The 119,332-nt window shown below is 42.1% G+C and overlaps 7 protein-coding genes and 1 long non-coding RNA gene across 14 annotated transcripts; 6 read left to right on the forward strand and 2 right to left on the reverse strand.

The window, feature by feature from the left end:
- Window positions 1–27,800: 27,800 nt before the first annotated feature.
- prph2lb (peripherin 2-like b) lies at window positions 27,801–30,310 on the forward strand. The gene is given in 5 exon segments (XM_077016098.1): window positions 27,801–28,000; window positions 28,002–28,305; window positions 29,450–29,692; window positions 30,055–30,177; window positions 30,179–30,310. Coding segments are annotated over 5 exon segments (1,002 nt in total).
- A 6,148-nt stretch (window positions 30,311–36,458) lies between these two features.
- On the forward strand, window positions 36,459–40,032 carry serpina10a (serpin peptidase inhibitor, clade A (alpha-1 antiproteinase, antitrypsin), member 10a). The gene is made up of 5 exons (XM_077017607.1): window positions 36,459–36,608; window positions 37,647–38,222; window positions 38,364–38,637; window positions 38,838–38,985; window positions 39,210–40,032. The coding sequence occupies exons 2-5, from the start codon at window positions 37,658–37,660 to the stop codon at window positions 39,396–39,398; spliced, it is 1,176 nt and encodes a 391-aa protein (XP_076873722.1). The 5' UTR covers window positions 36,459–36,608; window positions 37,647–37,657; the 3' UTR covers window positions 39,399–40,032.
- On the reverse strand, window positions 39,786–64,146 carry ppp4r4 (protein phosphatase 4, regulatory subunit 4). Its single transcript, XM_077017606.1, has 25 exons — window positions 63,034–64,146; window positions 61,771–61,844; window positions 58,327–58,429; window positions 58,049–58,196; window positions 57,689–57,762; window positions 57,455–57,561; window positions 56,722–56,829; window positions 55,702–55,823; window positions 54,887–55,009; window positions 50,012–50,175; window positions 48,204–48,323; window positions 47,806–47,883; window positions 46,059–46,142; window positions 45,646–45,828; window positions 45,421–45,526; window positions 43,087–43,234; window positions 42,829–42,973; window positions 42,711–42,749; window positions 42,533–42,604; window positions 42,058–42,121; window positions 41,790–41,870; window positions 41,601–41,691; window positions 41,079–41,140; window positions 40,704–40,863; window positions 39,786–40,394 (listed from the first exon to the last, which is right to left on the reverse strand). The coding sequence occupies exons 1-25, from the start codon at window positions 63,136–63,138 to the stop codon at window positions 40,349–40,351; spliced, it is 2,607 nt and encodes an 868-aa protein (XP_076873721.1). The 5' UTR covers window positions 63,139–64,146; the 3' UTR covers window positions 39,786–40,348.
- Window positions 64,147–64,962: 816 nt separating this feature from the next.
- Window positions 64,963–69,503, forward strand: LOC143523252 (uncharacterized). Its single transcript, XR_013133256.1, has 4 exons — window positions 64,963–65,070; window positions 66,722–66,848; window positions 67,595–67,888; window positions 68,854–69,503. It is a non-coding gene; the product is annotated as an uncharacterized LOC143523252 (long non-coding RNA).
- A 3,814-nt stretch (window positions 69,504–73,317) lies between these two features.
- Window positions 73,318–81,016, forward strand: LOC143523253 (ankyrin repeat and SOCS box protein 2-like). 3 transcript variants are annotated; one of them, XM_077017608.1, is made up of 9 exons: window positions 73,318–74,422; window positions 74,969–75,227; window positions 77,348–77,571; window positions 78,065–78,220; window positions 78,316–78,561; window positions 78,677–78,848; window positions 79,199–79,766; window positions 79,876–80,029; window positions 80,140–81,016. In XM_077017608.1, the coding sequence occupies exons 2-9, from the start codon at window positions 75,028–75,030 to the stop codon at window positions 80,280–80,282; spliced, it is 1,863 nt and encodes a 620-aa protein (XP_076873723.1). In that variant the 5' UTR covers window positions 73,318–74,422; window positions 74,969–75,027; the 3' UTR covers window positions 80,283–81,016. The 3 variants fall into 3 exon arrangements, with proteins under 3 accessions (XP_076873723.1, XP_076873724.1, XP_076873725.1); XM_077017609.1 differs by having other exon boundaries at window positions 77,381–77,571; XM_077017610.1 differs by having other exon boundaries at window positions 77,390–77,571.
- Window positions 81,017–82,311: 1,295 nt separating this feature from the next.
- Window positions 82,312–88,223, forward strand: asb2a.2 (ankyrin repeat and SOCS box containing 2a, tandem duplicate 2). The gene is made up of 10 exons (XM_077017616.1): window positions 82,312–82,459; window positions 83,938–84,237; window positions 84,373–84,495; window positions 84,681–84,850; window positions 84,937–85,092; window positions 85,203–85,448; window positions 85,573–85,744; window positions 85,856–86,426; window positions 86,518–86,671; window positions 86,758–88,223. The coding sequence occupies exons 2-10, from the start codon at window positions 83,945–83,947 to the stop codon at window positions 86,910–86,912; spliced, it is 2,040 nt and encodes a 679-aa protein (XP_076873731.1). The 5' UTR covers window positions 82,312–82,459; window positions 83,938–83,944; the 3' UTR covers window positions 86,913–88,223.
- Window positions 88,224–89,423: 1,200 nt separating this feature from the next.
- LOC143523254 (ankyrin repeat and SOCS box protein 2-like) lies at window positions 89,424–97,267 on the forward strand. 5 transcript variants are annotated; one of them, XM_077017613.1, is made up of 11 exons: window positions 89,424–89,683; window positions 90,449–90,763; window positions 91,927–92,046; window positions 92,393–92,562; window positions 92,644–92,799; window positions 92,894–93,139; window positions 93,267–93,438; window positions 94,132–94,182; window positions 94,667–95,237; window positions 95,342–95,495; window positions 95,820–97,267. In XM_077017613.1, exons 2-11 carry the CDS (start codon window positions 90,477–90,479, stop codon window positions 95,987–95,989), a joined length of 2,097 nt encoding a protein of 698 aa, XP_076873728.1. In that variant the 5' UTR covers window positions 89,424–89,683; window positions 90,449–90,476; the 3' UTR covers window positions 95,990–97,267. The 5 variants fall into 5 exon arrangements, with proteins under 5 accessions (XP_076873728.1, XP_076873727.1, XP_076873726.1 ...); XM_077017612.1 differs by having other exon boundaries at window positions 89,427–89,683; window positions 90,394–90,772; XM_077017611.1 differs by having other exon boundaries at window positions 89,427–89,683; window positions 90,449–90,772.
- Window positions 97,268–99,238: 1,971 nt separating this feature from the next.
- Window positions 99,239–102,137, reverse strand: LOC143522501 (uncharacterized). Its single transcript, XM_077016220.1, has 3 exons — window positions 101,859–102,137; window positions 100,299–100,445; window positions 99,239–100,044 (listed from the first exon to the last, which is right to left on the reverse strand). Exons 1-3 carry the CDS (start codon window positions 102,060–102,062, stop codon window positions 99,442–99,444), a joined length of 954 nt encoding a protein of 317 aa, XP_076872335.1. The 5' UTR covers window positions 102,063–102,137; the 3' UTR covers window positions 99,239–99,441.
- Window positions 102,138–119,332: the final 17,195 nt, after the last annotated feature.

Raw genomic sequence — 119,332 nt, forward strand, 5'->3', positions numbered from 1 at the left:
ACCTTAGTGATGTTCAAGGAACTCAGAGATCATAGGCTATTTATAGACACTCCTTTCTGTCTTTCTTTCTTTCTTTCTTTCTTTCTCATTTAAGAAATCTCATTTAATCTCATGGTCGGCTTGATCTTTGACACCCACAGGAAATGTAATCAACAAAACAACATCTACCGGTATAATGATGTGACAAATGTCCTTCCTCAACATTAAATAAATGCAGATATTACTTTAAATACTAACCTAGATTGATTATTTGTGTGTGTCAGATATCCAGAAGACCACATATCATGCGTATCAATTCTGTTATAAATTGTAGGGAAAAATCTGTCAACTGAGGAAAAAAATTCTACTTTGTGACAGACTATCTAGGGGCCCAGAGGCAATCATTATAATACATTGTTATTTTGTGATTTGTAACATACCCGTTGTCCCATGGAGGAAATCAAAGGCCTGCCTGGAATTCTAAAGACCATGTCCCAGGAGACCTCCTCAGCTGGCCTCAGCCTTTGTAATCTCACCGAGGACAGCTGCTCATTAATGAGGGGATGAGGATAACCCTATAAGTATCCACTTCACACTGGGCCATGATGCTCAACCAACCACATGTAGAAATATATTTAAGTCCACACAAAGCTGTATTTTTTCCTAGGATTACTTATTATTTGGATTTGAAGAAAGAGAATGAGGCTTACATCCAGTGCTTGTGGAGATCATAGTGATATTCCATTAATGGAAGATAGTGAACCACTAGACATTTGACTGGCAGGTACAAATTAGGAAAAAATTGCCGCAATAATATGCGCCATCATGCATGTCAGCGTGCCAGAACGCTTTGCTGGGCTTTCATTTTCCTTCAAACCTTTGATTTATCATCCAAACTCTGAGGGTAATGGTTAGTCTGTTCCTTGTAAAAATACATTGATATTCTCCCAGCTTGCCCGTAAAGATCAAAGTTTTCCTGTGGCTTCAGCAGACACATTTTGGATTAATATATACATATTTTAACACATTAATTAATAAATTTTAACAAATGACTTTACAATTAATTTAGAAACGACATTCAAGGTTCTGAATAAAAAGTGAAATGGGGGTGGGGGGGGGGGGTTGCTTCTTTTTTAATTATTATTAGAATGTATGATAAAACACTAGTGCTCATCCTTTCTAAGTGTTCACTGCCATTAGAACATTACATTACTCCCGTTAGATTTACAGTAAACACAACTTGTCCTTACGGGGACATAAAATGACTAACAATCTCATTTCTCTTGATTTTTTAAAGCGTTCATTTGTTGAATAAAGGCTTGTACATTTTGATGAACAGACGCTAAACCTTTGGTAACACTTCAACATTATAACGTTTGCAAGCTAACTAAGTAGAATTATTTAGCTGAATACTGTAATTCTAGCTTTTAGCTATCTTAGATAATGTTTTGTTAGCTTATGCTAGTATTTTGGTTAGCGTCACCAGATGTCCTCTTTTACCCGGACATGTCCTCTTTTTAAGACTACTTAGCTTGCATGTTCTCTTTGTAGGAACACAATGTAAAGTATGCATCTGATTGTTTCTAGAACAGTCTGTTAGGCCTCTAGCCATTTAGCCAAACTGCCAAGTCTAGTAAGAACACAAGTCAACTAGAAACATCTATATGTCAGAGCTTCAGGAGAAGCAGCATTCAGAAATACTTGTGTTATTTGATACTAAACACAAAAATGTATATGCTGTTATTTGTTTAAGGCAAGTGATGGATGATTATAGAGAACTAGAACTAATACATAGAGAATAATTCATGAGTGATATAATACAGTAGTGACAGAAATGTTTTTTATTATATTTTTACATTAAAAATACATAGTAATACACAGTAAAAGAACAGTTAAGGAATAAAAATAATTTTATTTCTGTAATTTTTCTTAAGCCACATATGAATTCTAAAAATCTATCTAGGTTTTGAAGTGTGTTATACAGAAAATTTATGACATTTCTGAAGGACATCTCATAGTCAAACCCTCCATCAGGGAACACTTTTGACACAGTTTGAACCCTAGTGAAAACAGTGGTGGGAAAGGTTACTGCTTATATAAATTACAAATCAAAAGAAGGCAGAAAAGAGTCGTGATATAAATACAAGTAGAAGTCTTCATATCTGGAACTGAGCTTCAAATTTAACACATACCAGAAACAGAGAATACAGATTTATAAACTATCCCACAGTTCAATGTCTTTCTTATTGTTTCCAGAAGCAGGGTGGTCAGCACTGAAACCTACATTCAATTAAACTTAAAGAAGAAAAAAGTAGTTTCAAAGCTTTTAGGCCAGTTTATTTGTTGCTTTAACTATAAGGTATGCACAATCCAAAGCGTTACTTGGGTTACTAATAATATTAAACCACAGGATCTTATACAGAAAAACATTAAGATCATACAAACTAATAATCTAAGTAAAGGCCCATGTTACAATCCAATTCTTCGAGTCCCCCAAAGCTCCGTAATTCGTGCAGTGACATCAGTTATCAGTAGACCCATCCATGGAATAGTTGAAATTTTCCACAATCTGACCAAGTGGTCCTAAACATTTCACAATTTTGGTAAAGAACTGTTGAACTGTTTAGAACCACTTGACCAAAGAGGGAGCCGCGAGTGTGAGCAGTATGGTTTACCGAGCTTTGATCGTGGTCCATCACAGGGTCTTCAGACTTCATCACAGGGTCTTCAGACTTCATCACAGGGTCTTGAGCCTTCATCACAGGGTCTTCAGTCTTCATCACAGGGTCTTCAGACTTCATCACAGGGTCTTCAATCTTCTCATTCGGTGGGAAAAAAGGCGACACGTCTGAGTGGCAGACGAACTTCTTTGTTTTGAAGACTTGTCACAAAATCCCAACTGAACTGCTCTTGTCTGTATGTGGTTTATATACTGTACTGACAGGTGATGAGTGCGTGTGCTGTTTGGTATGATAACAGGTTCTGCCAGTCAGAGAAGTTCTTCTGCTGCGTGTTCTCCATTCCTACTGGACCGGTATTGTAGCAATGAAAGAATGTGTGTTAGATGTGTCCCATTCAAATAGCAAACTTTGTGTTCTATACGATTAAACATTTCTGGAAATGGCTGACATGTCCTTTCTAATGTTTTGAGTTCAAAATGAGGCGATTTCAACACTGTTCATATTGTAAGCCAAATATTTCGCATATCTGCATACATGCACACACACAGGCACACACACTGACATACACGCGTACATGCATGTGCGCACATACACAAATGCACACACACACAGAGACACACACAAGCTGAGAAGATCTAGGATGTATAGTTTATTTACACAGTAGTTTTTTTTGTATACATCAAGAGTAATGTAAATGTAAAAATGTTTGATCTACCCAAGTGCATGTATTAAGAAACATATCCATGTCCATCCTGTTATCTCTGTGTTTCTTTTGTCCAGTTCCAACTATGCTTACTCTGAAGATACATTTATAGAAGGTATGTATGGAATTCCTGCAGTTAAGATGCAATCCCTTAGCATGCGACATCTGTGCTGATCTAATCTGATGCACAGGCTAAACCTGATTTTTTTTTTATCATAAGGGGTACTTGTCTAACTTCTTTCATTCCAGGCCTCCGATAAGATTAATTTATGATGCAAGGGGGAAAAAAGAAAGAAAAGAAAGACAGATAGAAATAAAATAAGAAAATAAGTTGTTGTAATATAAGATGTATAAAGTTCTATGGTGGTGTTCTGATGTAACTGAAAGCAAGAGTATAACAGGACAGTAATGTTGAGTATAACAGGACAGTAATGTTGAGTATAACAGGACAGTAATGTTGAGGTTTACTGAGGTTTACACACACATTCCACGAACACAAACCAGAGGTGATAAGCTACAAGAACAATTACAATTTGAGAAACATGGCAAGGTAAACCACAATCAGACTGATACAGGGAGGACTTGGCAAATGGCTGAATCAAACCAGAGAGTGTATACAGGAGTGCTAATGAGTTCTAATGAATGGTAATGACTCCCTGGTTGAGGAAGAGGTATGAATGATCATGTAGACAGAGCCATGGCAGGAGTGATAGATGAACTCCTAGGGTGGAAAAGATTGTATATGTTCAGCTAAATCAATATAAAAAAAAATATGACTTTGTGACTATTTGTGAAATTACTTACATTTCATGGTTATTCTTACCTTATATTTATCGCTAAAATAATATTTTAAAGTGTTTGATTGGTTTTTAGCTGTTTTAAAAATGAAAGCCACCCCACAATGACCTAAATATTGAAGTATATTTACTTTCTGACTGTTTAAACAATTTTACGATTGTGCTTCAGGAGCTATAATGTCTACAACTACGTCTAACATTACCAGGGAACCTCAACTTTCAGAAACTTTTACACTTTCTCTGGGCAATGTATCTTCATTTAAAATAAAATTTATTCCAAAATGTCTTCAATTTCTTGAGAGTTAACAATTTGCGTCTTTGAAAGTGTTTATATGAGTAAAGTTGTGTGAGAGTTAAATATGAACATTAAAATGAACTAGAAGTAGATTTCATTCACTTCAAAATGTGATTTCATTCATTCAAATATAACTTCATTAGGAGGTTCTGTCAATTTACCACTGTTGCACTTTAGGAATAACATTATTTTGTAGATAAGTAAGTAGTACTCAGATGATTCAGTTTGGGATGTACCTCAGATTACTGTATGTGCAGGGCAGTATGTGCGATTAAAAAACCTTTGCAGTTTAGGTTCACGTGTCATTAAATGAGCAAATGTGTCTAAACCTGCTCATGCTGTTAAGCCAGATGCTTTAGCACCAACCCACTCTCAGCAGATCACGACTCTGGCATGGAGGACATTAAAAAAAGGCATTTTCAGTGAACTTAGCATTCACCCACGATGTTACCCGCCACTCCCTTCCTCTGTATTACTGGACTTTCAAAGGACAATGGAGCTTTCAGCAGTAGTTCTACATCGTCCCTGCATCCAGCCCTCGTGCTGTCGTCTCGGGACCTCCCGGCTGACCCAGGCTGCTGGGCTGGTTCAGCCGCCTTGAGGGCTGTCCGGCCTGCCCAGCCTGTGGAGTCACTGTAACACTGTAACACACACATGTTTTACACTGATTCCTCACACCTCTACTATTCCATTCATGCATACACACACAGAGAACTATGAATTAAGCAGGAAGAAGCCTTTCCTCATTTTAAAACACACACCTTCACATTACTGACAGCAGGGCAGTTTAAATACTTTAATGCAGTAATGCGCTTGCTTATGTGTTAACGTGTCAACACCTTATGTTGTTATTCCAGTGACTGATGAAGAACTGAACCTACAAACAGGCACGACAACATTACAATGATATCACTTCACATGCACTTTCTGCTAATCTGGGTTTCAAAGTGTCTGCCCTGAAACTAGCACAACTGGAGGTTCAATGGAAACCTTTCAATGGAGACCTTTTTTCCAAAGGCCTAGTATGAAATATATGAGCTTACAATATATCTTATATTCAAGGAACACCTGCATAAGTGATGCAATAACATGTTTATGGTAATGTTTTTGAATTTGGGCTAAGAGGTGTTTCTGAAGATGGTGATAGTCTGGTTAGTTTAGTCTTTTGGCCTCAGCTATAGTACTTTCATGGTGTAGTGTTTAAGGGAAACGATCAGGAATGTAATGTGAAACTAAATCAGATTTCCCTGCCCCTTTTGATCTCAATTTAAAGAAAGAAAATGATTATTAGGTTGGAAGGAAGGGTGGGACTAAATGATGAGACTGTATATATGATCAGCTAAATAACTTTCACAAGAAACTATTCTTCTTTTGTTACTTTGTGAAATGATAAACCTGCCATGCATTTCATATTCATTCTACACATTTAACACTGATGAATATCAGAAAAAAACACTTATCAACAATCAAAAAGTTAAAACAATAAGTAAAGAACATTTAAGGAAATTATCTATGAGTCATGTTATCTATCTATCAGTCATTTTAGCGCTACAGCTTGAGGATAAAAAAAGAAGGCAGGACCTTTGTGCATGCCAGCATCTCAGTAATGCAGTCCAGATTTAGCAAGGACTCTGAACAATCCTTGAGTTTATTCTTCCATTTCCCCAATTGAGCATTGTCTATCTTTACATGAACAATGTAATGGCCCAGAAAGATTTATATTATTTATAATATTATTTCATCCATAAACAATTAGTGCTGCTCACAGAACACCAACCCTCATCACCTAATCCTTCTCTGGCAGTATCTAACACACTGTCATGGGCATACAGAGGAAGCAGAAACAATATGCTAAACCTATTATCCACTGTAGCACATTTCACATGTAACTGAAAATCTTCTGCTAAAGTAATCAGATGGGTGTTCTTGCTCGTTTTGCTAATAAATGCTATTAGCATTTCCAGGAATTAGGCCAATCACACATCTTTAACACAAGGGCTCGATGTAGCCGCATATATCCCATTATCTACTGGTCCTTAAATATTTTCATCATGACAAATAACTGAAACATGCATGTGCAGTATGTTTGTGTGTAATTATCAGGATTTATATATTCCTATAGTGTATCTGGGCAGGCATGTATGGCGGCCTTGTGATGAACTGCCTGCCTGCTGCATTAATCATATAATTGTGGACTAACTAGATCCATTTGAATTAAACAGGGCCATATGGTCAAGTTTAGTTCCATGTTATGTGCTTCCTCTACACATCATCCTTGATGATGTCTGTGATGACGCCCGGCCCAAACAGGTTCCAGTCTCACAGAGGGAAATAGTTTGCTTCAAAGAAATGGTTGAATTATTTGTGCTTCATAAAGAACAGCCAAACATGTTCATGGCAATGCTTCCGAGGTGTTTGCCGAGCTGTTAATGGGACAAACCCGATTTATTAGGGTTAGAAGCATGCGTGATTAGAGGGCTGCCGCTATTGTTGATTTCACATAAACAGTCATATATTAATGATCAATTATTTCTCTAACATTGCATGTTTTAGTTGTTTCTTTGTGTTTTTTGTAACCTGGTATTTTCTTTATGCTTCTCTTGTCATGTTTGCTCATGTTTAAGAGAACTAAAAAAAAAAAGCAAAGTGACTGTATCTGTTTTGGATGTACTTCTAGAAATACTCCAAAACATTTGAGCTGACAACTGATAAACAACAGAGAAAGAAAAATCTGCTCTGACTACCTTGTTAGCCACTGTTAGCGTTGGACAAAAAGCGTAAGATGTATTTTGGTGGAAGGACCTGTTTGTGAGTATATTTTCTGAGAAAACACATACAGTATTGTTGGACTGTTTAACAGCTGAAGACACATTACATGAAGGGAAAACACTCGTAATAAGCTCCCAGAGATTCTGCAGGTCTACTGAGATTCTCTGTTCTAGGTCTCCTGCATCATTGAGAAACATCTTAAGTTGTGTTTGTGCATGTGTCCAATAGGCATTTCATGTCTTGAGTGAGTTTGGTGATGTTTTTGTTTTGTATGATAGAATTAAAAAGGGAATAGTACTTCAAATAGACATTTAAACATTTTTACACATGGCAATACTGTAGGCCTACTGCACACATTTAAAAAGAAGGTTTCTGTTCATCAGGAATTTTTTATGCAATTCAAAGTAATCCAGCTAATTGGTGCCTTCTGATGGTGGTGGTAAACCTTGACAAGTGAAACATTTTCAGGAGCAGAGTTCACAGGCCTATAGATCACTAACTTTATTCAAGTGTATCCGGTTTGGGTGGATCAACAATTGATGACTGATAAATTCTACGTAGTCTAGTTTAAAATGAAGAGATGGTAGTCGATGGCTGTATTGGTATTTATATGAGGATGGCAGTGTAATATATATTTCTCTCCCTACATGGATAAACATGCAAAAAATATCCATAATTATGGTAACACAATTCACGACATACTATAAACGGTCCTTCGTTAATACTGATTATAAAACTAATCACCGATAAACATGTACAATGAATTAGTACAAAATAATAATATATTACACTGAATTTAAAGATGTTTAATGACTTTAGATCATTTTGAAGTGTTATATTAAAGACTCTCTAACTTTAGACAACCCGGTACTCCATCCCGTGACACACACGCGCACGCACGCACGCACGTACGCACTCACGCACCAATCACTTAATTACTAACCCTCACAATGAACAATTAACAATAAACCACTATTTTGCCTCTATTTGAGTTCCTATGAACACCCAGTGCTTCAAATTCTGCTTTGTACTGCCAGCGGTGCGTCTACCCGCCGCGGCGCGTCTTTGCGCGTTTATGGAGACAGTCGCTCCATTCCTGCGCTCTTTACCCGCAGACTCGCCCACTATCGCGGGGAGGAGGATGTTTAGATTATAGAACATTACAACACAATAGTCCGACACGTCTGGTAGTCAAACAGGGTACAGTTTGTTCAATTATACAGTATCTGTTACAAAAACATTCATGTTAGCTATGATATGATCAGTAGGGCTCAAACACAATACTGTATTTTAATGTGTATCGTCTTTATATGAGAAATACACAAATAACTTGAGAACATAAAATAAAAAGTTAATTATTTCCAAAGAAATAATCAGTGTATATGATAGAACAAACATCGAGTTGGTTTTTATTTGTCACCCTTTTATGAACTGTCAGATCAAAATATTTTATGTAATGTATTAAGGACTTTAATAATAGGTGTAGTCATTGTCATCTGAAAGCCTGACTGGCGCTGATTATAAATGGGGCCCCTCTTCACACATGTTCTTACATTTCAATGTTGGTATTGTTTACAGTAAAATAATAATTACCAAAACTATAATGAGCACATTATTGTCAGTTGAGTTCAGAGCCGGAGTGGCTAATCGGGAGATTCGGGAGGATTCCCGATGGGCCGGCTCATGTCAGTCTCTAGTTTGGGCCGATTGGGAGGGGAAAATAATTTTGGGCCGGATTTGGGCATGAAACTCCCGGGCTGAAAAAGTGTCCCACTCCGGCCCTGGTTGAGTTACACAGTCTCAAAAAGTTAAAACATTCCAGCTATTTATTGAATACTGGGTGAAACCAAAAGGGACACGTTATTGTTGACCAATTATTTCACCTGCATTCAGGTGTGAGGTTAAAGTGAGGTTAAATTGATGGTATTTGGCTCATATTTTGTTTTAAAATGGTTTTAAAGTAAAGTTCCCTGTGTACCACAAGATGGCGCTAGAGACCAGTAACGTGAAGTGCGCTAACGCTGTAGCGAGAAATGTAGATCACTTCATTATATTTTTATTGTTGTAGTTTATTGGGCAAAAACAAAAACAATTAGCGATGGTAGTAATACAGTAAGGTATTCGTTAATTTTACCAGGGCTATTCAATTACACTCACAGAGAAAAGGAATCCCAAACTATAACATATTGTATAATCCTATTTAATTTATATGGCCAAGAGCAACGGAGTAGGCTACTGTAAAAACAAAGCGTGTGAATGAATATTACAAAAAAAGATTTTATCTTAGTCATGGAAATTAAATTTACAGGATATTAGATCTCTATGAGTAGGTTTGAATGCCTCTGGTTAAAAACATTTAGTTGAATCAAAACATTGTTTAGCACATTAAGATTCAACAAATTATTATAATCTTTTATTATATATAAGGGAGCACTGCTGTTATTCCCCTGTGATTCCCCACACAGCAAATTGACTTAAGAGCTGCCGAGACCTTCATCTGTCACCAACATCAGTAATCACATTCACCACTAACAGAGACTGAAGTACAGTTAAAAACAACTTCAGAATTCAGTCATTAACAGACGTATTGACAGATGAATACCACGACCCACCAGAAGAGGGCGGAGATGAGTATGGCATTCGAAGCATTTCTATCCCAAATGTACTATAAGATGCAGTGTTGATGAAAGCTTGTGGCCAAATGCCAAAGGCAGGAATATGTCAGTGTGTGCTCAACAACCATAAGTGTGTGTATGTTTTAGACCACAATAATTTATTTGTGTGGTGTAGGGCCTCCTTTGCTGCCAATACAGCATTAATTCATCTTGGGAATGACATACACAAGTCCTGCACAGTGGTCAGAGGGATTTTAAGCCATTCTTCCTGCAGGGTCACTACGTGATGCTGGTGGAGGAAACCGTTTCCTGACTCGCTCTTCCAAAACACCCCAAAGTGGCTCAATAATGTTTAGATCTGGTGACTGTGCAGGTCATGGGAGATGTTCAACTTCACTTTCATGTTCATCAAACCAATCTTTCACCAGTCTTGCTGTGTGTATTGGTGCACTGTCATCCTCATACACGGCACCGCCTTCAGGATACAATGTTTGAACCATTTGCACATGGTCCTCCAGAATGGTTCGGTAGTCCTTGGCAGTGACACACCCATCTAGCACAAGTATTGGGCCAATGGAATGTCATGATATGGCAGCCCAAACCATCACTGATCCACCCACATGATTCACTCTGGGGAACAGTCTGGCTGGTGCTTCTTTGGGGCTTCTCCACACCGTAACTCTCCCAGATGTGGGGATAACAGTAAAGGTGGACTCATCAGAGAACAATACATGTTTCACATTAGCCACAGCCCAAGATTTGCACTCCTTGCACCATTGAAAATGATGTTTGGTAGTATGAGTGACGAAATGTTTGGCTACAGCAGCCCGGCCGTGTATATTGACCCCGTGGAGCTCCCGATGGACAGTATGTCACCCATAATGTTGTGTGCATGGCAATATTTTGAGCTGTGCTCTTACCCTGCTAATTGAACCTTCACACTCTACTCTTACTGGTGCAATGTGCAATTAATGAAGCTTGGCCACCAGGCTGGTCCAATTTAGCCATGAAACTTCCCACACTAAGATGGCAGTTTCATGTATATATATTCACCAGCCACTTTTAGGTACACCTTGCTAGTACTGGGTTGGTTCCACTGCATCCCAAAGGTGTTCTATTGGATTGAGATCTGGTGATTGTGGAAGCCATTCGAGTACAGTGAACTCATTGTCGTGTTCAAGAAACCAGTCTGAGATGATTCACGCTTTATGACATGGCGCGCTATCCTGCTGGAAGTAGCCATCAAATGATGGGAACACTGTGGTCATAAAGGGATGGACATGGTCAGCAACAATACTCAAGTAGGCTGTGGCATTGACACGATATCCCCCACACCATTGCACCACCACCACCAGCCTGAACCATTGATGCAAGGCAGGATGGATCCATCCTTTCAAATTCTGACCCTGCCATCTGAATGTCGCAGCAGAAATCAAGACTCATCAGACCAGGCAACATTTTCCCAATTTTCTATTGTCCAATTTTGGTGAGCCTGTGTGAATTCTAGACTCAGTTTCTTGTTCTTACCTGACAGGAGTGTCACCCGGTGTGGTCTTCTGCTGCTGTAGCCCATCCACCTCAAGGTTCAACGTGATGTGTGTTCAGAGATGCTCTTCTGCATGTCTCGGTTGTAACGACTGGATATTTAAGTTACTGTTGCTGTTCTATCAGCTCAAACCAGTCTGGTCATTCTTCTCTGACCTCTGGCATCAACAAGGCATTTGCACCCACACAGAACTGCCACTCACTGGATATTTTCTCTTTTTCAGACATTTCTCTGTAAACCCTAGAGATGGTTGTTCGTGAAAATCCCAGTAGATCAGTAGTTTCTGAAATAGACAAGCCCGTCTGGCACCAACAACCATGCCACATTCAAAGTAATTTAAATCACCTTTCTTCCCCATTCTGATGCTTGGTTTGAACTGCAGCAGATTGGCCATGTCTGCAGACCTAAAAGCATTGAGTTGTGATTGGCTGATTCGTCATTTGCGTTAATTAATAGTTGGACAGGTGTATCTAATAAAGTGGCCTGTGAGTTTGTAGGTACATTTTATAGTTGCAGTAAGGGTTTTGTTATTATGAATAACTGTTATAATAAACTGTTTTGAATAAATTCCAGAATTTTTTATTCATTTAACATGTTCTATAATACAATTAATACAATTAATACTATAAATACGTTGCATTATGTTTTTAAATGATATGTTCAATCTATGTACATATTATAAAAGAAACCAAAATGGAAAACAGCAAATCATGTTTTGAAACACTGGTGTTAATGCTTTTCCTGGTAGTTTTTCTAGTGTTTTCCTGGTAGTTTTTCTAGTGTTTTCCTGGTAGTTTTGTCAGTCAGTTTATTATGGAAGCTATGGTGCTTTTGGTGGGATGCGACATTTGTTACGTTATATGTTGCTTTATTGCAGCATTTATTCTGTTCTGTTCTAGTGAACCAAATCAGTTGTGAGAATTATGAATTATTATGAATTGTTTTTGGTCCTTCAGTGCACAAGTGAACTTCCATATTGAACAATGCATGTGACCAACTGTGGAAACAAACAAAATAACAACAAAACACTGATGTTGGTATTTTTCCTTTGTTTGTTTCTGTTTATTTTGTATTTTGAATTACCACTTGATTGCCAATTATAACCATATCCTATATAAATATATATATCTCATCCTCCTCTGGCCATTTCTAAGACAGTATCATGGACCTAAGGAGGAACCGTAATCTTACAGTAGTCAGATGAGTATTTTTTGTTTATTTTACAAACAGTTCTAGTAATCCAAATTGTTATACAAGCATAACGCAAATGTCCAGTGTATATTTTTCATGAAATATCAATACAAAATGAAATATCATTCTCATGAAAGTTTTTATATGTATATTTAGATGTACTAAAATTAATTGAACAGGGAAAATTTTTTCCAGAGAGAATACAGCACAAAACTAATTAGCTTAAAGTTTAGATTCACATTTTCTCAATGTGACCTGAAAGAACTATGTGGTTCTACGTAGTTTTGAGTAAATACAATAGGGCTCTGACATGGATGTGATTTGACACATCTTAGGGAGTTTTTCGTCGCCACTGTCGCCTTTGGCTTGCTCGTTAGGGATCTGGACCCATACGATTGTAAAGCTGCTTTGTGAAAAAATGTGTTGAAAAAAGTGCTATATAAATTAATTTGACTTTGACTTTGACACAGTTGACTGCCAAAGGTGATATGAAAGTAGATCTATCTTGGGTATAATGAGGTATTCTACTTTTATTGCCAATTTGACTTTGTAAGGCAATTGGTAGATTACCCTAGTTAACAAGTGTTGCTATGTTCTGGGAAAACACTGACCTAATGAGCTCCCAGAGATCCTGCAGCTACTGTGATACTCTACTGTGATACTGTGACACTCTACTGTGATACTCTACTGTGATACTCTACTGTGATACTCCTACTTCAAATGAGGAATGTTTTGAGGACTGTTCATGTATGTGTCCTCTATGTATGTCCATGTCCTTCGTCCCTCTGTTCTGATCACATTCCCTCATTTTACTGTCAGCTGACCACATGTCTCCATCCTGGAAGACATGCCATTGTTTTTATTGTAGATACAGGTAAGGTTGGCCATCGAGTCAATATCTCCATCAGTTATTGCTTACAGCTAGATGTCAAAAGGTGGGGATGATGGTAATGTTGCTTCTAGATCTGTGCCCATACCCACTCTTTTTGATAATCAGATCAAGTGGTTGAGGTGCAGGTATCCCTGACAGGAGCTTGTGTTGACCAGCTGATTGGTTCATTTGTTGTGTGGGCCGGCCAAACTGCTGGTTCCTTTAGCGGCACGGATCATGTCAGGCCGTGTCATGTTTGTGATCCACTGTAGGACACATGCTGGTTGTAGCACACATGTATTGCCAATTGGTTTCTTGTTCTGGGAGTTCGCAATTCTCCATTTCCAGATCTCCAAACTGCCGATCATTGTCAGGTGTTGATTGATTCACCCATGTGCTCTTTCGCTGACATAAGATGGAGGAAATGGCTCCCAGTTATGTTAAAGGGTCTGAGCAGAGTGCACAAGTTGTGTCTTGAATTTATACCAGATGGTTGCCAGCTCATATTGGATTTCCTTTCAACAGCCAGGGGCTGCGTTCAGCCTCAGAAAGGAAATCCTGGGTTTAAAGAAGAGTGAGGTAACGTTGTCTAGAGGTAATTAACTAGAGGCAGAGCGGAGGCAGAGAGTCGGGGCTCCATGGCAGTGTTGAACCGCCTCTCAGCAGCAACAGCAAAGGAAAAGAAACCAGCTGGTGCTTCTGCATGGACTGTAGGGGGTGTAGTGCTGTCACAAATCCCAACGCACATGAATCGCCAATGCCTTGTATCAGCCTGCTGGCGATTCTGTTCACTAGGTATGCAGCATGGATATTGCCATGTTGCACTCTCTGCAGATTCTAAACAGAAGATGGTATATTCATACCATGCACAAAAATGTGGTGATTCATGGTGATGCCCTTTGGGCTTTGTAACATACTGGACGTTCACGCACTCGGTGGTGTGAGTACTCACTGGTGTCCCCGAGGACCAGTGGATTGTTTACCTGAATGATGAACTGGTTCCTGTGCCCAGCTTCAACAATGTGCTCACCTGCCTGGAGCAGGTGTATCAGGCCATCAAATCAACAAACCTGCATTCAAAGAAACACCACCTCCATCAGGAGCTCATGGGCTTTATCTATCACAAGAACAGATCTCGGCTGGACTTAGAAATAAAAAAAATAAATGCAACTTCACCTCTGTGTCTGAAGCTGTCTTGTAATCCAGTTTACATTCACCCAAGCAATTAATCATAAACACTTATACATTATTTGTGTGTGAGAAATGTTCTATCCTCATTGTGGTTTCTGTTGCTAAATGTGACATTGAAATATATATGTATAAGACAAATATAATTAGGTAGGTAGATACTTTATTGATCCCGAAGCAAATTTAGCACCCTTCCAATTTGGGAAAGGTGTTATATATGAATTAATTCTCAACACACACACACACACACACACACAATTTTAAATGCACCCCCAGCGAACGGTTTTATTTCAGAACTTTAGTTCCTCACTCTACAAGGTCTCTACATATGTGAGAATGTCTTCAGGACTGATCCAGCATCATAGGTGCTGCTTCTGCTGCTAAACACCAAGAGAGTGCAAAGCTGTAATCAAAATATAGGATAGCTGTTTCAAAGAAGCTATTTCTAAATTAGTCAATATTTATTTATTAGAGCATAATGTGTTATTTCATTGGTTTGGTACCCAGTTTTTTACATGAAAAAATAATAAAATCTTAGTGATGTATCTGGTTGCCATAATCTTCATAATAATATTTTATCTTTCACTTAACCTTTTCATACCGTCTTTGTGCCAGAATTTAAACCACTGAATCTTTTCTTTTCCAGGAATACTTTTAAAACTCAATAAGTGGGTTAATAATGCTAACTTGTGTATAGGATGCACTGAATTAAACTATCACAAGCAACAATTTTTTTTATCTTCTCAGCGTTCTTCACAAGCTATCCTGCTCTTCTGAACATAAAGGTGACAGTTTACATGGCAGCTCAGTGGAAACTAAATGAGTGGAAAAAATTACTGCAGATGTTTCCAAATATGTATATTGCATATTGCATGATACAAATACATTCACAACATGATCAAGCTACGTTGACCTAGTATTGTATGCATAAACCCTCATTACAATGACAAAAATACATTTGAGAATGTAATGATTTATTTTACTATAGTCAGTGGGAAGTTCTTATATACAGTAAATCAATTTGTGATGTCAGACACTGGTGTTGGATAAAAACACCAACCCAAAGATGTTCAGTGGAGTTGAGGTCAGGGTGCTGTGCAGGTCTCTGTGTAGGTCTCTCTCTCTGTGTAGGTCTCTCCCTCTGTGCTGGTCTCTCCCTCTGTGCAGGTCTCTTCCTCTGTGCAGGTCTCTCCCTCTATCCAGGTCTCTTCCTCTGTGTAGGTCTCTCCCTCTGTGCAGGTCTCTCCCTCTGTGCAGGTCTCTTCCTCTGTGTAGGTCTTTCCCTCTGTGCAGGTCTCTTCCTCTGTGCTGGTCTCTCCCTCTGTGCCGGTCTCTTCCTCTGTGCCGGTCTCTCCCTCTGTGCAGGTCTCTTCCTCTGTGTAGGTCTCTCCCTCTGTGCAGGTCTCTTCCACTGTGCAGGTCTTTTCCTCCACAGTAAAAATGTCAAATCATGCCTATGCTGACATATATTTGTGCATGCTAGTGCAGGATAGGGACTCTCCAAACTGCCACAAAGCTGGAAACATATAATTGTCTAAATTGTCCTTGTATCCTATTGTATTAACATCACTCTCCACAATAAGAGTCCTAGCCCATGCCATGGAAAACAGCCCCGAGCCATTATTCATCCTCCGCCAGTCTCTACTGCAGCTACTATATTGAAGTAGACAGCATTCTCCTGGCATTGAGCAAACACAGATTCATCTACAAAACTCCTAGCGAAGCAAGATCTATTTCTAATTCATCAGAGTCCATAGCTGTGATAGACAACTTCAGCTGGTTCTTGGCATGGCCCGTAGTGACCTCAACCTTGTGTGTGGCAACTTGGCCGTGGAACCCGTTCCATGAATCCCATGACTCATGACACTTCCAGAGGATGTTTGGACGACTACAGTGGATGATGTATCAGGGTGGAGGCCTGCTGCTTTCTACTCTTAGATGCATCTGTTTTACAATGATGCCACTAACAATTGACATGGGAAAATCTAATCTAGCCAGGCAGAAATGTCACGTGTGGCAAATGTAGCGTCCTGTGAAAGCATCGCATTCAAAATGTCCTAGAACTTCAGTACCACTCATCCTACTGGTGATGCAGGCTTATAGAGACGACATGTCTAAACTATACATTATACCGGATTTCACATTTACATTTATAATAATTTCCTTTAACAGTAATAAGATGGACTTTCTTGTTTGTTTTTGCTAAAAAATGCTGTTAGCATTTCTAATAAACTGGCCAGTAGCCTAATACTACCTTCACACAAGTGCTTAATGCAGCTGCATATTGCTTATTATCTCTGAAGTATCAAAACATTCTCTTCAAAGAAAATGATTATATATGTATATTAGATGTGCTCAATACCCAGAGGTGCACTTGGGGAGACTCAACCGTTCGTAAATATGTTTTCAGGTAGTTGACAGCACAAAACTTTAGACTCTAAAGTTTTGTGCTGTCAACTACCTGAAAACATAACTCTAAAGTTTAGAGCATCACAAACTGCCCAGTGTGACCTGAAAGGACTATGTGACAACTCTATGTAGTTTAGAGAGAGTTCAGCAGGACTCTGACACTGATTCGATTTGAAATGGTCTGGCTGCCGTGGGGAAATGCTATGAAAGTGGCACTACCTTGGGTGTAATTAGTTATCCTAATTTTCGTCCCCTTTTGCCCTTGTGTATTCCAGGAAATCTCAGCTTGTCATAGTTTAACAGCTGTAGACCCATTAAGTGAGAGGAAAATACTCATGTAATGAGGTCCCAAAGACTCTGCAGGCCTACTGAGATTCCCTACTCTGGGACTTCAACAGCAAATGAGAAAATTATTGAGATGTGTTTATGGATATTCTATAAGGACACACATGCCCTTGTGAGGGGGAGTGGATTGTTATGTTGGCCAGTACTCCAAATATTTCATGAACTTGAAGAGAAGATTAAAGACATTGTTCTACATATTGTACTGCAAAGTTTTCATGTACCCATATAAAGAAAATGTATTGTTTATTTAAGCATTTATTTCCCCATTCTTCAGTTTGGTGGCAGTCAAGGTGGCAAGGAATATTTGAAAACAAATATGCAAGTGAATGTTTTAATCTTCAGTGACAACCACATTGCATAAACTCTAAATGCTATCACTATCTATGTAAAAATTCATCACATTGCATGAACTCTAAATGCTATCACTATCTATGTAAAAATTCTACATACTTCCTTCCATCTAATATCTATCAATTCAGTGCCAGCACAACAGTAGAACTGTCAAGTAAAAAATTCCAAATCCCATCTTCAGTAAAAATGATGTTTTATTGCTGATTAGACAAGGAACACGTGAAGGGAATAACACACACAGACAGACGAATAGTCACACAAAAACCTAGAGGGAGCAGTCAGAAGCAGGCAATGGTTGGATCATTTATATTTAAAGGAGTTGAAATAACATAATGTTTTGTAAAACAGTCAGTCAGTCAGTGTCCAATCTTCCTCTTTCCTCTTACTGGTATCTCTTGTGCCGGCTGTATCGTGTGTCTCACTAGTCGAAAACCCGTGTCACATCCCGAGACTACAGATAGTTCTCTCACGTGTTCCGTGTTGTGAAGACCCTTGGATTGTTGTAACTGTACCCAATGTTCTCATTGCTTGTTTTTTAATTGTCTTTTGTCTCATCCTACTGGGTTTGGTTCTGTGGAACAAAGAAAACCACAATTAAAGAGAGATTTAATGAAACACCTGAAAGACGAAGGCATTACAGAGGATAGGGATGCATCTTTAATTAACTAATACCTAGGTTAGGTGAGGCAAGTTTATCACCACCCTAACGTCACCCAGGCACTAGGTCATCTGTTTCTAATAATGTAGGATAGGCTACACAAAATATATAGGTAACAATTATACATTTTCCAAAAGCAGATTATTTATAAATAAAGAAGAACCTGCTTATCTGGATATATTTGACAAGGACTTTGTTGCATTAATTTAGTCAAAATATTTCGCGAGCCAATATACCCAGCAACTTCATAGTATCATTTCTACTGTTACTATACACACTCTCTAATGATATTGGGAGATGACATGAGTATATTGGGACATGAATATCATAATTTCATAAGTGAATGTCAAGGTGAGTCGTGGTGAAAGAACACTAGGGTTAGTCAGAGGTGAAACTGCACAAGGGATAGTGAATGATCATTCTCTGATAATCATAATATTCATAATCTCTCATAATTAATCATAATCTCTCATAATATTACTGTATGTTTGTCAACAAGTCTCTGTAATGCAATGATTCATTACTGTACCGGTGGGGGGGGGGGGGGGGAGGGTGGTGCACATCTCTGTTGTTTCAGGCATTATTCCCGTCCCCTGTGATCCCTGTGTCTGTGTCAACATCAGACTCCTCAGTGGACCTTGAATTCCTGCCTGGTAAACACATTTGTCCCGCGACGCCCCGGTGCTCCGTGGACTCCTGTCCGGACGCGCTCTACAATAAAAGAGAGTTCGGACCTGTTCAGACCTGTTTGGACCAGTTCAGACCTGTTCAGACCTGTTCGGACCTGCTCGGAAGGCCTCGCCTCGCTTTACTCGTGTGCTCCACCGATTGATTCGACTTTGTTTTTGTGTTCTTTGTACTACGATTCTGGGTTGCCCTTTATGTACCATTACTACTGTATATATTTGAGCAGTTATTTGTAGATTTACAGAGTGTACCGGGGTGGGGTGACTGCCTCAAGTCTGTCTGGTGTACCATTACTGTTCCCATCACATATTTCACTTTTACAACACATTTCCATCAGTTTTTTATTAGCTTCTGCAACGTTTGTGGGTCGTTTCTCGCACATTATTATATTCCATCCTGCAGTTACACTACACATGATTATTTCACCACACTGCTGTCACTGGGTCAACATAGACTGGGTCATCATAAAGTCTGGGATGAAAAGTAAAGGATTAAAAAAGGTTGTTTCCATCAGTCCAGTATGAGTGGGGCTCTCCGTGAAGAGAACACAAGCTTCAGTGGAATTCCTCTTGCAGTCGACTTCACGCATCCTGAAGACTATTTCATCTTCATGTACCACATCATCTTCGCCACGTGTGCTTTTCCTCTAGCTGGATCTACAACCATAGGCATTTTAAAAACCAGATCCCTCCGAAACCAGAACAGATTCGTGTTCATGATCAACACAGGCATCAGCGACACACTAACGGGCGTCTCCGTTTATTATATGTGTCTTTTTGATGTCCAAGAAGGCTTCCCATCCAGAAACGGAACATACTTCATAGTAACGTCTTTGCTTGGTGTGAACTTGTTAACATTTATGTTTGCTCAGTTTGATCGGTATCTTGCAGTATGTCACCCCTTCTTTTATAACCGTTTCATTTCTAGACCAGTTGTAATTGCAGTCTGCGTGTATTCTTGGTTACATGTTTACATACAAATACTTGCAGTAAATTTAGTCTCATTTGCTGTGTCTGTTAAATTATACGCCTTCTCCATAGCCTGTTTTCAAATCATAATCGTGACAAAAATTGTCATGACCATAAAATTATATCTAGTTGCTCGAAATCAACTAGCACGAGACCCACCAAGCCAAGAGAGTGAAAATAAGAAAGAGTCCTTACGGATAATCATTTTTGTAGTTATAATATTCTTAATTCTTTGGAGTCCTGCGTTTGTCAACATTGTTATAAAGCAGGTGAGCAGGTATGGCATTTACTTTAGGAACGAGGCCACAAACCTCTTTGCATCAATGGCGCGTTTTAACGCGATCAGCACACCTGCGCTTTACCTCTGGGCCAGTCCGACGTTACGACAGGCGGTTCTGCAGGTCGGGTGGCACAAGTTATGCATCAAATAACTAGATACAACTTAAAATCAAATTGTAGATCTTGAACATAATTCTGAGTTGCAAATGTGATTGTATGGGTTTACCCCTCACCCCTCTCTCTGCTGTGCACAAGAGGTCGCGAGGTAATGCAGTCGGAGGGTAATACTTTTATTGTGCCTCTTTTAAAATCATGAATATATTAATACACAAATATATAAATTATTTTTGAAGCAATGTATTTACAATTGTCTTGTTAGCCATTAGCCATATGCTCCTAAAATTGTAATGTGAGGTGGTTTTGTTTGTGTACTTTAAAATAAATACATAATTCAAGTTTTATGGTAGATTTAAGAAAAATGTTTTTTGTTCATGAAGTGTGTAAAATATAAAATAGCTTTTTAAAACAATATTTTTCTTAAAGAAAAATTATTCTGAAGGAAAGGCTTCTGATATCAGGGTATCAGTTGACTTTGTGGATTTCAGTAGCTACTGAACTAGTTTGCAATGTTCAGTATCGTTTCAGAATACCCCTGTTTAATCACTGAATTGTTATATGAAAGGACACATACATGCATTAATTGTAAATGAGAAACAAATACAGTCTTCAGACATGTTCATAAATCAATATAACAGTAGTTTCACAAGGTTCTGAAGGTCTGAAGGTTTTAGGTCAGTTGAGTCATTCAGTATTAGATGAAGCATAAAAGAACACACTGTGTCAAAGGCCCGTGCTGTTGAATTGTCAGAGAAAATGTCAAAAAGCATTTTGTTGAAATGCCATCAGTTGCCTTAATACTGTTTCATAAAGTTAAAGGCCAGTCAGTATTATGAGCAGTTTTTAATATTGCCTTTTGCGCAAATGGATTGAACAACATTTTCTGTGTGCCACATGGTGGGGTTAGAGACCAAGAACAGTGAAATACAAACAAAGCTACATGTGCTGAGAAGCGTACAACACTATCAACTTAGACCCCTTCATCAGCTTACAGTGTGCCAGTTGCCATTCAACCAGACACCTGGAGAAATTGATAGAAAGATTTCACTTGTTAAAATCTATATCAACAAGCAAAATCTATGCTACACATCACACAGAACACGAAACCTTATCACCTGACCTTCTCTGGCCTTTTCTATAGACCGAGCCATGGACATAAGGATTAAACCAAGTCAATATGTTAAACTGATTATCCACTGTTAATAAATTAAACTGTTAATCAGTTCAGCTTTTATCTGAGAATCTTTTAGTACAGTAATCAGATGAATATTCTTGCTCATTTTGTTAATAATTTTCATTAATATTTCTAGAAAACAGGCCAGTCACACAAGTGAATTATGTAGCTGCATATTTCTCTATGTCTATGAAGTATCTAAAAGGACTGCAGTGAGCACAGAATATACGGAAGTGTATATGTGTGTACATGTTTTCGGAGATAATATTGCACACACCTAATTGGCTTAAAGGTTAGAGAACATCTATTTTCTCAGTATGACTACTCTCTGTAGGTTTCAGTGGGTGCAATGGGGGTCTGACACTGATTTGATTTGAAACAGTTTGACTGCCAAAGGAACATGACAGAAAAGCAGGTCACCCTTGGGTGTAATTAGATATCATTATTATGTTGTTTTTTTAAACAAATTCTAAAGGTAATTTTTAGATTGTTCTAAATAATAATGAGGGGGGGAAAGTGGTCTAATGAGCTCCCAAAGTTGCTCCGTCATACTGTGGTTCTCTGCTCTGGGACTTGTAAATCAAATGAGAACATTGGTGAGGTTTGTTTGTGTCCTCTAGACAAGGACAGTCTGTGCAATAGGTAAAAGCTGCCTAGGGCCTCCAGCCAGTTAGGGGTTCCATTAGCCAATGGACAACACCTCCCAAACCTCCTTGCATCATCTCCAACCCCACAGCATCCATTCAGGTGCATGAAGCATCACTTCAGTTTGTGGCAGCCTTAATAATAAGGACAATGCTGTTCATAAAGGCATTAGAGCAAGGCTGGGAAAGGCCCCAGGGTACAAAGATTACAGCCTAAAAACACAGATGCTTCTGAAGAACAGCAATGTAAAATTTGGCCTACTGTGTGGTGCAGAGTGTTGGCGTGTGAGGAGACTTGATGTCTTTCACAACAGATGCAACAGATGCATCAAGATCTTTTGGCCCACTAAAATATCCAACCAACAACTATACACGACAACTGGCAGTCAAAACATCACCAAGAACATTACAGTAAGATGCTTAAGATGGCTTGGACACATGTTAAGATGGCTTGGGCACATGTTAAGATGGCTTGGGCACATATTAAGATGGTTAGGACACATGTTAAGATGGCTTGGACACATGTTAAGATGGCTTGGACACATGTTAAGATGATTTGGACAAATGTTAAGATGGCTTGGACACATGTTAAGATGGTTTGGACACATGTTAAGATGGCTTGGACACATGTTAGGATGATTTGGACACATGTTAAGATGGCTTGGACACATGTTAAGATGGTTTGGACACATGTTAAGATGGCTTGGACACATGTTAGGATGATTTGGACACATGTTAAGATGGCTTGGACACATGTTAAGATGGTTTGGACACATGTTAAGATGGAATAAAACTGCATTCCAGGAGTTGCCTTAATTTGCACAACACCTGGAAAAAGAAAACCTGGCCTATTGACCTAGTCACCTGGCGTAGAAGTGTGGTACAGGAGCTGCAAAAGATGAAAAGATGAAGCACAACATGTTACCAAACACCGTATGTGATGGGGAGACTGAAACCTCATGTCTCACAGGGGGCCAAGAGACGAGTAGTACATTCATGGCCTAAAGGTTTGAGAATTGAGAATTTTTAGAACCTTTTGTTAGACAATTTTAAGCATTCCATATACTTTTTAAATTGATAAATACATCCAGTTTAAACAAAGACTTCATATTTACACCCTTCTTCTTTAAGATTTCTGCAATTAATCTCCGCATGCTTCTGGGCAAAATCTTGGGTGATGGCAATCCATTCTTGTCTAATCAGTGCTTGGAGTTGAGTTTCTGGGATTTTGTTTGTCCACCCTCCTTTTAAGGACTGATCACAGGTTTAATGGAATTGAGATCTGGGGAGTTTCCTGGCCATGGACCCAAACTTTCAAGGTTATCTTCACCGAGCCACTTTGTTATCACCATCATGCTCCATCATGGTGAAAGAACCATTGCTCTTGGATCATTGGGAGAAGTTGCTATTAGAGGATGTTTTGATACCATTACTTATTCTTGGTAGTGTTCTTATGCAAAATTGTGAGCGAACCTACTACCCAGGATGAAATCAGAACTGTTAATAAAAAAATATACTTATGGAATCACGTTTTATGTGTTTCAGAACGTGTGTGACCTTCCTCAGTGTAGCATCAAATTGCTTCATTTCCATGGGGTGACACTCCGCAAAAAGTGGAGTAGTGATCTGATAAATCCTCACCCCTGCCATACATTGTGTTTTGACCATAATTCTCTATCCAGTTCTTAATCTCCTTTCTCTGAAACAGGTTTTGACTCATGATGCCTGTGTCTGGTGGTGTGGTCAGGTACCCGTGGAGCTCAACTAGCATGCAGACCACTTTGATGGTTTTGAATGGTCTGAGATGTGGTGAAAGCATGTCCACGTCTGTGCCTTTCTCTCACTCTTCCAGTCTCACCTGCAACCTGCTGATGACCTTTTGTTACTCTCTAAGCTCAGTGGCCACTTCCATCTGAAAACATCCCGCTTGAAGCCTCACAATGGTGAGGTACTCTTGATCAGTTGATAGGTGTGGTCTTGGTCTCATGATGTCAACATGTGAACAGCATGATGAGGATGACTGTTTAAATACCAATTCTAATTAAATCAGGACATTTATTGGTTGATTCATGGTATAATACCGCGTGCGTTTGCATATTACCGGTAAAAGGCAAACCCCTGTTGTGAACTTTGCCATTAAGCTCCTTAATTTGTTATTTATTTTAGTTTCCTTATTATAACTTAAATTAATTTGGTCTTTATGTTTAGAGGTAAGTGTGTAGCTGTATGGAAAATAAATGATTGTGAATGGAATCGGTCAGTGATGCTTCTACAAGCCACAGCACACATTTTTCAATTGCGATTTGAACAACAAAGCAAACTGTCACGTTACAACCCCTGACCCCTCCCCACAGTCATATGTGATGTAGTCTGCATCTGTTTACGTCCATATATGTATTTGCTTTGGATGTGGTTCAATGTCCATGCGTTCATCCATCTCACTTGTAGCTTGACTCGTCAACACTGTGTTGCACCTGGTTCTTGTTTGTTTGAAGGTATTTAATGTGTGTCAGTGTTGTGTTTGTCACTCATCTTTGTCTCACTCCATATACATTGTATGTTATGTGTTTGCTAAGCACAAGTGCGCGGTCTATGTTAAGTAGCCTAAATAAAGTGCTATTTAAATTATCTCTGGTTTTGGCATCATGCCTACTGCTCACATCACACAAACAACTTTGAACAACACTGCTAAATGCTGCCTCTTGAGGAAGATGACGACTTCTCCTCAGAGAAGGAATTGCTGAATGATCCTCTGTAAGCAGTTACTACTTTGTGGCACAGAGAGAGATGGTCAGAAAAGGGCCATCACCTGAGCAACTGTGACTGCTTCTGTCCACACATTCAGGAGGCTGATGTAAGAAATTTGGAAATAATTGGAGTGCAACACCAGTCTATTCACCTTACCCCATGGTTGACCTCCAAACTCACCATGCGACCAGGAATGGTCCTTGTGGGAACCTCACGTTCTGCTAAAAGGAGGGAATATGGGCACTTACTGCAGCCATTAGGGTCTGGGTGTATGAATTTACATTTAGGGCATTTAGCAGACGCTCTTATCCAGAGCGACTTACCAAGTGCTTTGCATCTGTTTACGGAATACATCCTAGATAGTAGCATAGGTCACAATTCAAGATACCCTTCAGCCAGACTACTAGTAAACTACAGGAACCAATGCTATTCAGGGCTGGACTGGTAATCTGGCGTACCAGGCAAAGTCGCTAAGTTGGCAACACTGCTCAACACTGAACGTAGCGGGAGTTACAGAGGACCACACAGAGAAAGGGTGGGGCCGCTTTCGTCCTATATCCTGATTGGTTCAGTCCACTGTCTATATTGAAGATGGGCCAATGGGCCGCCCCCTCTAAATTGTGGGCCGGTCTCTTAGAAAAAAAGGGAGGAAAAATCTGCCCCTGAGGACTGTCGGCCCACCGGGCAAATGCCCGGTACGCCAGATTACCAGTCCAGCCCTGCCCCTCCACTAAACTTTACACTTGGAGACAACGGAGTCAGACACATACCGTCCTCCTGGCAACCTTTAACCTTCCGCTGACCCCACTCAGACCCCACTCATCCTACCACCTCATGGACAATTTCTGTCATTCCCAATCATTTACATTTTGTTTACATACCTCTGACAGTTGACTGTGGAATAAATAGTAGCAGGGAAATTTCACAACACAGGTGTCCTATCGCAATGACACGCTCAAATTCACAGAGCTCCTGTAAGCGACCCATTGTTTCACAAATGTTTGTAGAAGCAATCTGCATGCCTACGTGATTTGGTTTAATACACCTGTGGCCATGGTAGTGATTGGTACACCTGAATCCAATGATTTGGATGAGAAAATACTTTTGGCAATAAAGCTGTGATAGTAAACAAAATAATCTCAGATAACAGACTAAATGCACTCTGTTTAACAGAGACATGGGCTAGAGTAAACGAATATGTAAGTTTTAATGAAGCAGCTCCTCCTGGATACAGTTATGTTCATCAGCCCCGTATCACAGGGCGTGGAGGTGGAGTAGTCACAATATATAACACAGATATAAGTTTTACTGTAAAACCTATATAATGGAATTATATTAATTATATAATATGTGGAATAATCTTCCTGCCTTTATTCGGGACTCAGACACAGTCTCAATGTTTAAAACTCAACTAAAGACTTATCTGTTTAGTTTGGCCTTTGAATAATTTGAATAATTTGTTACATATTTACCACGTCATATATCTTTCTTCTCCGAGGTTCACCTGGGGAGTAACACTGCAGTCGGAGCCTACAATACCAGTAGCCTATCATCACTCAGACACGGAATGAAAACCTGGCGTTCATCACAAGACATTTACATTGACAATATCAACACCCAGAACTTTCATTCTAGTTACATTATACTTAGCCTGATTGTGTGATTTGTGACTTGTGTATTCATCTGTATAATTTGTTTTTGTTTAATTTGTGTGTTAACGGGCCGCCCAATGGAGGATGGGTGCCCTTTTGAGTCTTGGTCCTCCCAAGGTTTCTTCCTATTCCCCACCATCTAGGGAGTTTTTCCTCGCCACTGTCGCCTTTGGCTTGCTCATTAGGGATTTGGACCCATAGTATTGTTAACCTTGTAAATCCTGTAAAGCGCTTTGTGACAACATGTGTTGTGAAAAGCGCTATACAAATATATTTGATTTGATTTAGTGTACATGCTGTGTTGAAAAGTCTAAGGACAATCCTGAAAACTTTCCAGTTACCCAATTATGGCAGTTTATTACATAAAGACCTGATAAAAATAGTTCCAAGGCACTAAACCATTCTTCCATTGTTCTCTGTCCTACGGAGCTTATTTCCAGTCTGGCACATGTAAGCCTCCTAATCAGAGTGCTCAGGAGCATCTGATCATTACAATCTGGTGCGTTAGCTTAGGTTTGGGGGGGGGGTGATAAGGTGGAGGAAGATCGTCTGAGTGCTAAGGCAGAGGGAGGGCTGGATCCTCGTTCTGCTCTGGGACTGGTCTGTTTGGACTGGAAGTGTTTCACTTAATCCTGAGGATGAGGGGGATTATCCTGGGCATCAAAACGAGTCACTTCTCCTCATTACTCCCTTCTCCCTCCTCAAATTTCACCCATTGTTAAACAGGGTGTGAGCAGGTACAGTCAAATATATGGGCAGTGTGAGTTTTGAGGTTTAGGTAAGGGGCAGATCGTGGCATATTGTTTCATCTAGGTTCTCATATTTGATTTTTTGATAAAACATTTTTTAGTATGTTAATTTAGACTTGCAATTTCCAGTAGTTCCCTTCCAAACATAGTACATAATATTTTAACTTTGTGAATAAACAGAAACTAAAATTAATATGCATGAATAAAGACATGAATTCTGTATATTGTTCATTTGTACTTGTTTAAATATGTATTACAAAGATTTAATTATGACATCCTTTTCCTTTGCAGTAATGCAGATTTAGCAATGGTAATCGTAATTTATTTTATTATGATTGAAGATGGAGTAAATAACAACCAGTTATATTAGTACAAAACATCAAAATGGCCATCTTAAAAGTGACATTCACTAAGACCAAGCGTAATGTCCTTGCCCGAGCTCTGTGGGCGCTGAATTGGGTTTCTGTGATCACGGGCCTCACCCTCTTCGGCCTGGGCCTGTTTTTGAAAGTGGAGATCCACCAGAGGCGCGAGCTCATGATCAATGAGATCATCGTGCTGCCCAATGTGCTGATGGGTGTGGGCCTGCAGCATCAATGTCCTGGGCGGAACGATCTGCTACGACCGCGCGGACTCGGCTAAGTTCCTGCTCATGCTGCCCTACATCATGTCCATGTTTGTCTTCACCTTCTGCATCCTGGTTGGGGCTGTGATATGCCACGCGATGCGCAGTGATCTGGAAGAGTCCCTGCTCTTGGGACTGCGGGACACCATGCGGTACTACGAAGACACAGTTCCAGTGTTGTGGCAATGCGTCAGAGACTGGTTCCACATCCAGTGGATTAGTCACCACTACTTGGACATGTCCAGCGGTTAGGTTGTGGATTTAGTAGACATGAGTCCCATATTCATCAGAACTCAGAGACTACTGAATCATCGTCAGTTAAAACTCCACTGTCGTTCTTTCAGGTACTGAAAGCCCACAGTGCAATATTAAGTTAGTCTATCCATCTTCTCAAGTTTTGAATTATGTTTGTAGCTTTTTCTGAACAGATTTCTACATTTGATTTAATTTGTAGAGCTGTAGTTGGTTCTCATGGACCACAGTCCAGCTAATGAAGCTGCTTCATATCTGCTTTACAGCTGAATAATCTCCTGGAGATCTAACTAAAGCCATGACAAGGCAGCAGAGCATCAGTGGTAGAGCTGAACTGTCAGAGCGGGAGATGTAGGAGACGGAATCTCCCGCGGAGGTTTTAGGATGGTGGACCCAAGCGCCTCGTCCGTGCACTGAACGATACGTACACACGCGAGGGAACAAAGTGCCAACGTGTTTTCAGTGAAAACAAAGGATGCCAGGGGAAGTAGCTGGCTGGCTGGCAAACACCGTGAGGAACAAAAAACCCTTCCCAAAAACCAAAACCAAACAGACAGGAAGAATAACAACGGGAGGAAAACTTGAGAGAGGCCAGGGAGCGGCGCAGGAAGTAAGTACTCGAATGGACAGAGAAACAAACAAAACAACTGAAACGAGCAAGAGGCAGGGTGGCGAGACACCGAGCAAAGACAATAGAGAGATGGCTTGAGGTTGACAACATGAAGCAGACAACTCAGCGGTGAGGCACTGCGTCTGTCATCCTTATAAAGAAAGGATGGTAGGTGCATGCCATCACCGCTGATTAGCCTGTGGTCTGACTCGCGGGCTCCTCCTGGTGGCGACAGGTGGAGCCGCCCTGGGGCCAGCCCTGACATAAACTTTAACCTCTTGGGAGTGTTGAGTGTGTTGGAATCAGGTACTCCCCCTCCTCCCGAGTCCTGGAAGGCCAGAGTTCAGCACAATTTGAGCAGATTTCTCTGTACAAGCATATCTGATTCAGCTGATAAATTATCTTCCACATTTGTGTATTACAACAGGCAGACCAGTCTGTTACAGACTGTGGAACTAGACGTGATTTACTCCATACTTCTGTAGATATATCTGACAGTCTCAGCAGATGATCTGTCTTTCTCCTATACTCCTCCCTGACAATCAGCTGCGAAGCAAAGTGAAGGGGAAGTCCCTTACAGGTGCTGTGCCCGTCAGCGGTTATAAAGTCAACTCTCCGAAACCCTCTATCCAACACCAAATCACCAACAACTCCACTCACTATAACTACAACTAAAAGACCCAAGAGCCGAACCTGGACCAGAAGGGATGCCAGCAAGCTCTGCTACAGTACTACAGCCAAATAATGCAGTCAGTAGGTCTCATTGAGCTCATCATCTGGCTCTTTGAGGTACACAACTTACCAGTTATTCATAGTTCATTGAACCTTTAGACGACAAAACATTTATTATTCATCCTTTAAACACCTCTATAAGACACAGACGACATTTAGGAACATATAGTAATATATAAAAATGCTTGCTTTCTACACTAGATATAGTTTTCATGTCTCAGCACGTAGTCTAAAAACATACTTGGTGAAATAAAATTTTGTGTTTCTGGATGTGATTTCTTTTTTTGTACTCTGGAATGGGATAGGCCAAAACATTAGTCTCTTCCCTGTGTCCTGTCTGTGTCCTATCTTGTCTTTTTTCTCCTTCCTTACACTTCAATCCTCTCTCTCTTCTACTCTGTACTGCACTTCACCTGCAGCTCTCTGTGCTAACGGGCATGCGCTACCTGCAGACCTCCATGGAAAACATGTTGAGGTTAGGAGATCCTGAGTCTGAGTCTGACGGGTGGCTCTTGGAGAACAGCATCGCTGAAACAGCCAATCCATAACTTCAACATCATCAAAAATCTGGGCAAATGCTACCAGCTGGACACCAACCCCAATACTGACGTGCCTTCCACCAGCCAGCAAGCACAAGAGCACCTGCAGACTAGCGCAGCCTCTGTGAGCAGCTAGTTGTGAAGAGAAGGGAACCCAAACCTTTGGGAAATATCAACCCATGCCATTAAGCAGAGGCTTTAGCAATTCTGTGCAGTGCAGGCTGAATCTTATGATGTTTCACTATTACTGCGCATGAAGACAAAGTCTAATGTGCTGTATGAGATCATGTGAACCTGATGTTCTTTCAGCAACAGACATTATCTCAATTTTGAGTTACCGAGTGCCATACAGAAGTACTTGCAAGTTCTCCAGACAAGCCATGAAAACTATCTCTGAAAGGATTCAAATGTATTCAACACACATTTGTGCAACAGTTGCCTTTTTTGTCACACCATACCAGATGTGATTGTATTACTCTAGTGGTGAAAAGTAAATGCATGTGCTTTGTAATGATATTTAGACAAAGCCGACAGTATGATACATAGTTCAAATTCATTGGTTATGACATCTGCTGGTGAAAGTGCCCATCACTTCAGTTTTGGGGGCAATGTTCTCATTCATGATGGTATCTAAAATATCACTTTTCCCCAATGACCACGTCACTGTCAAAAAAGGATTTCTAATGTGTTAGATGCAGACATGTCAGCAGTACCAATACAATACATGGCTATTGTACATGGCTAAATGGGGTGTGACGAGATCTCGTGTCACGAGATCTTGTGAGATGTAACTCAGCGAGATTTCTCATCGCGTAAAAAATCTGTCTCGCGGGATTTGTGATCCAGCAAGCAACCAGAATGACGTCGGAAAATACAGGTATTACTATTGAAGATGCCTCCGTCACTTTCAAATCGTTTGTTTGGCAGCATTTTGGGTACCCGGAAGAAATGATAAATGGCAAGAGAGTGACTGATAAGACACGGACCATATACAAACATTGTATGAAAATAATGCCGTACCCAGCGGTTAATATGAACATGATGCAGAGACATTTACAGCAGCACCACAGCTCAGTACTCAAATCAACATATCTCACTTGAACAGAGGTAGCAGGGACAGAAAGGCGCTTTGGCAAGCTGAGACAGCAAAGGATATCGGGAGCAGTGTGGGGATGTTAATATTCTAATATGTGGACATGCTAATATTCTTTAAGATGAACATGGCAGTGTAGTTGCAGCAAATTCAGTGACATACTTGGTAAGGCTCTGTTTGCACCATTTGAACTGTATTGACAGAGAAGAACTTTTTGTTTTGCGCATAATACAGTGAGTTCCCTCTTAACGACGGGTCCGGTTAACGACGGATCAGAGTTACTTTTCTTTTATTTCGCGCGGTGCGCGGAGGAGCAGTGGCAGCACAGTGGAATGTTTGGAGTGTTGTGGAGTGTAGTGGAGTGTAGTGGAGTGTAGTGGAGTTTCGTTCCACCTCATGTACCACATGTGATGTGAATGACAATAAAGTCTCCTTGAATCCTTGAATTTATTTATATAGCACTTTTCTCAACACATCAATCAGCTTTACAATTTACAACACATCAGCTTTACAATTGTATGGGTCCAGATCCCTAATGAGCAAGCCAGAGTCAACAGTGGCGAGGAAAAACTCCCTATGATGGTGGGGATTAGGAAGAAACCTCAGGAGGACCAAGACTCAAAAGGGAACCCATCCTCCATTGGGCGGCCTGTTAGCAGAAGTCTGTATTTATAATCCAAATGTAGTTCTATAGTTATAGTTGTAGTTCTAATTCCAGGCCAAGTAGTCACAGTCTCTTCAGTGCAGGGCACAGGTTTGTTTACTAACCTTTCTGTAACGTACTAATCAGGCAGACAAGGATCCAAGTGCGTATAATAGCCATCTTTATTGAAACAATGATCACAAAGCTATCAAACAGGTCAGTTACTCCGTTCAAGGTGTGTTGTGCAGGAGTGTTGTAATCGTGGTCAGGACAGTCCAGGGTCTCGCCGGTGAGACAGAAGCCAGGAGGTACAGAGGGACTAGGCGGGGGACGAGGTCTAGGAGGAGAGCAGAGGTTGGTACACAGGGAGGCAGTAACACGGAGAGAACGCTTGGTACGTGGCATGGCACCAATACTTCACAACCCGGAAGAGTGAGGGGGAAGCTTAAATAGATGCGAAGGGGAGGCGCGATGAGCGGCAGGTGAACTCTTGGACGATGTTCTCATGGCTCCTGCAGTGCTCATGGTTCTCATTCCAGGCCAAGTAGTCACAGTCCCTTCAGTGCAGATGGTGAACCTCTGGTAGGAGTTGGCATCAGCACGTCCTTTGCGGCAATGGCACATCCAACCCGGGTATCAGCACATCCACTTGCAACCCAGACCATCTCCTAGGCGCTTGTATGGAATCGTCTTGGGTAGAAGCATGCAAGAAAAGATATAAAATACTAGTTGAGTATGTGAACTTCAATTTAAACAACCGTTTATTTAAACATACATAGCTCACGTGCCAGCGATTAGCAAACTAGTCATGGTGTGTACATGGTGTATTGTCATTGAATTTCAGTGAATAACACAAAAATGAATAAGTTCATAAAATGTGTTGATTATTATTATTATTATTATTATTATTATGAAATGCCATAATATTATTTATAATCTCTCTAGGGCACAGGTTCGTTTACTAACCTTTCATTTCAGCGCTTGAACCATTTTTGCCATCTGCTCTTCTTTCTCGTCTCCTTTCCTCGGTCTGCAGAGCTCTGACTCTCTGGTTTGCTTGTGCCGGGGCAGGATGAGAGTTCTGCTCTATTGGCTGAGTTTTTCTCTTGGTCCTCTTGGACGCTGCTCTCCTGGCTCCTGCAGTGCTCATGGTTCTTCCAACTCTTCCACCAGCGTCCCAGCGTTCTCTTCCAAGAGCCCTCAGGTTTTCCATGTTTTTTCACAAACGCTCTAGCCACCATTTGCTCCACCTTCAGGCGCCATGAATCCCTTCTCAACTCTTTCTGATCTCTCTTCCTTTCACCCCTCATCCTCTTCATTTCTTGCTCTACTAGAAGATTTAGAAGACGTTCTACATGCGCCTTCATCTTCTCCAAGTCTTTCTGACATTCCGTCAGTGTTTTTCTCTCCCTCTCCCACTCTTGCTGCTTCACCTTCTTTTCATCCTCCAGTTCCTTAAGTCTGTTCTTCATTTCTTCTCTCTCTCTTGCCCACTCCATTTCTATCTTCTTGTGTTCACTGACCATCTCTCTGTTTGTTATTTTCTCTGTTTTTATTTGATCTGTTGCTTTCTTCATCATAGATATTATATTCTCAATTCTCATATTGAACATCTCCTCCCGTTCACTCAGCGTCTGTATGTCCTCCATTGTTTGTTCCTGTCCACTTCTCAGATTTTCACTTTCCATCTCAGTCTGTATACCGCAGTCCATCTTCTTTCTTATACCACTCTCCACTGTCCACTACTGTATTAATTGGTAGAAAGTTCAGCTGTGATGCTGTACAATGTTTCCTCTTTCTCAACAAATATCACACTGGTGTCGACTGCCTTGCCGTGCGGCCTTATATACGTTCGGTTATGTTGTGTTATGTCATTACTATAGAAACAGAATTCTACTAATTCACAACGTCATGTATTGTGACGTCATTTAGATTATTCAATTCATAACATCAAAGACATACCTCGGTAATTGGGGTGTCGCGAGACGTAACTCAGCGAGATTTGAGTCTCGCGGGATTTGTGATCCAGCAAGCAGCCAGAATGACGTCGGAAAATACAGGTATTACTATTGAAGATGCCCCCGCCACTTTCACATGATAAATGGCAAGAGAGTGACTGATAAGACACGGACCATATACAAACATTGTATGAAAATAATGCCGCACACCGCGACTAATACGAGCACGATGCAGAGACATTTACAGCAGCACCACAGCTCAGTACTCAAATCAACATATCTCACTTGAACAGAGGTAGCTGGGACAGAACGGCGCTTTGGCAAGCTGAGACAGGATATCGGGAGCAGTGTGGGGATGCTAATATTCTAATATGTGGACATGCTAATATTCTTAAAAATGAACATGGCAGTGTAGTTGCAGCAAATTCAGTGACATACTTGGTCAGGCTCTGTTTGCACCATTTGAACTCTATTGACAGAGAAGAACTTTTTGTTTTGCACATAATACAGTGAGTCCCTCTTAACGACGGGTCCGGTTAACGACGGATCAGAGTTACTTTTCTTTTATTTCGGGCGGTGCGCGGAGTGTTGTGGAGTGTAGTGGAGTGTTGTGTACGATAAGCTGTGGTAGCGCGATCGCTGTTTCTCACGCTGTACGCACGAGAACATTGTTCGTTTTTTTCTACTGTATTTACGATCAAAGCGTATCTAAATCTAGGGTCACGCCTAACGACGAAAACTGCTTTACGACGGACTTTTCAGTCTCTAACCCCGTCCTTAAGCGGGGACTCACTGTAATATTGTTTGCGCTTGAAAAAAATTAAAATATTTAATTTTATTTATTTTAACTTTTATGATTTTTTTTTTTCAATTTGTAGAGGAAGAAGTTTATTAAAAGTTCATGCTTACATAATAAAATATTTCAAAATGCATGTGTAACTCAGTTAAATAAAAGTCTGTTGTCCAGTCATATAATTTGTCATTTTAGTGTTCTTAAAATCTCATCTCGTTCTCGTGAACCCAATATCGTGTCTCGTCTAGTCTCATGAGCTGAGTGTATCGCCACACCCCAAATGGTACTGACTCTGCAGTTTCTACTTGGCATCAGATAATGTTATCACCCAGCTGTTAGACAGACTGGTTCTTCTAATGTTTCATTTATGTAAGCAGACCTAAACAAAGTTTATCACTAGAATTTTGCTAAAACTATTCTAAGAAACATTTGTAATTCCCATTTTAAAGTAGTTTCAACTGTAGGAAGACCAAATTAAATCAGATCACTCAGGTTTTTCATGAAATTTTCGTTTCAGTGCAAATTTCAAAACAGTTAAAATTTAAAAACCCAAAACATGAACATATGAAATTCTGAAATTTATTCTGGTTAGTACTGGAAACATACAGTAAAAAACATAGTAATGTTCATCATTGTGTGTAAACTTTATTGTCATACCATATCTTTTATAGCCGTAATATAAAGTAATATAGTAATATATTGCAGTAATTATGAAGTAATATCTAAGTTTTATAGCTGCATACTGTGGGCGAAATGCTGGCAAACTATTAAACAAGCACATATGTAAATATTGTCATGCAGACAGACAGATATGTAGTTTACCACTGAGCTTTGTCTTAGGCTGTGTTCGAAATAGTCTACTACATACTACTGGCATACTGATCGAGCCCCAAATCAGTATGTCGTATGCAATATGTGACCAAAATGAAAATTTCCAGTACGCGAAACATACCCGGATGACCTACTACTTCCGCAAAATATTCTAGTACGCGAACAGAACTATCTTCGTGGTGTACTGCATCCCATCATGCAACGCTACGTTCACGTGACCCCGTAGTGTGCTTTGCTTTTGTCTCATACTGGAAACTGTACTGCATACTACTACAAGGACCAGTATGCAGTATCCAGTATATACTGAGTCCAGTATGCAGTATCCAGTATGTAGTAGTCTATTTCGAACACAGCCTTAGTATTTTCACTGTCTGGTGGCTGACTTTGAAGCAGTGTCACAAAAGTTACTCTTTGAAGTATTGAGACTACTACTTATTACTAATATAAGTCTATGGTCTTCATTTAGTGCTGTATAGCAGAAAGCCAAACGGCAAAATGGCTTACAGAATATTTATTAGATTGCAAGAAGTCATTTTCCCCCAGTGATTCACTTGAAAAAACGGGTATTATACTGACACCTATTGGCCTGGAAGAATCAGATATTTTGCACAAAATCTGGACTACAAAGCAGTCTGATTCTTCATCCCATAAGAGCTGCACTTTATAGAAGAAATTAAAATAATAATAATAATTTTCATAAATATTGTTTGCTAAAAATTGCGGTAAAAATGACTGCGCCTGTAAGCTTTAAGAGTGCTTGCAGTGCTTAGGTCTAAAATAAGTTTTATTTTTAATATCATTTTACACACTACAGCTTGAACAAAAATATGCAAATATGCATATTTTTATTTCTTTTTATTTAAAATGCATTAATTTAAGTAGTTTTCCTGGCAGTGGAGTGCCGTAAATAATATGCGTAAATGTGAACAAGAATAGGCTGCGCTCTGGTACAACTGATGCATTTGCGCTATTTGCGTAGCGTGGTTTATTATTGACGTGAAACGCCAGAACGGCAGAATTCCTCTCTTTAGTATTGTAGTCATTTCCAGTCTGATGTTTCCTCGTAATTAAATCAATATACACTGGAATTCGATTATCCTGTCGTAGAGATAAACTGTAAGTAGCATCTGAATTGTTTTCTTATTGCGCATGAAAGGTCTTGTAATGAAGCGTAAGTAAGACATCTCCATGTCACGGATGATTCTCGCCAGGCCTGTGGTAATTACATCAGTATTTAAAATCATGGAGTGTAAATGACGGATTAATGTCGCACATTCTGCAATATACTGTTATACGCGATGAACATGCACTACACCTGACGTCCTCCCCAATAATGATGTTAATAACAGGATACATCATGTAAACACACAGCATGCATTTCAAGACATATCTGCGTAGAAAAACGAGCTTTGCGCAATTAGACTAACGCGTTTAAAGTAAGAATGTTTGTTGTTGTTGTTTATTTATTTGTTAGCTTATTATTATTTATACAGCACATGTTTGGGGGACCATTAAATATCAGGCACAAAGCTCACGCATTTTGTCAACGTTTGACCTTTGGTTTTGTAAATACTGAGGTATCTGTTTTTCTGGACAATGTTGAAGATCTGTCGGTCAATCCTGCGTTTAGGTTTTTGCAGTCTAGGTCTTTTAGCACAGATAATCGGTTTTATACCTAGTTTCTGTAACACGGTTTCGAATTACTTTCTGCTATTGGCATCTAATCATTTATTTATTTTCCCCCAGTGGTTGAAGTAAAGGTTATCCTAGCTGGGATAAAGAACAGCACTCACTGCTCTCAAGGAGACAAATACACTCTATCAGAGCAGTGAGGCCTATCTACCAGTGTATGTTGAATCTGCAGCAATGGTCTTTAAGGCCTAATATGACTAGAGAGGATGTTATAACAATAAATAATAGCAGTAAAGCAGAAGTTTGCCTTTAATTAGTTTATACTAAAATAAGGTTCAAAATAATTTGGAAAGTGACACCAATATTATGGCTCTGTCCACCAGTATTTGGTAATTCAGGTGACACTATGAGTAGGGAACTTTTTTTTAATTGTATTAATCATATGGATGAATCAAATGATACCCCAAACTCACTGTATACTAACAACATATTCTGTTATTTTTTACTTTTTTCTGACCACAGGAGTCGTAGAGATGGATGTGTTTTCCATCCTCATTAGTGCCGCCCTCCTGGTTGCCAGTATTCAGGACGAGTCTCAAACCACCGACCTCCAGGAGTTGGCTGGCCACAACTTGGACTTCGCCACTGGGCTGTACCGCAAAATTGCCAGCGGCAGCGACGACAACGTGGCCGTCTCCCCTTTGTCAGCAACCCTGGGTCTGGCCTCCCTGGCGGAGGGAGCCCGGGGGGACACACGCAGACAGCTGCTGGAAGCCCTCGGCCTGGCCCCCATGGAGCGCGACGGAGAGCCAGACCGCATCTCCACGCTACTCCACCAGCTGTGGGAGGTGGTGGCTCAGGTCCTGGCCACCGGCCTCTTCACCAGCCAGCAAGCGCAGGCTGACTCCGGCTTCAGCGGCCAGGTGAAGGGGTCTTACGGTGCGGATGTGCGTGCTGTGGATTTCACCAAGGCCCAGGCAGCCAAACGGGACATCAATGAATATGTGATGGGTGTCACAGGGAGGAAGATCACGGAGGTGGTGAACACCGTGGATCCTCAGAGTTTGCTCATGCTTGTCACTGCTGCATACTTCACAGGTGGGAGAAACAAGACCTCAGGATTTTATAAAACCTAAAATTCAAAGCTTAACTGTAAAACTCACTAAACAAACTACTCATGTACAGCTAAAAGAAAATCATTCACAGCCTGTGGAGCTCTGATTATGTTTTCTTTATCAGGACAGTGGAAGTTTCCGTTCAATGTCAACTTCACCCAGGAAGATCGGTTCTATGTTGATAAGTACCACATTGTCATGGCACCCATGATGATCCACTCAGGTAAGCACTACCTGGCCTATGACCCAGAGCTGAAAGTGGGGATCCTGAAGCTACCCTGCACCGACAACACCGCCATGCTAGTTCTTCTGCCCGATGAAGAGGTCGATTACACTTTTATTGACGAGGCTTTGACAGGGGAAGTTTTCCTCAGATGGGTCGCTAAGCTAAAGAAAACGTAAGTCTGCGCTAGTCCAGATAACAACTAGATAAGACATTGTTTTCTAGAATACAACTTGCTAATAACTATGTAATTAATGAGTACAGGACTGCTAACTGGCTAGCAGGGACACTGAACCTTTACTTACCCTGTAATACATTAGTTTTAAATAATTTAGCAATGTATGCTAATGTCAAATACAAAAAACCTCTCCACAGGAAGTTAGAGATTCAGTTGCCCCGGTTCTCTGTGGAGAAGTCTTTCTCTCTGAAGCAGAGCCTGAACAGTCTGGGCGTTAGCACCATCTTTGAGAGCAGTGCAGATCTGTCCGGCATTAGCGACACGCCAAACCTGAAAGTCTCTGAGGTATTAATTATTATATTATTCAATCATTATTGACAGGGTGCAGCAGAAGACGGAGCAATGCCCTGGTATTGAGTGGCTGTATTACTGAGAACATCAGCTCTTATTTCTATACTGCATCCATACTTTGTTTTGTCCTATTGAGCTAAGTCAGTATGGTGTGGTGTAAATGTATTATGGTTCCTGCAGTAACAGCATGCTCTGACAAATGTTCTCCTGGTCTTCAGGCAGTGCAGAAGGTCTTGGTAGCCGTGGATGAGAAAGGGGGCTCAGACGCCCAGCCCTTCAACAATATGTTTGTTGACCCTCTTCCTCCGAGACTTATTTTCAACCGGCCCTTCCTCTTCCTCATCTATCATGAGGACACGAAAGCCCTACTGCACATGGGCCGGGTCGTGGACCCCACCAGGAAGTAGACCCATTTTGAGAAACTAAAACAGTACTGTTTGTGTTTTGTCATTTAATTTGTCGTAAAATGGCTACAACTTGCCATTTTATATGAGTGGCTTTGTGTTTTCTAAATATATATTAGTATTAGTGCTAGAATAATTTAAATGCACTGAACAAAATCTTTTGAAATTTAATTTTAACTATTAAATAATTCCTCTAGTCCTATGATATTTAAACAGTTATCTGTTTATTAAACAGTATGGTTGTTGTGATGATAATTGGTTTAATAACTTTAATTCACTTGGCATTAATGTTTATGGAGCTGGTTCAATTGTATCGCACTTGCCCCAATACCAGCTATTCAAAGCTTTGCTAATATTTATACAAAATATCTTCAAAAATGGACACATTCAACATGTTCAACATGGGCTTTATTGATTGGGTTCTGAAGAGTTGGCATGAATCGTTCAGGTGCTGAGATGCACCAGGCACAAACTCATTGAAGGGACAGGGTCCCAGCATTCTCAAAGGTGGCGCTCATAAAAATACATACTGCATCTTTTTTCATAGCTGGTTGGAAAATATAAAACGAAAAGATTTTGCAAAGCATGCTATAATACAAGAAACAAACCAACAAAATAAATCAACCAATAAATTAAATACATCACTCTGCTTGCTTTACTCTGGTTACTTTTCTTTAGTTCTTTTTTGACAAATGGTGCGAGAATAAGGCAGAGATGGATCAGTGTTTGCTTTCGTTGATGTAAGGAGAACCCCAGAGCCCCTTTCCTCCTCCATGGGAGCTCAGCTGTTCTGCTACAGAGGAGGAAGGAGGGCTGTCTGCGGTGTCGGCTGGAGGACGCATCTCCAGGGTGCGTGCCCACAGCTTCCGGCTCCTTCTCTAGGTCCCGCGCCGAGGCAAGGGTCTTCCTGCGCAAAGGGCAAGCCCACCAAAGTCCTCCGAACTGAGTGACCGTCACTCTCTCCCAGACTGCATGCCGAAGGAATTGGATTTCCTTTGTCTATCGGAGAGAGTAAACGAGGAATGTTTTTAGACAAGTCGTCTATCCAGTGCAATCTTCCTGTGCTTCATATTAGTGAACCCCCCCCCCCCCCCCCCCCCCCCCCCCTCGGTCATTGAACCATTGTGCATATCATTTTCTAATAACAAAATACTCTTGCCAACCATTTTATTAGAAACACCTAGTAGATCTGTTGCCTGTGATTTGACCAGATGAGCCATTAATAATAATAACTGAAATGAAAGAAACAAATATTATTAATAGTTATTCTGAGGCCCGAACACGCGTGGTTGTGGCGGTCGGACGTACATGGTGAGTTTCCTGGACTGTGTGTCTTTGCTGCCGTTGCTGCTCGTGTTGCTGCGGATAAGGACGGGCACCGAGGAGGAGGAGGGATTGGAGGACGAAGAGGAGGACGAGGAGGAGGACGAGGAGGCCACGTTGAAGTGGTGTGGTCGCAGGGCGTCGTCTAAACGCGCCATTCACACGCGCAGGAAAACGACACAAATCAAGAGTTTTAGCAGCACCCGCATGACCGCATGAGCTTTTTACAGGAGATCCAGTTGTTTATGCCTTATTCTTAATAAACAGATTAAAGGCTTTCTCACATGAAAGGCTTTCAGATATAAACACATTTCAATATCGTATGTAGAAGCTATAAATGAAGAAAGAATCCATAGTTACCATTAAGTGGTATTATGGAGCTCTTCCCTGATCCCGGACAACTTCCCGACTCTTTGACTTTTCTGAAGAACACACATTGTATGTTTAAAGTGGAACTTAAGCCAGCACTGTGATACTGTTCAATCCTAATTCAATCCTAAAACAAAGTCCTAATTCAGCACAGTGGTTCATCAAAACACTTGAGACTGCCCAGCAAGCCCACGTAGGTTCGATACACAAATCTGAGATGGCTGCTGGAGAAATGAGATGAGTAAATATGGAGGTACATATGTCGTGATGGTGAACCTCCAACAGGTAAACCAACTGTTACTGCCAGGACGAAACACCCAAGTTTGCTCTTGCCATTGCCTATCATATAATTTCTCTTTTAACTAAACTGTTATCTCTTTCATGAATTTAACGAGTAAAACTCTTTAAATTCATCACTACATTATCACTACACTCTATATCACTTCATATTAAACGCTATCGAGGACGGGAGGGCGTTATTAAACCCGTTTCTAAACGTGACTCCATACTCACAGGGTTTTGTCGGAGTTGCTCATTTTGGGGGTGCTGGGGTGACTGCTGAGGGAGCGACTGCGTGCCAGTTTGGCTCTCCGCATCTCCTTACCTGCAAGCAGCGGGGGCGTCAAAACACTCACAACTCCCCCTCAGACCTCCACACCGCCTCCAATGTCTCAAACAAGGAGCCGCCCGTGCACAACTAACCGGCAGACGTGGACAGCGTGGCTCCGGACGTAGAGCCAGACATGCCCTTGCTACCAGAAAGGCTCGTTTTGCTGTCTCTTCCTGCAAAAAAAACAGGCCCGTACTTCCATCAATTGCAGAAAAAAAAAACTCTACAGCTCATGAACTCGTGATCTGCTCCCCAAGGGTCCCGGCGGTGGCCAGTTCACTGTCTCCCTTTGGTCAGAGTAGAGGCAGTAAACTGTGCAACACTGAGACGGAGGGGCGGGGCTGTCTAGAGGAGTCTTACGCTTTTTATCCGCATGCTTCTCCCCGGCCAGTTTAGCCTCGCTCTGCTGCCGCTCCAACAGCTCCTAGGATTAAAAAACAACATTAGAGCGGTCATGTGACCATGCTGATTATAATGTGACTTCAGAAGTGAGCTCAACTGATTTTGGAAAGAAACATATGGGTATAAAAAAAAAAAAACTGTCTTGGGTTTTGATTGAAACAGTCCCATGCTGTGCATGAAATCAAGCTCAGGAACTCTCTGAGAATATTACAAAAAGACAACAAAGGGCCTTTGTATGTGATGACGTCTTATTAACGTCGTGAACAAATACCGAACGTCAAAACTCCAAGCTTTGCGCCATGTTTATCCTTCAAAGTGATAATTGAAGGATAATTGAACAACTAAATTCAGTCTCTTTATCCCCCTGTAATGCTCAGCAGTGACTGAGAGCGACTGACCGGCCTGTACTGACTGGTGTGGTTTGATCTCTCACCATTTCAAGTAGTAAGTTTTCCTCTTTCTCTTTCTTTTGGTCCAGCAAGTCTCTTTCATGCCTTTTATGATACTGCGTAAAGGAAAAGTGCTCAGAGATCTCAAACCTCATCAATTCACATAAGACACTCAAAAAAATTAGCTGTAAGCAGAAAACACAGTGTAAACACAATTTATACCGGTTCGGTGATGTCCATTTTGTCCAACTCCAAGACTGTCTGAGGGAGGAAAAAAGGAGATTTGTTTTATAAACGGATTCTTTCTACCACGTTTCCGTCGGAGGACGTGATCCCTCACCTTGCGGACGGTGGCCACCACGTCTTTGTCTTTCTCGCGACACAACAGCTTCCTGACACAGAACTCCAGCTGCTGCAGCAGGTGCTTGTCCGCCGGCAGCCTGATGGTGGACCTCAGCCTGGGCAGCATCTGACACAGCTTATACCTGCCCGGAGTCACGTGGGGAACGTGGCGCACGTGAGCCGTTACACAAGCACAGCGAGCAGAAGTTGTGGGTCATTGGGCGTGAGTGGAGAGGGCGGGGGGTGTGGCAGTCACCTGACGTTGGCCACGGGGTCACTGACGAGCTCCAGTGCCTGAATGAGGAAGTGCTTGCAGAAGTAGGATTTGGAGAAGAGGTCTATAGCAATCTCACACAGGTCAAGAAACCGCAGCCTGTTCCAGTAGCTTCTACCTTGAGCAAGTTCTTAAAAAGGAGAGAAAAGAAATGGTAGTCTTGAGAATTACTGCAAATATGAGGATAGGATGTTTTCTTTATTTGGACAAATTTCAGTGAATAAAATCAAACTTGCAGTTCTCCAACACGACACGTTAGGCACGGAACATGCATGGTGCTTTCTGCATGTCAGGACTGGTAGTTGCTGGTGTGAACTCTGTGTGTCACTCACCCTGCGTGATCTTGTGATCTGGGTCTCACTCACCCTGCGTGATCTTGTGATCTGGGTCTCACTCACCCTGCGTGATCTTGTGATGTGGGTCTCACTCCCCTTGGTCACACTCACCATGCGTGATCTTGTGATCTGGGTCTCACTCACCCTGTGTGATCTTGTGATCTGGGTCTCACTCACCCTGTGTGATCTTGTGATCTGGGTCTCACTCACCCTGTGTGATCTTGTGATCTGGGTCTCACTCACCCTGTGTGATCTGGGTCTCACTCACCCTGCATGATCTCGTGATCTGGGTCTCACTCACCCTGCGTGATCTTGTGATCTGGGTCTCACTCACCCTGCGTGATCTTGTGATCAGGGTCTCACTCACCCTGCGTGATCTTGTGATCAGGGTCTCACTCACCCTGCGTGATCTTGTGATCAGGGTCTCACTCACCCTGTGTGATCTTGTGATCTGGGTCTCACTCACCCTGCATGATCTTGTGATCTGGGTCTCACTCACCCTGCGTGATCTTGTGATCTGTGTCTCACTCACCCTGCATGATCTTGTGATCTGGGTCTCACTCACCCTGCGTGATCTTGTGATGTGGGTCTCACTCCCCTTGGTCTCACTCACCCTGCGTGATCTTGTGATCAGGGTCTCACTCACCCTGCGTGATCTTGTGATCTGGGTCTCACTCACCCTGCATGATCTTGTGATCTGGGTCTCACTCACCCTGCGTGATCTTGTGATCTGGGTCTCACTCACCCTGCGTGATCTCGTGATCTGGGTCTCACTCACCCTGCGTGATCTTGTGATCTGGGTCTCACTCACCCTGCGTGATCTTGTGATCTGGGTCTCACTCACCCTGTGTGATCTTGTGATCTGTGTCTCACTCACCCTGTGTGATCTTGTGATCTGTGTCTCACTCACCCTGTGTGATCTTGTGATCTGGGTCTCACTCACCCTGCGTGATCTTGTGATCTGGGTCTCACTCACCCTGCATGATCTTGTGATCTGGGTCTCACTCACCCTGCGTGATCTCGTGATCTGGGTCTCACTCACACTGCGTGATCTCGTGATCTGGGTCTCACTCACCCTGTGTGATCTTGTGATCTGGGTCTCACTCACCCTGCATGATCTCGTGATCTGGGTCTCACTCACCCTGCATGATCTCGTGATCTGGGTCTCACTCACCCTGCGTGATCTTGTGATCTGGGTCTCACTCACCCTGCGTGATCTCGTGATCTGGGTCTCACTCACCCTGCGTGATCTTGTGATCTGGGTCTCACTCACCATGCGTGATCTCGTGATCTGGGTCTCACTCACCCTGCGTGATCTCGTGATCTGGGTCTCACTCACCCTGCGTGATCTCGTGATCTGGGTCTCACTCACCCTGGGTGATCTCGTGATCTGGGTCTCACTCACCCTGCGTGATCTCGTGATCTGGGTCTCACTCACCCTGCGTGATCTCGTGATCTGGGTCTCACTCACCCTGCGTGATCTTGTGATCTGGGTCTCACTCACCATGCGTGATCTCGTGATCTGGGTCTCACTCACCCTGCGTGATCTCGTGATCTGGGTCTCACTCACCCTGCGTGATCTCGTGATCTGGGTCTCACTCACCCTGGGTGATCTCGTGATCTGGGTCTCACTCACCCTGCGTGATCTCGTGATCTGGGTCTCACTCACCCTGTGTGATCTTGTGATCTGGGTCTCACTCCCCTTGGTCTCACTCACCCTGCGTGATCTTGTGATCTGGGTCTCACTCACCCTGCGTGATCTTGTGATCTGGGTCTCACTCACCCTGCGTGATCTTGTGATCTGGGTCACACTCACCCTGCGTGATCTCGTGATCTGGGTCTCACTCACCCTGCGTGATCTTGTGATCTGGGTCTCACTCACCCTGCGTGATCTTGTGATCTGTGTCTCACTCACCCTGCGTGATCTTGTGATCTGGGTCTCACTCACCCTGCGTGATCTTGTGATCTGGGTCTCACTCACCCTGCGTGATCTTGCTGATAATCTCCTGTCGCTGCTCCTGCTTGCGATTGTAACGCAAGAACACGCACAATGTCCGGGCAGCTTCCCTCTGGACCGGTAGAACGTTCTAGAAAGACAAAACATGCCGGGTTTAGATATGCGCATTCGGCATACGTGTGTGTATGTGTGTGTGTGTGTGTGTGTGTGCGTGTGTGTGCGTGTGTGTGTAGGGTGCACGCGCCTCACATTTGTGGTAATGATCCCAAACATCCTTTGGAGGAAGCGGAAGTATATCTGGTCTCCCGTGATGACCCGCGGCAGGCAGCCGTAGCGTTGCAGGAGCTTCTCGTGGACGCGCCAGCGTAGAGAGGACGCCGCCTTCTGCTCCGCCCCCACCAGGGCGGGCACCAGCTCGGGCACACCCACCTGCTGCAGGACGAAGGCAACATGCCATCTCTGCCATTTTTGAGAGCTTTTAGTCTCATTGGAAACTAGGCAAAGAAGATTGTAAAACCAATCTATGGCCAGCAGAGGGAGCTACTATCAGCTGCCTCCTTCCTACCTGACACACACACACACACACACACACACACACGCACACACACGCACACACACACACGCACACACACGCACACACACGCACACACACACACTAGTACCTTGCTCTCAGGCCCTGCACCTTCTCCCCTGGAGGTAACCAGCTCCAAAGTGTCCTGGAGATGATTGAGCAGGGCATCAAGAACCTGTCAAAAACCACCGACAGTCACTCAAGATCAACCTTCACCGAGACACCAGAACAACTCAGCTATCAAACAGGACTACACCTTAAATAACATCTCACGAGCAGGATCTGTGATTTTAAGTCAGAGGTCCACGTAACGCTGTAACTCTGTAACAGCAGAGTCCACGTAACGTTGTAACGCTGTAACAGCAGAAGCGGAGCAGCATCACCTAGCCGGCTGGATCAGGGAGCCCCGCGTATCCCTCAATAAACTTTGAAGTGAAAACACGGCTGTGGCCTCTGAGCTGAGGTTATTTAGGCATCATCCCACACGGCTTCACCCCAGCACAGCATGCTTAATTAGTACCAGAGCAGCTCTAACCGAGCCCATCTTTACTGCAAGAGCATTAATCAAATCCAACAGCTTCCGCTGAGTGATCTGTGAGAACAACATGTGGTCACACAGCTTGAAAAATAGGTCTCTCTGCCACATACCATGCGATTATGTAAACAGAACTAATGGAAAGAAACTAATCACCGCTAACTGTAATTAATTCTCTCAATTGTTAGACGTGCATGAATCACTTAATTACCAGCCGTGGGGCTCTCTCATTGGTCGACCAGATTTTCACTCTTTACTATTGGACGTGCATTAGTGGCCATACAACAGTCTGCACGGTGATGTTCAATGATGGATGAGTGGTGGAGTCTATCCTGACAGAGTCTGAAGAACAAAGCTATGTTGTTGATATGTGACATCTTCAAAATGTATTATAAAGAAAACACCTTCATTCCCACATTACTGCTCTGCAGAAAAGCCTCCCTTTATTTTCAAAAACCCAGTATCATCATACTGAATGAATAAACATTGATGTTTTACACTGCATTTCATAGGCAAATGATGTAAATGAAGGTTAAAAAAAGGTTTTTAACTTCCATGGGCGCCTACAAACCTCACCTGAACAAATGTAGTGTCAGTAAGCCCTGCATGCATGGCACAGAGCTGAATGCTAACACGCTGTGTGACTAACATCTCTCGAGGGATCGGGACGGAACAAACAATAGCAAGCTCATAACGTCACCTACAGAGAAGAAGTGTGTGTTCACTCATCCCACACAAGCACAGTGGCCTACAACCTTCATGTGAACAGACACACACACACACACACACACATACAGACGCAAACACAGACGCACACACACACATACAAGTATTCAGCTAACTTAGGCAATGACTGACCAGGCAAGGAAATCCATACCCTAAGAACAAATAAGGAAGAAAGTTAACCTGCTCCCTCAAACCTATACAGCAAAATCTATTTCCGGGCAGTCCTCTCTGTGGAAGAGAGGAGTCAGCTGTCTTCTACGCTGTGAGGAGACACCGTCCCGAGTACTCAGTAGGGGAAGTGTCACCGAATGTCACACAAGCCCATGCCAAAGGAAAGAGAGCAATGAACGCCACACCACAGCGACAGACACTCGATCAGACACACATCCACCCACACGGACACGGCAGAAACGTGCGTCTTCTCCAGAGATGGACGCATAGACACACTAAAACACGTGGACGCGCGCGCGCGCACACACACACACACACACACACACACACACACACACACACACACACACAAACACTCATATAACATTAACACACTCTCACACAGTCACTCACATACAGGTCCCACCTCTAATGAATCATCCTGCAGTAAGATGATGAGTTCTTTGTGCACATAATGCACATTCGGACCCAGTAGTTTAACCACCTGAAACACAAGAATGCAGTAAAGGTATGCAGTGTGCAGTATCCACCTCAGGACAACGACCCCAGTGCCCCCAAAATGACCACTGTCTACACAAACGTAATAACACCAGCATCTTAAGAAACAGAAGACCCCAAGGAAATATGAGGTAATGATTGTTTCGACTCGATTAATACTGAACTCGCTGTGTCAGCGCTGCAACCAATCTCGGTTCTTCCTCCTAATTCGTGTGACTCTAGAATTGCCCGGCCTATCAAACGCGTGCGAGACCCACACTCCTCGTACAGGTGTGAGGCCAACACAGAGGGGATGGTTCCCTGTACCTCGTGGAAGCCTTCAGCTGACGTCCGGCGCACTGAGATTTCAGGGTCGTGACACAGGCTCGAGAAGGTCCGGTACAGTTCGGACAGGAAGTGGTTCGGGTCAGCAAATAACATCATGGCCTGTAGGAAGTGTGAGGGATGAATGAGAAGACAGAACCTGAACTCAGACATGCATCGCTGACATGAAACAGGTTGATTTGGCTTCAGGGACAAGTGAAAGGGACATAAGTCACGAAAAGAGAACTGCACCTTTAAAACATAAAACTACTTAAGAAAGCTTTTTGTTTTTGTCTGTAAACAATTTAATTTGTCTCTGAAGGTCTGGCAAAACATGGGGCTGTAAGTCATAACACCATTGCAGTCATATTGATGAGTGCTTAACAAATACTTAAAATACGTACTTGACAATCCAGCATTGTACAATTTATATTTACAGCAATACACAGTCTGACAGAGACATGAATACCTCAGTACTTTTATGCATCTAAAAATAATCAAAGTATTTCTTAGCTCTCATAATCAACAGTTATGAAACTGTCTGAAACTACTTTAACTTCACGGACAGCCATCATTAAGCCCAACTTTCAGCTGCGTTCTGCGTAAAGCACTCCCAGGAAGCTCTAACATATGCAGAGTGGCCGGGCTCTATTTATATCAGGCGCAGAAAGCGGACGAGAGCTCTGGCAGAGGCAGATGGCGCAGTTACAGGTTCCATTTTCACCAACAAGCTCCCAGATCAAAGAGCCGTCACGGGAGACCTCGGCACTCCCTCTCCAGACTTTCGCACAACATCGCACTGATCCCCGAGTGCACCGTGAAGACGTTCAGCGGATCAGAGTCGGACTCAAAAGTGCTGAAAAGATTCTAAAAATGAGCGTAACCTTTTTAGGAGTTTATTGGGTTCTCATCTCTTCCCTCCTGGTATGTTTTGTACTTACAGAGGCGACTGTGGCCCATAGTCTCTGGCTGTTAATTCTATTTCTGACATCTGAGCGTTTAAGACCTGAGTGCTGGGGGGGGCCGACGGGTTGAGGAAGGTGGAGGTGGGTGGAGACGGGTAGAGACGGGTAGAGGTGGGTGGAGATGGGTCGAGGCGGGTAGAGGTGGGTGGAGGTGGGTGGAGATGGGTCGAGGCGGGTAGAGGTGGGTGGAGGCGGGTAGAGGTGGTGGAGGCGGGTGGAGGTGGGTAGAGGTGGTGGAGGCGGGTAGAGGTGGTGGAGGCAGGTAGAGGTGGGTAGAGGTGGTGGAGGCGGGTAGAGGTGGGTGGAGACGGGTGGAAACGGGTAGAGGTGGTGGAGGTAGAGGTGGGTGGAGGCGGGTTGAGGTGGGTGGAGGAGGGTAGAGGTGGGTGGAGACGGGTGGAGGTGGGTAGAGGTGGGTGGAGGCGGGTAGAGGTGGTGGAGGCAGGTAGAGGTGGGTAGAGGTGGTGGAGGCGGGTAGAGGTGGGTGGAGACGGGTGGAAACGGGTAGAGGTGGTGGAGGTAGAGGTGGGTGGAGGCGGGTTGAGGTGGGTGGAGGAGGGTAGAGGTGGGTGGAGACGGGTGGAGGTGGGTAGAGGTGGGTGGAGGCGGGTGGAGGTGGGTAGAGGTGGTGGAGGCGGGTAGAGGTGGGTGGAGTCGGGTAGAGGCGGGTAGAGGTGGGTGGAGATGGGTGGAAACGGGTAGAGGTGGTGGAGGTAGAGGTGGGTGGAGGCGGGTTGAGGTGGGTGGAGGAGGGTAGAGGTGGGTGGAGGAGGGTAGAGGTGGGTGGAGACGGGTGGAGGTGGGTAGAGGTGGGTGGAGGCGGGTACGGCGGGCTCCGTCACTCACGGGGAAGTTGTAGGCGCAGTTGGTGCGCACCAGGGCGTACTTGGTCTCCAGCTCCAGTGGGTAGGGCTGGCTCTCACAGCTCCCGTTCTCATGCTGCAGACCCAGACAGCACAACTTCTTGTAGAACTCCAGGAACCAGAGGTGCTGCTCGTCTGTGAAAGACGCTGCACGGGACCAAGAAGCTCGTATCAGCAGGGAGGAGCACTTGGGTGAGGAGGGTCTGATCACTCTAGCACACGTGGGTGAGGAGGGTCTGACCACTCTAGCACACGTGGGTGAGGAGTGTCTGACTACTCTAGCACACGTAGGTAAGGAGTGTCTGACCACTCTAGCCCACGTGGGTGAGGAGTGTCTGACTACTCTAGCCCACGTGGGTGAGGAGTGTCTGACTACTCTAGCCCACGTGGGTGAGGAGGGTCTGACCACTCTAGCCCACGTGGGTGAGGAGGTTCTGACCACTCTAGCACACGTAAGTGAGGAGGGTCTGACTAATCTAGCCCACGTGGGTGAGGAGGGTCTGACTACTCTAGCACAAGTGCTCTCAAAGACAGGAGAGATTATCCAACATCTGTCCACTCATCCACCCATACACATCTCAATATAATAGATGATCCGTAAAACAGTCAAATCTCATGCCCAGAGGTGCACATATCTAACTACATAATAACATAATAGTCACTACATACACTGAACATAACTAAGCAAGCTGCTACTATAGCATGAATGCCAAAGCACTGACATTCTTCCTTTCACGTTTGTTTCTGTACTTGTGTCATGTCCCAGTTTCATTTCATGTTCACAGACAACACTAATAAGTAAGCATCTCAATATACACTCACCGGCCACTTTATTAGGTACACCTTGCTAGTCCCGGGTTGGAACCTCTTTTGCCTTCTGAACTGCCTTAATCCTTCGTGGCACAGATTCAACAAGGTACTGGAAACATTCCTCAGAGAGTCTGGTCCATATTGATATGATAACATCACACAGTTGCTGCAGATTTGTCATCTGCACATCCATGATGTGAATCTCTCGTTCCACCACATCCCAAAGGTCTATTGGATTGAGATCTGGTGACTGTGGAGGCCATTCGAGTACAGTGAACTCATTGTCGTGTTCAAGAAACCAGTCTGAGATGATTTGTGCTTTATGACATGGCGCGTTATCCTACTGGAAGTAGCTATCAGAAGATGGGTACACTGTGGTCATAAAGGGATGGACATGGTCAGCAACAACACTCAGGTAGGCTGTGGCTTTGACACGATGCTCAACTGGTACTAATGGGCCCAATGTGTGCCAGGAAAATATCCCCCCACACCATTGCACCAGCAGCATCCTGAACCGTTAATACAAGACAGGATGGATCCATGCTTTCATCTTGTTGATGCCAAATTCTGACCCTACCATCTGAATGTCACAGCAGAAATGGAGACTCATAAGACCAGGCAACGTTTTTACAATCTTCTATTGTCCAATTTTGGTGAGCCCGTGTGAACTGTAACCTCAGTTTCCTGTTCTTATCTGACAGGTGTGGCACCCTGTGTGGTTTTCTGCTGCTGTAGCCCATCCACCTCAAGGTTTAACGTGATGTGCATTCAGAGATGCTCTTCTGTATGTCTCAGTTGTACCAAGAACCATGCCACGTTCAAAATCACTTAAATCACCTTTCTTCCCAATTCTGCTGCTCAGTTCTACATTCTACATGATCTACATGCCTAAATAAGTTGCTACCATGTGATTGGCTGATTCGACATCTGCGTTAATGAGCAGTTGGACAGGTGTACCTAATAAAGTGGCTGGTGAGTCTATACAGGCCAGTAAACAGAACCATACATTACACCAATGTGCATACTGCGGTTCAACATTCAACATGTTAACACTGAAATTTGTAATCTGGAACATCCAAGATATTAGCTCTGAAGATTTTTTTAAAGCCACAAATCATCTCAACAAACTTAAAGCTGATAACTGCCTTCTACAGGAAACATAATCAGACCAACACTGTCATAGTGCACCAGACACCCAGTCCAAGGAACATTCATTCACAGTTCGTTCACAGTTCGTTCACAGTTCGTTCACACATTCTCAGCCCATTCTAATCCTAAACAAAGAGATGGACCCTTCCAAATACATTTAAAAAAATCTGAATTAAAGATAATTCCACTTTTGCAGACTCTGAAGGACGGCACATTATAATAAATATCATCATTAGCAACAACACACCAACTGCAAATCCATTTCTTTACACAACTCTCCGATTTTTCTGACTCATCAATTATAACTGGCAATTTCAATAGAATAACAGACCCATGTGTTGACAAAACAACAAATACAAGCACTGCACACAATGGAAAGTCAACAAAACCAGTAAAACTGTTTATGGATGGTTTCAGTCTTGGCTATTGTTGGTGGCTTAAACACTCAAGTGAAGAACCGAACTGATAAACAAGAAACGCAAATTACAATTATACACGAAAACCTTGAAAACAATTGGAAAAATATTGGCAAATCTCATCAAGTGAAATAAGTAATTTAGGATTCTCTTTGACAGACTATATATATCACAACTGTACTCAAAGAAATATAATCAGATCTGTACTAGAAATAAATGCTTTAAAAAATAATAATAATATTACTCTACCAAAATCTAACCCAGCCACTGGAAGCAGACACACCTTCAGAAGAACTACACAATGGCCTGAACCACAGGACGACTAATAAAGCCCCAGATGGCTTTCCTGAGTTTTACAAACACGTGTGGTCTATACTAGCACCACTCGTCACCAGACTAACAGAAGATATCAAACAAAATAAGAGCTTATAAATATGAATACTTCTCCCATCTCTCTACACCTGAATAACATTAAAGACCCCACACTACCATCTGGCTACTGACCACTAGCACTCATTAATATACGAAAAATAAATAAATACAAAAATCATAAGACTAGCTAAAAGGGTAGAAACACTAATACCATACCTAACCCATCCAGATCAAAGGTTTTGATCAAAAGCAGAAACACATCCACTAACTCACCTAGAACCATTAACATAATACACTACATATCAGCAAAAAAATACTTTGCTGTAAATGCACCACCACAGTGCTTGGCACCACCAGGCTCACGACACATCCTCTTACACAAAGGCACAGGAGAGGGATATCCACTCATCCACATCTAGATGACATTTTCTGGAAAAACTCCCATCAATCTCAATAACAGAGCTGATTAATGAAGCATCCAGACCTCTTCCAGAATCTTAGATTACTCGGTCAACTGGTGTAAATCTACTAGCCTTCCAATAGGTCTGAATACACTAACACGGTAGTGTGCTTCTTGGTATTTTCTTACTAATCAATTGCAATTCATATTAAGATGGATGAATCAGGTACATAATTCACAGACAGATTTACAACAGGCACTAAGCAAAGATATCGGAATTTCAGACTTACCATTTATCAGTCGAACACTCAAAAACACTTTAGAAATTCTAACAATCACAGACAGCTTGGTGGAAATTTCACATGATCACAAACCGCTCAGTCTCACCAACTCACTACACCCTGATTTGGAACAACTCTGACACACTCTTAAACGAAAAAAAAAACCCACTTTGGTCTTAAAGGCATCACACGTCTAAAATGACACAATAATACCATAATAATACCAAATCTATAGCATTTAAAAAAATAATATTAGTCTATAAAGTAAATACATTACACATATCATCATCAGTGTTAAACTTGACCAATATTTCTTCTACAAAGAAGGCATTACCTAAAATATATAGAGTAACATTAAAGTAAAACCAAACTACAACCTTACCAACTAGACAACAGGTCAATACCTCCAAATACCTGCATCCTGGATCTGTATCCAAGAATATAAGAACTGTTCCCACATTACTTATACCAACTCATACAATATACAGTAAAACCATTCACAGAATGAACAGAATCTATTTTTATACATAAGATTCAGCACCATGGATATTTGTACACAACGCACACCAAACACTGTGGATAGGTATATCCATGCCATTCGGCACTGCACGCCAATCAAATGTTTCTGGCAAGAGCTTCTAAACCTGGTTAACTACTTACATCCCCTCGTCCTCATCACTGTGTCTATGTAGAGACACAGACATCACCAAGCTACCTGTTGACAATATTACCACACTTTATGTAGCAATAATCATTGGAAAGATAACTATGAACTGGAAAACAAAAAATATCATCAGAACTAGTCATTTGAAAAGCAGAACGCTAGATCATGTCACCAGAAAAATCTGTATCCCTCAAAAACCAAAACCCCCAAAACAATTTAACTTAGACACCTCTCATTAACCACCTACACTTAACATGATCGGAACAGTATTATTACTGTAACATGGAGTATTATTACAATGTATTATTATTATTAGTAGTAGTAGTAGGAAAATATAGGGCATCCATTTCTGATCATCTGTCATTCTCGCATTAATTGGAAGTTTAGTTGACATAATTATTACATAAAGCCCCCTGTAGTTGTGGAAGAAAGCTGAATATAATTATAACACTCTACATCTGATTGAACTGATTATGATTTGCATTATTGGCAAAGAAACGTTTGAGCAAAGAGAAGGTTGACAAACCTCACCAAAGCTAGAGATTGTGCAGAATGGTAATCTTCACTGCTTAACATTTAAAACTTAAAAAAAAAAATGTTACTCTATAATTCGCCTGTTTTTTAACTACATTGCTAGTTCAACAATTGATGAGATTAACAATTGTTGAGAAACATGATTAATGTTTAAAATCACTATGCCTTTTCCAACTGAAATTCGCGTACATTGTGGGCATTGAGCTCAGGTGTGTGTGACTTCTGCGCTCACCTGAGAGACCGTGACACAGCTTGCCGTACTGGTAGGACAGGGAAGCCAGCATGGCTTCGTCTGCCTTGAAACACTTCTCGCAGAATGTCTTCACCAGGGGAAATATAACACGTGTCCTGTCGTCTGTGGGGGGAGTGAGAGGAGGGCAGCGTGAGACTGGTGCGTGGACTGGCTCTCCAGTCAGCGCACAGACTGGCGCCTGGTGTCTCAGGGGGCCCAGATGTCCAGAAGACGAGGCACCACACACGGGTGGACAGGCCGGCAGGGGCGGCCGGCTCGGCTACGGCAGGGATGGCGGATGCGAACATCTAAATAATTTTCCGGAAGGGTAAAAAATTCGAGAGGATAGTAACAGCTAAACTAAGTCACAATTCAATGTGGGATTATGCATGTGGCACATGAGTTATGGAGAGCAGGTACAATAATGGAGATTGTACCTGCCCACTTGACCAGTGTGTTGGAATGTGTTTTGGGGGTCTGAAGGCCGCTTAACACCAGTGTCGAGGAAATTTGAACCTTAATGGTGAGCAAGAACAGTCAACAGTTGGGTATGGTGTCAAAGTAAAATACAAAGTTTATTAAAGTTTATTATTATGAAAGGTTCTTCTCTTAAGAGCTCCTCTACTGTCATTGCATGTTCCTAGCTGCAGAAAGTGACTGTAAGAACACATTCTCACCAAAATAGAAAAAAGAGGTCTGTAAGACCAGCCTTGTGAATGGAACGAAGTATAAACACACACGTCCAGAGAATTGTTGAATATACTCTAAAAACAGTGTAAACGTTTGTTTTCTGTTGTACGCCATACTGAGCTCACCACTGTCAAACATCTCTAGGAGGTTGATGATGGTGTCGAAGGCTGCCAGCCTCACGGCTCCACCCTCATCTCGGGCCAGCTCTACCAGCTCTGGTAGCACCACCGCCTTTGTATGGTCCATACTGGTGCAGAAGAACGAAGGAGAAGACAAACATCACACTGGAAAACATCTCGCACCGTTGGACCACGCTGGCGTAGCCACACAGGCAGTCGGCGTCCTGTATGGTCACCCATGCGGAGAAGAAGACCATCAGAGTTCTTAACATGCGTCCTCCCGTTGAAACAGAGGTGGGATGTGCTAGTTTTAGTACGCTGGCAGACAGGGGTCATTCTGGCCTAGTGGGACACAAAGGAGTATGTAGGAGTATGTCTCATAGTATGACATACAGTGCCTCGTGAGCATGACGTCAGTCTACCTCCCGTTTTTTCACACTCGGAGTGAACCCCAAGTACAGCTCATCCTCGCCTCGTCATTTCCATTTGACTTTCGTTTCTTCTAAACCAATTTATTCATAAAACTGGTCACAATTTTACAACTATTTTACAGTAGCATTAAAGCAATGGTATCTCTGAATACAGACTAGGCTTCAAACTAATGAAACAGCTCTTGTGACCTGAATACTTTTATATAACAAGCATGTCCAGGCTCTGAAGCTGACCAATAATGCCTATGGCTTGTTGACTTCACTTGTTAAAACAGAATAATAATAAGACAAAAAAAAAACCCAAACAAAAAAAAACATACTCGTATATACAAACCACAGCATCTCCTCAAATACATCACAATAAGAGTCTTTCAAAATCAGTCAGATAACGAACATACGTCTAGTGTAACTCTCCCTGTTACTGATTTGTTCTGGCAATTTGGGGGGTGGAGAGTAGGGGGGTGGGGCAGTGGGTGGGGCAGGGGGTGGGGCAGTGGGCGGGGCAGTGGGTGGAGGGTCTGTGTGAGTTCCTGCGCTGGCCACGAGGCCGTTCAGCCTTAACGAAGACCCGGCTGTTCCTCGTTTTCTCTTTTACCCAATTGCCCTGGCGATGGTCTCCAGCTGACGGCACATGCAGGAGCGCACCTCGTACTCCACGTCCTGACACAACGACCTGACCACAGGCAGCAGCTCCTTCTTCACTCTGGGGGGGGCACAGTGCACGACATCGTCATGGCCAGCAGGACACCACACATCACAGCACATCTAATGTGAGGGGACCATTACCTTAATGCCTAGATAAGCAGCATTTGTCTCCAGCCTGAGCTAATGTGTGTGTGTTTTGTCTCTCTCTCTCACACACACACACACACACACACACACACACACACACACACACACACACACACACACACTACATATGTATGTATGTACGTATGTATGTATATTGGTAAGTTGGTAAAACCGACATTTGTGCTAGTAAATATAGTGCTAGTAAATATTTTCAAGTGACCTTTCATGCGAGCATGAGAATATGCTTCTATTTTCTTCAACACGGTCTGAAACATGCGTTGTAGTCGATTCTGCACGCCACTTCAAATCATCACCATTAAATTATTCTTAGTTTTAATAATACAATTATAGTTCACTGCAGGATAGTGATTTCACTGCAAGAAAATAATGCAGCTATTTCCATCTATACTGCATACCAGTACTTACTGAATGTGTGGAATATGAAGAGGGTCCTAGATATGACATGTCAGAGTGGTGGAAATATGCCAGCGTATTTTCCTAATAGGCAGAGAAAACAGAAACTTTGACAAACTCACACTGATGACTCAAACTTGGCAGCCGCCTTCCCCAGGATGCGACAGCTGGCCAGACGGGCTGCTACAGACTGAGATAGCTGAGCTTTTGATACCAGTGGGCTCAGGATCTGCAAACACAATCGGGTCACAGGAGAAGAAGAGGAGATTAACCTGCTTTGTCCCAGCCCTGTTCCATAGACCACAGACCAGTACATAGGTAAACAGCAACGGGCAGCTCGGAGAAGGCTGTTTTACCTCTTGTCTGATAGTTTCTTTTGGTAGAGCGTCAATAGCTGATAACAGAGTCTCTAGCCAAGCACTGCTGACCACTATGAGAAAAACAACAATAGAAAGCAGGTGAGAGTGGCAAATACAGCTTTGCTTTCAGTTAAACGGCGGTGCATGCATTGCTAGCAGATGCAAACGTGTGAAAGACATGATGGATGACGTCCAAATAAGCACTAAATGTGAGACAGAAAGCGTTTGAAATCCATAAAATTAAAATGTCCTCTAAACGTCCAGCCTTTCCTGTTTGAAGAGAACTTTCTCCATCGCCGATTATAAACGGGCCTTTGGCTAATGGCAGAGGTGTAGCTTCGCCCGAAAGGTGCCGACCTGCATCCCTGTGGTCTAGGTTGAGAAGGACTATCTGCAGGATGGAGTGGGTGTGCGTCTGGATGAGGACGATGTCGTCTTGGAGGACGGTCAAGAATGAACCGGCCGCGGCGAGCTGCATGTCCACCCCTGCCACGTGCAACACCTCCTGCAGGACGGCGAAAGAGGGGAAAGCTCTGCGTGATCGATTAGCGCGCACAGCGTGGTGGTGGTGGTGGTGGTGGTGGGGGTTTTCGGCCTGGTCTGAGGGGAGGGAGGCGGAGCAGAATTTGGCCCACCCTGACTTTTGGCACCACCCTGCGGAAGGTCTCTGCTGGGTTCTGGCGCACCAGGTTTGGCAGGTTGACGATGACGCTGGCTCGCTGCACATCCTGACCGGAGCTGGCGAGGAGACAGATCAACAGCACCGAAGCTCAGCAGTCAGCACATTCAGTTTTCACATCTCTCTCAACCTCAAAGTCCATGAGAAATACAAACAAGGCATCTTCTGCGCCCTGGTTTACAGTAGCTACTCCAGAGCATCGCTTTCAACAGTTTAACAGCCTAATCATGGCCATCAAACAACGTCTAGAAATAGCACCTTCGTAAAAACATGATTGCTGTTCTTAATAAAGTTGCATAAAGACATTAAGATATGCTTGTGATGTATTTTAAAGTATATTTATATTCTTTTTCAGGCAGCAGCCTTTAAATTCAGCTTGATAAAACATGCACACTTTCAGACTCAGTCTGTGTTTTTCAGTTTCAGCCCTCTGTACCGACCCTCAGATGATGTGCTTTTAGTGGACTCATGGGGAGAGAGGACATTTGATTGCCAGCTAAGTGAATTACCTCCCCTGCATCCAGTGCTACTGAATTATTCCTGCGGTTTGCCTCTATGAAGCATTGAAAAATAAAATCATTGATTTCAGGTGCATTATTTTGAAAGTTTCCCTTTCATATCTATCCTTTATTAATCTAAGCAATTGCAACAATCAGAACAATCTTATGTTTTATTATTATTATTATTAAATATGTATTGACTACGTTCAGATGAGTGATGTGCCTGTTTTGGGAGTTTTGTTTTTTTTTGTTGTTTTTTTAACTTTCGTGTTGTTTTGTGCTGAAACTTGGGAAGGAGAGTAACGTAATTTCGATTCTCTGTATGTCCTGTACATATGCAGAATTGACAATAAAACTACTTGAACTTGAACATCTTAAAACACCATAGACGTCCTTCCTTCGCCAGAAAAGATCCTTGTCTGTCAGTCCCTTGTGGACTGCTGCTCCAAATAATGAACCATAAACAGGTATCCATTACGTTTTCAGAAGTGGGTTGTCCTCCAGTGGCCTTTGTTGGCAGTGGATTACTTATTAAGTAAGAAAAAGTCCTGCCTGCCAAGGCCATGGTACTGTGGTCATGGTCGACGCGCCCCCTGAACCTGCACAATAATGTTCAGCACATTGGCAAAGAGCCGGTATCTACAAGTAGAGGAACAACTTAATCAACTAAAAGACCAGGTGATGAGGGTTCTGGTAACACAATCCAGTGGCCCGAGTTGCACACTTTGATCTGGCCGTGAATGTTTGGGCTAGGCCCTCACCTGGAGGGCAGGCAGGACGCTAAAAGAGCCACACTGGCATTTGTAATTAGGTCTGAAGGGTGAATGATGTACACGGAGCAGGCTTGGGTTTCAGAGAAACACAACGCCTGCTTTGTTAGGCCTTACGAGGCTAAACCTTTTGCTTAGGCTGTACGGCCTGAACAGAGAAGGACTTGCACTGTGGCAAGAAAGGTGCATACCATTATACTTTCACTTGCTGAGCTCCCTCAAGCGTGACTACAGAAATCAAGTTGAGTAATCGGTAATCGGGCCGTTTTTGTCTACCTCGAAGGATATCAGGCCCTTACCCTTTCCACAGAAGTAAGTATTCTGGATATGCAATATAACAAATTCTTAAGTTTCTTAAGTTTTATTATAAAATTAACAAAATATTTCTATATAAGCTATGGCTTTCTTTTGTTTATTTTCTACATAAAATAAATATATAACCAATATGAATAAAATGCACAATAATATATTTTAGGTGCATCAACACAAACCTCTTCAACAGTCGAAGGGTGATCCATTTCCTAGTTTCCCTGAAGGAGAATCACATTCATGTAGCTGTGATCCTAATGAGGGACTCCCTCCTCCACTCGGTATGTTTCTCTGACCACTCCCTTATCAAGCACTCTCCTTGCTGCCATCGCATAAATTTGCTACCACCCTGCTTTTAAGCACCAAGTGGCAGCCAACAGGGATAATTAAATTGTTCTCGAACTAGTTTGCTGCCCAAGGGAACCGAGGTATGGAATGTCTCTGCCACTTAATTAGCTCACAGCAGCAGCATTACGTGGGTTTTGTAGGTTAAAGAGGGGCACAGAGACCAAGACTGACACCCTCAAACAGTGGGTATGAGAAGCCTGTGTAAACATAAGCCTACTGCTTTTGAGTAAAAACAACAACAAATAAAAACTGTGAACCAATAACCAAAACAGAATATGTGTTTTTTTTTTTTGGTTTTCAAAAATGTTTTAATGTTTGTTTAATGTTTTTTTAATGTTTGTGACTCTTATTTTGAACCTTCTCATCATTCTTTACTGTTTGTGACTCTTATTTTGAACATTTTCGTCATGCTTTAATGTTTGTGACTCTTATTTTGAACATTCTCATCATTCTATTATGTGTGTCTGACCCTCAACTGGAAGTTCAATTCTCTTGCACATGCACACACCACATAGCCTGCCCCCACAGCCTGTGTGTCGATGAACCTCTCATGTACCTCCTTTCCCAATAAGAACAATACCAACATGCAAATTATTTTATTCTTAACCAATTATTCTGCGCCACATCGTAGTTTTCTTTAAGTAAGTAGATGTCTTCCTTATTAAACTTTAGAACTCCTTCCTGACATGTGTGTCACTGAGGGCTGGACAAATTTATACTGCTGTTTGTGAACCCTGATGGCTGTATTCTACGTCTAGAGACAGTTGCAGCAGCTATCATACTATAATTCAGTACAATTTCAGTTTTTTCCCAAACTGACAGTTTAGCTGCACTAGTAAAAGTGCTTTCCTTCTACATAACAGTCTCTGAGCTGAAAGTTTTTCTCCTCTTACACTGAACCTGTTAACATGTAACTACAGTAAAAATGTGTGAGTATGCAAGAGGATGCTCCTGTAGTACTGTTTCTAAAGAAATCTGATAAAAAATATACCACAATCTCCCCAGTAATCAGAGCCACGGTATACAATGTTAATACACTGAAATCCTCCATCAGATAGCTAGCCATCACTGTTGTACCTGTGCATCTAAGTGTCAGTAAGACAGGTTTAGAGTGGCTCCACGGACTAGCACAGTTAGCCTTGCCAGAAACATCAGTGAAAGGCTAGTTACTAGTTGCATTATTCATAGGTTGTGTGTACAGTGGCGATGACAGAGCCGGCCCTGACCTCCTGAGCAGGAGGTTGTGGCTATGATGTTCAGCTGAACCCTAATTCCAACTTTGCTCTCGCTGGCTTTAACCGTCCACGCAAGCACAAGCATCAAGTGGAAGGAAGCTGAATTAGACTATCAGATCTAAGAAACTACCAAGCAAACAGGTATTAAAAACAATGATTTTTTTATTGTTTGATGATCTTTAGAGACATATATAAATATTTTGGAGATAACATTTGCTGTGTTTGCCATTCTCTTTACCTTAGGAGGTAGACTGCCCGCTCTATGTCATTCAGATCTTCATCTACAGTTAACTTGTCAATCTCCTCCGCAGTCTGGAAAATCACGTAGCACACACACGCACACACACACATACGCACGTACATACATACGCACGCACGCACGCACACACACACACCCCAAATCATACATACTCATAAACCAAATCACAACCCTAACAGCAGTTAAACAGCCGAAACTGACTTTATTTTCTATAAAAAGCTGAAAATTAAATTTTAAGATTTCAGAAATGGACAAATATGCATCAAATAACCTACACAAACACGTGTCGTGCTATTTCGTCGACATTATTCTCAGCTGACAGGAATATGAAATAAGCAGACGGTGTGTTGCCGTGTAAAACGCCTGAGGCGGGCGTGTGAGGGGGCTCGCGGCGAGGCGTGTGGAGCACGACGAGTGTGTGGGAGGAGAAGTGAGGGGGCCGGTACCGTGTGTGGGCCGGTACCGTGTGTGTGTGTGGGGGGGGTCTGTTCCTGCAGGGCTTCTCTCATTAGCCCAACGCGTCTCTTCGGAACCTCCCCACACAAACACAGGGACAGAAAACACCCGCCCCCGTGTACGCCAAATTCATGCGGTACGCGGTAACACTCCGCTACACGGGGGGGGTGTGAGGTAACTTCACACCGGTTCTGGTGCTGGGAGGTTTCTTAACCCGCTCACACACGAGCAGACGAACGGACTCACGGCGTTGTTCGTGTAAAATGGAAAACGCTGGGAACGCCGTGAGTGTGAGACGGTACCGCAGTGGAGGAGCGGCGAGGAGGCGCCGCCATGATGCCGCCATGATGCGGCCAGCGGACCGCGGTCCCCCCGGTAAAGCGGTGTGGGGCAACCCCGACCGAGCCAAGAGCCCCTGCCGTGTCCAGCCTCCTGTGTGGACCCAAGCATCCCCTCACCTACCCAGCCTCAGGATGACAACTCTCCAGTCTCAAACGAGTCTCTAAAACCGACCAACCCACCATAAATCGGCGTAGACTACACAGAAGTGTGATGAAACTGAACCCTCCGGGGGGGAATATCCACTTTTTTACCAATAGCTAATAATTCACAGAAGGCTATAAGTTGTAAATTAAGGATTAGTTTTATTTTCCTTTAGATTAACACAAAATCCGTTAAAACGCGAACAGCACATGTGTAGGTGTCAAATAAACAACACAACTCCAGAGATATCTCGGATAACGCCACAAACTCACGACTCGAAGGGTGAAAGAGTGGAGAAGGTACCTTCAGGCTCCTGCGGATGGGTCTCTCGATGAAGGCGAGGTCCTGCAGGTCATCTATCTGCCCGAACAGACCCGACTGACTCAGGGTCATTTTGCCGACGAACATCTGTCCTCCCCGTTTCTTCTCAATGGAAATGGTGTGCGCGGTATCACAGCTCTGTCATCTTGGTGTGACTGTGAACGGCGGTGTGTTTGGTGGGAAGAGCTGTGCCTCCCACGACAGGAGAGAAAAACCCTCCTTCGGGTTACGGGAGACTTCTCCAGATAGCTGTAACTAATTAATGGGGCGGTGGAGGTGTTCAGTCTGATTCAGGAGCGTCTAGTCGTACCCGGTCACAAACACGGACGGGCGCCGGTCTCGGCAAACCCCGCAGCGCCTCGCCGGGACTCCCGCGAATGACTGAGGCCGAACTTGGTGAGGGACATGGCGGGCTGCATCACGGCGCGGCTCCCCGTCGCCGCATCCGTCAGACACCCTGGAGCGACTACAGCGGGCGTCGCGGAGCACCTGCGGGCGCAGCGCCTCCGCTCACACCAGTACCGCTAGACGAACCGACAGCCGGTCTGAGATACAAGTTTATCCTCACAAGAACCTGTTCGAGTGAAACACCGCTGCCGAGCTACGTTACATTTCTGACAAAAAAGAATTATGTCGTTCATTCACCTACCGACGAGCAAACACAACACACCACATCCCAGTCGACTACAACGCGTAATTTAGCTGCCCTAGTTAGCACGCTAGCGTTAGCTACCCTAGCTAAGCAGCTAACTGCTAAGAGAAGTGGGTTTTCTCGCTAGCACGCTAGCGTTAGCTACCCTAGCTAAGCAGCTAACTGCTAAGAGAAGTGGGTTTTCTCGCTAGCACGCTAGCGTTACCTAACCTAGCCAGGTATCCAGCTAAGTAACCAGGAAGGTGAACATTGCGCTGTCGAACCACGGGCGAACCGTCTACACGCCGAACCTAATATCCAGACAGTGGACGCGATTTTCTGACACGAACGTCTTCGCTGTCTAACGAGGACCGGCCGGCGTCACCGGTACCGCTGGCAGGACGAGCCGCTCCACTCAGCCTCGCACCACGCAAACGCACTGCGCCAACTGAAGCGGTTGCCATGGATACCGCGTGGCGCGGCGGTTCCGTATGGAACGCCATTTGGCTCAAAACGTCTAGAATGACGTCCGTGTTAACACGTCAAATTTGGACGTCTTAAGACGTACAAAAATGCCGTGTTAAGACGTTACTTTTTGACGTCTTAAGACGTTTTAACGTCTTAACACGACAAAATGTGCCGTGTTAACACGTAACTTTTGCCGTCTTAAGACGTTTAGATGTTTAGACTTCCATACTATTGGTGGCCGCCAATATACCCACCCCTTGTTGACGTAGGGCTTACGTTTTAGTCACATGGGCTCTACGTTGCGGTGACATGGCCTCTACGTTGTGGTTACATGGGCTTTACGTTGTGGTCACATGGGCCTTACGTGGGCTGGTTCTGGGGCTACGTATCTATCACGTGACTTAGATGAGGCGGTGAAGGTGTGTTTGGAATAGTCCATGTGGGTTTATTTGCGCAGGTAATTTGGTCGAGTAGAGAACGCGATGGCTTCCAGGAATTTTTTGAACGACTGCCGTAGAACATTTTTAGAATGTACACGAGTTTTATCGTCGGATGATCAGCAACTTGATAATGTACAACCTGTTATAACTAGGTATGCTATCAATTAGTACAGTGTACAAAAGTTATTTGATATACTCTGGTCTCTTCACATAAATGTAGTTGTGGCTTCGTGATATTTTAAAGTGAATTGTATTTCATTCTGAACCGAGTTCATCAACATATTTGTAGTAGAAAGTAGAGAACACGGGTCATGTTACGACAGTGAATTTATATCACGTTTTATGTGACTGAAACCGATTGGAGACTATGGCCTCGAGCATTCGCTGGGCAAGTGGCCGACTGGTTGAAGCCGAAGTGGCTGATAATGCTTGGACTCATCAGTGAATTAATTCAGGAAGCTAGCAATCAACAACAACATGGTAAGTTTGCTTGTCAAATAAAACAGCCGCTATGTAATTTTTGAGTCGATAGGATGTATAGATTTGAATGAATTTAAGTTTTAAAATGTTTAAGCCCCCCATTGAAATGAATGGAGGTTTCAAATTACAACTGCGAGTTACCGTGTGACTAGAGGGTGTGCAGGCATGAAAAATTATCAAAACTCTCCTGGATAAACTGCTGTACAATCCTTACACCTTCACCTAGAAGCTCCATTTAAATTTTAAATGGGAGAGAAACTTGTCCTTTATGGCACGCCAGGATATCTAATCATTTGATCGATTCGTTTTAGAGTTATGAGCATTTGTTTGGCACTAGGCACAGAAAACTGCTCCATTAGCTCCCATGTTAATTTCTCAAAATCCGAATTGTCATTTTGGGGTCAAACAATTACACCAAAATCATCACCAAGGGGTCCTCTCTCATACAATCTCTTCGGTTAAGTGATAAGTTAAATATGTCCCGAACTACGACCGTTTGTTAGGAGTGTGCAAATCACATTAAACAAGCCTTCTCCACTCACAGTAACAGAGATTAGTTAGTGTGAGGAATGTCTCTCCCCCTCCCCCCACACACGCACGTGCACACACTGTTGACAACTCTTCTCTTTTATTTTAACATTAATACAAGCGAATTCACTCAACAGAAGTTAATTTCCTCTCTCATTCTCGCTCCTCGCGCACTCTTTCTCACACACACACAACTTAAAGAAACAGTAACCCAATAATATTACACTACATCTCTCTCTCATAGCCACTCCATATACACCACACAGACACACATGCATACATCTCTCATACCCACTACACATGTACACCATACATACATACATCTCTCATACCCACTGCACATACACACCACACACACATACATACATCTCCCATACCCACTACACATACACACATACACCACACACACATACGTACATCTCTCATACCCACTCTACATACACACATAAAGACCGGTCTCTCATACCCACTCCACATACACACATAAAGACCGGTCTCTCATACCCACTCCACATACACACATAAAGACCGGTCTCTCATACCCACTCCACATACACATAAACACTACAAAGACACACACCTTTCATTCCCACTCCACAAACACACACAGAGATATACACCACACACACACATACATATCTCATACCCAGTCCACACACTAACACACACATACACCAAGCAGACATCTGCAACCCTTAATTTAGCTTAGGGTTGAATTGTCAACAGTAACTAACTTAATAACGGGCACACCTTTTCAAGCCCTATAGTATTTCGTTCAGGAAATGCATTGTTCTAGTTAGCTTTGTAACAGTGTTGTGTTCAAATGCTCTCCAGCTGATTTCATAAATACGTTTATCATAGATAAAAATGTAGTTAAAATGTATAGTAATGTGAAAAGGTTATTTAAGCTTATTAACTGATTGTGACACCCTTAGCAGTAACAACTGCAATTGAATGTTTGCAAAAATATTTCTGTATAAACTGTATAACCAACATATGAAATTCCAAAGCAAATCATTTTACGTGGGCTCATTGGTTTTTCAATTTCAAATCTGAAGTTGATTTGTTTTTTCCATTTTCTGTTATTTTTATTAATTCTATGCTACTTTCTCTTGGACTATAGCTTTTCCTGGTTTCACTGTACCACGAAGGGCAGGACACGTGGGGAGATCAGTGTGTCAAGTAACACAACAGTTGCAGATGTTCTAATTTAACTGTGTATCAAGAAGCACAGTGAAATGACGGTTAAGGTTGATAGGTCTTTTTTTTAAGCACTTATATGAAACATTTGTGAATTGTTCTGTCTACAAATTGAATAATGAACACAAAATTTTGGAACTGCAAATCTAATTGCACACCAGTAGGATGTAGAATAACACATGATATATGTGAAGACAGTCACTGTCTTGAACTAACACTGATGCAGCATCACAAGGAAGCTAATATGCTCGCAGTAGAACACTGCTTAGCTCTGATCCATTAGCTAACAGAAACCTGTGCTAATTAGCTCTTATCTGGAGTAGAGTGCATGATGGAGCATGATCTGTGATTAAAAGTGGTGGCCCCCTCCATCCAAATTTTTGTGTATTTTGGACATTTAAATAGGAATTTCTAAGTGGAAACACATTAAATTTATATATCAAGTAAGGGGGTGGAGTAACTACTTCAAGATACAGTATAGTGCAGCTTGGATTGATTTAAATTATTTGCATAAAATCACAGTTTTGAAAAAAACATACATGATTCGTGTATTAGTGTAGTCCTTTTGTATTCATATAACACAGCAGTTGAAAATTCTAATTTACTAGCCACATTTTTGGAATTGCACTTAAAATATGTGAATGAGTTCTGTTTGTTTTAGTATCTGATTTATGATTTGTTCACTGTAAAGCAGTTGACTGTATTGACTGTATTTTACTACTGTAGCACAGTATTAAAATATGTCTTTCCCTTATCGTAAAACTAATCCGCATTCTTATACACTTTGTGTTTCTAGACAGTACAATCTATCTTTCCGGGGCCGTTACACAGCTCTATCAGATGAAGCACTTGACAACCGTGTGCTGGAGATTGTCTCTGCCAATGACGAAATAGGACCTGAAGCTGTTGGGGCTCGGTTTGCTGGTGAAGGCGTCCTAGTCCAGAGACGACGTGTTCGTCAAAGTGTAATCAGGACTAATCCTAAAGGTGCTGCTCTCCGGACTATGTCCCACAGGCTTCACAGAAGAACATACAGAGTGGCAGGACCAAATTCACTGTGGCATATAGATGGAAACCATAAACTCATTAAGTAAGTAGCAATAGAAACTGTTTTACTTAAGTTGATTTATTTGCACCAATTGTGTCAATAGCCAATGTAAAGCTAACTCTTTGATTATGAAGTTGGTATTGTTAAGTTCAATCATGTATAATCTTAGGGAATGACAACAATATAAATGTAAATGGGGAAAATGTCCAAAGTCTGTGTCTAGATTAGTTCAGGTCAGGACTGTGTGTCTAGGAAGGAACAAAGAGTACATCTGTTGCAAAGAAAATGCAGTTTTTGCCTAAGACATTAGGAAATGGATGGGAACAGGGTTAATGGAACAAGATGGTATTAGAAATGGATGGGAACAGCTCTAAATGTAACTGTTGAATCATAAATTCAATAGGTGTCAAGTCTTTAAAAGCAACAACTACTGAACTGCGTACCACTTATATCCATATAGTAACAGGTGGAGGCTCATTTGGGACCTAATCAGGTCAAACTGCAAGAATGGAATATTAAAAAAGTAGGGGCAGCAGTCACCCAACCTCCAATTCAAGGCTATAAAAGATGGTTGCTGTACTCTTTATAATAACTGTTATTTAAGAGTCTGGTGTAATGGATTGGAATCTTTATACTATTACAAAAATAATCATCATCCCAACTATCATTTAAGATTTTTGGTTATATGTTAAAACAGGAGAATAAAAACACTACTGTTTACCTCTTGCACATACAATGCTTGCCCAAGTTGGTTGGATATAAAGATGTCTGTTAGTTATAAGTGGGGGATATTGGGGGACTAATAATGACATTATATTAAGTGTGAATTCATTTGAATGCAGCAGTGATCTCTCCCCCCCCTCCCCCCCACCACTATGAAAGCCCAACCATAGCATAGAGGCGTAGTCCTCGTTGTAGCTACATTCAAACTATTTGTGTGAATAGCTTTTAATTTAATGTGTTTTTTCTTCTTCTGTCACTCCCTGATCTTTTTCCATATTTTTTAGGTGGAGAATTGTGATCCATGGAGGTATTGATGGTTACAGCAGACTTGTGGTGTTCCTTCATGCGTCGAACAACAACAGAAGTGACACTGTAATGGATCTGTTCATTGGAGCGGTCAGCCAGTATGGTGTCCCTTCAAGGGGCAGATATGACCATGGAGGGGAAAACAATGTGATGTGTCTCTTTATGGATGTCTTCCGAGGCTCAAGCAGGGGAAGTGCTTTACGAGGGAGGAGCACTCATAACCAGCGCATTGAGAGACTGTGAGGCGATGTGTGGAGAGGTGTTACAAACGTCTACCATTCGTTGTTTGTATATCTGGAGAATGAATGAAAATTGGAATCCAGTAATGAAATACACATCTGGGCTCTTCACGGTTTATCCGAGGGAGATAAACAAAGTGATCTCAGGTTGTTTGTTAGTCAGTGGAACCACCACAAGTTAAGAACTGCTCAACACATGTCACCGTATCAGATTTTTGTGCAAGGTTGTCTGTCACAACATTTGCAACATCACACTGGCATTCAAGGTGTGTTTGCAGATGAACAGATGCAGATGAACAGACAGTGCCAGGGGATGGTCAGGAACCCGTTTGCAACAGTTGGATTGAGGGCAGTGGAGGGCCACGGGGCAGGGGCGGCCGCAGCGGAGGGCCACAGGGCAGGGGCGGCCGCAGCGGAGGGCCACGGGGCAGGGGCGGCCGCGGCGGAGGGCCACGGGGCAGGGGCGGCCGCAGCGGAGGGCCACGGGGCAGGGGCGGCCGCAGCGGAGGGCCACGGGGCAGGGGCGGCCGCAGTGGAGGGCCACGGGGCTAGGGTGCCTGCCTTTGACTGGCCTCAAACAATTGATGTCCCTGTTAATCAGTTTATACCTACTGAAGAACAATTGGGACACCTCAGGCAAAACATAAATCCTTTGGGGAGTGCAAGAGACAGTTTGGGAACAGGTACTTAACTTCCTCTCTTAAATATGATACATATGCCAGTTATACTGATCTCCCGCGAGACCTCTTTGTTCTATTTACCTATTGTGTTAATCTTGATTGCATCTATCATTGGTGTCCCTCTCCCCTCGATCAGTGACATCTATACCACACGCTGCATCCGCAAAGCCACCAGCATTGTGGAAGACCCAACCCACCCATCACACGGTCTCTTCACTCTGATGCCATCCGGCAAAATATACAGGAGTATCCAAGCCTCCACCTCCAGACTCTGTAATAGCTTCGTTCACCAGGCAATCAGGCTCCTCAACTCCCATACACGGAACTGACACACACCAACACTGATCTGTCCCCACACACGCACTGAAACCCCCCACCAGAAATATTTGCTGCTCTCCCACAGGACCTAATAACTACCTCAGAACCACTGTGTTCATGTATGTTCCATATGACACTGTACATCACTTATCTCATACCACATTGCACTGCACCAGCACTTTACACCATGTCTCAATTGTCTCTGGCCTGTTGTATTTATTGTAATGTCTTGCTGTGAGATTGCACATTTTGCACATTGTTTTGTTACCCTGCCGCACTTTGTTGTCTGTTGTACTGTCGATTTGTGTTGCACCATGGTTCCGGAGGAACAAAATTTCATCACACTCTGTACCTGTGCTCAGATGTAATGACAATAAAAAGCCCCTTGACCTTGTTGCGCTCCTTTGACGTAACAACCACCCGGCTGGGGCTGTCTTACAGTCTGCCATATGGGATTCTCCCCCGACAATGTATGTATGTAAATTCTTTAACACCTCAAGGGGTGTGGTTTTTTCTGTATGTAACCTATGTGTTGGTAGACTGTCAGATTACTTTGGAATAAATAGCACATACAAATAAACTTCATTCTTGGAAATCCCCACTCCTGTTTCTTGAAGAAACCAACGATTCTTGCTAAACAGAAGACAATACCCATGGTTGTGATTAAACTGCTACTAGCTCACATCTTGATGAAGTATAACTTTTACCAAATATGTTCTAAACTGTTAATGGTGTAAGTTATTTCACGATACCAGGGTAGTGAGACAGAACAAATTGATATTAAATCTATGATTGTCATGTTAATTCTTTGTATATGGCTATAGGAAGCTAATGTAAAAATATTGGTTGAGACAGTGAGGTCATACACACATACAACTTTGAATTAATGTCATTACACTAAGTTTTAGAATAAGCAAGCAGTCTCAGTCACTTGATGTTTATTACAAATGAACAAATAAACTACAGTTGAATACATAAACTTCAAAAGAAATAAAACAAATTTTGGAATATCAGAACCATTAAAAAAATTCATTAATATTTCAGTTATTTGACAGCAGAAATATATCAGAAATTGAAAGTTTGGATAGTAATGATGGTGAAGATGTAGAGTGCATGTCTCTCAAGAGTAGATAAGTGTAGCTATCTGTTAAATACTGGTACTCTAACACTCCCATTGTTGTCCATAAAACAATGTATGAACATATAGCTACTTTTATTATTTATTCCAGGAGATGAGGAAGTACCAGTGATAGGACAAGACGTTGTTCTTGAGATACTACATGATGAGGAAGGATCAGGGCAGGAAAATTAGGAAGAGATTGTTTTATATTGTGAAGGTGATCCTTATGCTAGCCTGACAAAGAACAAACGTCCAGTGGCGTCTACTTGGGAAGATCCTATCACAAACATCACTGAACCATTAACTCCATATGCTTACTTCAAATGATACGTTCCACAAGAGATGTTTGAGCTGATGACCACCATGACAAATGTCTATGCTGAAAAAACTGCTGTGAGGAGCTACAAACATGCATCAGAATCAGAATCAGAATACTTTATTAATCCCAGGGGGAAATTGCTTTTGTTACAGTGCAACCATTTGCATATTATTTTAATAAAACACCTCTATAAAATATAAAAATATGTACAAAATAATAAAGAATAAACATCCTAATATTGAATTTAAAATAAAATGTAAAATAAGTAGGTATTGCACATAATATGTAATAAAATAAAATAAAATTAACAATAAAATAAAAATAAACTGAAAATAAACAGTAGTGTCCTGTATTGTGTCATGTATTGAGGGAGGAGTTATAGAGCTTCATGGCCACAGGTAGGAATGACCTCCTGTGATGCTCTGTGGTACATTTTGGTGTGATGAGACGAGCGGTGAATGTGCTCCTATGTCTCATCACTAGATTGTGTAGTGGATGGGAGACATTGTCCATAATGGCATGCAGTCTAGACAGCGTCCTTCTATCAGAGACTGCATCCAAAGAGTCCAGCTCCACACCCACTACATCACCGGCCCTGCGTATTAATTTATTGAATCTGTTGGCGTCCTCCCTCCTCAGTCTGCTACCCCAGCATGTGACGGCATAGAGGATAGCACTCGCCACCACAGACTCATAAAAGACTTTTAGCGTGACCTGACAGATGTTAAAGGACCTCAGGCGCCTCAAAAAGTAGAGACGACTTTGTCCCTTTTTGTAAAGGGCGTCAGTGTTCTTAGCCCAGTCCAGTTTATTATCGATGTGGACCCCTAGATATTTATATTCCTCAACAGTGTCTACACTGACCCCATTGATGGACACAGGGGTCACTGGTGCCTTGTTCCTCCTTAGATCCACCACTAGTTCTTTTGTCTTTATCACATTGAGCTGTAGATGGTTCAGCCCACACCATGTGACAAAGTCCTTCACCGTTGTCCTGTACTCATCCTCTTCACCCCTGCTGATACAACCAACTATTGCAGAGTCATCAGAAAACTTCTGAAGATGGCAGTGCATCAGTGCATGAAATAGAAGCCCTTGTAGGCTTGCACATTGCAATGGGAGTTCTGAGGTTTGTGAATGTACTGGGAATCGTACATGCATCCATAATTTCAACTAATTTCTCCTTGTTATATATATTACTTTTTCATAATAAGAGATGTTCCCAAAACTTGGATAGCATTTTTAGTCTATTGATCAGGTTTATGTTCAAAAAGGGAAAAACAAACAAACCATAAAATTATACATATTGTATAGCATTGCTTTACAACTGTTAAGACCCACCATTCACTGCAGTGGACATAAAAAAAATTACTATAAAAGTATTATATTTAATTTTTTTTACTGAGTCTTGTTTTGGAGTTCATTACAGACAGAAAATTGCATTTGTATATATATTTTTTCATTACTGGAACATAATTCGGGTCTGAAGGGGTTAAAGAGAAGTGGTTCTGTGTCCTCTTTGCTCTATTTGCTGCTTTCACAATGGGGGCGGGGCTTTTTGGCAGTGTTTGGATTTCTCCCCTCAGCAATTGATGAAGTGGTAGCACCCAATTTTAAACGTCGTGTTAAGACGTTAAAACGTCTTAAGACGTCAAAAAGTGACGTCTTAACACGGCATTTTTGTACGTCTTAAGACGTCCAAATTTGACGTGTTAACACGGACGTCATTCTAGACGTTTTGAGCCAAATGGCGTTCCATAGTTCCGAGCGGTCAGCGCGTCAGTGTGATCGCCTGAAGTTCGTCATCACTTCAGCAGAGGACCCGTGACTTACAGATCTGTGTTGTTCAAGAAAATAACAATACCTTGTTATCTTTGACATTATCTAAAACTGGATCTTATGTGTTGAACTTAAATCAATAAACGTGCAATAAGCATATAATACAGTGAATAAATACCTAAACCCTTAATCTATTTAAACGTTAAACTTATAATGTTTCTAAGATGGGATGTACTTTACACTTGTAGATAGGAGACTGAAGGCAATTGAACTGTCTGTACAACGCTATAGCCTACTGTAAGAAGGATACCTACGTATCTTAGGTTTCAAATGCACTTCAGGTAAATTCAAGCTTGGTGAAGGCCTTCTACTTATATTGTGTAATTATGCCACCTACTGTCCACATATGTCACTGGTTAACCACATGAATATTTGGGTAGGTGTCACCTGGACATTTGGATATATATTAGACACATCGTGCTTTCATTGGTTTCATTTGAACGTGAGTGAAATGTGAACTAGGTTCATCATTCAGACATGTAAACATTAGTGAGTGGCATTAAAGAAATCACTCTGACACGTCTAAGGGCACCATGTTTATTAAAAGCCTTTAGGAAACTCCTCCCCTTCTCCAGATGGCACGTTATGTAAATATACACCATGCTTTGCTTATTGGTCCTCTGTGGCCAAGCAGAGCTAACAAACAGAATTTTTATCTGATTTTACCATAAAATTCATTCTTGTAACTTTAAATGAGAATAAATTAGTGCAAATAAAAATGAAATATTCTTTGTCCATCAATTAATGTGCCTTTGTGCACATTTGTGCATGTGTTTTTAAATCCTGATTAAAAGTTGGTGTCAGGAGTGTGAATAACTTGAGAACGTCATAGCTTTGCAAGTGGACCGCTCTATTCACCAGTTCAGTTTCTCAGAAGTGGGATCGTTCTGAGTGTCACTGGAACCCCAGCTAAGTATTCCACAAACATCTGTGCAGGTTCCTGTTGCAGAGGAACATCAGAGCTAAAGCCCTGAGCCACGACTGACACACAGAGAGACACACTATTTCATTTGAAAAACACCATTTGAAAAGGTAGGATGCTTTCCCTGTTACTGCCCTGTTATTCTTTGTTGTGTTCGTAATCACAAAACCCAGGCATAGTTTTTTGAAATGCATGGATGAAAAATGACCAGTGGGGGGACTTTCCAAAAAACTATACATCTTACATTATCTGTATTATCAACAACATTCCTATGATTGTTATTAATTATTAATTTTATTATCATGTTATTAATTTATTTAGTTGAAAGGGTTAAATGTTTAAGAGAAATATTGTGTGGTATGTAGGTATCTCTTGTAACACCCGTAATATCCCAGATGACAATGGTAAAGTGAATCAATTCATTATTTATAAGGAATAATAAAACCTTTGACATGCTCTACTTATGTACATCCACTGTATGATACAGAATAAGTATCAATCATAGACTATGTATAGGATCAACATATACCATTTTCAAACCATTTAAACAAGTTTTTTTTCCATCACAATTTATCTGGATTGCTTTATTGTATTAGCAGTGATCCAAGTAACTCTGTAGCTTTTCCAATACCAACTGTCAACTCTTCTAAAAACAGTGTATTTAGGAAGACCATCTTGGGGGACAGGTTGTGTGCCGAACCGTAGCTGCAGGACCATGAGTGCTGAGTACAGTCTGCACTGCAGAGGTTCAGAACAACTGCTGATGCACCGGGCGGAGTTGAACCCGGGGAGCGCGGAGGCATCCTGCGGTCCAGTGGATTTCCCAGCCTCACCCTCAATCTCCTCCTGGCACACACCCGCCCCTCGGGGCTCGTCCTCCCCCTCCACCACCCCAGCTGCTGGCGCCCTCCAGAGGTGAGAGCTGCAACTACACACGTGTGGAGGGCAGGGTCATGTCCTTCCTAGAATGCACACTTACTACCATGTAATTGTTTAAACTATGGCAAGTTACAGTGAGACTATTTAAGCAGGTTCCTTATAGCTACTGTTTTCTTGCAGGCACCATAGCTTTTTGCCAGTTTGTATTTGTATGCTAACAAGTAGTACTAAAAGAAATAAAGCACTTAGCTTTTAACATTTAAATTCTATTAGTGAAACCATCACTGTAATATCAACATTTACAACGTCATTATTTCATTTAATCTATTTAGTGAGTGGTTATGTGTGGGAATTATAATATGCAATGTTGCAAACTCTGGATACACAAACAGAGTCAACTTAAACCAGCACAGATACTGGGTCAACGGGTTGAGTTTTCAGTTACCGTGAGGCGATACTCATTTGACACTAAACTCAAACTCAGGCACCTGTTCTGATCTGCCATGAGAAATGTTTATGGGTAGGGTGACCATATTTTCATTTGGGAAAACCAGGACACCTTGGAGGGGGGGGGGGGGGGTACTGACAGTCACGCTGTCTACATTCTGATTAAGGACAGTGTCAGGCCTGATAGTTTTCAGGCGCCACGCCGGAATTCCGGCGTACCTGTCCGCGAGAAAAAAAAAATTTGAGGGGGGGAAAAATCCGTCAAATCATAATGATAAACCACACGCGCGCGCATGCTATCTGTTTTGAGGCCGAAATATGATCCTTATGATCCTTACGAGGTTCCCAAGTTACGATTTTTCGTGGTTACTACACATCTCCCATTTACTGTATAAAGCCTCGTTTGGACCTAAGTGGTTCTGCGTCGTAAACGGAACTTGGTGTTTGGTGTGCGCGGCGTCAGGATTAGTTAAACGCAGCTATGGATAAAGGTATTGGCCAAAAGCCTAGCTTTAGGATAGGATAACTGCGTATAGTACCTTATTTACGTACAGTATGTACGTATGTTCCGATTTACACCGAAAATCGATTTACGACGGATCAACGTCGTAACCCGGGGACCGCCTGTATTTCAGACATCGGAAGAGCTTCAGAGGTAGCTACAAGATAAATTCAGTATTTTATCTTTATTCTGATTAAGTAACATTTTTATCAGAAATATAAGAGTGCTTTTTTTTGAGCCGGTACAGGTGGTCAGATGATCTGGTTCATCCTGGCCGCCTTACGGCGTAAGGTGTAATACATGAACGAAAGCACAAAATGTATGTCCTAATAAACCAACACAAAATATTTATTAAATTTATTAAATTTTATATATATAAACTAACTATAATCATAATACTTGTAATTCTTTTAAACTTTATTTGCATAATTTCTTTGAGTTGTCTGGTATCCTATAATTTACTAACAGTAATGAATAAATAATTAATCATGCCTGTTTTTAACATATTGTGTCTAATATAAATCTTTAGGTTACAGCATTTTCTCAGAATATTAATAGAAATTAGTTTTTATTTCACTATAATGAATACCTGACTTATTTATTAATTAATTTAAAGATTAATTATTAAATATTCTAAATATGGTACACTAACACTCCACCCCCCCCCCCCCCCCCCCGCTCAGAAAAAGTTCAGGCTCAGGAATTTTTCCCACTATCACCCCTGCAGTGTCCTCAGTGCCCTCACTGACACGGCTCAGGGATTACGCCTGTACATTTAAATTTTAATGGTCCAATGAAAGTAATTTCCTCGCTTAAAAAAAAAAAAAAACCGGGACCCCCAGGACAGGATGTGAAATACGGACATGTCCCGCGAAATATGGACGTTTGGTCAGCCTATTTATGGGCTTGACAGGTTAAGCCTGGGTGAACCGTAAAATGAAGGCTAAACCACAACACTGATTTTTTTAGCTGTATGTCTTTATGTTCGCCAACAAAGTATATATTTGCAAGAAAGTACCAGCAAGAAAGAAAATAAGGAAGCAAGCAACCAACAATGAAGGTCATTGAAAAACTATAACACTGAGAAGCTGTTTGTTTCCTAAACAAATTCTTAAAGAATTATTTAAGAATTATTTTTTTGCCTATCATTTCCATGTCTGTACATTTTTGTCACTTTTAAATGAAGATTAAGTGATCTTACTTTCAGAAATGTGATTGATCGGTTTGTGCCTGGTGTGAGACCTCTCAGGTACGGGGACGAGGAAGAACTGCTCACAACAATACGGAATGGTGATGCACAGAAAATGAGGGACATCGTTGCCTCTGCAGAAACACCCATCGGCCTCATGAGGGCCAACAAGCACGGCTGGACTCCGGTGCATGAGGCCGCCTACTATGGCCAGACCAACTGCTTAAAGTTATTGCTTTCCGGCAAGTGGCAACTTTTATCTAAAAAGGTTAAATAGTAAATATCGACGGTGAGACTGGGGGCCTCAGGTCAGCTATTTTCTTGCACTGAATCAAATAACTGCAAAATGCTACAAAGTCAGGATTTCCAGCAGGTCAGGTCTTACTCATGGTTGGTCAACACCAAAAAGAATTTGTTCACTCAGTTGTTAATTGAAAACACATTATATCCAGACATTCTCACAAAACTCAAACTGAAATGGAAAATATAACCAAATTAACCCAAGAAAAGGCTCCACTAGCCTAACAAACTTCTGTAGACTAGAGATGTAACGTCTGTGACGCCGAGGCGAGGAATCGGGAAGTCAAGGCAAGAGCAGGCCACACACACACACACACACACACACACACATACACACACCCCAATAAACACAGACACACACACACACAGACACGCCCAAGGAGGGGTCAGGGGCAGTACCGTGACAAGTGACAGTATATCTCTCTATCTTTTCAGCTGCTCCAGGTATGATCAACACCCGGACCCAAAAAAACCAGACGCCTCTTATTCTGGCCGTATCTAGGGGACACTTAGGTTGTGTGAAATATCTTTTGGAGAAAGATGCAGATCCCAAAATCCCCACCAAGGCCAATGAGACACCTCTCTATGAAGGTAACTTCCATGTGTTTGATGGAATGTTCGAACCTGTTACAGTGCACGTAGGGTTTGAAGTTCAGTGAATGAATATGTTTGTTTCAACCACCCAGCTTGTGCAACAAACAGTGCTCAGATGGTACAGCTCCTATTGAGGAATGGCGCGGATGTCAATCAGAAGTGCTTGGATGGGTGGACTGCTCTTCATGAGTCAGTGATGCAGAACAATCTGGAAATTTGTGAGGTTCTAGTTGCACACGGTGCCAACGTGAGCTCCTCCAACATCTACGCAGTCCGTCCACTCTTCCTGGCAGCCCAGTATGGATGCGTTGAGGCCCTTCAGCTCCTGGTGAAAAATGGTTTGGCACTTTTTTTTTATTATTGAGCAACAGTAAACGTTTCAGGTATATTTGTGCATTTGTACACAGTGGGGTGTGTGTGTGTGTGTGTGTGTGTGTGTGTGTGTTTAAAAAGGTGCTGACATTAACAGTGAAGCAACAGATGGAGCCACAGCTTTGTATGAGGCCTCCAAGAATGGCCACAGTGAGATTGTAGAGGTTCTTCTGTCTTGCGGTGCTGATGCAAACAGACCTGGGAAGAACGGGCTTTTACCTCTTCACATTGCTGCGAAGCACGGACATGATGGGTAGACAACGCACACACACAAAGACCAGTGACTAATCACTTTGGCTCTAATCTGCTGTGCTCAAAATAAAAGACATCGACTTTGTCTCTGTCTATTTTATTTAGAGGTGCCTGATTCTGGCACCTCTAAAGAAGTCTGATTCTGGAGAGATACTGCTCAGCACGCTTTGGCGATTTTCCCCTTTCAGACCCGTCTGATTCAAAGCCATATTTCATGGCCAGGTTTAGTAAGAGTGACTGGGCAAGAAAATCGGCTCCCTCTGCTGGACGGTAGCCCTCCGGTGCTGGAGTTGGACTAAGGTGCTAACCCTTCTTTACATCATCTTTCCTCTTGTCCTCATTCTCACACAGGATAATGTCCATGCTGATCACGGTCACCAGCAGGACCGAAATCTGGAGCAGTGGCATCAGCCCCCTCCACCTGGCGGCCGAGAATGACGAAGACGAGGCCCTGGAGCTCCTGATCTGGGCCGGCTTTGACGTGGACGCCCCGCTGTCACCCGAGCGCTCCTGTATGTACGAGGACCGCCGTACCACCGCTCTCTACTTCGCCGTTGCAAACGGCAACGTAGAGGGCACATCCATGCTCTTGTTGGCTGGCGCTAACCCCAACTTGGACCCTTTCAACCCTCTGCTGCTGGCCGTGAGACAGGGGGACGTGAAGATGGCCGCCTTGCTCATGGAGCACGGAGCCGACGTCAACGCCTCCGTCCCCACGCACCCCACCACCTTCCCGGCTTGCATCATGTTAAGCGTGGGCAACCCGGAGATGCTGAAGTACCTGATGCGCTACGGCGCCGACGCCAGCGCGTGCTTTTGGTGCGAATACGGATCAGAGCCGCATCTCGACGATCACACCACGCGCGGTTGTCGTCGGTCGCAGCACAGCCCCGAGATGGCGACAAACTCCTCCTTGCAGGTGGGAAAGATTGTGGCTCCTGAGGAGATTATTAAATAAATTGCGGTCAAGCATTTTATTGCTTATTTGATTTGTTGATCCCTTGTGGATTTGTCTTATACACCGACAGTTCTGTGAGATGATCTCCCATCCCTCAGTGTATCGCTGGGCAGGACACACCATAGATTTACTGCTGGATTATGTGGGTCAAGTGACACTCTGTTCGAGACTCAGTGAATACCTGGAAAGTTATGAGGAATGGGCATATATAAGGGAGAAGTCAAGTAAGTATGTTCAAGCTATATTTGCATGCACAAAAACGCCTCGCCCTCTAACCCGAAACCCACACTATATTATCAGCACTGCAGTTATTAACACTTCCTACTGTCTACAGTGCTACCCCAAAGTCTAATGCAGCTCTGCAGAGTAAAGATTCGCCAGCTACTAGGAAGAGACCGACTAAAGTCTGTCAGCACACTGGACCTTCCAGGACGGCTAATCAAATACCTGAACCATGAGCAGGAACATGTTTTTTAAGCTTTAATCAGAAGATCAGAAATCCATTTTATTTTTACCATTAACATGGATAGTGTAAATAATGCAATACTTAAGGCACAATTGCTTTAGAACAGCTGTCCTTATATGTAAATAAAAATGTTTATCACAAAGGTTATCAGATTTAACCCTTTCAGTACAACATCATTCACGGGTGTATTATTTTTGATATAACATGAATTACATTACCTGACTAATATTATAGTATTATTGTTTTAATTAACAGGGATGTAATCAATAATAATGTAGAAAGTGACAAAGAAAGATTAGTTTGAAATCTATGCTAGCATATTTGTGCACAACAATTCCATTTGAATGCTGTAATGAACTTTTTGTTTTGGATAAGGATGTGGATTGATGCACATTGATTGATTTATACTGTCTGATTTATCTTGCTCTCCCTCTCTGTAATCCTGCACCACAACCTGCCCCAGACCTAATCTGTCCCTAATTTCTGTGTATGTCTCTCTTCTCAAGTCACTTATATGATTATTATTTATCTCTGTGTTCTAGTCTCTGATCCATACTGTGTTGTGTCCATTATTGCTGGTTCTGTCTTTGTTTTTTTCTGTGACTTTGTAAGCATTTTGGTGCTACTGTATATAACATATTATCTAATGTTTTATCATTGTTGTTGCTGTTGTTGTGTATAAAAGAAGAACCCTACCTATTATTTTGGTGCCTGTATATTGTAATTATGTCTGTAAGAGACCCCCCCCCCCCCCCCCCCCCCCCAGGGTAAGCAGGAACAGGGGCAAAATGAGAATAGAAGCAAGCACAATTAAGTTGGGTGCTACGGCTATAAGGACACGACAGCAAGATGTGTATCGCATCTTACAGGAGATGCAGCCATCTCAGCCTGATCAGGTGAACTCCTCCTGTTTCCATTGGTCTAAACCTGGCCTGGTTTGAACCACGACCTTCACATGACCGGTTCACAGGGGCAGCCAATAGGGATTCAGTTACAGACATTCAGTTCACCATCCCTGCAAATTTTGGCAAGTATGTGAAAGTCCAAGACAGCTGCATGCAATGTTGTATAGTTACCAGACATCACAGTGTAAGACCTAAATTCACAACAATAACTCTAAAAATAAGAATTGTGTGCTAAAAACACCTAGAATAAAATTAGGTAATTTTTTAGACAAAATAGAAAATAATTATATTTATTTATTATATGTTTTCATGTTTAATAAAATCCTTCCTATATGACAATATTGACTTATAGTAGCTGTAACGCACTATGCATCGGGTGAACGGGAAGTAGAGATAGAGAGATCCGTAACCAGGGTCGTAAAGGCAAGCCAGGGTCACGTCCGCGAGAGAGTCCGACATAGAAACACAACCAAAATTCAAGACACAGCTTAAACGAAAACAAACCGTACAAACTGCTTTTGTTCTAGCACAAACACGAAACCAATCGACTGTACAGGAAACATAGATCAGGAAAGAAACAATGAAAACACAGGGCTCTAACACTAAGACACTAACAAGAAACTAAACGAGGAACACATGAGGACAATAACAAGGGGTAGGGTTACAAATCACTAGGAGGGGACAAGCGAGGGGGGGTGTGGAAACACTGGCATAACAACAGAGACATGACTGAGAGGTGGTGGTGGGGTTAGACGTGACAGTGATGGTATCTGGCATAATTCTCATAGTATATTTGTCTTCCTTTTGAAAAATATCTATCTGCTTAAGATGCTGCATCGTAGCTAGAACTGGATTTGTCAGAAAGGCTTTTCAAGCACTAATACTCCTGTCAAATACACATTTTAAATCTGTCTTCAAGTATTTACACTTCAAAGTGCAAAGCAGTGAACCACTTTCCAAAAACATCAACATCAACACTTGTGCTTTAAGAACTCCACTTGTGCTTTTTGGTTATTCCTGATAAACACTGCCAGATTCTCTGTTATTTCCCCTGCAGGGTTAATTTTCCTCATCTTGCTAGTCATGCCTCTGATATGTAGGCCAGACATGTTTTAATCATGCGAGCCAAGAAATTATATCTGTGAGATCACAAGTTTGTTTACTGCATGAACTTAAAACGTCTCTTACCACAGCTCTTAAAGAATTGTTCCAAAGCACTATAGTGCAGTCAAGGTGAAGGCTTCAACGTGAGCAGAACTTGTTAGAAATCTCTACTTAGTAAGGTAGGTATGCAATTAAAGGCATTAGTATTCAGGGTAAAGGAATATGCAACTCTGCCTGTGGATTTCATACTGAAAAAAGTAAAATTTTTAACTCATTGGGAAGCATTTAAACATGGTACTGTCATACTCTTCACGTCTCCAAATCAGACTGAGAGTGACGTTTAGTTTTTGTGATGCGACATGCCTGCATGTCAGATATGAAAACATCCTCTGACTGCATTGTCTGTTGTGCATCACATCACACTTTAACTACAGTGTTCCTTCTAAAACTGTAACTGCGGTGTATGTTAACTACAGTGTTCCTTCTAAAACTGCAGTGTATGTTAACTACAGTGTTCCTTCTAAAACTGCAGTGTACGTTAACTACAGTGTTCCTTCTAAAACTGCAGTGTACGTTAACTAGTGTTCCTTCTAAAACTGCAGTGTATGTTAACTACAGTGTTCCTTCTAAAACTGCAGTGTATGTTAACTACAGTGTTCCTTCTATAACTGCAGTGTATGTTAACTACAGTGTTCCTTCTATAACTGCAGTGTACGTTAACTAGTGTTCCTTCTAAAACTGCAGTGTACGTTAACTACAGTGTTCCTTCTAAAACTGCAGTGTACGTTAACTACAGTATTCCTTCTAAAACTGCAGTGTATGTTAACTACAGTGTTCCTTATAAAACTGCAGTGTATGTTAACTACAGTGTTCCTTCTAAAACTGCAGTGTATGTTAACTACAGTGTTCCTTCTATAACTGCAGTGTACGTTAACTACAGTGTTCCTTCTAAAACTGCAGTGCACGTTAACTACAGTATTCCTTCTAAAACTGCAGTGTATGTTAACTACAGTGTTCCTTATAAAACTGCAGTGTATGTTAACTACAGTGTTCCATATAAAACTGCAGTGTATGTTAACTACAGTGTTCCTTATAAAACTGCAGTGTATGTTAACTACAGTGTATGTTAACTACAGTGTTCCATATAAAACTGCAGTGTATTTGAACTACAGTGTTCCTTATAACACTACAGTATGTTAATTATAGTGTTCCTTCTAAAACTAACAATTCAAAGAGCTTCTCAATATCAATTCATAGAACTTCTCAAGGTCTATAAGAAACATTTTGCATGTACAACTAATGAATGACCACTGTCTGAAATTGCCTGTTTCTCTGGAGACCTTGTGAACTACACTGCCTGCAGTTTTTACTCCCTCTCTCATATTCTGCTTAGGATTAGGATTTAGATAGATGTACAGTATAAGCTTTAAGTCTTACAGTATGCATGCTAGGTATAATGTTGTTATTTTGTTACCTATGCACTGTGTGATGATGTCCATGACATTGGTTAAGTTACTGTTACAATCCTATTATGTGCACCAGCTTAGGCATTTACCGGTTTTTAAAAAAACTTTTGTCTTCTGAGCTGGGTCATCTAGCACAGTGCATGAACATGCGGTCTAGGGAACCACGTCAGTCAGTCACTCTCCTTCCCCAGGTGCAATATGGCAGCAGCCAAGGTCTCAGTGCCTGGCCTGTACGCAGCGGCTGTGGACACAAGCGATTACAGTGCTTTCTCGAACATGTCTGAGGAGGAGCTCCTGCAAGTGGCTATAGAGTTAAGCCTGGCCGAGGCCAAGCCAACAACGTGGCAGAATCGGTATACCCGCTCCCACACGCAGCCCCCGCCTGCTCAGTACCCCAGCGTCCAGCGGCCACAGGATCTCCTTCCCCCCGCAGACCCCCCCGCAGACCCCCCTGCCAACCCACCGGTCAACCTTTCTGCAAATCCCCCCAGGTCATGTTCCACACAAGAAGCCATGCGGCGTCACACGACACTGAATTTTCTTTAACTCCAGATATTCGTGCATGTTTATATTTCATGAAACAATCTATTAATGTTTCATGTTTAATTTAATCATCCACCTTACAGTGAAGCAGAATGCAAAAAAATTGACAGAAACGTTCATAGCCATTACTTCAGCAAGGACAAGAACAAAGTGATTGCTTGGACGAGACAAAACGGACATCTGCGTGTTACTGTGGAGCCCATCAAGTGAGGTTTCACCACACTAGCAGACAAGGCTCTCAAAAACATCTTGAATTTGTACTGAAAAGGGCCATCGTATACGTCTTTCACGTTTGGCATCAAGGATATTACTTTAAATTAACATTCTTTTTGCTTTGTGGCTTTTGAGAAATTGTGCTAGTTTTTTTTTCAGTTGTTAATTTGTCTTTCAGGAATTTAGATCCTCTAATCTCAGCTATCTGGAATGGGGATGCCAAAGCTTTGAGAAAGATAGTACATAAAAACTCTAAAAAACTCACTGAAGCTAATAAAGAAGGCTGGATCCCCCTGCATGAGTGTGCTTACTATGGCCATGTCGGGTGTTTAAAGGTATTATTTGAAGGTAAGGAACCAACCACAGATTACCTTTACAATCATCTACTGCGAGGTCCAACTGTGACCATCTGATTCATGTTCTGTGACATGCAGCCAAACCAGAGACCATCAACAGTCGTACTCTTAGGAACCAGACTCCTCTTCTTCTGGCTGTGGGCCGCAAACACTTAGCCTGTGCGCAGTACCTCTTGGAGAATGGTGCAGATCCAAACCTTGCAAACAACGAGTGGGAAACCCCGCTGTACAGAGGCAAATATGTCTTAATAAAACATTAGCATTGATACATTTTCTGAGTATAAACAACTGTAGTGAGTATTTATTGTTTAGCTGTCGTACCAACAGACTGGTTATTTTCACAGCTTGTGAAAGAGGGTTTGAAGAAGCTGTTGGACTTTTGTTAAGGTTTGGAGCAACAGTGAACAAGTCCAATGCGCAAAGTGCAAGCCCACTACATGAAGCCGTGATCAACAAAAACCTGCAAGTCTGCAAATTGCTACTGCAGTCAGGGGCAAAGATGATGGCTAAAAACATTTACGGCATCGACCCTCTGTTCACCGCAGCCCAGTGTGGCACACCAGAAGTGCTAAACTTCCTAATTATGAAAGGTGTGTACCAATAAGAAAACCCACATACTAGAAAAATACGTAAACGCGTAATAGGTCACGATCATTTGATGTGATTAAAATGGAGGCAGAAAGTCACGGCCTAATTTGTTGCCAATTTCCCTAGGGGCGGATGTCAACACCCAGGCTAACGATGGCGCCTCAGCCCTGTTTGAAGCCAGTAAAAACGGTCATTACGAAGTTGTGGAGATTCTCCTGTCACGGAGGGCTGATGCTAACAAATCTAACAAAGCTGGATTGCTTCCTATTCATATTGCTGCTAAGAATGGACATGATGGGTCAGTGCAGTTGGGTTAATGTTTCCATGAAATGACTAACATGTCATCAAAGTGCATTTGGATCCTTTTTGGTCAGCAAATGAAATGTGTTAATCTCACTTGCTTTCTCAGGATTGTTAACATTTTGATGCCGAAGACTAGCAAGGCGAAAATAAGACACTGTGGTATCAGTCCTCTCCATCTAGCAGCAGAGCGCAACAGAGACGATGTCCTAGAGACCCTAATCAACGCTGGCATGGATGTCAACTTCATCCTGTCAGATGATTGGTCAACGATGTATGAGGACAGGAGAAGCACCGCCCTGTACTGTGCCGTGGTCAACAGTAACATCGAGGCAGCTTCTATGCTCCTGGAGGCTGGTGCAAACCCAAACCTGGACATCTTCAACCCCCTGCTGGTGGCTGTGAGGAAGTGCTGCTTCCAGATGGTCAAGTTGCTGGTGGAGCACGGCGCTAACGTTAACGCCACTCTCCCAACACACCCCACAACCTTTCCGGCTGCTTTGATTTTCTGCACAGAATACATGCCAATGCTTAAGTACATGATGGATAATGGTTGTGATGCCCTGTCGTGTTTTAAGTGTGATTATGGCTGCAAAACACACCCATCCCTCAAACCCCAGAGAAACGGAAGAGAAGGTCTATATTATATCGGTCTTGAGCGTTCAGAAGAGGTAATTCAGGTAAGGCGAAACACCTGCCCATTGTACAAGTCCCACATTGAATACAAGTCCGATATTGAACGGTGTCTTAGCATTTTTGTGGATCCAACAGTTCTGTGAGCTGGTTTCCAACCCCAAGACCAGCTTATGGGTCGGACCCATCATAGATGTGCTGCTGGACTATGTGGGTAATGTGAAACTCTGTTCCCGACTCACCGAGCACCTGAATGGTTACAGTGAATGGGCCAACATCAAAGAGAAATCAAGTGAGTTTGCATGCTGTTTTGTCTCATTTTAGATATAATTGCTAAAAGTGAACTTCAAAGAACCACACACTTTGTTGCGTGCGCAGTGCCTCCCCGGTCTTTGATGCATCTCTGCCGGATAAAGATTCGTCAGCAAATAGGCATCCAGAGACTGAGGAGCATCAAGACCTCCCTCCCTCTACCTAAGAGACTGCTCTACTTCTTAAGACACAAGCGAGAACATTTTGATGATATTCTGTAAAGGGGACAACCGCAAAGGACTTCAGAAATATAAAACAAAACAAAAAAAGCGTTTATTTTTATTATATGATTGATGAAAATGGTTTTGCCAAAAAAAAAAAAACCTAATCACTTATTCTCACCATCCTTTTTTTTCCTTTAGAAAATATTAAGGAACATTTCTTTAACATTAATGAATTGTAACTTCTAAAAAAACATTAGTTCATTACTTTATAGGTGTGTAGTTGTAAGTATATAATTTTGGCTAACCAATTACCTTGCACAATTAGTGTTAGATGACCTCAGACTCTTCATCTGTTGCAAACGTGTCAGACTACTGTTAACTCAGCAATGACAATAACATATAAAAGTTCCAGTGGCACGTCTGTGCCCGACACCATCTTGACACCATCAACATTCGTGTTGCTGCCGTGTTCAGAATGATCCAAAAATGACAGTGAGGACAGCGGGTCGTAACAATAGGGTGGGGGGGGGGGGCTGCCAAACTGTACATAGCAACAGATGAGTTACAGTCAATAACTTCACACCTGTAAGTTGCACTCACAAGGTTTACTGTATACTGGCCGGGTGTAGGTGGGTGTAAGGACGGTATGGTGGAGATCAATTGTATGTATGTATATGTCCATACTCAGCTCAGTTCTATGACATTACTACAAAAGTAGGCCATAAATGCTTTTGTATGCAATAATCAATGTTTACTTTAACCTGAAAATTCAGATGATTCCTTAGTATTTTTTTGAGATGGAAAACCACATCAGCCATTTCCTATTTTTGTAATGTAAAACTGCATTACATTAAAATGGTAAATATGCTTTATGTAGACTTGCATTACATCAGTCATAAGGGAATGAAAAAATAAAAGTTGCAATCAAACTTTAGATCAGTGTTTTTATAGTGCATAAGAAAGGCATATGGATATGTGTGGGTCTTCAGTGCAAAGTCTCATTTGATCTTGACGATTGTAGAGATAAATGAAATGTATTGGACAGAGAGGACACCTTGAGTGTAAAATGTGGAAAAATATGGAAGAAATAGTAAAAATTGTATATACATAATTGATAATATATAATCTGTGTTATAATTCACTGCATTAATAGATATATTAAACATAAAAGGAGAAATCAGTTGTTTATATGCATGTATATAGTGTAATTTGGCAATGTCACATTAAATGTATCTGTTCAACCTTAAAAGACAGTTTTGTTACTGTTATGTTTTCATGTTGCATTATGACTACAATGACAGCTTTTTGAGGAGTCTTCTCATTCAGTTGTTGTAGAGAGTTAAATGCAAATAAATGAACGATGTTTCAGCACAACAATACTTGATGAACCACGAAAAGCATGCACTATAATCAACTCAGAAACTCCCCAAAGAAACATTAAGGACAAAGATTTCATACAAAGGTGGTTCTTAATTGGAGGTTAGTGTGTCATGAAGCAGTAACTTTGTAAAGTGCTTCTGTTGTCATTTTGAATTCTGCTCATTTGCCTTAGATGCTTTGGCCTTCCATATTATTACATGAAAATACTGCATGATGGCGTCTAGAACCAGCGTCAGCAACATTTGACTAAACTGTACCGTACATGAACTGTTATAAGATGCAGCGTATGCGCATATGAACCGACACGGTGCGTTCATCATCTCTAATGTGCCCTCGTCTCTGTTACGGTGGCCCAGCGGCTGTGTTTTGGAACTCAAGAAGTGACACAGCCCCTTCTTCAATTGCAAAACACAGCTTCTGGAAAAGTCTTGAGGGGATCCATTACATTGCCCTCTCGGCGACATCCCTGACATCCCTGACATAGGAGTAGCATGAGCACTGAAGGAATGGGCATCACACGGAGATTAACGGCCTGCCTTGCTTTACTGCGAAACATCAGTGTTTACTAGCAACTACATATGCATGTGAGCTATCTATATTTGATTGTATCCTATAACATAAACGCCCCTGGGAAGATCTGTTGATTTCACAAGTTGTCCATGTGTTTTTCTTTTACTGTGGGCTGCATGTGCCATAATTTAACAATTATACCCATGCTGGGACGATGGCATCTGCCACTACTGGTTTTGGACTATTATTACAAGAACGTTTGCTGCTTTTAAAAAAAATTACCATAGATAGATAGAATGCTGCTTCTTTCGTGCCATCATTTACTCTGAAAACAGAAATGAGCCCTAATCAGTGATTGTACTGGGATCTGAGCTGAACCCATTCACCTGCAAAACCATGCAGTCAGAATTTGTCCACCAGGTGCATATTTTTCTCACCATGCCCTCTCTTAGGATGACACGCATATTCGTGCTGAAATAAAAAGCACTTCAAAGTAATCTGCGTCAACAAACGAGTCTGTGTCTTCACAAGTAGTAGCATGATATGTTTGTCTATAAATAAGAAGCCAGTATTCACGCTATGCCATTTCACATTTCACTTGTCTTGTAACTTTGGACCGTCTGTAACCTGACACACTGAAACCAGCCTAACAATCGCTTTAGCTTCCAAATTCTCACGCTCCTGGTGGCTTGATGAGGGATGATCAACTTCATGAACTTCACAGTTGTGTCCGTGCATGCTGTCCCTCGTAGTCTAAGCCAGCACTCTCTCAAGAGCAACACGAGCTAAGAGGCTAGCATTCTACACTGCACAGTTCAAGTGCACATCCTGGAAGCGTGCTATAAACAGTCGCAGTCAGCGCACAAACAGGGGCCTGTTTTGACAGAGGAAAACGTCTACATTTTTCTGCTTAAAAATTGAGAATATTTACAGAGAAGGTAAGTCAAGCTTCTTCTGCATACTGTGGTTTCGTCTGCGTTCATGTCATGTTTTCATTCATAACCAGAAACAACATGAAGAGATAGTTCATTAATTTAGACTGTTACAGATCCTTTGCATTGTTTCAACAGTGACATATTTTAAAACATTCATTAAATACTTAAAATAATGAACATGAACTTGAAGGATCTCCTTACAAGTGAGCAGTTTTGCATCTGATTTCAGTCATTTTTATTAAAATTTTTTTGCTCTTTCATTTGCTTTCCCATTCTTGCATTTCCCCCCTTATTTCCTGTATCTCTGTCATTTTCATGGTATAATTTTGCATATTCGTGTTCTGTGGCGATACAATAAGAAGATGGGACACAGATAGGCCACCACTGGGCTTCGGGTCCGTGAAGTTGTTAGGTGCACAATTCTATTTATATTTTAAAGAGATACACATGCTCACTTGACTTTGGCACCATTTCAAATAAGACAGCTGAGCCAGACACATGTGACTTACAAAACACGTTTCAAAATCACTGTGACCTGCTGCCATGCTGTCCTGAGAAGAAGCAGAGCGGCCACATGACCACAGATGTCCATCCTTTTCTAAGACATCGTGTGGGGGCGGAAGCCATCTTGCGTTGAGGGAGACCTAGAGTCTTCCGAGGCAAAAACATTACAGGAAAAAAACCTTAAACTCTACTTCCTGTGTTTATTTAAGGTATGACTTTTCATTTATATCATCAACAAATGGATGAATGGTATGCCTTGCCCAGGTGATCATTTAAGACTCAGGATCCGATCATGGCCGCCGCCAGTGTGTCGGTACCAGGTTCCGCAGGCCCCGCCTTCAACTACGATGACTACAGCTTCTACAGGAACCTGTCCGATGATGAGCTCATGCAGTTGGCAATTGAGCGCAGCCTAACTGAGTCCCATGGCTGCTCTCCTGGGGCTGAAAACACAAGAACCTCCGCGGTGGCAAGCAGGCCAGATCCAGGTACTACACCCCCAGCGCCGCCTTCACAACCTCTTCAGCAGCCGCCACCACGGGCCCCTAGTCCACCACCATGCCCTTCTAACCCACCCAGGTACAGCAGGTATGAGGAACAGGAGCAGTGCACTCCCACACCATGTAGCTAGTCATGACGCCATGCTTCATAAATGTCATCGCTGAATATGACCAGTACAAGTAGTAGAAAATATATAATTTACCTAAGAGTCCTCTCACATGTCATACTGTATGAAAAACGTCAGTATATGAACAAACTATAGAACTATAGAAGTTATGTAGAACGGCATCAGCAATAATTTGCTGGAGTTTTAATTTGTGCAGTTTTTGCAGAAAAAAAACATAGAAATTTCATTTAAAAACACAAAGGACCAAATTCAAAGCAAATATAAGAGCTAATGTGAACTTGAACTTGGCCTCCATGAAGTGTTTATCTGTTGCAGCTCTCACTTATCCACTAAATGCCAACGAGTGCAGAGAGGTGTCGTTTACGGACACCCGACACCTGCTCACTTACTGGGCCCCAGACGTCCACGTGTGTTGCACCTGTCCCAATACATTCTGGGTAACAGGCCGTGACCTACCAATGCAAAATAATCATTAGGATAAAGTCCAACTGGGTCAGTCCATAAAGTTCACATGCCAACAAGGAGAAAAATAGAAACACATTTCCCTCTGTGCCTGATCCACTCAGTGATAATTCCATTGTCCTTAGTACAAATGTGTCCTTTAGATGGTAACAATGGTATTTCAATTGATTCAATCATATTATAACGTTGTTTAGGAACATTGTAGCTGCAATAAAGACAAATTCTACTGGCAAGATGCTTTTCTCGTACTCACCTACAGCTTTGGGAATGATGTCTGACATTCAAACGTGCCCTTTACAAATGTGTCATAACAGCAGCAAGAACAACAAAGTCAAATCAAGGCCTCTCAATATGGGGACTTGTAAAACGACAGCTCCTTACGATATCACTGTAAACACATCACCTATGAGCAGAAACACTAAACGTATGTGTTAATAGTATCCCACCATCTGCAACAAACACCAAGAAATCTTAAAAACAAAAGGTAAGGACAGCTTGCACACCACGTTGTCTCCAGGTCTTCAGACTCAAGAATCAGACACCATCATTCATGTGAAACTAACACGACTAGCTTGACTAGTCTTTTATCATTCTGAATTCTATGCTACACCGAACCTCTGTGCTACAAGATTGTATCATTTTCTTTTTGTAGAGACGACAACCAGCAGCCTGCCACTGTAGTTAGTCACTTTGTTACTGGCAACGGCAAGCGCATGGTGGCGTACCGTAGATTCGATGGTACGCTGATCGAAATCAAACCAGAGTCAGAGGAGTAAGTATGACAATAATACATTTATTATTATACTATGAGTGTATGGGAAAGTCTCAAATTAAAGGGGTGGTATTTTTCCCACTACATAAAGACATTAATCACTCTGTGATATACTGTAAAGTGTAACCACGCACTGGTGCTGTATTTATATAACAGAAATCAGGGTGTCAGTGCAAGCAATGTGATTGGAAAGTGAGTGGGGAGTATCAGATTGTTACTCTTACACATTGTTAGTATGTTACATTGTGAATAATGGTGTTGTTACACTGTAACAGTGACAATGTGAAAAATATATGAAAAAATATATATTTGTTTGTGTCTTATCTTTCGTATATTTTTCTGATAGAACAGTGGATCCTCTTGTGAAGGCTATTTTGTCTGGAGATGTGCAAATTGTGACACAAATCGTCAAAAAGACAGGCTGCAACATTCTTACACCAAACCAATATGGATGGATCCCGCTTCATGAGGCTGCCTACTATGGCCAAGAACAATGTGTTCGAGCACTCCTCAGAGGTGGGGTCATCACGCCGTCTGCCTGATACTACGCGTAGATGTTTCATCACATCGTCACATGTTTTATCTCTCTTATTAAAGTACAACCTGGGATGATAAACAAGCGGACACTGAAGGATGAGACAGCTCTTCTGCTGGCCGTGTCCAGAGAGATGGTGAGCTGTGTGGAATGCCTTCTAGAGAACGGCGCAAACCCGGACATTGTGAACAAGGACAAAGAGACGCCCCTCTATAAAGGTACTGGTAGACAACTCTGGCTCAAACTTGTCCGTCCTTCGTGTCTCCTGCCGCTTGGACTGTGTCTCAGTGACCTGGCTTTCTGCTTCCCCAGCATGTGAGAAGGAGAACTTGGAAATTGTTGCCATGCTGCTAAATCACAGAGCTGCCGTCAACAAGAACTGCATCCAAGGTTGGACGGCTCTGCACGAGGCCGTGTGTAGGAACAACGTGGAGATCTGTGAGATGCTGGTGAAGGCAGGGGCTAAAGTTAGCATACCCAACATATACGGCATCACGCCCATCTTTGTGGCAGCCCAGAGTGGGAGGATAGATGCACTTCGGTTCCTCTTGAAAAACGGTATTTGGAACACAACATTTCTACTAGGCTATCAGTGATCGTTTCATTATCCTGACACTGCTTACACTGCTGTAGCAGGTGACTCGTAAGACGCGTCTCTTGGGTCTGTATTTCTTTGTAAAATCAGGAGCGGATATCAACAGCCAGGCAGCAGATGGCGCCACAGCACTGTATGAAGCCTGTAAGAACGGCCACGCGCATATTGTGGAGTTTCTTCTGTCTCAAAATGCAGACGCCAACAAGCAAGGCAAAACTGGACTTCTGCCAATACACATTGCTGCTCAGAGAGGAAATGACAGGTGAGGATAGATCATATTGCAATTATTTTAAAGGGTTGTCTGTTTATATTTTACTATTTCTTTCTAGCACAGAATTCAAATTCTAATTTTTCTGCAGTGGCCAGTAGGCTATTCTCTGACTGCAGTGGAATGGATAATAATAATAATAATAATAATAAAACATTTTTAAATAAGGAATAGATATATTATTGACATAGCATTAACATTTACATTTCTATGATGACCACTTTAGCAAATCTGTAAATAACCAAATTATTTGGTTTATTTTAGTTAATTTCATTACAGATTTGCTTAAATGGTCATCATAGAATTTTAATGTTAATGCTATGTCAGTAGTATATCTATACAATTATTTTGTTTAATTCCATTTTCTAAGTGATAATATTAGTCACTGGTCACCGTAACATCTAATGAAACCCTTGATCTAGGTGTTCAGGATTCTGTCATTGTAATTTTGGTTGAAGCAGTGTTAATTGAAGCAGTGTCACACCGAGCGCCTCAACCCTATCTGGAATGTGATAGCTGCATTTTCAAACAATTGTTACAGGTTAAAGTGAAATTTGTGTGCATTTGAAATACACAGACACATTCCCTATATCTCTAACTCTGTAAAAAGTAGGTTTAGAGATCCTGAAAAAAACTATGAATAAAAATGAAATGCTTTAGTGCATCTCACAATCTTTCGGTTTCCAGCAATGACCTCCTTACATATGGGTGTACCCACAAAAGTGACAAGGCTGTTAAGTAAGTCTTGGTGGCTATTATATATTGTCTGGTGGTTATCTTACTGCAAGCGGGTGCTCACTTTTAACATAAGCTTACATTTAACATAATTTTAACATAAACTTACATTTATTTTGCAGCGCAGAGTAAAATTTAAATGTCACACTGATTTCCCAAAACCCTTGCCTTAACCATGTGAATTCATTTGTTTTTTCATTACTGTTGTCACCTGTATCAAAATAACTTAGATATTTACTGTGCAAAGAACATGGGGCTTTCTTAACAAATGTGAATAAAAATTAATCATGCTACATCCTTTTCTTCCGTGGCATGCAACCTATGTAGTTTTTAGGATTTAAACACCCTTTCCGTGTATTTGAGTAGCAAATGCTTCCATTAACCATTTCATGTAGCAATCTATAACATCAGATCCCATTCAGTTCTAACACAGTCAGTGTGCTGTGTAGCTCTGGCCTAAACCCGTCCCATGACCCTCTGCACACAGAATCGTGTCCATGCTGATTCCCGCCACCAGTAAGGCCCGGGTGCGGCGCTGTGGCATCAGCCCGCTGCACCTGGCCGCGGAACGCAACCGGGACGAGATTCTGGAGCTCCTGATCGCCGCCGGCTTCAACGTCAACGCCACCTTGTCCGAGGACCGGCGCAACATGTACGAGGACCGCCGCGCCACCGCCCTCTACTTCTCCGTCATCAACAACAACGTGGAGGCCTCCACCATGCTCCTGGAGGCCGGCGCCGACCCCAACCTGGACACCTTCAGCCCGCTGCTGGTGGCCCTGAGGCAGGGGTGCATGCAGACCGTGGCCTTGCTGGTGGAGCATGGGGCGGACGTCAACGCCTACATCCCCACGCACCCCACCGCCTTCCCCGCCACCGTCATGTTCTGCATGAAGTACCTCCCCATGCTGAAGTTCCTGATGGACAACGGCTGCGACGCCCTGTCGTGCTTCGACTGCGTGTACGGCAGCGACCCGCATCCGCCTCTGAAAACGACGCGCGCTCGTAGAGTCAGAGACAGCATGAGGGAGGAGTCGACGGAGAAGACTTGCGTGCAGGTGCATCTCCAAAAAACAAACAAAAGCAGAACCTTCTTAATATGTGCTTAATTGTCCGTTTCTCATAGTTACAGATTGATATTTCGGTTTATTGTTTTCCTTAGTTCTGTGAGATGGTCTCCACTGACGCGTACAGCCACTGGGCCGGGCCCATAATAGATGTGCTGCTGGATTATGTTGGAGATGTGAAGCTGTGCTCCAGACTCATGGAACATCTGGATGATTATGATGACTGGGCTTGCATAAAGGAAAAAGCAAGTAGGTGGAACAGGCCTCCACTCTCAGCTCAGTTGTTGCTTTAAGAGCAAACTCACCACTTTAATGTACATCTCGGGAAACAAAAAAAATATACAGTATGCATTTCTACAAATGGGCTAGAAGAAATGTGCTGTTTCTACAAACGGGCTGTTATCCAAGTTTCCATTGCTGAATGATCAGTCTTTTAAGACAGTAAATGTTTACATTTGCACAGTAAAAGCACAGTAAGATAAAAAGTGATTCTGTGCTGTATGAAATATGTAGACTAGGTGATGTTTTCGATGCTGGGCTCATTTCTCCGACTTTATTCGGTTTCCGCTTCAGTGCCTCCGCGGCCACTGCTGCAGCTCTGCAGACTGAAGATTCGCCGTCTGGTCGGGACACACAGACTGAAGAAATTGAAGAAGTTACCCATCCCTGGACTACTGATCAGATACCTAAATCACGAGGAACGCTGTAAAGATGTATCAGCCGGTCTGGGCGTGTACAGCTGATTTGGGTGTGACAGTCAACACAAATAACGAAATACAGGAAACAAAGAAACAATATAGCTCATGAATAGTATTCTACAAATAGCCATAGATTTTACTGTGCATCCTGCTCAAAATTACTATAGTGTAGGTGTATTTTATGTGTGTGTGTGTATATATAAAGTGTTATGTGTATATGTACATGTTGTTTATTTAAAATAATTATAGTTGGGAATTGTAGACCAGAGAAGAATGCTGTAATGAGTAATATGACAATATTTGTAACTATTTAAATTGTTGCTAGACATGTATTTCTTCCACTGTCATGGTTTTCTGTGATAGGTTTTACTAATGGGAGTCTTTCATTGGCCAAGGTAAATTAAGTGTTTAATATTATTTTGTAAAATATGTCATTAATTGGTTGGAGAAGATAATTATTGTAGATTATTATTCCACTTGAACAAATATTCAGTAATCTTTTTTAAATTATATCTAATTATCTAGATGACCTGCTTCACTTATTAAGACATGAGAGTTGGATTAGATTACATGGGGATTATATTATCATAGAGAATAGCCAGACAGGAGTGACTTTCTCAAAATCTTAATTTTAGGTTAGGGATGATGACGTAAGGAAGATCAAAAACGTCCACCAAAGTTGCTAGCACAGTCTCTTGCATATCTTCTGACATTTGGTTTTATGACAGTTGAGAGGTTTATCAAGGCTGTCAAAGGAATATTACAGACTTGAATCTTCAAGTGCCATTTTTCAACCTCTAACATAGCAATCTTTATGTCGACAATATTTCTTACCATGTTTGGATGTTTAACAGATGTATTGTTATTTTCAAAACATCTCTAATGGAAGAGTCTACATTCTCAGGTCAGATAACACATAGGACATTGCTGTAGCATCAGCCCACCATACCACGTATACCACGTTAGCATGTTCCTGGAGTATACTTTTATGATAACATTTAGGACGTTGCTGTAGCATCAGCTAACCACGTTAGCGTGTTCCTGGAGTATACTTTTATGATAACATTTAGGACGTTGCTGTAGCATCAGCTAACCACGTTAGCATGTTCCTGGAGTATACTTTTATGATAACATTTAGGACGTTGCTGTAGCATCAGCTAACCACGTTAGCGTGTTCCTGGAGTATACTTTCATGACAGCATGAAATACCAAGCCTAGCTTAACATAAAACATTCAGATGTTGTTACCACTCATTTTTGCAAAGTTCACACTGTAAAGGTTGTTGTAGTGTAAAAATAAACCCGAATCATGTTCATTTTAGTATTTTTTGTATGGCCTGTAATATTGTTGAACACAAAATGGTGGCATGACAATGTGTGTACATTTGTACAGTAGGGTTTAATTGTAAAAATAATTCCCCCATATACCTGCTCGCACGCACACCCAATCAGGAGACATAGCTAGCTATCTTTTCACACATTTGTTAAATTGCAACATCTGCTAGGTCATATCAAGCCCTGAATATTTTAGCTTTCAAAATGTGTGCCTCCCCAATTAGTTTGAACCCAGAGAGGGGAGAAGACAGCAGAGAGGGGAGGTTGAATGGGGAGAGTTCTCAGAGTCAGTGATGAGAGGACATAACACACAATTTCTGTCTAGTGTTTTTAACAAACTTCACATTAGTTTTGATACTGTGAAGTTGCCACATCAACTGTACTTGGCAATAAAATTTTTTATATTTTATGTCACAAGATTCACACATTACATGAAAGACTATGCAAGTCTAGAGACTATTGAAAAGGAAACACATGATCACATGGGAACTTCCAACACACCTGGTGGCAATGCTGTCGTAGTTGTTACTGTAATTGAACTTTCCAGAGTGTCACAGCCTAATTTACTCTGAGATCAGGAGCTCACCACAACACTCCAGAGTCTCAGTCCTGAGCACAGTATGTCAACTATATCTTTAAACCACTGGCGAACAGGAGGCGGATGTATATGCTGAGAGAAACAAGGTTTATTATTGGCAAATACATACTCAGGGTCACAACAATCTAATGTCTTATCAAATCACTTAGACATGAAGAGAAAAAGAAGAGAAGAGAAACCACTTACTGGAAGTAGCAACAGCTGAACATAATAAAGTGCAGAGATACAAATGATAAAGGCGAGACAGAGGAGGGACTAAACAGAACATGACAAGACTGACAGGTGGGGCAGAGATAAATGTGACAGAGATTGATCATTCCGTCACTGACAAAATAAGTACACTACAAAAAATATGGAGTGAGATTTACTTAAAAAAAAACCTAGTACACGTTTTACACACAGAAATACTAAGTAAATTTAACATAGCAATTTTTAAAGTAAAATCTCCTTACAGTTTTTATTAGTAATACCAAAGTAATATTTACCACTGAAAGCAAGTAAATTTAACAAAGCATATATTCAAGTAATATTTACTCATAATTGTAAGTGTATTTAACTACAAATGTTTCAGTAAATGTTACTTTGCAACACGTTATGTACATGAATTATACAATTAGATTTTACTACAACAATGTAGCACCACAATAATATTGGCTTTTATTATTTATGTAATAGGACTCATTTTTGAAGTTCTTTAGTAATGCTTAACTACCATATATTTTTATTACAGTATTAATTTCTGATATAAAACAAGCATTAAAATGTTACACGGCGGTTTTAGCAAAGCATTGCGCAAATTTTGTCAAGAAGCAAGAAAAATTGCTTCTTTTATTGCAGCAACACCAGCTCAAATAAGCAGTGTATCAATTTTCTTTTGACTTTGTTTATTGTGTCATATCAAATAAATACAATCACACATCCAATAAAAGAATTTACAATCAACTGCATGGCCTGTTTTCTGTGTTGTCCAGTCTTTGCTACTCCTTTGCCTTTATCCCCTTAAACACATATACATGCACTCAGAAATACACCACCACATATGTAAAAAATGTTTGTTCAATAAATAAAATAAAAGGGTGCATAAATCATCACATACGGTTTTAAAACCAGATAAAAGGATTTTAAAGCCATGCAGTAAAACCTGACAAAGACATACAAGAGTATCAAACTGTAAAATCAAGACAATAAAGCCATTGAAAACAGGGCTAAGATGGAGGTAAAAAACATTGTTGTAAAAAAGTTCTAAAAGGGCATCATAACCGGTAAAACCCCCTATTGTCAGACACCAATCCGCTAAAACTTTTAAAATACCACATGAGCATTCATAAAACACAGACATTTATGAACCCCCCCCCCCCCCCCCCCCCCCAAAGTGTTGAAATAAGGATCTGGGATATCTGGTGAGGCCCAGGAGGGGGGAGGTGAAGGTGGTGGGGGTGGAGGTGGAGGGGGCGGTGTGAGGGCCGTCAACCCTCCTCCCACCCCCCGACAGGCCCCTCTCCCCTGTGGCACCAGCGGAGCTCCTTCCCATTGCCCGCTGTCCCCTCTCAGGCACATATATCCCCTCAGGGAACGTCGGCGGGAGCCCGGGTCGATGGTGGCAGGGACCCCCCTGCGTGTAGCCTTGGCCCCCTCCTCCGAATGTCATCGCCCGGTGCCACCTGCAGCGTTTTTACAGTTACCAGCTTTATGAGGGCGTGGAGGGGCACCGTCACGTGCTTCCCCACCAGCAGGTTGCGAGAGGTCCATAATGCGGCCTTCACGCTGTTGAGGGTGAGCCAGAGCTGTTCAAAGTCCTTTGCTGGTAACTGGTGTAAGCCCCAGCCCACCCCGAGTACCGCTTGCCGGTACTCTAGCGGATGGACCTCCCCTGCTGGCAGGCTCGGGCATTTGAGGGGGCCGATCGCGGCCCACAGGTCCCTGGCCACGCTGCACACCCAGAACACGTGCCGCACGGTCTCAGGCTGGCCGCAGCCTGGCCGTGGGCACACTGCCATTGCCCCCATGCCCTGGGAGTGCATCACCGCCCTGACCGGAAGGATCTCATGGGCCACCATCCAGGAGAAGTCCTTGTCCTGATTTCGAAGGGCGGGGTGGGCCACATTCCTCCACACTCGCCGGGCCTCTTCCCTCGTCATGCCGACCACCCGGCTCACCTCCTCCCGGTCCTGCACCAAAGAAACCAAGGCCTTAGCATCTTCCAATTTTTCTCTCCCACATCCTTCCAGGTTATATTTCATTAAAAATTTCTTAATAAAATCATGTTCATGTGATAATTTAAAAGACACCGGTGTTCTAAGATCAGGGTTTAAAATCTTTAGTCTCTGCAAGTACGAGCCCAACCAAAATCTTGTCATAATGGCAGTTTTGGTTTTTAAAACGGATGTGGCATACTTCACATGTAAGGCAACAAATTTACTGCCCAAAAACAGGTGGGGGGTCTGGAAGCCCCTTCCTTCCATTTTCTGTTCTCTTTTTCACTTCCTCCCTTTTGAGGCACTCCCACTTGGACCCCCACAAGAAGTAAAACACGGCACGGTCCATGACTAGAAGGAAGCTTCTTGGTGGGCTGAAAACAGAGCACAACAATAAAACCAGCGGTAAAACCACAGCCTTCACAATTAGAATTTTCCTTTCCAATGTCAGCTTCCGGAGTCCCCCAAAACCCAACTTCTTTTTCACTTTCCCTAATGTCTCTATCCAGTTTCTGCTTCCTCTCCCCATCCTGTCGAATTTCAGTCCTAATATTTTCATGTCCGAGTCTCTAAAGGTTACCTCCAAATTTGCCCTCACCTGTTCATTTCCCCAAGGCCCAAAAAGCTGGGCCTCTGATTTCTTCCTATTTAATTTGGCACCCGCTGCCCTCCCAAACCACTCAGTCACTTCTAGAGTCCTTTGAATAGATAAAAAGTCAGTACATAAAACTGTCACGTCATCCATGTAGAGTGAACAAGTCGCGGTCAGTCCCCCGGGCAATGTCAGTCCACTGATCCATTGATCCCCTCTCAAGATCTGTGCCAGCGGTTCTATACTTGTTACGAACAGAAGCGAGGATAACGGGCAGCCCTGCCGTACTACTGAGCGAATAGTCAACGCCTTTGAGAGGTGCCCATTTACAATTATTTTGCTGGTGACATCACTGTACAGCAACCCCACCCATGCTAGAAACTTCCCCGGGAAACCCATCTTTTGCAGTACCTTAAAAAGGTACTGGTGCGAGACCCGATCGAAGGCTTTTTCAAAATCTAAATTTAGAACCAACAACCACATCTTCCTGTCTCTCGCAAAACAGATGGAGTTACGTATCAGAATCAAGCTGTCCGTGATCCTCCGCCCGGGCACTGCACAGGCTTGATCCGGGTGGATCATGTCCTCTAAAATCAAAGACATACGCTGTGCTAAAACCTTACTAAAAAGTTTACAGTCTAAATTTAAAAGCGTAATGGGTCTCCAGTTTTTAAGATCTGTCCAAAGAGAGGGACCAGCAGACCATTTCTGCTCCCAGTCTCTGTATGCGTTTAAAAAAGGAATGGCACACTCTTGTAATAAAAATACATCAGCAGGTAAGGAGTTTAAAAAAAGACATTTTATCTTTGCTCAATGTCTATCACTATCTCCACTATTAATGTGAGAAGTGTGAAGACAACCGCTTTCTGCGCTCTCACGGTTGTCTTCACACTTCTCACATTAATAGTGGAGATAGTGATAGACATTGAGCAAAGATAAAAAGGTAAAAACATAAAAAAGGCAAGGATATATATATTTTTTCAATAAAAGCATATTTTGTATACCAGGATCATTTCAAAGTCACACTTAAACACATTCTTAAACGTTACATAATTTCCTGCGAGATCTCTTCCTTTATGTGCCTTAAAAGGCGGTCTATCTGTGAAAGGGTGCTTTCTGCCCCAAGCCCAGCAGAGGACGTCTCTTGCTGGGCTTTCGGCATGGATGCTTTTAGTTTAATGTTATAAAAGGAAACCTCAGTTGGGGAGTCATTGGAGAGGAGCTGGTGCAGGTCTTCCTCCAATGAGGTGGTTGTGCCGCGTCTGGCTCTCTGTTCTCGTCCTCGTTGTGGCAGGGGGGACTCCGCCGGTCTCTTTGCAGCCTGTGCATTTGGGAGAGACCCCGTACTGCCCTCCCCAGACACCTCCATTCCCTCAGACACCTTTACCCTAGGGGACATTGCTTCCTCTCCTTGTTCACCTTCCTCCTCACCTTGTCTTCCTCCTGCTCCTCCTCCTCCCCCAGTCCTGCGTCCTCCCACACCTTCCATTTCCTACTCCTCTCCCCCTTCTTCCCCCTGCTCTCCCACACCCTCCTGCTGTGCCCTAGCCCTTTGCCCCGCCCCTTCTGCCTCCTCCCCCTGGGGTGGTGCCCTACCTGCCTCCCCCTGGATTCCCGCCAAAACCTCCGGCTCCGCCCCTTCTTCCTGGCCCTGCTCCCGACCATGCTGCATGTCGGCCATTTTACTTCTGGCTGTTTGGGCGGCCATATTGGCTGCTTTTAATTTGTTGGCAAAACTCTTGGGGCAATCTCTAAATAGGTGATCTGCCTCCCCACAGAGATTGCACCGTCTGCCATTGGGACACTCAGCAAAAGTATGCCCAATTTCTCTACACTTTCCACAAACTACTTTATCACAGGCTTCTGCCAAGTGACCCATCTCCCCACATTTCCTACAAGTTTTTGGCATGCCTTGATAATGAATGTAACCTCTATTCTCCCCAGTACAATAACTTGTGGCAAGTGTTTTAAGCCCAAATAGCCAGTAGGATCCTCATATTGTCTAATCGGGATTCTCCAAGTACAATTCCATATGCCATCTTCATCTAAAACTTTTGTTGCAGGTCCAAGTACTGTACAAAATCTATCCAACCATAAGCAAATATCCTCTGCGCTCACCATTTCATTAAACATTTTTATAATGACTTTTCTTTGCATGGTCTGTTAGCCTTTCTACAACAAACATATCAAAGCTGTCTATGTTCTCCTCATACCTCTTCCAAAATTCATTCAAATGGTATGCTGACTGAAAACTTACATCGAAACCTTTATTCTGTGGCAAGGTAATAATACAGTGCAAATCACCTGGTGTGAAGCCTAGCTTCTTTTGCAATAATTTTCTAGAAAAGTCCAATCTAGACATAAAAAACAGTTTCCCTTCTCCATCTACCTTAAAAAGCAACCTGACACTGTGGTGCCTCCTCACCCCGGCTCGAGCGGCTGACATGTTGGAGGCACCAACAGTATTGAGTTAAAACTAACAGACCACCAAGTTTAAAAGTTTCTAATATTTCAAAAGGAAAAAACCAAGTAAAAACCACTTACCTTAAAACAGCAAAATCTAAAACCACGAAAAAAGACCACACACACTTTCTTCACTCAAGCAAAATACTCACCAATTTTGAAAGAAATAATATCTTCCTGGGATTTAGAAAGGAGTCCCAAGGACTATCCCCGTCTCCCAGAAAGTCGATCCCTGTCCCGCCCCTTTGATCTTAGCAAAAAGGTCGCACAATAACGCAAACACCTACATAAGGCACAACCTCACTCACCTTTAAATTCTAGCTACTAGACACGGTAACGGTGCCTTAGATTAACTCAAGTGGCATTCTGGGTAAGTGAATGCCCCGCCCCCTACTTAACAACAATAACTTCAGTAACTTCAGCAGCTAAACTACATAACTAAGACGTTAACACGGCGAAGCCTTTCCAACAACACACTTGAATCGAAAGTGCATTCAAATTATTATATCTACACTGTTAATACTTTAATGGCGACCATCTGTATTTCTGAACGTAAATTGCTAATCCCAGTTAGCATAAGTTACTTTGCTAATACTTCAGTAAATAACCCAAACTGGAAATAAACTAATATTGCCTCAGTTAAGCTAATCGGTTGGTTCATTAACATGGCAGTGTAAACTCACATTTTAACATAAAGTTTACCTAAAAAGTGAAACATGCATGTTAATCGTGTAGGTTAAATCTCCGCTGTGCTCTGCTGAAAAACGTTTGACTTGCTGATGTCACTGCGCATGTGTGGATCCTGCAAGTGACATTTTACTTTGCTATTTAGACTAAAATTTACAAATGTATTTGAAGTCAAACAATTACAAAGAAACACCAAGTATTGCATATAATTTTATGTGAAATTCTTAAGTAACTAGCCTGTACTAGATTATTCTTTTAGATAGTACTTAAATAAACTTAATTATATTTACAAAGTCAAACATTTTTTTTTACAGTGTATCTTGAGTATAAAAATAGCTTTACTGTAATCGATATTGAGAATAGCAATATTGTACGTAATATGTAATTTTTAAAAAGTGAGGGAAGCACATTTTTAAAAGTATCGGCAGTGTTAATGATTCATCCTCCTATAAATTTCAGCTCGATTCAACCACACTTTTATAATCATACCCATGTACATAGTTATACATCATGAACATTTTGTTGCTGTTAAAACAAACTCACCTGAGGTTTCATTAAAAACCAGTGTCTATGATAAAGATGAGAGTTGAAAACCTTTTAAACAAACATTCCTTTATTTCACATTTTGAACAGTAATAAAAAAAATAAAAAAGGAGTTGGCATATAATAATAATAATAAAATATTATTAATAATAATATAATGATATTATTAATAATATTATTAATAATAATAATAATAATAATTATTATTATTATTATTAGTAGTAGTAGTAGTATAATTATATGCCAACTCCTGGGAACAGGTCTGACACCGAACCTTTAAAATATGAATAACTTACAATACAATATTACAATATCACACTATATGGTGATTGTAAATGAACAATTTTCAGTATATTAATTGTTTACCCTATTATCTCACTATTTTCTCAAAATGTTCCCAAGCAATGGAGCGCTTGGTTGATGTAGAGGTGGTGGAGGATTCCATATTGTTTGCAAGATCAATAATGATACTGTACAACACAAAGGGGCCATCATGAGCACTTTACTGCTTCTTAAGTACACTGTTAAAAAAATCCTAATTTTATGGAAAATAACTGTAAATATTTCAATGTAGTTTAACATTTTTTTCCAATTGTATACAAAACTTTGTAAAATTACAGACATTATTTGTAATTTGACAAAATATCTTTTATTTTAAGTATTATGATAATAATTACAAGTTACATGCTTTTCTCATTTTTTTACAGAAAAAATACAGTATTATTTATACGGTATTTTTCTGCTTTCTTAAATTACATACAGATTCATGTACAATTACAGCAATTATCTGCAATTAAATATTCGGTTGATTATATGAAGGTTTATGTCTGTAAGAACAAAAAAGTTTTTTCTGTTATTTTAATCAAAATCTTATTAACTTGTATTATCTAATGTCTTTTGGCGATGTGTTTAGTTGTTTGGCACTGCTGGTTTAAACATGATTTTCAATGTCAGAAATTAAATGGGGTTTTCATAGTATTAGCTTACATGTAGCAATACTCGTATTTTGATTGTTAGGTGTCCTCGTAATTCAGAGGATCCATTGATGTTCAGGAGAAAAATGTACACAGATCAAAACATATAGGGTCCGGACATATTAATTTGCCACAGAACGTGATGGTAATTGATTTGATGAAGTAAAAAAAAAAAATTTCTGCAATTGAAAATCATGATTATGCTAATTTTTATGACTACAGAATGAAGAGTGACTTCCTAATGTTAGTTCAGACATTAGATTTTTACATTGGCATGTCTAAAGTATGTAACAGTAGTAATGGCTGTAGGAGATTTCTGTTGATTGTTCCATCTCTATTGATGTCGGTTCTCATTTTAGTTCTTGTGCAGTCAATGGCAATAGAAAATGGCAGTTTGTTTGGGTGCTGGAGTTTTAAAAGAAACATTTCTAAACACTGGGTCTATACTTGAACATAAGCAAGGAAATAACCTGTAACACACTGAGAGACAGATGAACTGATAGACGTACATTGTAATGGAAAGTCTAATTTGCTAGGAATGTCACCAACTATTCATCCGCTAATCACATAAAATTTTGGGTGGCAGACATTAATGGGGTTTTTAAAAAAATCCACCTCTATCACATTCTGTGGTGGCTGAATATTGTACCGTCAGCCAATGGGCAGCGTTGAGGGGTGGAGTCTACAGACTTCCCAGCAGGCCCTGCAGTGAGTTCCCCCTGTTTCCCTGGATGTGTCTTGTATGTGCGTTAGTGTTCCCCCTCCCTTTAGTATGTTGCTTATGGTGTAATGGCTCATTCTTGTCCTTCTGACTCGAAGCCGTTACAACATGTAATGAATATGAACAGACTTAAAACTGCAGTATTTTTTGTCAAAATCTTTCCAGATTAAAATCATATGCAATTAAAATTCATCTTGCAGCTGGATTGTAATAATTAATTGTAATTGTAATAGTTCAGTTAAAAGTTGTAAAACAATAATATTTCTCTGCAAAAATATTAGTGTTGTCACTTTTTAAAAAGTGCTTAATCATAATAATTCAGGGAAAAGTTGTAAAATAACGATATTTCTCTGCAAAAATATTAGTGCTGTCACTCTATTAAAAGTGCTAAATCATAATAATCCAGGAAAAATCTGTAAAATAACAGTATTTCTCTGCAGAATGTTTAATGAATTTTTCTGTAAATTTATAGTTTTTCCACTTAATTTAAATCAGGGTTTTTTTCTTTAAAGTTAAAGTTTTTGTTTGGCAGCCGCTGTTGCCAGTCGTTTACCGTTTTTTTAGGATTTTTTTTTTACAGTGTAGTGAATGAAACATGAGATAGCAGCAAAACATTGGACCAGTCCCGCCCATTTGTGGTGGTTCATTGACGCATTCGAAGCTTCAAACGTCATAGTCACATGATAGTAGCGACTTCAAGACAAGTAGTGATGTTCGATACCAGCGATTTCCTTTCCGATCCGATACTGAGTAAAACTCAGGCTGGTATCGGTGATACCGATCCGATACCGATACCTTGTGCAACTACACTTAATTTGTCTTGTAAATCTAAAAAAAGTAGTGTATTTCAAGTCATAGCATCATAAAAAAATACATGTTATTTATTTATTTTAAATAAAGTATATTGAGGTAGCAGCCTCATTTACACTATAACAGAACTAATTCAACAGAAAAAACAGAGAACCCTCACACAAATTGTTTTCAAACATGCAAAAAAAATTAAATAAGTAAAATAATAAAACAATTAAAATAAATTAGTGTTTAATTATATAGAACTCCTGAAATATTGCATTAACACGAACATACTGAATATCTAAATAACACTTAATTTACAGGTTTTTGTTGAGGAACAATATCATATTTACAGTTTTCCCTTTTAGTCTGTTCCGTTTTTTGCTCAGAACCTCTCCTGCCTTTGAAAAGACCTTGTATATGTAATCTACTTTAAGTAATTTATAGTTATCAATTATAAATACTTATCAATTCGTTAGCAAACCTTGCCTGAATAAATCACCCAGTGATGCACATATTTTTTACTCTAAGTTAAACTTATGCAGCTTTTTGTTGAATCATGTATTTATTTCGTTATTTACTTCATAACCATATTTATGGTATTGATTTGATCAACTCTTTTAACAGTAACAGCGCTTAGTGCTGCTTAAGGCTTCACATTTTCTCCCTCTGTACCTGGATAGTGTCTACCTGCGGCACCGAAGCCGAAGGACTCCGCTAGAGATGTCTGTCTTGCCCTAGCATTAGCAGCATCTGACACAGTGCTCTCCTCTTCTGTCCGCCTAAGCATGAAAGCCTCATATTGGGCCTTGTGGTTTACCCTATGGTGTTTAACATGGTTTGTTGTGTTGCCACAACTCCTTATAGTTTTTGTACACAAATCACAAACAGCATCTTGGCTGTTTGTGGGGCTGAAATAGCTCCACACATGACTTCTCTTGCATTCCGCCATAGCGTACGTACAGCGCCGTAGTAGACTGAGTGAGCGTCTGTGTGAGCGTGCCGCAGTACTTACGCATTATGCACTGACCCAGGCAGAAGAAAAAGTAGTTCCCACCAACCGCATATAATTTAGACAAGATCTCAATATTTTAGTTACTTCCACAGTGTTCCTGTTAGTGCTTTGCATTACCTCAAATGACTGAAGTATCAAAAGTATCGATATTTTGATTTGAAAATCGATTTTAGAACATAAAGACCTGGTATCAATGGAATCGATATTTCAGTATCGATCCGCGCATCACTAAAGACAAGCTCCGGTACACTGTGTCAAATCAGCAGGTGTTGGGAAAAGTGACACAAGCTTCAAAGCCTCGGAATCAAGCCGCCCACCCCTAATAATGGAGCTCCCACACTGTAAAAGATAACACCATTGCTTAATTAAAAAACATTAGTAACCTTTACTTAATTCATAATAACCTAGTGATTTAACTCATATAATTTTAGTAAAGTCACATTTTTTATGAAACACCTCAGAAACTAAATACAGGTGAGTATACTCAACGCAAACCTTCAAGTTGCAGGATCCACGCATGCGCAGTGACGTCAGCAAGTCAAACGTTTTTCAGCGGAGCGCAGCGGAGATTTAACGTACCGTTTAACGGGCATGTTTCACTTTTTAAGTAAACGTTATGTTAAAATGTGAGATGAGACTGCCATGTTAATGAACCAACCAATTAGCTTAACTGAGGCAATAATTTCCAGTTCTGGTTATTAACCTGCCTGGCAGAAGTATTAGCAAAGTAACTTATGCTAACTGGGATTAGCAATTTACGTTCAGAAATACGGATGGTCACCATTAAAGTATTAACAGTGTAGATATAATAATTTGAATGCACTTTTTAGATTCAAGTGTGTTGTTGGAAAGGCTTCGCCGTGTTAACGTCTTAGTTATGCAGTTTAGCTGCTGAAGTTATTGTTGTTTAGTAGGGGGCGGGGCATTCATTTACCCAGAATGCCACTTGAGTTCTAAGGCACCGTTACCGTCTAAGGCACCGTTACCCTGTCTAGTAGCTAGAATTTAGAGGTGAGTGAGGTTGTGCCTTATGTAGGCGGTCGTAAGAGTTAAAAGTTTTTATCTCGTGCGATATTGATGCACTGCTTGTTTGCGCTGTTGTTATTGTTGCTGCAATAAAAGAAGCAATTTGTCTTGCTTCTCCTTCACAAAATGTTGCACAATGCTTTGATAAAACCGGCATGTAACATTTTAATGCTGGTTTTATATCAGAAATTAATAAAAGAAATACTGTGGACTAACAGTTCTTAGTTGTGCTTACTTTATTTTTCTAAGGCAATCGGTTTCCTAAACAGGACTTTTTAAAAATAAAATTACATAAACTTTGGTAATATAAGTAGCACCACTTAGAAATGACAAGTTAGCGTTACTATACTATTTAGTCTGTACAACTCAACTAAACTGAGTAAATACAACTGTTTGGTACATTTAAGTAGTAGTAGACATTAAGTAAACATAACTTGAAAATAACAGTTATATTTACTTAACTTTTTAAGTGCAACCGGTTTCCTCAATTTTTTTAAGTAAGATCAACTTATCACATTTTACAGTGCAGGCACCACCCCTGAACCGAGCAGGGGCGGCAAACCCCTAAATGCCGCCAAGGGAGGAAACCCTGCGACGGTTGGGACTGAGCCTCGGAGAGGCACACTGGGAGTAAGAGCAGCTGGGAGTTGTGCTCCACCCCTGGGCACCCTCTTAGAGCACACCCCAGCCTCCGCACCAGATGCCTTAGCACCTGCATAGCTGCTTTCTGGGTCCTGGTAGATCCCCCACTGCACTGTAAAAATGAAAAAGTTGAGAAAACTCAAAATTTCAAGGCAACTTACTGCACTAAATTTTTGAGTTTTGATCCCAACTCAAACTCTTAAGTTTTTAAGAAATTCACTCACAGTTGAGCCAACTTCTTATTTCTTGTTCCAATTATTTATTTTTCACAAGTATATAAACTTCAGGGCGGCACGGTGGTGTGGTGGTTAGCACTGTCGCCTCACAGCAAGGCGGTCTGGGTTCGATTCTCGGTCTGGGCTATTTGCACGTTCTCCCTGTGCCTGTGTGGGTTTCTTCCGGGTACTCCGGTTTCCTCCCACAGTCCAAAGACATGCGTGTTAGGTTGATTGATCATGCTAAATTGCCCGTAGGTGTGAGTGCGTGTGTGTTGGCCATGCGGTGGACTGGCGACCTGCCCATGGTGTACCCTGCCTTTGCCCGGAGATGTTGGGATTGGCTCCAGCCCCCCCGTGACCCCGACTAGCGGGATTAAGCGGTTCAGATAATGGATGGATGGATGTAAACTTCAGATTTTAAGTATTGCCTACAAATAATTCCAAATTATTCAAGTTTTGCTAACTTACTATATATTGTTCAGATAATTTATCTTAGCCATGTATGTGAACCTCAAAATGTAAGTTACATATCAGGAGCTCCAAATTTTTTAAAGTTGTGCCAACTTATTATATTGTGGCGTGGTGTGGGAGAAAAAGGCCTCAGACAAGTCCATTCTTATCAAGAACAGAGGTTTTATTCTCACCTCGCAAGAAAATTGGCACTCACAGGCACAATTAGATCAAACTCAAGGCCTTAAATAATTGGCCTTGCACATGAAACACAGGGGGAGGTCATGAAGACGACAATGTTACACATACATGGAGGGGGAACTCAGATAATGCACATGTACATAAAAAAATGGACCAGGGTGACTTAACTAATAGCACACAATTAATAATCAATAATATATAACACTATACAGACATAAACACCACATAATACGCATAACAGGGCCGGAGCCGCAAGGGCTCATGGGTAATGACGTCACCCTCTGGTACCCCCCCACCCCCCCCCCCCCCCCCCCATTGGCCCAACGCCAATTGTGCGAGTGTCAATTGCTAAGCGGGAAGATCGCTAGCAACCGCGGACAATCTATAATAGTAAAAACATAAACGATGCAGCGCTTTGGTGCATGGCGCTATAGTGAGCTATTTGTAAAACAAGCCTGCGGGCGACTCGTCCTCGCGGGTGACATGGTGCCCGCGGGCACCGCGTTGGTGACCCCTGAGATAATGTATATTTCACATGTACATAAATCTCTAAATTCAATACTAAGAATAGCTAACTGAAGTTGGGTCATATAAGACAAATGACAAAACGGTTAAATTAACGTGTTTATTATAACAAATGTAGTATTTCAACCAAAATACTCACATTTGGACGTTTGGAACAAGAAATAATAAGTTGGCTCAACTGTGAGTGAATTTCTTAAAAACTTAAGAGCTTGAGTTGAGATCAAAACTCAAAAATCGAGTGCAGTAAGTTGCCTTGAAATTTTGAGTTTTCTCGACTTTTTCGTTTTTACAGAGTAGCGTAGGTCGCTGCTTGCTGCAGGTGAAATCTATTTCAAGATGTCCAATCACAAACCCCGCCCCGTTCTCAACTAAGGAGTCAAATTGAGCATGCGCAGAGGAGTTGGCCTGGCCTTAACTAGGGTTCAACTACAATTTGTATATTTTGACAATGCAGGTTGTAAGGTCAGATCAACTTTTACCAAGAAACTCAATAAAGTAAGCTGATCCAATTACTTTGTTATCGTTTATGGTGCAATTAATTATTTTTGGCTCAGCTAAACTAAAAATCATTGTAAGGCGAGCAATTTTTTTACAGTGTACCCACAAGGCAGTGGGGCTATTTGCCCATAGTTGGTGCAGTGGTTGATCGGTGCTAGGACGTGTCCACCCTGTGGTGGGCCTACACACCGCATCTCTGGGGCCCACTGCTGCTCCGAGATCCCCTGCAGTTTAGCCTGGGACCACGAGGACCCAGTTTCCGTGTGTGGCCGCGAGGAGGCACTGCAGGAGTCTTGGCGGTGGACAGGCTGTGTACTGGCAGAGGAGACTTACGCACTCAGCTCCTCGTTTTACCCCCGGTGAGGGGGCTAGCCAGCGGCAGTAGCTGAAAGCAGAAAGTTGCAAGCAGAAAGAGACATGCACTAACTACAAGAACTTCTACACTACTGCACTAGACGCCTCACACACACCCTGTGCACAAACGCGCGCACACACACACACACACATACACACACACACAGAGGTGGTCTTTGCATAGAGGCATTGCTAGGCAATTGCCTTGGGGCCCTCCCACTGCAGCCCACTGTAGGGCCCCCCTGACTAGCTAACTTATTTCTCGCATATTAATGTTGATGGGCCCCCTAGCTAAATTCACCTTGAGCCCCCAAATTGCTAAGTCCGCCACTGCACACACATACACACACACCCATACACACACCAACACAAAACACACACGCGCACTTACCCTGATCCCCCCCACCATGGGGGAGGGGTCTCCTCCAATTCAGGAGAACCCCCCACATTCCTGGTCAGGGCCTCCCTCGGGAGCTACACCCTGTGTGTTGGGGGGGACCGGCTGTGGTCCCGTGCCATGGACCACAGCCGGTCCCCCCCAACACACATTTAAGGGGAGGAGCATGCGTGAAATTACATTTTACATAACAAATCACAAACACGCTAGGACAAAACACACATGCAAAGACTAGACACAAAAAAATAACGAACAAATACAAATAACGAACAGACGGGACCCACAAATGCGTGCTCTACATACATACAAAATAGTGACGCGCCACTCATGTTCGCAGTCGCTCCCCACATGAAACACAAGACAACACGGGGAGCGAGGCGACAGTGACGAGCGGTATCAGCGTCACACACAAAACATTTAACATTTAACATAACGAGCATGCACACTGATCCACACGTCCCGTTGACATGAAGAGTTTTCCCAGGGGAGACGCCCTGTTCCTCGCCGTGCCACACACACAACACATAAGCACAGCGGAACTCTTCACACAAACACCACGCAGAGAAACACTTACCACGAGACATGACCACAAACAAACGACCCTCAGGTGAGACGGATCGCGGGCTCCGCCCACCTGAGGGACGAACACCACAACAACAACGACAACTGCCACTGTGGACGGATGCGACCGGTAGGGTGCCGCCGTACGGTGACATACCCCCCCCCCCCCCCCACTAGGTGTGTGGCACACAGCGGCAGCACACAAAACATGAAGGGGCAGGAAGGCAGGAACACACCCCCTGCAGTCCAGGAGCTGAAACACAGAACACAAAACATACATTAGCTCACCCTCAGGTGAGACGGATCGCGGGCTCCGCCCACCTCAGGGACAAACACCACAACAACAACGACAACTGCCGCTGTGGACGGAGGCGACCGGTAGGGGGCCACCGTACCGTGACAAATACAGAATATCTAATTGTAAAATATGAAGTTAATGATTATAGAAATGTAGAAGTAATAGTAAATATTATAGTAAGTGTAATATAATAATAATAATAATGATGTTAGTGTCTTGGCCTTTTCTTCTTAGGCTGTCGCGGCATGGGTTCTCCACCGATGTCCACTTCAACATGTGGCGCGAAGCTTTTTAGAGTAGGTGTGGAGAAGGTCTCAGAAACACGGAGCTGTCCATCAGGCTGCACTTCCTCTTGTTGATTGGGACAGTACAGCACCTCCCACAGGCGCTGCTTAATCCTGCGGCCCAGATCCAAGCTGTAGGGCCGAGACTGTCCGGAGGGAGTCCTGAGCATGGGATCCACGACACGGTGGTAGATGTCTTGGTAGTCTTGCACACTGTGGCCGTGGATCATCAAGGGCTCGTCTCTGCTCAGCTGGCCACAGATGGAGCTCATGGCTGTGTTGGATGAATGAGCAGTGGTTGGGAGTGAACAGAGGTGTGGAAGAATAGCAGCGTTGTTCATATAGCACTCCTCCACAAACTCTGAGGGCTTTCCCAGACTCTCCAGCATCTCAGTCTCCCTCTTCCTCCTCTTTGCAGGCTAAATCAAGACAATAAAAAAGTTCTTTTCATCGACCATTCACTACTTGCACAAAATGGAGGGCATATTTCTAACCTGCTACTACAGTTCAGGCTTGAGGCTTTAGAACTATTTATCACAATTGTTCACCTACATCTGAATTTACCTCAGTTTTAAAGGAGGTGTCTGGCTTCATCTGAGGAGTTTTCTCTGTGGCTTCAGACTTGGGACCTTCACTTGTAAATGTTGAAAATCCATCCACCAAATAATCCCTAAGCCGCTCTGAAGGTGCTATGTTCTTTCATTACATGACCGATTACCTTACTAAGTACCGCCCCTCGCGCTGGCGAGCTGTAAACATCCTCTTAACCTCCTAATCTTAGCATCTCCTACTAGCTAGCTAGTGTGTAGCAGTGGCGAACCGTCAGGGACTTCAAGGCCTTCTCTGAAGGTCCATTGATCTTGAAAAAATGATTTGTCTATTATATGTAATATATGTTAATAACGCTTCACCAATCATTTGTATTTTTCCTCTAAATCGGCTTTCAAATTTACTTTTCGTGCTTGTGCTGGAAAAAAAAAACCTTAGCGGTGAAATAAAAAAATCAACCAATCAGAATATTTCACACCGTTGTTTCTAGGTAAAAGAGAGAAAGGACCTATTACATTGAGAGCTTTTATTATGGATTGGCAGCTTAATCAACCAATCATATTTGAATTAGAAAGGTGGGGGTGTGCTGGTCCTCGTGCGTCAGTTCTGCGCGGTTGGTGTCTCGTGAGCTTTTAGCTTGTGTGCTAACTAGTTAGCAGCTCCTAGCCAGCACTACCGTGAGGTTTTACAAGCGGAAAGGATGGAATCGCAGGATATTGTCATCGAATTGGTACGTTTATAATAAGTAAGTGTCCAGCTATTAATAATTTGCTGCCATTTGTGAAGTAATTGTGAGTGAGAAGTTTTGTAAGTAGGTTGCACATAGTAGAGGCGATGAGGACAACAGTGTTATGAGGTGTTTTAATACTACGCTCATGTTTTCATTTGTCTCTGTCTAGTGAAGGACCATGGCCAGTAAATACGCTTCACCACTGCTGTGTAGTCATATACATAACAGTCATGAAGGTGGTTTGAAATCCTGAGGGGTTTGATGAAGAAGCATAAAAGATGGAAGGATAAATGGATGTTATTTTGCAATATCTCTCACTATAATAGCGGACGTACACAGCTGGGTTCACCATGTGTGCTACTAGCTAGCTGGCTGGATAGATAGAAGCTGCTTCTGTGCAAAATTTATGTCATTTATTCTTGATACAATTATTATTTTATTATTTCGTTTTTGACTTTTGCCTAAATGTTTGCTCTGTAGATTGCAGAGTGTGAAAGTATAGTATAGAATAATCAGGGCTCTCAAGTCTCACGCATTGAGCGTGTGACACACGCATTTGACCGTCTTATTTTACAAAATAGCTGCCACAGGGAATCAAACCACATGTTGACTGTCATGAACTACTCACTGAATTATGTATAAATGAATAAATTTTTATTATTCTATGTTCATTTTCCAAAGATTAAAGTAGGGCATACCAGTGACTTGCACTGAAGCTTCGAAGGAAATCTTAGGGTAGATGATAACATTTCTAAAAAATGAAAAATGACATTGAACTTACAATGTGTCTGTTTTCAATAATCTTCAGAGAGGAAACAAAATGACTTCCTGTGATGTCATCAGCATGGCTTTGTATATAAAAATAATAGTCTTTTGTCATAGAGCAACACCAGTGACATGAATATAGGGGACGTACACATTTATTATGTATTTTAATATATTTATTTGCAATATTGTTTTTTTAATATTTTATGTGACATATTGGACCCTTATGGACACATAACTGCAGTTGAGTTAATAAAGTATATGTTTTCCATTCAAAAATTAAAGCCCTTAGTTTCCCAGCATGACAGTGAGGACAGGCATTTTTGGGCATACTTGGAAAAACACTAAAATGGTTGAAAAGAAAAACTGACTCATAAGTGGTTCAAAAAGATATAATTGTTCAAATATCATGTTGTTTTGTCTTAAAATGTAAATAAATCCCTAAATTTGAGGGGTTTTAAAATGCAACTGCCCTGTTAAGTCTAGGGACAGAAAAATTGACATTTCTGTAGAATGACCTATGTATTATGGAATAGCCTTCCAGCTCCAATCCGAGATTCTGACACAGTTCCAATCTTTAAATCTAGACTTAAGACTCACCTATTTAATCAAGCCTTCAGCTAATATTTCCCTTGTAAGGTGTAGGGGCTTGGGGGCTCCCAGACGTTGAGATTTCTGGTGATCTGAGATGTTGATGTTGTCATCCAGGTGTGTCATGGCATCACTCTATTTGTGACAATGACTTGACTGGAAAGCAATGTCTCAGTGAGCCCTCATGCCTGTGGTCACCTCTGAACCCCTCCCTTTAGTTATGCTGCTATAGATTAGCCTGCTGGAGCCACATGCTCATGACTGGCACGTGAGCTATGTACATTTAAATCAATGGTGGTTTAAATTCATGTCCACTCAGTCTGTATTGTCTATCTTCTTGCATGCCTTCACCCAAGACGATTGGAGACAGGCACCTGCAGCCACCTGGGGCATGGTCTGGCTTGCCGGTGAATGTACTGATGCCGGGGTTGGATGAGCTGTTGCCACGAGGGGTCGTGCTGATGCTGGCCCGCCTGAGGCCCACACCGCCTGAGGCCCACTGCCTGCACCGAGGGGACTGAGGCTGCTTGGCCGGGGAACAGGAGCCTTGACTGTTGCTGTGGAACTTGGAAACCACCCTGCGACCACGGACTTGTGTTAACGGGCCGTCCAATGGAGGATGGGTTCCCTTTTGAGTCTTGGTCCTCCCAAGGTTTCTTCCTAATCCCCACCCCATAGGGAGTTTTTCCTCGCCACTGTCGCCTTTGGCTTGCTCATTAGGGATCTGGACCCATACGATTGTAAAGCTGCTTTGTGACAACGTGTGTTGTGAATCAATCAATCAATCAATCAATCAAATTTTTTTATATAGCGCTTTTTACAACAGTTGTTGTCACAAAGCAGCTTTACAAGTGCCGAGTCCTAGCCCCCAGTGAGCAAGCCAAGGGCGACAGTGGCAAGGAAAAACTCCCTAGTTTATTTTTGCATGAGGAAGAAACCGTGAGAGGAACCAAGACTCAGGGGGGGAACCCATCCTCCTCTGGCCGACACCGGTCACCATGACAACAACAACAATTTAGACAGAAAGAAATAAAGAAAAGGAAAAGATGTAGTAATGTCCATCATGGTGTAGGCTTATCCGGTCAGGCAGTAGGTGGCTGGCACTGGATGAATCGCTTGTCTCTCCTCATCTCATTTTTCCTTGAGCAGGCGGGCAGCCATGTGGAGAAAATAAAACAGGGAAAATTAGCTCTATATGAGGACATATACAGGACAGATGAAATTAAACACATTTCTGGAGTGTGGCAGCAACTCCGGCATTAAGTTAAACTATTACAGCCTAGCTAAAAAGGCAGAACCAGAAGGTAACATAGGTTTGGGGGCATTCTGAGACAATGGCATCCATCCACTGCACTGTCAACAAACTTGAGTGACCACGAGCAGTGACAGGACGACAGCACCAGTGCCCCAGTCTACCATAAAACCCTTCGTCTATGAACCCCTGGATCTGTACCTTTATCTAAGGGGGGATGTTAATTATCAAACGCTAAACCAAATTTTCATCCTAGACTTAAAGATTGTGACTGTTTCAGAGTCCCGTACGCATTTTGGAAGGTTGTTCCAAAGCTGGGGGGCCTTATAAGAAAAGGCTCTTCCCCCTGCTGTTACCTTATTAATTTGTGGAACTAATAAAAGACCAGCACCCTGTGATCTTAGTGGACATGGGGGTTCATAGTAGGAAATAAGTTCCTGGAGGTATTCAGGAGCAAGCCCCTGCAGTGCTTTATATGTTAATAATAGAATTTTAAAATCAATACGGAATTTAATTGGGAGCCAATGCAGAGCTGATAGGACTGGTCTAATATGCTGAAATTTTCTAGTTCTGGTCAGAACTCTGGCTGCGGCATTTTGAACTATTTGAAGTTTATTTAGATTCCTATTTGAACATCCTGACAGTAGTGCATTGCAGTAGTCTAATCTAGAGTTAACAAAGGCGTGCACCAATTTTTCTGCATCATCCAGTGATGATGCATTTCTTAATTTGGCAACGTTGCGCAGATGTAGAAAAGCTATCCTAGTAGTATTGTCTATGTATTTATCAAATGATAGGTCGGAGTCGAGTATGACGCCTAGGTTTTTGGCTACTGTGCCAGGTGTAATGGGATAGTCTGCAAGATTAAGCATTAGATCTGTTTTTTTTTTGTCTTGTGGCCTTAGGGCCCACAAGGAGCACTTCTGTTTTGTCCTCATTTAGTTGGAGGAAGTTTAGAGACATCCAGCATTTAATATCTCTTACACAGGCCTCAATTTTTCCTAAACTGAGTTTGTCATCAGGTTTGGCTGATATGTAAAGTTGAGTGTCATCTGCATAGCAGTGAAAATTGACACCATGTTTGTTTATAACTGTGCCCAATGGTAGCATATATAATGTAAATAATAGTGGTCCTAAGATGCAGCCTTGCGGGACCCCATATTTAACTATTGTACGTTTGGATGGAATATTATTGAGCTCTACAAACTGATGGCGATTTGTCAAGTAAGAGTAAAACCATAAAAGGGCTGTGCCTGAGACTCCAACCCAGCATTCTAACCGCTTTAGCAAGATCCTATGATCAATTGTGTCAAAAGCTGCACTAAGATCGAGAAGCACTAACAGTGATAACATAGCCTTGATCTGAAGCAAGGAGGAGATCATTTGTTACTTTGACTAATGCTGTTTCAGTACTGTGATGGGGCCTAAAGCCAGATTGGAACTTTTCAAATATGTGATTCCTATGCAGATATATGCATAATTGCTGGGCAACAGCTTTTTCTGTGATCTTAGTAGTGGTGGGCCGTTAACGGCGTTCGTTAATTTGATACTCTTATCGGGCGATATAAAAATTATCGCCGTTAATCTATTCTTAAAGTTGGGTTGGGAACTGGGTCAAAATGGGTAAGCAAACTATGATGACTTTTCAACTTCAACAAATCCTTTGTTGCCTTTGCTGTATGTTTAGGGTTGTTATCATGTTGGAAGACCCAACCACGGCCCATTTTCAGATCCCTGGCAGAGGGGAGGAGGTTGTCCCTCAGGATTGTGCGGTACATGGCTCCATCCATCTTCCCAGTGATGCGGTGTAGTAGCCCTGTACCCTTGGCAGAGAAACACCCCCAAAACATTATGCTTCCACCTCCATGCTTGACGGTGGGCACAGTGTTCTTGGGGTCATAGGCAGCATTTTTCTTACTCCACACATGGCGGGTGGAGTTGTGATGTACTACCATTAAAAGTATAGAATGATCATGTCTTTATTAGTGGGCCAACGAAGAAAATCAGCAAGGGATCAAATACTTTTTGGACTCCCTGTATATTACCATATTACCTTCACGCTTCGCAGGGGTCAAATTTGTGCGATTGGGTAGCAAGTCCTCTAAGTCAGTCATGTTCAAGTTCAAGTCAGCA

Source organism: Brachyhypopomus gauderio, chromosome 9, assembly GCF_052324685.1.
Source record: "Brachyhypopomus gauderio isolate BG-103 chromosome 9, BGAUD_0.2, whole genome shotgun sequence".
Taxonomy (NCBI): Eukaryota; Metazoa; Chordata; class Actinopteri; order Gymnotiformes; family Hypopomidae; genus Brachyhypopomus; species Brachyhypopomus gauderio.

Excerpts from the sequence above, each read along its gene's own strand:
- LOC143522501 (XM_077016220.1), bottom strand. The coding sequence starts at position 102,062 with ATGTCCCCTAGGGTAAAGGTGTCTGAGGGAATGGAGGTGTCTGGGGAG. Across the intron at positions 100,446-101,858 it reads CCAATGACTCCCCAACTGAG|CCCACCAAGAAGCTTCCTTC; the intron begins GTTTCCTTTTAT and ends CTCTGTTTTCAG. Across the intron at positions 100,045-100,298 it reads GACCCCCCACCTGTTTTTGG|GACCGGGAGGAGGTGAGCCG; the intron begins GCAGTAAATTTG and ends TCTTTGGTGCAG.
- LOC143523253 (XM_077017608.1), top strand. The coding sequence starts at position 75,028 with ATGAGTGCTGAGTACAGTCTGCACTGCAGAGGTTCAGAACAACTGCTG. Across the intron at positions 77,572-78,064 it reads CTTAAAGTTATTGCTTTCCG|CTGCTCCAGGTATGATCAAC; the intron begins GCAAGTGGCAAC and ends CTATCTTTTCAG. Across the intron at positions 79,767-79,875 it reads CGACAAACTCCTCCTTGCAG|TTCTGTGAGATGATCTCCCA; the intron begins GTGGGAAAGATT and ends ATACACCGACAG.
- serpina10a (XM_077017607.1), top strand. The coding sequence starts at position 37,658 with ATGGATGTGTTTTCCATCCTCATTAGTGCCGCCCTCCTGGTTGCCAGT. Across the intron at positions 38,638-38,837 it reads GTCGCTAAGCTAAAGAAAAC|GAAGTTAGAGATTCAGTTGC; the intron begins GTAAGTCTGCGC and ends ACCTCTCCACAG. Across the intron at positions 38,986-39,209 it reads CAAACCTGAAAGTCTCTGAG|GCAGTGCAGAAGGTCTTGGT; the intron begins GTATTAATTATT and ends CCTGGTCTTCAG.
- ppp4r4 (XM_077017606.1), bottom strand. The coding sequence starts at position 63,138 with ATGTTCGTCGGCAAAATGACCCTGAGTCAGTCGGGTCTGTTCGGGCAG. Across the intron at positions 61,845-63,033 it reads CCATCCGCAGGAGCCTGAAG|ACTGCGGAGGAGATTGACAA; the intron begins GTACCTTCTCCA and ends GTGATTTTCCAG. Across the intron at positions 55,824-56,721 it reads ACCATCGCCAGGGCAATTGG|TATGGACCATACAAAGGCGG; the intron begins GTAAAAGAGAAA and ends CTTCTGCACCAG.
- LOC143523254 (XM_077017612.1), top strand. The coding sequence starts at position 90,477 with ATGGCCGCCGCCAGTGTGTCGGTACCAGGTTCCGCAGGCCCCGCCTTC. Across the intron at positions 92,800-92,893 it reads AGAGACGCCCCTCTATAAAG|CATGTGAGAAGGAGAACTTG; the intron begins GTACTGGTAGAC and ends CTGCTTCCCCAG. Across the intron at positions 93,140-93,266 it reads TCGGTTCCTCTTGAAAAACG|GAGCGGATATCAACAGCCAG; the intron begins GTATTTGGAACA and ends TTGTAAAATCAG.
- asb2a.2 (XM_077017616.1), top strand. The coding sequence starts at position 83,945 with ATGGCAGCAGCCAAGGTCTCAGTGCCTGGCCTGTACGCAGCGGCTGTG. Across the intron at positions 85,093-85,202 it reads GGAAACCCCGCTGTACAGAG|CTTGTGAAAGAGGGTTTGAA; the intron begins GCAAATATGTCT and ends TTATTTTCACAG. Across the intron at positions 86,427-86,517 it reads GTTCAGAAGAGGTAATTCAG|TTCTGTGAGCTGGTTTCCAA; the intron begins GTAAGGCGAAAC and ends TGGATCCAACAG.